A 141314-nucleotide genomic window follows, 5' to 3' on the forward strand; every position below is an offset into this window, starting at 1 on the left:
GCTGTCATGGCCACGCTTCCTTGCCTGTCTGTGCTGCCTGGCCTGGGGCCTCTCCACGGGAAAAGCCCCTTCCCGCAGCTCCAGCATTCAGAGCACTGGAGTGAGCAGCCCCCCCTTTCTGATCCCGTCAGGCACAGCAGAGCAAACCTGGGAGGCTTCCAGGAAATTTGAGTGTTCCTTCCATCTGATATGGGCCTTGTCCCCGTTCACCTTGGCTGGCCTTGCAGGGGAGCTGCTTGCCCCCTTCCTTTTCCTTCCAACAGGCGCTCTCCTTTGTGTTCCTTCCCAGGCGGTTCAGGAGATCATCAATGAAGCCCTGGAGAAGCTGGAAGAAATGCAGGTCCCAATGCCTGATTACGCCCTAAAATCAGCAGGTACCGTGACGCTGTACAAACAAACCAGTTCCAAAGCGCTTCCTGTCCAGATTGACAAAATGGGCATTGGAACGTGCCCAGGGGTAGGAGAGAAGGAGCGAGAAGTCAAGGGTCACCTTGTGCCCTACAAGTGCCCCCACTGACAGAGTCTGTAATGGGCCAGACCCCATGGGAAGCACAGAAAGCCTGGTTCACATTCTTGTCTTTTTGCACAGCCCCAGGACTCCCTGCTGTGTGTTCTAGAGGGGTCATTCCAGTAAGAAAGAGGGGAACCCACTGTAGGACATGGATGCCAACTGAGAAGCTTTTTCAAGTCAACAGTGCAATATTGCTCCCAACACTGCCTGATGATTCTGCTCATGTTTTAATTTCCAGGGGCTGCTGTCATTCATTCAAGGACTTCTCCATCCCTCCGGAATGACAAAGCCAAAGTCTTCCTGTACTCCATGCCGGTGATGGATTATATGAGGTCCCCTGAGCTTATTCTTGAGGTAGGAGCACCAAGAAGCAGTAAAACAGAGGTCAGGAGGATGAACCACACACGCTGCTCTAGAGTTGCCTTTCCCCCTGTCTTTGCTCCTCGAAGCTTCTTCTCCTGCCTCCTTCTCGCATGGACCTGCTCTCCTCCTGTGTCTCCCTGCTGAGCATTTCCTGTCCCAGAGAGCCCCAGGTTCTCGGTGGGAGCTTCTACCAGGCCAGGCTGCTCCTGCAGTCTGTGTCTGCCCAGTCGCTGTGCAAACTGTCAGCGCGGCACAGAAGAATGGCAGAGGTGCCTGCAGAGCTCTGGGAGAGGGCCAGGGCAACCTTCTCCATGTCAATGTAGTTTCTTCTTCTTTGTTCAGCCAGAAAATCATCCTGGAAGCTGCTGGCCCTTCCCAGGAAGTCAAGGACAGGTCTTCATCAAGCTGTCTGAGCCAGTGATTCCCAGAGCAGTCAGCATGGACCATGTCTCAGGGACAGCATTCCATGGAGAAAGTATCTCCGGAGCTCCAAAGGACTTTGCTGTCTACGTAAGTGATTTCTCTGGAGTGGGGGGCAGGGGCTTGCACAGCATTTCTACACAGGGGGTGAAGATGGGTCTAAGAGTGGAGTGGCCTGAAGGTTCCTCCTGGCTCTCAGAACAAACAGGCTCCTTGGTGTTGCTCCCTTCCCATTGTATTCCTTTTTTATTCAATGGACCACTCGAAAGGAAGCTTCTGGGGCAAGATGCTACTCCAGGAGCCACAGAGAAAAGGAGCTGGACAGTGCATGATACTAGACCTTCTTGGCTTCCAACCCCAGTGGCATTTGTGATCCTCGGGTTACCTCTCTCTCACTGGGAGCGTCTGCTCCTTTTCTGACCGGCAGCTTGGACTCGTTGAGTAGGCAAGTGTGGCGTGCTGCCCACCTGCAGCTTCTCGTCTTTTCCTTGTGCTCATGGTCCTTGGACTACGTAGCTGAAATAACCCCGAACTGAAGTTCAGTCTTGCCATGGTGCACCAGACGTTCTTGTTTTCTCCACCCCTGTCCTTCTGTAGGGCTTCAAGGAAGAACACGACGAGCAGGCAACATTCCTGGGACAGTTCACCTTCCTGGCGCCACTGAATCCCAGTCAGACCTTCCAGCTGAAGGTATGGGGACAAAGAGGGGGAGAACTGTAGGAGAGGAGGAGAAATGCGGCTGGATGGGGAGAGGCTTCCCTGCCAAAGGGCTACAGGCAGCCCTGTCCTTGAACGTGTGCCACGCTGGCCTTTCTTCTGATTTAACTTCCTGGTGGCGCATGGCTGGACTGCCGCTCTTCTTCTCTTTCATATTGGGTTTAAACTTCAGCACTTAGAAGCGCCACAGTTGAAACTAGAATCAGCTTGACTGTCTGGACCCCAAGTGCACACAAGAGGCCACATCCTGTAGGATGCATGACTGCTGGTCTGCCAGTTAAAGACCAGAAATACTGGGCTTCCTGAGGATTCTGTTGGTGCTGGCAGTGAGCAGTGACAGGGAGGCCATTCTGTTTCTGTGGCGTCCTAGAGAAGACAATGAGGCATTTTCCTGACACCACCACTGGGTCTTCTGACTGTGGAAGCCTGCGCCCCAAAGCAGGCGAGAACTTTCCAGCGTATTTGCTGAGGCATCTGGGTGCTGCTTCTTCCTTTACTAGTTCTCATGGCCCAATGAGGTAGAGCAGGACAAGGACATCTTGCCCACGAGATGTCCAAACCCCTTGCGGGGCAGCTGGAAGGAAGCTGTTGAACGAGGCCGTTGCTGCGGCACTTCTGTCAGTGGTCACGTACCAGAGAGGAAAAGGCGACTCCTTTCTTCTTGTCGTTTCAGAACGAGCTCCCTGGGGTCGTGAATTACATCCAGCTGCAAGTGCTGAGCAACTGGGGCCACCCGGACCACACCTGCCTGTATCGGTTCAGGGTTCACGGTGATCCGACCAAAGACAGGGGAGAGGTGCCAGTTTCATCTATCCATAAATTCCATTAATGTTCACCAAGTCGAGTTCCAGTCTGCTTTGCCTGTGATGCTGACTGGTCCTCCCTGAGCTAACTGCAGCTCCCCATCCTTCTCTGAACCCATCAGCTTATGGGAGACTTCAGGAGTCCACAGCAAGATTTTCCTTATTAGGGAAAACAGGAAAACTCAGTCACAAATCTGCAGAAAGCCTGACATCCACATGCTTGCTGCCTCCACAGGAACATCAGCAAGGCCCTGCCTGTACACCAAAGATTAAATTAATGGACAGTTTTCCTGTGCAGGAAGAAACTAAGTATCGCCTGAGTGGAACCATCCGTTGTTACCTGTTTTCACAAGAGGCAGATGCTGCTTCAGCGTCCATCTTTCAGTGTGTTGCCAATGTGAAAATGGAAGTGTGTTTTTTTCCACGAAGGACACCTTAACTGGAAAGTTGGTTCATGGCTCATTTGCCTCCCTGTGCCTATAATCGAATTAATAGCTCAGGAACCGTTACAGAGTGATTAGCAAAGCAATCTCAGGACACTTCAGAGATCCCATAACCACATGAGTCTGCCTTTCCTTTTGACCCCGAGTTCCCCAACCCCAAGGCAGGAGCAGGCAGGGCAGTCGTTTCCTCAAGTCACACCAGGGAGGAGAGAGCAGCAACAGCGCTTGGCACCCAGGGCTGGCAACAGCAATTTGTGCTCTGAGCTGGGGCTTAGTCCATGTGCAAGCCCAGCACGGATCCAGATACCAAACTGAGGGTGTCAGTTCATCCCCGCTGCCATACACACGCTGCACCTTCTTCCATCTTCTCCTCCCGATGAGCTGTTTTCCAGCCCCTTCCACCTCAGCCCAGCTCAGACACCTGCACTCTGGCCCAGGGCTGACTGGGGCTGGTGACCCTCGGGGCAGCAGCAGGAACCGCTCTGACCCTGGTTGTGGGGCTGTCCCTGGGCTGAGCCCTCGGGCCCAGGGCTGCTGAACTGGGCCATGGTGGGGCCCAGGGGTGCTGAGGTCGACACGTCCCCCCAGCCTGTCTGTGCTGGAGACACCTGCTCCTGCAGCAGCCCTGGTCCTGGACCTGAACCTGCTCCATCCTCATCCAGAAGCACACGTTTGTTTGGCATTTTCTTAAAACTGAAGATCATTCAGGTAGAGGGAGAGCCTGTTCAGCAGTTTCAGTAGTTTGGGGACAGAGGCCAGTTGGGGGCCAGGGCCCTCATGGGTGGGGGCTGTTTTTGCCCCGTGCCCTTGGCCTGGCGCTCACAGCTGGGAAGGGACTTTCCAAAATCCTGCTGGGAGGAGCCAGATGTGCCCACCCCTGGCACAGCCACAGGATCTGCTGCCAACCTGCCTTCAGATCATCTCTCCATAGAATCATAGGATCGCTTTGGTTGGAAGAGACCATCAGGTTCATGGAGTCCAAACATAACGCAACTCTAGCACTAACCCATGTCCCTAATGACCTCCAGTCTAAACCTCCCCTGGCACAACTTGAGGCCATTTCCTCTTGTCCTCTCACTTGCTCCTTGGGAGAAGAGACCAACACCCTCCATGCTCCAACCTCCTTTCAGGCAGTTGTGGACAGCGATCAGGTCTCCCCTCAGCCTCCTGTTCTCCAGGCTGAACCCACCACTTCCCTCAGCCGCTTCTCATCACACTTGTGCTCCGGCCCCTCAGCAGCTTTGTCGCCTCCTCTGCACTCTCTCTAGTGCCTCAATGTCCTTCTTCTGATGAGGGGCCGAAAACTGGACACAGGATTCAAGCTGCGGCCTCACCAGCGCCGAGCACAGTGGCAACAATAAAGTGTGGCTGATGTTCTCTCTTGACCACACTCCCTTCCCCACTAAGGAAAGGGAAAAGGAGGAAAAGGGAGAAAGACTTACAAGTTGGATAGATTTAAAAAGAAAACAAGACAAAAATTAAAACTTTCTTCATAATACTAATAATGAGATAATACTAATAATACATAATACTAATACTAATAAGGCACAATATACAAAACCAATATTGTATTTCCCAGAGTAGCCAAAATGCTGCCACAGGGGCTGGTGTCACAGCAGAGGCTGCAGGGAAGACATCAGGAAGTCCTGGACTGGACTCGGCAGTGCACAGGATCTGGATTCAAGGATGCAAGGACCGGAACCAGGATCAGGGTTGCAGGCAGGACGACAGGCAGGCTCCTCTTGAGATGCCAGCCATGGACCAAGAGCCTGAGACCCTTGTGATCTCCCAGCATTAAACTGTGCATGATGTGGATGGCATGGAACAACTCGGTTTTCAATTGGCGTCACTCGTTCTGTCCACCCCTCCCTGCAAGTACAACCCCCTCACTTATGGGACATAAGAAATTCACCAGTGATGTTGGCTGCTATAGCAATAAGATATAGTCCTAGGGCTTTTCTGCATACCAGCCCTACTGTTAGCTCAGTAAAACTGTCAATATTGGCCGTTGTCAGCTCTGGAGCAGACCGTGTTTGAAAAACATGCAGCCAACTGCAGAAATATGCAGTTACTTAGAAGAGCTTAAGCTGAAAGGAAAATTCACCAAAAGAGAATTAGTCTTGTTTTAACCAAAAGCAGGACAGCCCCCATCACAGTCTGCACCTTCCTCAGAGAGGCAGCAGAGGTGAGGGGCCAATGTCCTGTCTCGGGTGACCAGTGAGAACAGGACAGGTGGAAATGGAATGAGGCTGCATCAGGGGACGTTCAGACTGGACAATAGGAGAAAGTTCTTCACTGGAGGGTGGTCGGTCACTGGAACAGGCTCCCCAGGGAAGTGGTCACAGCTCCCAGCCTGTCAGAGGTCAAGGAGTGTCTGGACGATGCTCTTTGTCTTGTGGTTTAGTGTTATGTGGTTGTGCAAGCAGCGGGGAGCTGGACTCATTGATCCTTATGGGGATCTTCTAACTCGAGATATTCTATGATTCTGTGATGTTCAAGCTCAAGAACAGTCCATCCCAGACCCATTTGTGGGTGTGTGTTTGTCTCTTTCTGAGCTAACTGGGGAGATGAGGAGATGTCTGGGAGGGATCTAAACCTTATGTGTGTCATATGGATGAATATTTTCCACTAACACAGTCAAGCATAGAGAGAGACATGACGGGGTTGGGGAGGTGAGGAGCAGGTTCTCCATACAGTGATGGACCTCAGGCAGACTGCTGCTCCTTCCTGTCCACACCTCCTCAGGGGACACTCTGCATCAGTATCAATGGGAGAATTCTCCTATCACTTCTTCTAAGTGCTCTTTCTGTACATTCCGCCTTCACTACACCCTTGAAACTTATCTAATTAAGCATACAAGTGTTGAAGACCAGATGTACATGATGGAAGCGACAGGGCTCTATCAGTCTTGCGTGATAACTGCCAGTCCCAGGCAGATACCTCAGGTACACTGGGGGCTCTGGAGGTTTGCACTGGGGGCTTATGGTCAGACCATGGAGCTCTGCCTGAAAACATGAGAACTGCTCTCAGTTCTTCAAAAAACAAACAAACAAACAAACAATATAAACCCACAACTCACTCATCAGCTGAAATGATTCAATGTTTTAAATAAAATGTCCATGAATTTCTGTCCTGCCAAAATATGGATTTTTACAATATGTATGAATTGCAGGAGAAGAAATATTGTAGTTACCCTGTGCTTGTATTTCCAGAACTCTGCCTATGATACTGTGTATTTAATCCCCCTGAACATCCAGGTGTTTCTACCTGTCCTTATTCAACCCACCATGTCTGCAGTCGTCTCTTCAGAAGCCTATCTGGACATTTGCACTTTCCATTGCTCTCCAGAGGTTCTTCCTCCTCTCACTCTTTGCTCATTCAGAGCCTGTCACCTTTCTCTGCTTTGAGCTTCAGGCAGCTAAAGCTGAATTGTCTTTCAGCTGTCACTCTCATACTCCCTGTAGGCAACTCTTCAGTTGTGGTGATGGACCTCACTGGAAGTGGCTTAAACTAATGACAGAGTATATTTTATTCTTCATTAGGTTCTGTTGTGCTTTCTTTCTCATTATCTTATTTACTTTTGCCAATTAAAAAAGCCTCTTTGTGCTTATTTAAATCCAGATCTCTAAGGAAAGCATGAAGTAATTCATGGAGAGAAGCTGTAACAATCAGGTGCAAACTTGAGTGGAGAATCTGATGTAAAGAAAAGTGATGTAACTGCCAGGGGGCCAATGAGCAAAACAGGGAGGTTGGAGAGGTGAGAAGCAAGGGTGTCCATCCCGTGTCTGGCCTCAAGGGACTGCTTTTCCCACCTGTCCAACTTCCTCAGGAGACACTCTGCACCAGTATCCATGGGAGAATTCTTCTCTCACTTCTCCCTAGTGCTCATTCAAAATGTCCTCTTTACCCACCCCCCTGAAACCTCTCTAATGAGCTCTATAATTCTTCAATACTTGAAGAAAGTGATGGAAGAGACACGGCTTCTGAGGGCTTGGAGAATTTTAGTGAGCCCATGGAGTATATGAGGCTGTGTCCATAAACCTCAGGTACTGACGAGAGACTCAACAAAGCTCTCAAGGAGCCAAAATCAACAGCAAAACCTCAAAGTTCCTTGATGCATTAATGGGCCCCACTGAGGGCTGTTCCTGACAAAGCCTCCCCAGAGACTCGTTAGAGCAGATAATTGGAGGCTGTGATGGCAGGGAGACCAAGGCCCTGTGCAGGCGGCTCTGATGCTGAGAAACCCCTTGGTTTGCTTTCTGAAGCAGAAAGGAGAAGCCCTGACCTCCAGGCAATGGGAAGGGGGATCCTGTCCCTCACACACGGCTCAGGGCTCTTCCTGGGACCGTGGGATGTGGGTGTGCAAGGCTGAGGGAAGGACATGAGGTGACCTTGAGACATTGTCTCTCTCAGAGGCATTCATGGAACCCCAAAGAATAGCTGATGGCATTTCTGCTCATATACATGATGTGCATGCTGTCCTCTCCTCTGTACAACGCAAACATGGACTGCTGACCTGCTCATTCAGGAACAAATTCTCCAAGCTGATGTGACAGCCCAGGTCTGGCAATGGTGGCTGTGAGGGCCAGTCCATGACAATTGCCCTGGGGCATCTTCCATGGGGTGTCCAGTGCACACGGGCAGAGCCCAGACCCTGCTCTGCTGGTCCTGCAGGTCTCTGGCAGGAGGCCTGGCTGTGAGAGGACACTGCTGAATGCCCCAAACCTGCAGGCCTACAGTTTTTAGCTTTTTCAATCTGTCAGTCACTGTAATGGAAATGTCCTTGAGAGAAACTTTATAAGAAGACCTAAGCCTTCAGGCCCTGCCCTGAGAAGATCACCTTGCCATCTGGAAAGGCTGTTATGAGGCCAGCTCTGTCACACAAGTGCCCATTGCCTGTCCCTGCCTGCGCTCGCAGGACTCACACACAGCAGGACGGTGACCAGGCTGCCAGAGCACTCAGGCCTTGCACCAACACAAGGGATGAGAAGGAGAGTGTGGGAGTGCAACGAGAACAGCTCTGGAAGGCCAAGCGCTGGTGCTCCCTGGCAGGGCTGCCATGCTGGACTCATTCCCCTCCACCCATGCACAGGAACTGTCCCTGCAGCTCAAAATAGGCCTTGGAGAAAAAATTCACTGCAGAGCCCTTTATTTTCTTTAAATATTCAGAGAACATGGGCCCATATTTACACAGCCAGTGGTCTGAAAGGGAAAAGCAGAGAGTGAATTAGAAAGGGGATGACAAAAATATCATGACTGATTAAAAAATAAACACCACCAACACATACACACACACAAGACTGGGCCTGTAATGACTTACATTAAAACTGTTATGTGTTAAAGAGAAGATGACGGGTAGTTTATTCTTTTTGAAAAGCATCCCGCCATTAGTTTCCACAGAGCACCCTTGAGCTCCTGGTTCCTCATGCTGTAGATGAGGGGGTTCACTGCTGGAGGCACCAAAGAGTACAGAACAGACACCACCAGATCCAGGGATGGGGAAGAGATGGAGGGGGGCTTCAGGTGGGCAAATATGACAGTGCTGACAAGCAGAGAGACCACAGCCAGGTGAGGGAGGCACGTGGAAAAGGCTTTGTGCCGTCCCTGCTCAGAGGGGATCCTCAGCACAGCCCTGAAGATCTGCACATAGGACAGCACAATGAAAATGAAACACACAGAAATTAAACAGGCACTAAAGACAATAAGCCCAACTTCCCAGAGGCTGGAGTGAGAGCAGGAGAGCTTGAGGATCTGGGGGATTTCACAGAAGAACTGGTCCAGGGCATTGCCCTTGCAGAGGGGCAGTGAAAATGTACTGACCGTGTGCAGCAGAGCATTGAGAAACCCAGTGGCCCAGGCAGCTGCTGCCATGTGGACACAAGCTCTGCTGCCCAGGAGGGTCCCGTAGTGCAGGGGTTTGCAGATGGCAACGTAGCGGTCGTAGGACATGACTGTGAGAAGAGAATATTCTGCTGTAGCACAGAAAAGAAAAAAAAAGAGCTGGGCAGCACAACCTGTATATGAAATGGCCCTGGTGTCCCAGAGGGAATTGGCCATGGATTTGGGAACAGCGGTGGAGATGGAGCCCAGGTCGAGGAGGGAGAGGTTGAGCAGGAAGAAGTACATGGGGGTGTGGAGGTGCTGGTCACAGGCTATGGTGGTGATGATGAGGCCGTTGCCCAGGAGGGCAGCCAGGTAGATGCCCAGGAAGAGCCAGAAGTGCAAGAGCTGCAGCTCCCGTGTGTCTGAGAACACCAGGAGGAGGAACTGGGTGATGGAGCTGCTGTTGGACATTGGCTGGCTTTGGGCATGGACACTGTCAGAGGAGGGAATGACAGCAAAATGTTAGGGGAGACTTCTTTGAGCAAAATCAAAGCCATTTCTCACACACCCTCCCCTGCTCCACACCCCTTGTCCTTTTCCAGACCTTCCTTCAGCTCCGTGGCTGAGCCCTGGGTGGTGCTGGCTGGAGGTGCCGTGAGGAGCAGGGCCTGTGCCCGCTGGCTGCCCAGGAGTCAGCCCTGCTCTGCAGCGGGGGGTCATGGCAACGGGGGCAGGGGCCAGTCCTGGGGTTCAAAGTTGTCACCTGAAACTGCTGCTGGTGAAGAAGATCCTGTCAGCATCTGCACTATCACTGAGAATGGAACTGGACGATAAAATGAAATTTGAAATGTTTGTTTTTTTAAAGCTTCACAGAATCACAGAATGTTAGGGATTGGAAGGGACCTCGAAAGATCATCTAGTCCAATCCTGCAACTCCCCTGGAGAGTGTTCTTGGGTGTCAGAAACCTTCAGAATTTCTGCTGCACTCAGGGAGAACAGAGCGAGTCCTGCAATGCAAGAGAATACCTGTGGGTCAGTGCAGAGTGAGGGCAGCTGCTCTGTCCCTCTGTCTTGCTCCAGCTGCCCTGGGCTGGCACCTTTCTGAGATGGAGGCTGATCACACTGCCATGTTACCCTGAAAAGCCCCCAGGCACTGCTGAGAGCAGAGATTTGCAGGTTGGAAAAAAGGACAGGTCAGCCTAAGGCTGATGGGTTCAGCAGATGTGGTGCTGCTGCTGTCCATGGGCAGAGGAGTGGCTGAAGGGATGTTCTGAGGCTTCTGGCAGATGTGCTGATCACTCAGAGCTGCAGTTCAGGAGTCTCAGAGACTTGTTAAAACTTGAGAACTCCTTTTGCATTTATTCTTTTCTACACCCCTCTCCCTCTCCCCAGTCTTGGAATAGGAAACGCAAAGCACAGACTCAGGAAAGCTCCTTCTCTTTATAGTAATACCTGTATAGATCTTCTCCTTGAAATGTCCAATTGGAAGTAGTCTGAAGTGAGCTGGAACTGTGAGCAGCCCTTACCCATGGAGAACGCAGCAGCAGAAGGACCCTGCCCTGCCGGGGTTCGCTCCTTCCCCCCACAGCTTCTCCCCTCAGTGTTGTTGGGATCTCCCCGGGCAGGCTGAGCGCTGACCCTGGCAGGCGGCAGAGTCCCTGCCCCGGCACAGCCCTGAGGTGTAGGGACCCTGCTCTGCAGGACAGCCCTGGGCACCCCTGCCTGCACATTTGCATTTACATCCCACAGCCATCCTTGGGAGTACGCAGCATTCATGTCTTGTCACTCTGACAGTGCAGAAGGCAATCCCTGCTCTACAGCACATCCTTCTCCTCTGATCAGAGAATCTCTGAGAGTTGTACTTACATCTGTTGCAGGCTCTGCGATTGAGAGATTTCTGAGATCCTACCAAGATTTGCAGATGCAACGCCCTGCAGCCACAAGCTTAATGTCTGAGAAGATTTTTCTCCAAGTGAGCTCTCATCTGTCCTCCCACTCCAGACTGTGTTTCCCCTCTCTGTGCCTGGCTCCAGTCCCCTCGGTGCTGCAGGCAGAGCCCTCAGCCCTGCTGCGCTTTGCAGAGGAGCTGCTCCTGGGCAGAGCTGTCTCTCTGCAGCGCTGCCGCTTGCCATGAGCTCCCTCTGTCCCAGGAGCCCAGCCCAGCTCAGCAGCACAGGAGCAGCCATGATGTCCCTTTCTCTGGCCCCTCTGGGCTCCCTTGTGGTGTTCCTGGGGCTCTAGGGGCACATTCTTGGAAACGAAATGAAGTAATCAGTAATGTTGATTGTCTCTCTTCTGCAGAGACACCTCTTTCCAGCATTGTGTTCTTTGCATTAAAAAATAAACTGGTATGAGAATCATCTTTTCTTGTCCCGTCATTAGACAGGACACCAGGAATGTTACAGCAAAGGATCTAATTTCTCCAAGCTGGGCGAGGAATATCTTCAGTTGAAGGAATTTAGGCATTTTATTCTGGTTTTATACTCCTAGGTCTAGAGAGACATCTAGCAACCTTTGGCCATGTCATGTCTGTGCTCTGAAGCAAAGCCTTTGCACACATGGGCTCTTGGACACTTGGTACCAGGTTTCCTTGGGGCAGGTCAGAGCTGGGCTGGTGCCACAGCTGGCGTGGTTCAGCCCAGATGGGAGGCAATGTCCTCAGCCAGGGACCTGACTGGCTGAGCTGGAGCTGTCAGTGTTGCAGACAGAGCTGCAACACGGACTGAATAAACTGCCAAGGCAGGGTGGCAGAAGTTAGTTCATCTGGTCTTCAAGGACAGCAGCCTCCAAGCACAGCAACAGTTCAGATCAAAACTCGGTCTAGACCTGTAAGGCAATTCAAGGATCCCCTAATGAGCTGTTACTACTGCAGGAACAGGTAAAGGAGAAAAAAAGACACTGGGTGGCCACTGGTGACTTTAACCAAATAAGGCATGGAGCAAGGACATTGGATATTGTGGTTAGGTAGGACTAAGGACTAATGTAAAGAAAAGGATATTGCCGTTAGGTAGTGCTAACGACTTGCTTAAAGAAAACGCGCTTTACGCATGCACCGAATAAAGTGCAAAGAAAAGGACACTAAAGAAGAGGAGAAGCCTTCCTCCTGAGGACCACCAGGAGGGGAGAGGCGACCACCTAAACCTCTGAGACATGCGCAAAAACCCCAACGCCACGTTAATCTGGGGAACTGAAAGTAGGAGGATACTTCTTGGAAAAGGGAACTTAAGAAAGTATAAAAGACCAAGGGAAAAAATAAGCGGTGTGCGTGTGGGTGGAAGCGGTGACTCCCCGCGCACCCAGCGCTGTTTGCTTGCCTTTTATTACCTAGCCTTTTGCTTTGATATCTGTTAATAAAATGACTGATTCTGATTGAAACTCAACCAGCCTCAAGTCCTGTTTATCACAGAACTAAGGGCTGTGCCCCAGAACATGTCCACTGGGACCCCATTTCTGGGTGTCTGGAAGAGAAGGTGACGGGGTTTACCCAGGGCAGGTTGTGTCTGTCCATCCTCTTTGCTTTCTGTGAGGAAAGGACAGGGTTGCAGGACGCAGGGAGAGCAGTGGTGGTCTGTTACCTGGCAGTCAGCAAGGCATTCAGCATCATCCCCCACAATGTTCTCGTCTCCAAGGAAGGATATTATGGTCTGTGTCAGTGTGCAAGTAGATGGGTAAAAAACAATCTGGATGGTTGGGCTTGGAAAGGTTCTACAGAAAGAGAGAAACTTCCCAGTCATGAGGACAGTCAAGCACTGGAAGCTGTTTCCCAGGAGTGCACATTCACTCTACCCCAAAAATTGCCCAAGATGTGTTTGGATAAAGCCCTGAGGAATCTGCTCTGACCCTGCTTTTGAGTGCCCAGAGCCTCGTTCTTGGGGCTCAAATCCTCATGTTCGGGGTCCCAACGTGTCTTTTATCACCCACGGCCTCTGATCAGGGCCCACAGTTTCATGTTTGGGTGGAGCTCGTTGCCTGGCAACAGCCAACCGGAAGTGTCTGGGGAGTCAGGGGACCCAGGACAGCCAATGGCATTTGAGGAGGCGGGGCAAGTCATGTGATTGATAGGTAACCAGCCAATCCAGCTTTGAGGCCTGCAGGAAAGGTGGCGAGAGCTGACCGACTGGGCAGCATTCAGGGGCGGGCCGTGCTGGCTGCACCAATCACAGCTGGCGGGAGTGTAGCACCCTGATGATTGACAAGCAACCTGACCCATCACTTGATAGGAGGAGTCACGGACAAATCCCAACGAGCCAATCAGATCCAGGATCACCTCAGGGGAGGAGACTGACAGCCCTCCCGCCCAATGGCGGCGCAGCCCAGGCTGAGGAGGCGGCGGCTCTGCGGGCAGCCAGACTGAGCTTTGCCGTGGCGCCCGTGGAGCTGCCCCAAGGCTGAGCAGCCCCCGGCCCAGCCCTGGGGCCCTTTTTCCTGCAACTGGGGCCCTGGGGATGTTGTTGCTGCATCTGGCTCAGGTGTGCGTGGGCTGCTCTGGCCTTGTTCTCCTGGGCGGGGGGAAATGGTACCGAAAAGTCGGCAAAAAGGTTCTTTAACACGGTTTGGAAAGTGGTAAAAGCAGCACTTTTGTTACAGCGCCGGACACTCGGAAGATTGCTGCTCTGATCGAGCGTGTGTGTGATTCGCACTTCTTGGTATTTCTTACATACACCTATTGCATATTCATTTGTTTCTATGTCTCTGTGTCACTCGGTACCTGCAATGGGGCTCAGGTGAGGCTGAGCACGAGCCCCTGACCTTATCAACAGGTCGGAGAGGATGTTTTCTGTAACAGTTTTCTTGGAAACACAGGAAAATTTATCCCGATGACTTCAGTGGCAAGTGAAGAATTCAATGTCTTCGGTCTTTCCCTGACAATGGAACAGAAGTGGCAGGATGTATATTTCTCTGTGTGGGAAATACCAACAGATTGGTGTGGGAATAGAAAATATTTTCTCTTTGAGCGTTTTCCCGTCATATCTCTGTCCTCCTAGTGCCTCTTGTTTTTTCGTATTCTTATGTCCTGGCTGCAGTTGAATGCACTTCAGCCGAGTTTGTTAACTGGAGAGCTGGGGTCGTGGGCGAGCTCATACGGGACAGTAGCGTCAGGGAGGGAAACTACGAGTAGCGAGTGACAGAACCAGAGGAAACGGCCTCAAGTTGAGTCAGGAGAGGTTGAGGTTGGATCTGGGGAACAATTTCTTCCCCAAAGGGCTGTGGGGCATTGGAACAGGCTGCCCAGGGCAGTGCTGGAGTCACCATCCCTGGAGGGGTTGAACAGACAGAGAGATGAGGTTCTCAGGGACGTGGGTTGGTGCCAGGGTTTGCTTAACCGTTGGACTCGAAGATCTTGAGGGTCTCTTCCAGCTCAAATGATTCTTGTCAGTGTTGAAATCGTGCAGGCCATAAGTGTCCCTAACAAGTCTGTGCTCTGTCCAGAGCAGTCTGGACTTGCCAAACTCCAAGAACGTGTAACAGCTGGACAAGCATCTCATCCCACAGCTTGTCATGGGTGATCCTGGTGTCATCCCCTCCCCATCATGTCTATGAAGTTGCCAACTGCAATAGTCCTGTGGCCAGAAGTCAAAAGCCACGTCTCATATTCAGGGGTGAGCTGAAGTGAGGAGCAGCTCTGGACAGGCCTTGGGGTGGGAGGCCACACAGGCTTCCTCATGGTCCTGATGTCCCTGATGGAGCAGCATTAATTCTTCATTCTTTCCACTTCCTAGCTAGCAAGAGTAACCACAAGTGGTGGTTGTCTTCAGTTGATCCTTAATTTCTCCCTGTTTAGGAAAACGGTTCCTTAACTCAGTCTTTTGTGTATCTGCAGGGCCTTGAGACGGTTCGTGTGTGAGCAGCATGCGTGTGGATGTCAGGTTTTCTGCAGGCTTGTGACTGCTCTTTCCCCTCTGTTTGAAGGAGGAAAATCTTGGTGTGTCCTCCCCAGTAACTAAAGAAATGCAAAGAACTGATGGAGAAAGAGGTGTCGAATGAGGAGGGAACGTCGGTTAGTTCTGACTGTAAATTTTCTTGGCTGTTGTTGTAGCCAAAAGTCTTAAGAACGAATGCTGCAAAACTAGAGCTGATTTGCCAAGTTGGACTGTGCTCAGTGATGAGTGGTGTCATTGTTGGTGATTCGTGAGTCTGAAGGATTGAAGGGCATTAGAATAACCTGCAAAGCCTGATTTGGGGTGTTTCAGTTGCGCTGGAGCATGGCCTGGACGTGAACAACTGTTTCTTCTTCCAATTCTCTTCTTTGCCCTCTGGCCTCTCTCCCAGTCGGCACGAGATGGGTGCAAATGTTCTGTGAGAGCAGCTTGGGGCCTGAGACACCGCTGCTGGGGCAGTGATGCTGACGCTTGTGCTGGGGCAGTGATAGAGGCCCCGGTAATCCCAGCAGTGATGCCATCCCCCTCATTTCTCCCCAGGGCAACCATCCCCTGCAGCGATACCCTCTGTCCCCATCCTCTCTCTGTGTCGTTCCCAGCCCAGCTGAGCTGCCCTCGGGTTGGGCAGGGGCTGCGTTCATCCCCTCCCATCCCACAAATGACACAGGTAGAGGTGCTGCAAAACCAACACCCAACCGGTTTAATGAATGGAGCAAGAAAGCGGGATCTGCGAAGGCTGGGGCTGGAGAGGGTGGGTGGGTGCAGGTCTCAGCCTCCACATCTCCTCTGGCTGTGGGTGCCACGGGACGGTGCTGGAGCGGTGTGTTATGGGTGGCCGTCCTGGTGGCTCTTTCCATGTCCATTTGCCTCCGTACAAAAACCGGCAGCTGCCCAGTGGCATCGGCAGAGTGTCCCACTCCTCCTGGGCCGAGTTCTTCATGTGCCGCCGCTGTGGCCGCTGCTGGGGTGAGACGGGCACCGAGTTCTCCTGCTCCTCAGCGCGGTGGGTGCAGCCGTGAGGCCCCAGGGCCCGAGGGATGGCGGGGAGTCGGTGGGAGGCACGGCAGCCGCAGGGCCTGGGCAGCTGCTGCCACAGCCCCTGCGCTGGGATTGTCCCCGCGGGCACAGGCACAGCCAGCTCGGCTGCTGGGCTTTGGATCCCCCGGTGTTCAGTCCTGTGTCCCCCGGTGGCTGCGTCCTCAGCCTGGGTGGCGACGCTGCTCCTGGGGATGCGGGTCCCAGCGGGCGGTGGGGATGCCGGTGCTGTGGCTGTCAGCAGCAGGACGGGGTAGAGGTGGTGGTCCCAGGGCTGTTGGTACCAGGCCGGGAGGTGCTGGTTATGGAGTGGTGGTTCCCCTGGGTGACGGCGGGGTGCCGGGCAGGGCCGTGGCCTCTTCTCCAGGGTTGGGGCTGGCAGGGTCGCCAGGTGGAGGTGGCAAAGTGGCGCTTGGCAGGCCCGAGGCCAGCGCAGTCATGGTGGCAGAGTGGGCTCCCGGTCACCATCACCGTCTTATCCGCTTCCGCGGGATGGTGTGAAGCGGAGCGGTGTCATGGGCCTGGGGAGCTCTCGCTGGCACGGGGCGCTTGGTCTTAATGGTCCGCGCGGCTCCCGCTCCCGGCAGCCCCCAGCAGGTGACGGTGCCCGGTGGCAGGGGCAGGCGGGTGAGCAGCACCTGGAGCTGCCTGCCCTGCAGCTCCTCCATGAGTTGGGCCATGGAGGGCGGGTGAGGCTGGGGCGCAGGCGGGGGTCTGGCCAGGGGGCTGAGCAGGGGGACCTGCAGGGGGCTGAGCAGAGGCGACTCCAGAGAGTCCTGCAGAGGGTCCCTCCAGGGACTGCCCAGGGGACTGTCCTCTGAAGGTTCCCCAGAACTCTCTGGAGAGCTCTGCTCAGGGCTCTGCAGGGGACTCCTCTGCGGCCAGGGGGGCAGCTCTGTGGCCCCAGCGTCGTGTGTCCCCTGGGGAGCCGGCAATGGGGAGGCCATCACCCCCCAGAAGGGGTCAGTGTCCCCCATCATGGCTGTAGCCAGGCGCTCCTCCAAGCCGTCACCCTCTGCCCCGTACTCCCCGAAGCCTCCAGTGACAGGGGTGCTGCTGGCCAGGCTGTCGGGGCCATCGGGGAAGGTGGTGTCCCCGTACAGCAGCATCTCCGCTGTCACTGGCTCCTCCATGCAGCCGTCCTCTGCCCTGCGTTCCAAGAGGTGGGGGAGCTTGTTGAGGGTGGGGGTCAAGTGAGGGATGTCAGGGACATCAGGGATGGTGTCCCCACCACCCCTCAGTCCCCCAGCCACCACTAGCTCCTTGGGACAGCTGCCCTCTGCCACGTACTTGGGGAGATCGGGGAGCCCCTCGAGGACCTCAGTGGTCATGCGGGGGCCGTGGGTGGTAATGCCGGCGTCCCCGCTGTCCCTGAGCTGTGCCAGCCCCACTTGGTCCTGGGAGTAAATGGTCTCGTCCACGTGCTCCCAGAAACCATCGAGCTCCCTGAGGCTGTTGGGGAAACGAAGGACATCAGGGATGGTGTCCTTGCTGTCCCCCAGCCCCACGGCCACCACTCCGTCCTTGGAGCAGCCGCCATCCGCCACGTACTCGGAGAGGTCCGGCGGCTGGCTCAGGAAGGTGGGAGAGCTGGGGACACGGCTGGTGACCTCGCCGTCCGCCAGCGCCGCCGCCTCTTGCTCTCTGGGGCTGGTGTTCTCTGCCCTGTGCTCGGAAAGATCAGGGAGCTCGTTGAGGCAGGTGCTGCGTTTGGGGTATCAGGGACATGGGGGCTGGTGTCCTCCCTGTCCCCCAGCCCCAGTGCCACCGCTGGCTGCTTTGGGCAGCCGCCCTGGGCCACGTACTCAGAGAGGTCAGGGAGCTCACGGAGGAAGCTGGCCAGGTCGGGGCTGTCCGCGACATCGGGGACAGCGTCCCCGCCTATGGTGGCTTCGAGCCACGCGGACAAGCTCTCGGCCACGGTGTCCGGGTCCGGCTCAGCAGCAGCCCCGGTGCAGGCGGCTGGTCCCTGCTGGGGCAGATCCCCCAGGCTCCCCAGGGCTGCCTTGGTGGTCACAGCTGCTGACAAAGCAAACAAAGCCACCCAAGGCTGGCAATGCCAGCTGTCCTCAGCTTGGCCACCCGCCCGTGGGCTCTGCCAGCCCCAGCACTCACCTGTGGGCTCCCCAGCGGTTGTGTCCGCTGCTGCAGCCAGGACGGGCTGGTGGGGGCTGGCAGCGGGGACGCCGAGCTCCACGGCCACCCCGTCCCTGCCGGAGGCCTCCGCTGGCTCCTCGGTGGTGTCAGGCAGGGTGTGGGGCACAGGGCGGCTCCGCACCCACCGAGCCGCGGGGCCACAGGGTGTCGGGGGGCCGGGGCGGGCAGGGACGGGCAGCTGGTACGAGCCCGCGGGGTACAGGGGCTGCCCCTGGACCACAGCCCATGGCGCCAGCCCCACAGGGTGCTGTGGCACCGGTGCGGTCCCCGTCAGCAGCTGCTGTCCCCAGGGGTAGGATGGGGCAAATGCAGCAGGGCCAGGGGGCAGCTGGAGCCCTTGGGGTACCTGCACTGGCTGGACCCCTTGGGGCAGCTGGACCTGCTGCACCCCCTGGCAAAGCTGCACCCCTGGGGACAGCGGCACCACTTGGGGGACCTGTTGCAGCTGCATCCCCTGCCACAGCTGCGTCTCTTGCGGGAGCTGCACCAGCTGCCCCAGGGCCCCCGGCACCCTCTGCCAGATGCTGGCCTGTCCCAGGTGGTAGGTGACAGGCCAGCCCTGGGCAGGCTGGGGGGGCACCAGCAGCCCCTGGCCAGCGGGCAGCACATGGGCCGGCACAGGTGCTGCCATGGCCGGGATGGTGTAGAACGTGGCTGGTGCCCGTGACGCCATCAGCAGCTGGCAAGGGATCGTCTCTGTTGGGGGAAGCACAGAAGGGAGATGGGGTGAGATCCTGGGGGGCTGATGCGGTTCAGGTGACCCGCAGGGCAGGAGCAGCAGGAGGAACGGGAGCTGCTGCTGCCCCGGCCATGGCGGTTGGCCAGTGTGGGGTTGGTTGGGGACAAGCAGCCTCTGTCCCCATGGCCGTGATTCCATCAGCATCAGCCTCAGTGTTGTGAGGGGTTGAGATTTCACAGCACATCCTCCCATCTCAGTGATTTCCCTTTCCTGCTGGTGCTTGCCATACATGATGGTTTCCCAATAAGAATTTTTCAGCCCTGCAATGGTTTCCCATCCTGACAGTCTCCTGTCCCCATGATTTCCCATCCAAAGCGTCATTTTTCAGGGGAGGTGGATTTCCTCCCTCTAATTTGTTGGAGTGAAGAGGGCTGGGAAGGAAAGATGTTGCTTTTTCATCACCTAGAGTTTTCTATCCTGTTTTTCGCATCAGGAGTAGTCTCTAGGGGCTAATGGGCTCATGTTTGCCTCAGACCCACATGGTCATTTGCCCTGTGCAGCCCACGTGCTGCTTTCCCTGCCAGCAGGGCAGACAGGAGGAGGATTGCCAGCACAGAGGTTCTGGCTCCTCCTGAAGAGCAGCCTGACAGAATTTCTCCTGGTGTCCAAAGTGCTTTGAGCCTGGTGATGAGTCTCCCATCACACCCAGTGGAGCCCATCACTGGTGCTAAAGTGTGGCAGGGAAGCTCTGAAACCTCCCCCAGGACGAGTCCTGGTCCATCACCTGTCTCAGCTGCGGCGATCAAACGGGATGAGGACGAGCGTGGACGAGGAATGACGAGGAGGAGGGTGGTCGCGGACGAGGATGGGGACGGACGAGGAGGAGGACGGATGAGGATCAGGGTGGAGAAGGAGAAGGACGGACGAGGATGGGGACAGACGTGGATCAGGACGGACGAGAAGGAGGACGGACGAGGATCAGGACGGACGAGGATCAGGATGGACGAGGATCAGGGTGGATGAGGATTGGGATGAATCAGGGTGAGTTTGGGTTTGTGTGCTCTGCTCACAGTGAGAGTCGCTGGAGAGCGCAGGGAAATCTGACCAGACAGATGGGCTGTCAGTGGCCAGATGGCCTTGGGGACAGCGTGGGGTGGTCATGGCAACACGTGGTGACATCACAGAGGCCTTGGGAGCCAGAATTTTCCAGAAGGTTTTCCACAGCTGTGTAGATGTGACTTGAATGAGAGCCTTGCTTCCTCCTGTTCATCCACACCGGCATGAAGCAGATTCTTTGTTTTCTTGCTCCTTTCCATACAACTAATACACTTAAATCCTCCAGAATCTGGAAATTTGTGTCTTTGTTTCTAAGCTCGCGGTATGGGGCTGGACTAGATGAGCTTTGCAGGTCCCTTCCAACCCAAACCATTCTGAGATTCTGTGACAGAATAAAAATAGTAAAGATGAGCAGGTACTTGGGCAGCGCAGGGTGAGGATGAGCAGGAGGTGGGAGCAGCATTTGCTTGTTTGGGGCTGCAACTGATGCACCTGGAGGGAGCTGGTTTGGAGGATGGAGAAAGTTGGAATCATCAGGTGGCTTTGTCCTTACTACCATGGCTGCTTTTCCTTCTTTTTTTCTTTTTAATTATTTGTGACTCTAACACCAGAAGATATGAGGAGGAAAGTGAGTAACTGTGAAATAAAAAGAGAAAAAATCTGTAACGTTTATGAGCATCCTCTTCTAGTCCTTATTACACGTGTTACAGGCATGTTTGCTCCACTCACATCAAGGCACTTTCCTCTCTAATCCCCTGTTCTTCCTTTTAGCAGTAGCAGGATTCATGTCAACGTCTCCTTGGGGAATTTTCTAGTTTTGCTTTCTTTCCAGGCCTCTATCAATTCCTTTCCATGAGTGTATTTGCTGTAAAGACTTTTATTGGTTTTATTATTTTTTAGACCGTCTGCAAAATCCAGATCAATCTGTCGTACGCCAACCCTGTCACAGGTGTCACGATGTTAGTCTGGGGTTTATTTACATAGAGAAAATTATTTTACTGGGCTTTCCCATTCCAGTGATGTTCAAGTCTCAATAAATATTCCTGTATAGCCACTATTTCTATAGAATCAGATCTTTCCTTTTTCTAGGCCAGTTTACTGTGAGAAATGAATTAAGTAGAATAAGATAATAGATGTTAGAGGTACTTGCGATGGGAAGCTTTACCAGCCAAGCTGGTATTGGGGACTTCAACAGGGAATGGCTCCCTGTGTCACTCGGTACCTGCAATGGGGCTCAGGTGAGGCTGAGGACGAGCCCCTGACCTTATCAACAGGTCGGAGAGGATGTTTTCTGTAACAGTTTTCTTGGAAACACAGGAAAATTTATCCTGATGACTTCAGTGGCAAAGGAAAATTCAAAGTCTTCGGTCCTTCCCTGACAAGAGAACAGAAGTGGCAGGATGTATATTTCTCTGTGTGGGAAATACCAACAGATTGGTGTGGGAATATAAAATATTTTCTCTTTGAGCGTTTTCCCGTCATATCTCTGTCCTCCTAGTGCCTCTTGTTTTTTCTTATTCTTATGTCCTGGCTGCAGTTGAATGCACTTCAGCCGAGTTTGTTAACTGGAGAGCTGGGGTTGTGGGTGAGCTCATACGGGACAGCAGCGTCAGGGAGGGAAACTAGGGGTAGCGAGTGACAGAACCAGAGGAAACGGCCTCAGGTTGAGTCAGGGGAGGTTGAGGTTGGATCTGGGGAACAATTTCTTCCTAGAAAGGGCTGTCGGGCAGTGGTGGAGTCATAATCCCTGGAGGGGTTGAACAGACGCGGAGATGAGGTTCTCAGGGACGTGGGTTAGTGCCAGGGTTGGTTTAATGGTTGGACTCGAAGATCTTGAGGGTCTCTTCCAGCTCAAATGATTCTTGTCAGTGTTGAAATCATGCAGGCCATATGTGTCCCTAAGCAGAGCCGGTTCAGGTGACCCGGAGGGCAGGAGCAGCAGGAGGAACGGGAGCTGCTGCTGCCCCGGCCGTGGCGATTGGCCAGTGTGGGGTTGGTTGGGGACAAACAGCCTCCGTCCCCATGGCCGTGATTCCACCAGCATCGGCCTCAGTGTTGTGAGGGGTTGAGATTTCACAGCACATCCTCCCATCTCAGTGATTTCCCTTTCCTGCGGGTTTCATGTTTAGGTGGAGCTCGTTGCCTGGCAACAACCAACCGGAAGTCTATGGGGAGTCAGGGGACCCAGGACAGCCAATGGCATTTGAGGAGGCGGGGCAAGTCATGTGATTGATATGTAACCAGCCAATCCAGCTTTGAGGCCTGCAGGAAAGGTGGCGAGAGCTGACCGACTGGGCAGCGTTCAGGGGCGGGCCGTGCTGGCTGCACCAATCACAGCTGGCAGGAGTGCAGCACATGGGTGATTGACAAGCGGCCTGACCCATCACCTGATAGGAGGAGTCAGGGACAAATCCCAACGAGCCAATCAGAGGAAACATCACCTCAAGGGGGGAGACTGACAGCCCTCCCGCCCAATGGCGGCGCAGCCCAGGCTGAGGAGGTGGCGGCTCTGCGGGCGGCCAGGCTGAGCTTTGCCGTGGCGCCCGTGGAGCTGCCCCAAGGCTGAGCAGCCCCTGGCCCAGCCCTGGGGCCCTTTTTCCTGCAACTGGGGCCCTGGGGATGTTGTTGCTGCATCTGGCTCAGGTGTGCGTGGGCTGCTCTGGCCTTGTTCTCCTGGGCGGGGGGAAATGGTACCAAAAAGTCGGCAAAAAGGTTCTTTAACACGGTTTGGAAAGTGGTAAAAGCAGCACTTTTGTTACAGCGCCGGACACTCGCAAGATTGCTGCTCTGATCGAGCGTGTGTGTGATTCGCACTTCTTGGTATTTCTTACATACATCTATTGCATATTCATTTGTTTCTCCCTCTTAGTTAATGCATCAAACATAAATTATTTCCACGACCCCACCATAACTTTGCTGAAGTCCATCCTTGGTACTCGAGAGTCTTCATCAGGGTCTCTGGTGTCCCCGGTTTCTCCCCAGCTGCTGCCCCCCCGGTGTCGGCTTCTTGACCTGATTGCTTGATTGTGCATTTTCCCCTCTTGCTGTCTTTTTGTCCTTTTTTTTCTTTCCTTTCTGTTCTGTTCCCGGTCCCATCTTTTCTCACTGTATCCCCCTGTCCAGCTGCTGCCCCTTCTTTCCTCTCTCCCTTGCTCTGTTTTTCCTCTCTCCATCTCTCTGTCCCACTGCCCACCACAGTTGTTTATTCCTTCAGTGCTGTCCCGCCCCCTGTTCCTTTGCCCTTTCTCTGTCACTCCATCCCAGTCCCGGTGTATTTTTCATTTGTTTTTTCATCTCAGTCCTGAACCATTACTACTTTTTTTCTTCTTCCAGCCCTTTGTCCTGCTCCCTGCCCCTGCCTTTGTCTCTCCTTCCCTTTGTTCTGCTGCCCATCTCATTTTCCCTTCCTGCTCCAGCTCTCTGTCCTGCTCCCTGCCCCTCTCATTCCCTCTCTGTTTCTCTGCCCTTCTCCCTGTTTGTCCCCTGCTCTGTTTTGCTGTCCTGCTCCCTCTGCAGTTTTTCCACTCTCTCTGTCACTCTCTCCTGCTCCCTGTCACTTTCATTTCTCACTCCATCTCTGTCCTGCAGCCCAAAGCTGCTTTTTGGTCTCCATCTCTGCCCTGCTGCCCAGCCCAGGCCTTTTTACCTCTATCTGTGCCCTGCCGCCTGTCTCTTCTTTTTGTCTTTCCCTTCGTGCTGCCTCCCTGACCCTTTTTTCTCTGCGTTCCCCTGTCCTGCTCCCTGTCTTTGTGTTTCTCTGACAATCCATTTCCTGCTCCATTTCCTTCTCTGTTTGTCTCCCTGACCCATGTCCCTCTTCATCTCTTTTTTTCTCTTCTGTGTTTCTCTCTGTTACTGCTGATTGTTTCTCCATGTATATCCTGTTCCCTGCCCCTTTTATCCTCTCACTGTCCCTCTGTCCTGCTGCCTGTCCCCATCTTTTCTGTCTTTATTCTTGCCCCGCTGCCTGTCCCATTGCTTCTGGCAATCGACCCCTGTCCAGCTGGCTCTGCCTTTTATTTTTTGTCTCTTCCTCTTTGCTGCTTCTCAGCCCTCCTTTCCTCTTCCTCCAGCTCACTGTGGGTTTTCTCCCTTTGTCAGTCACTTCATCCCCATCTGACCTTTGCTTTCTTTCTCAGTCCCTTTGTTCTGCTCTCTCTCCTTCCTTTTCTCCAGCTGTACATCCCCCTCCCTGTCCCTGTCTTTCTCTACCCAACTTTCCTTCTTCTCCTTCCCATCCCCTTGTCCCTCTGTCCTGCTCCTCCACCCTCCTTTTCTTCCTCCCTCTCTTGTCACGGCTCCTCGTCCCTATTTGTCCTGATCTCTCCATGTCTCCAGCCTTTTCCCTGTGTGTTTCTTTCTCTCTGGGCTCCTCTATCTTCTCTCTTGTCTGATTTGTCTCTTTCTAGTCCTCTGTCCTTCTCCGCAGCAGCTCCAACTGAATGACCAGGTGTCGCTGTGCTCTGGTATTTGCTGAGCACTGCCCTGGGGAAGATCTGTGTCTGTAGGCCTGGGGATCATTTAGGAGCTGGTCTCCTCCTGCAGACGGCAGAGCCGGGTGGAGTTGTGGCAGAGGTTGTTCTCAGCTGCTGCTCTGTGCAGCTTGGGGAAAGAGCCGGCTGGGGACTTTCTTTTGAAGGAAGGTTTCTTGTTCTGCGCTCACTGCTCCTCGGGACCCTGCACAGGAGCCGTGTTGGGGTCTACAGGGACTGGTGGGACCTGCTGTGATTCCTTGTGAATGTGAACTGAACTTCTCCTGGTGTCCTCCAATGAAACCAGACTGACTGTGGATGTTTTTCTTACCAGCTCCAGTGTCAACCTACGTGCTCAACGCAAAAGAACAAGAGACCTTGTGCTGTTTTCCAGATGTCAGTGGCTGCAAATCAGCTGAGAACATCATTGCCTTAGGTAACGGGGCAGGTGGTCTGTGATCAGGGCTGTGGACTTGCATGGCGCTGCTTTCATGAATGTTTTCTGGTCTTGCCACTTCAAAGCCCTTCCATTTCCTGGAAATTTTAAGATGGCATTTCTTATTCTGAGGTTCAGACTGGAGTTGGACTTAATGTTGAGTGGCTGATATAATGGGCTCCATAAAATAAGAACAAGAATCTTGCTTTTTTGTGCTTTTTTGTTTTTTTTTTTTTCTCACACCATCTGAACTTCAGTAAGCAAGAGGAAGAGTGGTTGACAGAGTCTGTTTTCTGAGAGTAACATGTTCCTGTACCTTTCCAATCTTTCTATGGTGCAGGATTTCTGCCCTTGCAGAGAGGACTGCAAAACCCACTGCTGTCAGGTTGGACTTTGCCTCCCAACGTGGCGCAGCCTCTTCCATTGTGACATCACCCACTGCCGTTGATGTCAGAAAGCAGCATCAGTGCTGAGGTCGGCACAGCAGGGTATAAGAGCAGGGGTCTCCCTGCGCCTTTGTCACTCTCGATCTTGAAGGAACAGAGATCGCAGAGTTTTTGGCTCACTCGTGAGCGAGCAAGATGCTTGTTACCTGCACCTCAGCAGGTACCACAAGACAGACCGAAAAGGTTGAAGGTCTGAAAGGGTATGTTTGAAAAATCTTCCTCCCCTTTGCCCAGGTGTGTTTTCCACCTCATCAGCTGGTGTGGGTGGAGGGTGGACAGGAGAGGAACACGAGGGCAGCCTGAGAGCTCGCTCTGGAGCTGGTGGAAGGCAGCAGCCGCCTTTCAGCCTCTTCATGACCACAGGGGCAAGGACCAGAAAGCCTTTGATCTCTGCAGAATGAGGGACAGGTCTATTTTGGATTGCATGGAGGGAGTCCCAAGCAGTGGCCCCGATACAGCCTGCCATAGGGGCACAGGCTGAACCTTCTCTTGAGAGGGTGGAGAAGAGGATCAGCACAAGTGCCGATTGGATGGTGGGCAGCAGAAACAGCGTTCGTCATGTGCCTTCCATTTCCAAAGAATACCTGTCCACCCCACAGATGTGAACTGTGGCCACAGCTCTTGTTGCAACTCCTGCTCTTAGTCCAGAGTCAATCTTGAGCCCTTTGTCCTTAACGAAACAATCGCTGCCATGACAAATCCCTCACTGGTTCAGTTGGTGATAACCCCAGCAGTGACTCAAGCTGGTGCAGGACCAAGCCAACGCACACGCCAGGAACGCCAGGCTCAAGGGCTGCAGTCCCTGCTGCTGCTCTCCAGTCTGCTGCTGATCTGCACGGGAACCGCCAGCTTCACCAGCCTTTTCCTCCTTGTTGCTCTGCAGGAAGATGAAGGCACTGAAGGCAACAATCCTGGTGCTGCTTCTTGGCCTGTTCTCTCTCGGTGAGTCTCTGCAGAGCTCCAACCTGAGGACGGTGCTTTAGGATGAACTCAGGGCTCCATCCTGCCCTGGTCCGCTTCCCCCGCTGTGACCAGAGGAGCTCAGCTGAGAGCAGAAAGTCCCTGACAGAGCTGTGCCAGTCCCTGCTCCAGCGGGACGGGTGTGGGGGTGAGGAAGGGGTGACTTGCCATCCCCAGGAGGGCTAAGCCAGTTCTCTTCAGCCGAGGGAGAGGCCGTGGCTGAGCTCTCCTGCCCCAGGGGGATGAAAATCTTCTGCAGGACAAGGAGCATAGTCCAGGGCAGGGAACGTCCATCTCTTGCGGAGACCGTACGCCATGATGGCCACTGTCAAAGACAATAAGAGGAGAGACAACAATGGCACTTGGGAGAGACACAGAAAGGGGAGAGGGCAGCCCGAGGCACAACCCAGCCTTAGACCAAGTTCTAAGCTCTGGTGTGCGTCTGACAGGTGTTTTCCATGTGGGACGACTCGGCGCCATATCGCTCTGGAGCACTGCAGTGGAATTAGGAGACCTGATCGAAACCCAACCCCTGCCAGACCAGCTCCGTAAGCTCCAGGAACAGATTTATAATCTGCGCTGGAGCGCAACGGATGTGGCTGAGCGGGCTCTCCATGAAGGCGTGAAGCAGGGAAGGCTCCCAGGCTTTACCGGACGGGTAAGGGCACAAGGCAGAAGGATCTCCTCAGGGGTTTTATCCTCCCTCCGGCACGTATCCTACTCCATTCCCTGTCACAGCCAACAGGCTGGTGCTGCTGGAACAAGTGCTGTCATGGCCACGCTTCCTTGTCTGTCCGTGCTGCCTGGCCTGGGGCCTCTCCACGGGAAAAGCCTCTTTCCGCAGCTCCAGCATTCAGAGCACTGGAGTGAGCAGCCCCCCCTTTCTGATCCTATCGATCACAGCAGAGCAAACCTGGGAGGCTTCCAGGCAATTTGAGTGTTCCTTCCATCTGATATGGGCCTTGTCTCCATGCACCTTGGCTGGCCTTGCAGGGGAGCTGCTTGCCCCCTTCCTTTTCCTTCCAACAGGCGCTCTCCTTTGTGTTCCTTCCCAGGCGGTTCAGGAGATCATCAATGAAGCCCTGGAGAAGCTGGAGGAAATGCAGGTCCCAATGCCTGATTACGCCCTGAAATCAGCAGGTACCGTGACACTGTACAAACAAACCAGTTTCAAAGCGCTTCCTGTCCAGATTGACAAGATGGGCATTGGAACATGCCCAGGGGTAGGAGAGAAGGGGCGAGAAGTCAAGGGTCACCTTGTGCCCTAACAAGTGCCCCCACTGACAGAGCCTGTAATGGGCCAGACCCCATGGGAAGCACAGAAAGCCTGGTTCGCGTTCTTGTCTTTTTGCACAGCCCCAGGACTCCCTGCTGTGTGTTCTAGAGGGGTCATTCCAGTAAGAAAGAGGGGAACCCACTGTAGGACATGGATGACAACTGAGAAGCTTTTTCTTGTCAACAGTGCAATATTCCTCCCAACACTGCCTGATGATTCTGCTCATGTTTTAATTTCCAGGAGCCGCTGTCATTCATTCAAGGACTTCTCCATCCCTCCGGAATGACAAAGCCAAAGTCTTCCTGTACTCCATGCCGGTGATGGATTACATGAGGTCCCCTGAGCTTGTTCTTGAGGTAGGAGCACCAAGAAGCAGTAAAACAGAGGTCAGGAGGATGAACCACACACGCTGCTCTAGAGTTGCCTTTCCCGCCGTCTTTGCTCCTCGAAGCTTCTTCTCCTGCCTCTTTCTCGCATGGACCTGCTCTCCTCCTGTGTCTCCCTGCTGAGTATTTCCTGTCCCAGAGTGCCCCAGGTTCTCGGTGGGAGCTTCTACCAGGCCAGGCTGCTCCTGCAGTCTGTGTCTGCCCAGTCGCTGTGCAAACTGTCAGCACGGCACAGAAGGAGAAGGGCAGAGGTGCCTGCAGAGCTCTGGGAGAGGGCCAGGGCAACCTTCTCCATGTCAATGTAGTTTCTTCTTCTTTGTTCAGCCAGAAAATCATCCTGGAAACTGCTGGCCCTTCCCAGGAAGTCAAGGACAGGTCTTCATCAAGCTGTCTGTGCCAGTGATTCCCAGAGCAGTCAGCATGGACCATGTGTCGGGGACAGCGTTCCATGGAGAAAGTGTCTCCGGAGCTCCAAAGGACTTTGCTGTCTACGTAAGTGATTTCTCTGGAGTGGGGGGCAGGGGCTTGCACAGCATTTCTAAGCAGGGGGTGAAGATGGGTCTAAGAGCGGAGTGGCCTGAAGCTTCCTCCTGGCTCTCAGAACAAAGAGGCTCCTTGGAGTCGCTCCCTTCCCATTGTATTCCTCTTTTATTCAATGGACCACTCGAAAGGAAGCTTCTGGGGCAAGAGGCTACTCCAGGAGCCATAGGGAAAAGGAGCTGGACAGTGCATGGTCCTAGACCTTCTTGGCTTCCAATGCCAGTGGCATTTGTGATCCTCAGGTTACCTCCCTCTCACTGGGAGCGTCTGCTCCTTTTCTGACCGGCAGCTTGGACTCGTTGAGTAGGCAAGTGTGGCGTGTTGTCCACCTGCAGCTTCTCATCTTTTTCTTGTGCTCATGGTCCTTGGACTACGTAGCTGAAATAAACCCATACTTCACCGAGTGAAGTTCACTTTTGCCATGGTGCACCAGACGCTCTTGTTTTCTCCACCCCTGTCTTTCTGTAGGGCTTCAAGGACGAAAACGAGGAGCATGGAATGTTCCTGGGACAGTTCACCTTTCTGGCAGCGCTGAATCCCAGTCAGACCTTCCAGCTGAAGGTATGGGGACAAAGAGGGGGAAGAACTGTAGGAGAGGAGGCGAAATGCGGCTGGATGGAGAGAGGCTTCCCTGCCAAAGGGCTACAGGCAGCCCTGTCCTTGAACATGTGCCATGCTGGCCTTTCTTCTGATTTAACTTCCTGGTGGCACATGGCTGGACTGCTGCTCTTCTTCTCTTTCATTTTGGGTTTAAACTTCAGCACTTAGAAGCGCCACAGTTGAAACTACAATCAGCTTGACTGTCTGGACCCCAAGTGCACACAAGAGGCCACATCCCGTAGGATGCATGACTGCTGGCCTGCCAGTTAAAGACCAGAAATACTGGGCTTCCTGAGGATTCTGTTGGTGCTGGCAGTGAGCAGTGACAGGGAGGCCATTCTGTTTCCTTGGCTTCCTAGAGAAGACAATGAGGCATTTTCCTGACACCACCACTGGGTCTTCTGACTGTGGAAGCCTGTGCCCCAAAGCAGGCGAGAACTTTCCAGCATATTTGCTGAGGCATCTGGGTGCTGCTTCTTCCTTTGCTAGTTCTCATGGCCCAATGAGGTAGAGCAGGACAAGGACATCTTGCCCACGACAGGTCCAAAGCCGTCGCGGGGCAGCTGGAAGGAAGCTGTTGAACGAGGCCGTCGCTGCGGCACTTCTGTCAGTGGTCACGTACCAGAGAGGAAAAGGCGACTCATTTCTTCTTGTCGTTTCAGAACGAGCTCCCTGGGGTCGTGAATTACATCCAGCTGCAAGTGCTGAGCAACTGGGGCCACCCGGACCACACCTGCCTGTATCGGTTCAGGGTGCACGGTGATCTGCCCAAAGACGGGGGAGAGGGGCCAGTTTCATCTACCAATAAATTCCATTAATGTTCACCAAGTCGAGTTCCAGTCTGCTTTGCCTGTGATGCTGACTGGTCCTCCCTGAGCTAACTGCAGCTCCCTGTCCTTCTCTCAACCCATCAGCTTATGGGAGACTTCAGGAGTCCACAGCAAGATTTTCCTTATTAGGGAAAACAGGAAAACTCAGTCACAAATCTGCAGAATGCCTGACATCCACATGCTTGCTGCCTCCACAGGAACATCCGCAAGGCCCTGCCTGTACACCAAAGATTAAATTAATGGACAGTTTTCCTGTGCAGGAAGCAACTAAGGATCAATGGAACCATCCGTTGTTACCTGTTTTCACAAGAGGCAGATGCTGCTTTAGCGTCCATCTTTCAGTGTGTTGCCGATGAGAAAATGGAAGTGTGTTTTTTTCTAAGAAGGAAACCTTAACTGGAAAGTTGGTTCATGGCTCATTTGCCTCCCTGTGCCTATAATCGAATTAATAGCTCAGGAAACGTTACAGAGTGATTAGCAAAGCAATCTCAGGACACTTCAAAGATCCCATAACCACATGAGTCTGTCTTACCATTTGACCCCGAGTTCCCCAAGCCCCAAGGCAGGAGCAGGCAGGGCAGTTGTGCGCTTGGGTGGCACCAGGGAGGAGAGAGCAGGAACAGCGCTTGGCACCCAGGGCTGGCAACAGCAATTTGTGCTCTGAGCTGGGGCTTAGTCCATGTGCAAGCCCAGCACTGATCCGGATACCAAACTGAGGGTGTCAGTTCATCCCCGCTGCCACACACACGGCACCTTCTCCCATCGCCTCCTCCTGATGAGCTGTTTCCAGCCCCTTCCACCTCAGCCCAGCTCAGACACCTGCACTCTGGCCCAGGGCTGACTGGGGCTGGTGACCCTCGGGGCAGCAGCAGGAACCGCTCTGACCCTGGTTGTGGGGCTGTCCCTGGGCTGAGCCCTCGGGCCCAGGGCTGCTGAACTGGGCCATGGTGGGGCCCAGGGGTGCTGAGGTCGACAGGTCCCCCCAGCCTGTCTGTGCTGGAGACACCTGCTCCTGCAGCAGCCCTGGTCCTGGACCTGAACCTGCTCCATCCTCATCCAGAAGGACACGTTTGTTTGGCATTTTCTTAAAATTGAAGATCATTCAGGTAGAGGCAGAGCCTGTTCAGCAGTTTGAGTAGTTTGTGGACAGAGGCCAGTTGGGGGCCAGGGCTCTCAGGGGTGGGGGCTGTTTCTGCCCCGTGCCCTTGGCCTGGCGCTCACAGCTGGGAAGGGACTTTCCAAACTCCTGCTGGGAGGAGCCAGATGTGCCCACCCCCGGCACAGGCTCAGAGTCTGCTGCCAGCCTGCCTTCAGATCATCTCTCCATAGAATCATAGGATCGCTTTGGTTGGAAGAGACCATCAGGTTCATGGAGTCCAAACATAACCCAACTCTAGCACTAACCCATGTCCCTAATGACCTCCAGTCTAAACCTCCCTTGGCACAACTTGAGGCCATTTCCTCTTGTCCTCTCACTTGCTCCTTGGGAGAAGAGACCAACACCCTCCATGCTCCAACCTCCTTTCAGGCAGTTGTGGACAGCGATCAGGTCTCCCCTCAGCCTCCTGTTCTCCAGGCTGAACCCACCACTTCCCTCAGCCTCTCCTCATCACACTTGTGCTCCGGCCCCTCAGCAGCTTTGTCGCCTCCTCTGCACTCTCTCTAGCGCCTCAATGTCCTTCTTCTGATGAGGGGCCCAAAACCGAACACAGGATTCAAGCTGCGACCTCACCAGCACCGAGCACAGTGGCAACAATAAAGTGTGGCTGATGTTCTCTCTTGACCACACTCCCTTCTCCACTAAGGAAAGGGAAAAGGAGGAAAAGGGAGAGACAAGTTGGATAAACTCAAGGAGTGTCTGGACGATGCTCTTTGTCTTGTGGTTTAGTGTTATGTGGTTGTGCGAGCAGCGGGGAGCTGGACTCATTGATCCTTATGGGGATCTTCTAAGTCGAGATATTCTATGATTCTGTGGTCTTCAAGCTCAGGAATATTTCATCCCAGACCCGTTTGTGTGTGTGTTTGTCTCTTTCTGGGCTAACTGGGGAGATGAGGAGATGTCTGGGAGGGATCTAAACATTACATGTGTCATATGGATGAATATTTTCCACTAACACAGTCAAGTGTACAGAGAGACATGGCGGGGTTGGGGAGGTGAGGAGCAGGTTCTCCATACAGTGATGGACCTCAGGCAGACTGCTGCTCCTTCCTGACCACACCTCCTCAGGGGACACTCTGCATCAGTATCAATGGGAGAATTCTCCTGTCACTTCTTCTAAGTGCTCTTTCTGTACCTTCCTCCTTCACTACACCCTTGAAACTTATCTGATTAAGCATAAAAGTCTTGAAGACCATTTGTACATGATGGAAGCAACAGGACTCTATCAGTCCTGTCTGATAACTGCCAGTCCCAGGCAGATACCTCAGGTACACCGGGGCCTCTGGAGGTTTGCACTGAGGGCTGATGGTCAGACCACGGAGCTGTGCCTGAAAACATGACAACTGCTCTCAGTTCTTCAAAAAACAAACAAACAATACAAAACCACAACTCACTCATCAGCTGAAATGATTCAATGTTTTAAATAAATAAAATGTCCATGAATTTCTGTCCTGCCAAAATATGTTTTTTTACAATATGTATGAATTGCAGGAGAAGAAATATTGTAGTTACCCTGTGCTTGTATTTCCAGAACTCTGCCTATGATAACTGTGTATTTAATCCCCCTGAACATCCAGGTGTTTCTACCTGTCCTTATTCAACCCACCATGTCTGCAGTCATCTCTTCAGAAGCCTGTCTGGACATTTGCACTTTTCATTGCTCCCCAGAGGTTCTTCCTCCTCTCACTCTTTGCTCATTCAGAGCCTGTCACCTTTCTCTGCTTTGAGCTTCAGGCAGCTAAAGCTGAATTGTCTTTCAGCTGTCACTCTCATACTCCCTGTAGGCAACTGTTCAATTGTGGTGATGGACCTCACTGGAAGTGGCTGAAACTAACGACAGAGTATATTTTATTCCTCGTTATATTCTGTTGTGCTTTCTTTCTCATTATCTTTTTTGCTTTTGCCAATTAAAAAAGCCTCTTTGTGCCTATTTAAATCCAGATCTCTAAGGAAAGCATGAAGTAATTCATGCAGAGAAGCTGTAACAATCAGGTGCAAACTTGAGTGGAGAATCTGATGTAAAGAAAAGTGATGTAACTCCCAGGGGGCCAATGAGCAAAACAGGGAGGCTGGAGAGGTGAGGAGTAAGGATGTCCATCCCGTGTCTGGCCTCAAGGGACTGCTTTTCCCACCTGTCCAACTTCCTCAGGAGACACTCTGCACCAGTATCCATGGGAGAATTCTTCTCTCACTTCTCCCTAGTGCTCATTCAAAATGTCCTCTTTACCCACCCCCCTGAAACCTCTCTAATGAGCTGTATAATTCTTCAATACTTGAAGAAAATGATGGAAGAGACATGGCTTGTCAGAGCTTGAAACATTTTAATGAGCCCATGGAGTATATGAGGCTGAGTCCATGAACATCAGTTACTGAGAAGAGACTCAACAAAGCTCTCAAGGAGCCAAAGGCAAAAGCAAACCCCAAACTTCCTTGAAGCATTAATGGGCCCCACTGAGGCCTGTTCCTGACAAAGCCTCCCCAGAGACTCGTTAGAGGAGATAATTGGAGGCTGTGATGACAGGGAGGCCAAGGCCCTGTGCAGGTGGCTCTGATGCTCAGAAACCCCTTGGTTTGCTTTCTGAAGCAGAAAGGAGAAGCCCTGATCTCCAGGCAATGGGGAGGGCGATCCTGTCCCTCACACACGGCTCAGGGCTCTTGCTGGGACCGTGGGATGTGGGTGTGCAAGGCCGACGGAAGGACAACACTGGTACAACAACTTCCAGCTTCCCCATGGGGCTGCAAGGAGGCAACAAGGCCCCAGTGCCATGGGGATAACATGTCTTCTCCTAGGTGTCAGTGGCAGAGACAACTGCCATGGCCAAGGGGACAGAGACCTGAGTTGTGTTGGTGCCTTCCAGCCTTGCCAGCGCCCTTTGCCATCTCCACCGCAGGCTGTTCTACACAGTCCTACACCTGCTCCTCTTTCCTGCAGGCTGTAGACACCCATCTCCCTTCCCCACCTGCTCTCACCCCAGCATTTCTGTCCCTTCACTGATGTGTCTGCACCCTCACTGGCTGTTCTTTGGAACACAAACCATGGGCTGATCCAGCTCCCTCTGGGTGACCTCTTGCACCACGGCACTGCCCTTCCAGTGACATTTCTTCCTCCTGCTGTCCAGTCTCTACCTTCCAAGTTGCATTTTGTGACTTTTTTCTCTCTCCTGCTCTTTCCCATTACCAAGGAAAGCTCAATCATTCCAGAACTTACCCTTCAAGCAGGGAGTCCTGCCCGTTAGGCTTCTTGTGGTCTTTCAGCTGCCCAGAGAGAAGGAACCTCACCATGAGCTCCTAAATCCCAAGACTGATGCTGGCGTTTCAGCTTCTCTGATAGACACAACCATGTTCCTGCTGCTGTCCCATCACGTACTCAGGTGGGATGGACATGACAACCTTTCTCCAAGGCCTCTTCCTGGGTAGAGCCTGTGGGCACTTTGGAAGAGGTACCTTCCCAGGTGACACTAGTAACTGGCTGCACAGAGGACTTTGTACCACTGATGATATTTGGGCTTCATGGTTCAGCCAACTACCCACCCAGCATCCACTTCTTCAGCCCAGTCAGCACCACTCTGGCCAGAAGGAGACCATGTCTGACGTCTTGCAAACTCCCTGTACACAACATGTCTTTCTTGCCCTTGCACATTTTGGTTCAGCAATCCCTTCCTTGTCCTTCACATTCCTAGAAATGGCTGCAGGAGGACGTGTCCCATCCCCTTCCCAGGGATGGAGGTAGGCTGGCCAGCCTGTAATTCTCCCAGTTCTTGTTACTGCCCTTCACGAAGATAGGTTTGAGGTTTGCCTCTTCCAAGGATCCCAGAACTTCTGATTTTACTGTTCTCATGAGAGCACAATCCCGCATCACGGTCAAGGGTGATGTAGCACACAGCAGCACTTGCAATTTGCCTGTCCAAGGCAGCTGAGATGAGTTACACTGGGCCAGTGGGGTTTGTTCCTGGAGTCACACGCACAAATGTCAGGGTTCTGTCAGGTGTCCACATCTGAGCTGGCCTCATGGACTCCTTATGCACCCAGGGATGCTCACAGACAGAGTCTGTCCCTTTTACACACAGAGGCAGGAGTCACAGTGTCTCTCTGGCCTCCTGTTGCCACTCCCAAGGGACGGGAGACACCTCAGCCCTGTGGTGTGTCACCCTGCTCTGCACTCATCTGAGATGTCCCACACCATGAGGAATGGACATGGGGACCTCAGTTCAAGGAAGCACATCCCAGTGCTGCATTCAGGTGGTTTCCCATGGGCTGTTTTTCCCAACATGAGGTGACCTTGAGAGACTGTCTGTCTCAGAGGCCTTCAAGGCACCCCAAAGAATAGCTGATGGCATTTCTGCTCACGTACATGATGTGCATGCTCTCTTCTCCTCTGTACAATGCAAACATGGAATGCTGACCCGCTCATTCAGGAACAAATTCTCCAAGCTGGTGTGACAGCCCAGGGCTGGAAATGGTGGCTGTGAGGGCCAGTCCATGACAATTGCCCTGGGGCAGCTTCCACGGGGTGTCCAGTGCACACGGGCACAGCCCAGACCCTGCTCTGCTGGTCCTGCAGGTCTCTGGCAGGAGGCCTGGCTGTGAGAGGACACTGCTGTGTGCCCAGCCCTGCACACACACACTGTTCAGCTGTGCCCTGGTGTTTTGATCTTCAGGCCACTGTCTCAGAAGGTTTCTGAGAAAAAGTTTGAATGAACACTTAAGCCTTTCACCTTTTTTTCTGGAAAGACTGTTCTGAGGCCAGCTCTGTCACAGCAGTGCCCATTGCCTGTCCCTGCCTGCGCTCACAGGACTCACACACAGCAGGACAGTGACCAGGCTGCCAGAGCACTCAGGCCTTGCACCAACACAAGGGATGAGAAGGAGAGTGTGGGAGTGCAACGAGAACAGCTCTGGAAGGCCAAGCGCTGCTGCTCCCTGGCAGTGCTGCCAGGCTGGACTCTTTTCCCCTCCACCCATGCACAGGAACTGTCCCTGCAGCTCCAAAAGGCCTTGGAGGAAGAATCTCAGAGAAAAAATTCAATGCAGAGCCCTTTATTTTGTGTAAATATTCAGAGAACATGGGTCCATATTTATACAGCCAGGGGGTTGAAAAGGAAAAGCAGAGAATGAATTAGAAAGGAGATGACAAAAATATAATGACTGATTAAAAAATAAACATCACCACCACACCCGCACACAAAACTGGGCCTGTAATGAGTTACATTAGAACTGTTATCTGTTAAAGAGAAGATGATGGGTAGTTTATTCTTTTTGAAAAGCATCCCGCCATTAGTTTCCACAGGGAATCCTTGAGCTCCTGGTTCCTCATGCTGTAGATGAGGGGGTTCACTGCTGGAGGCACCAAAGAGTACAAAACAGACACCACCAGATCCAAGGATGGGGAGGAGATGGAGCGGGGCTTCAGGTAGGCAAATATGACAGTGCTGACAAACAGGAAGACCACAGCCAGGTGCGGGAGGCACGTGGAAAAGGCTTTGTGCCGTCCCTGCTCAGAGGGGATCCTCAGCACGGCCCTGAAGATTTGCACATAGGACAGCACAATGAAAATGAAACACACAGAAAGTAAACAGGCACTAAAGACAATAAGCCCAAGTTCCCTGAGATAGGACTGTGAACAGGAGAGCTTGAGGATCTGGGGGATTTCACAGAAGAACTGGTCCAGGGCATTGCCCTTGCAGAGCGGCAGTGAAAATGTATTGGCTGTGTGCACCAGAGAATCGAGAAACCCACTGGCCCAGGCAGCTGCTGCCATGTGGGCACAAGCTCTGCTGCCCAGGAGGGTCCCATAGTGCAGGGGTTTGCAGATGGCAATGTAGCGATCATAGGACATGATGGTGAGAAGAAAATACTCTGTTGAAATGGAAAAGACAAAGAAGAATAGCTATGCAACACATCCTGTGTAAGAGATGGCCCTGGTGTCCCACAGAGAGTTGGCCATGGACTTGGGGACAGTGGTGGAGATGGAGCCCAGGTCGAGGAGGGCGAGGTTGAGCAGGAAGAAGTACATGGGGGTGTGGAGTTGCTGGTCACAGGCTATGGTGGTGATGATGAGGCCGTTGCCCAGGAGGGCAGCCAGGTAGATGCCCAGGAAGAGCCAGAAGAGCAAGAGCTGCAGCTCCCGTGTGTCTGAGAATGCCAGGAGGAGGAACTGGGTGATGGAGCTGCTGTTGGACATTTGCTGGCTCTGGGCATGGACACTGTCAGAGGAGGGAATGAAAGTAACACGTTAGGGGAGACTTCTCTGAGCAAAATCAAAGCCATTTCTCACACACCCTCCCCTGCTCCACACCCCCTTGTCCTTTTCCAGACCTTCCTTCAGCTCCGTGGCTGAGCCCTGGGTGGTGCTGGCTGGAGGTGCCGTGAGGAGCAGGGCCTGTGCCCGCTGGCTGCCCAGGAGTCAGCCCTGCTCTGCAGCAGGGGGTCATGGAACGGGGGCAGGGGCAGTCCTGGGGTTCAGCTTTGTCAGATGGAACCACAAGATGTCTCACCCTTACCTAAGGTCTCAGCATCTCACGTTTAGCCCAAGACACACATGGCACATTGCACAAACCCGACAGCATTTTCTCTGCTGTAGCAACTCTGCGTTTCTCTGTGTGCCTTTCAGAAAACACAAAGATGCTGTAGGACAGGTTTGCATCCTGGAGCGAAGCTCCCAGCTTGGAAGGACACCTGAAGGATATGTCCAAGTGTTGTAATGACGGCATTTGATTCAGGGAGATTCAGCTCATTCCCCAGCCCCACAGACTGCATTGCCCACACCCCACAGGGCAGAGGAAAGCTGGGACAACTGTTCCCATGGACACACCTGCAGGAAAGGACCCACAAGATCAGGCTGTGACTGCAGCTGAAACTCCCATCCCCAGAGAGCCTGACAGCAAGAACCAGATCACAACAGCAGTGACCCAGAGCAGTGGAGCAAGAAGGAAAATGCGGTGAGGGTGGGTGTGAGAGAGGCCAGGGCAGAGGCAGCCGGGCACTCAGACAGCGTCACCCTTCCCCAGCTGTGCAGCCACCTCCCACACACCAGCATTGCCGGGCAGCTGCTCTCAGCCCCTGTGCTCTGCAGAGGGAACTGGAGCTCTGGCTGCACAGGAGCTGCTTCATGCCTTGGAGCCCCCGGCCCTTAGGGCAGAGGCTTTTCTGGGTGGGAGAGGAGGTGAGGGGGCTGCTCACAGGAGGGATCTGCACTGCGGGGGATCACAGGGAGTTTTCTGTGTTTTGCCTCCTATAACAATTCCGGGTTTAGTTTCCTCTAATTTCTGATCATTTCCCTGCTGCCTAGAGATTCTCTCCCTGGGAGGTCTTGCCATGTGTCATGTCTTTTCCCTGTCAGTGCTCACATACTCCATCCCACCCTCTGTGCCCTCACCCTGGCTCTACAGATCCCCTGCCTGTTGCAGGGCACTGCCTGGGGGCATCTTCCTGTTTGCAGCTTGGAAAACAAGACAAATCAGACTAAAGCTGAGGGGTCCAGCAAAGGTAATGCAGGTGCTGTCCACAGCCAGAGGAGTGGTGAAGGGATGTTGGGTGCCTTCTGGCAGATGTACTCATCGCTCAAAGTTGCAGTTCAGGAGTCTCATTGACTTCTTTAAGCATGAGGGCTCATTTTCTTTTTATCATTTTGTGCACCTCCCAACATTTGGGACAGGAAAATGAAAAGAAAGGCTCAGGAAAGCATCTTACCTGTCTGGTAATCCTTGCATTGATCTTCTTGAGGCATCTACTTGGAAAAAGCCCTGGGGGTGATCTGGAGCTGTGAGCAGCCCTGACCCACACAGCTCCCTCTCCACAGCACAAGCTCCCTTCCTGCCCTCATAGGGGTCACTCCTTCCTCCCACAGCTTGTCGCCTCAGTGCCATGGGGATCTCCCTGGGCAGGATGAGCACTGACCCTGGCAGGTGGCAGAATCCCTGCCCCGGCACAGCCCTGGGGTGAAGGGACCCTGATCTGCAGGACAGCCCTGGAAGCACCTGCATGCTCACCCGGCTTCACAGCTGTTCAATATTGCTTGAACAAGAGGCCCCTCCTTACAGATCCCACAAACTGTGCCTGTGCTAACTTTAGGAGATGCCTCCAGGACGTACAGCTGCATTGCCCTGCACCCAGAGACTTACCATGGCAAGGGCTGCAAAGATTTCTCCTCCAGTGAGCTCTCAGTCATCCTCCCAGTCCTGACCACATTTAATCTCTCTCTGCCTTGCCCGTCTCCCTGAGATCCCCAGGCAGAGCCCTCAGCCCTGCTGTGCTTTGCAGAGGAGCTGCTCCTGGGCAGAGCTGTCTCTCTGCAGCGCTGCCGCTTGCCATGAGCTCCCTCTGTCCCAGAAGCCCAGCCCAGCTCAGGAGCACAGGAACAGCCCAAGGTGCTTTAATGATCCCTCTGGTGGCTTTGGCGCTGAGTCCATGAACCTCAGACACAGAGAGGAAGTTGAAGAAACCTCTCAAGAAGTCAAAGGCTCGTTCAAACTCCAAAGTTTCTTATAATGTTAATGGGTCCCACTGAGGAACACTACTGAGGAACTGACCCCAGCGTCTGGTTAGAGAAGGAAAATGGAGGCGGAGATGACACATCAGGAAAAACAAGGTGAAGGTCTCTCTGATGATCAGGAAACCTGGATGTGTTTCATTAACCAAAGGGCCAAGCCCTGACCCCCAACCCTGGGAAGGCAGATCCTGTCCCTCCCACATTGCCCAGGGCTGTTCCTGGGACAGTGTGATGTGGGGCTGTGCAAGGCCAAGGGCAGGACTATGGTCCAACAGCTCCCAGGTTCCTGGCTGGGGACAAGGAGGCCATGAGGCCCCTGTGCTGTAAGGACAAGGTGTCTCCTCACAGGCATCAGAGGTGGAGACAACAGCCATAGCTAAGGGGAGAAGGAGCTCATGTCTGTTGGGGGCTTTCAGCCTCTTTATATCCGTGATCATCTCCACGACAGCCTGTGCTATGGTGTGGCACCACCTGCACCTCTTTCCCTGCAGGCTGGAGACATTCCCCCTGCTGCCCCACCTTGCTCTTGTATGAGCATTTTCCTTCCTTTGCTGGTATCTCTCCATCCTCTCCAGCTGTTCCTTGAAGCACAAAGCCTTGGGCTGATGCAGACTCCCTCTGGGTGACCTGCTCCACCACAGCACTGCCCTTCCAGTCATATTCCTTCCTGCTCATGTCTGGCCAGAACCTACCCAGTTGCACTTTGTGGCATTATTTCTTTCTCAAGCTCTTTCCCACTATGAAGAAAACCTCCACCATCTCTGAAACCACCCTTCAAGCACTCTCAGGCTCCTCCTACACTGCTGCAGCCTCCCCAGCGCTGCTGGACCAAAGCAGCCCAGGTCCCTCAGCATCCCACACCATGTGCACAAGGTCCTGAACCCTGCCTTGGCAGAGCCCTACACTCTCCAGTTCCTCCCTAGCTCTCCAAACTGGGAAGCCGCACACTGGCACACACCCGTGTGCGTGGGGTCACACCAGTGCTGAACCGAATGGGATGAGAACTCCAGGTGTCTGGGTCCCACGCTCCTCCATAGCAGCCCCGTGTGCAGCTGCCTTGTTCATGGTGAGCGTGCAGCACGGGCTTGTGTGGCGGCCCTTGTAGTGCCCAGGCCCTTCTCCTCAGGGTCCCTGCTCAGCGTGTCAGGTCCTGGTCTGTCCTGATGGATGGGGTTATTCTCCTGCCCCCATACAGCTCTTTCAGAGCTTTTGGATGGTGGAATCCCAAAGTTTCTCAAGGTCTGGACTCTCCCTGAACTGAAGATCCATTTGTGGTCAGCTCTTGATGTTTACCTGCAGATGGCTTATCCTGATGAGGGTGTCTCTCCAAAGATAACAGCATGAGGAGTTTCAGGGCACTACAAATAGCCCCTCCTGGAGAAACTGGGGGGTCTTGAGGGTCTGGTGCTCATCATGCCAGAGGTCTGGAGTCTGAGGGGAAGTTGCCCTTTATGTGAGGGAGCAGCAGGAATGTGTGGAGTTCTGCCTGGGGACAGAGAATATCAGCTGAACAGCTGAGGAGTCAGCATGAGAGGGCAGAGCAACATGGGCAATGTTGTGGTGGGTGGGCATCAGCAACAGACTCACTAATGAGGAAGAGGAGTTAGATGAGGCCTCCTTCAGACAGATGAAAGTAGCCTCATGTTTGCAGGGCTGTGTCCTCATGGCAAACCTAAGATATCCCAATATCTGCAAGGTACCAGCCATGCAGGAGGAGTTTGGAGCTCATTGACAACATCTTCGTGACACGGGTGACTGAAGAGTCAGTGAGGTGAGCTGTCCTGTGGGACTTCCCACCTACAAACCAGAAAGAGTTGGTCAGGGATGTAGCAGTCAGGGATGAGAAAGGAGAGTTGAGGCTCCTGGAAGATGATAACAAGGCAAAGAGCAGGATTTCAGGAGAGCAGGCTTTGGCCTGCTGAGTGACTTACTTCGGTCCTACGGGATATGACCTTGGTGTCTGCAGTGTTTTTTCTCTCATGTTTCCTCTCTCCTCTCTCCCACCTGCTGTTGTGCAGTGTTTTTTGCCCTTTCTCAAATACAATATCACAGAGGTGCTGTCAGCATCACTGAGTGGCTCAGATTTGGCAAGGAGTGGGTCCATCTTGGTGCCAGCTGAAATTGGCTCTGTCTGACGTTGGTCAAACCCCTGTTGTCTTCTCAGAGAGGTGACAACCGTAGCACAGCCACACTCAGCCCAGTTCCAAGACTTGGCCATGTAAACCCAATACAGGGTGACAACGTGTTGGATTTTACAAACTCCTTGACCATGAAGAAGAAATGGAAAAGATGTTCTATCAGCAACCGGAGGAAGTCTCCAGTCAATGAGCAGGTTCCTATGGGGAACTGTAATTGCCCTGGTATTCACTGGCCAGGCAAAGCGGCAGGTGCCAACAGTCCAGAGGATCTTGGGCCAAGTTCTTAACACGGCTGCCTGGTGGGTCAACAAGGGTGATGCTCACCTGGATCTGGAATTGGCAAACAAGGCAGAGCTGGTCGAGGATGTGAACATCAGTGTCCACCTTGGCTGGTGTGAGCAGGAAACAGTGGGGTCCCAGGCACCAGAGGGGAGGGAGGAAGGCCAGCAGCAGAGCACAGGCTGGTGGGCTCCAGAGGAGAAGACTTTGACATGACTGGGGGCGCTGATAGAGGTGGTGCCAGGGAAGCAGCTCTGAAGGCTGAAGGAGCTCAGGAAATCTGACAGGCCTTACAGGACAGCCTGCTCTAAGAACGCGAATGATCTCTCTGAGTACCCATGAGAAGTGGCATTCATCTTGTGAGGCTGCTCGTCTGAACTGACAGAGCTCCAGGGGAAAAAGGCAACACACAGAATGTGGGAGCGTGTCGAGCTGTAAAGGAGGAATTTAGAAACGTTTTCCATTGACGTGGTGATGATGCCACAGCTGCCCTGGACTTGAAACCTGCAGGGGAGGCTGAGGGCAGCCAGATGAGCTGACACTGCTTCCTTACGGTAAAATAATCAACCAGGGTAACATGGACCTGCTGCTGGACTTTGTAAGAGTAGAAGCAGACAGGACTGAGGTACTTCACAGCTTCTTTGCCTCCATCTTCACCAGCAAGGTCTGCTGGGGCTTTGTTCCTGAAGGCAGAAGTCTGGAGAACAGCCAGGAGTGGATGGGGCTCAAGTCAGGGGTTAATTGAGCAAACTCAGACACCATGACAGAAAAGGAAATGGGTCATTTCACCAGCTCCCTGAACACAAGTATCGCTGTGCTGTGGCACCTGACATTCCCAGGAACACCCACCTCTTGGTCCAGAGGAGTGTGACTCCTCTTGAGCTGTCCTGGCCTGTCTCCTCACTCATGCGGTGATTCAGGCACCCACTTTTCTGACATCTTCAGTCTTTATCAGGAGACGCTCCAGATCAATATGAACAGGAGACTGCTGAGACCACCTGTTCTGGAAAGGGAGGGAAGGACGAGCAGGGAAGGAAACAGAAGAAATACTGGTTTATGGCTATTTATTAAGGAAATGCTCTCTGTTTGGCTGTTCCTGAAATCTCTCTAATCACCCACACCAGACTTGAAGCCTTTTGGAAAATGATGCACAGAGGATTGCCATGAAAGGGCATTTTAGATATTAGTGAGTCCTCTGGTGCCGTGATCCTGAACTGCAGCTACTGAAAGAATGAACAAAGCTCTAATGAAGTGAAAGGCAGAAGCAAACCCCAAGGTTCTGAGGGTGTTTGGGACCCCACGAAGGGCCATCACTGACACAGCTGTGAAGGAAACAACCACTCGAGGTCCCTGTCCCTGGAGGCTGGTGAAGCAAAGACTTGGAGACACTGGTTACAGGTGGTGAGGGCAATGTGGAGGTGGCTCTGGTGCCATGTCAGCCCTTGATGCTTGTTTATACCCAGAATGGCTGAGCCCTGACCCCTGGGACCTTGCAAATTTTTCTCAAATGTTTTTCAAGGCTTTGCCTGTGGACAGTGTTTTGTGTTTTGGGGGTGGGTTTTATGTCAAGTGGTGTTTCTTTAACCGCAAGGCTCTGGTTTTCTGTGGAGTTGGAAATGCCTGTGAGTTCCTCACAACTCATCCAGCTTCTTTCATAGACCAGGCAATGGTCACCAGTCACCTCAATGTCCCAGTCCCAAACTTGCTTGAACCCTCTATTTGGATCTGTACCCCATCACTCCAGGATGTTCATGCATCCACCAGGTTCATGGATGGTTCCTGGTGACCATCCAAGTGTGGGCAGTGTAAGAGAGGAGCAGAGCAAGGTCAGCTCATGGGCCATGGCTGAGCACAGCCACCCCCAGCAGCAGCCATTCCCCATCTCCCAGGCACAGCCATGCCCACAAGATGGAAATGTCACTACCATACACGATTAGCCCAAGAGAGACCTTCCTTCCATTTTCCCAGGAAAATCTTCCTCCTGTTGCTCCTCCACCTGCAGACACCAACTATTTTACATTTCTGGGCTGAGACCTGGCTGTAAGGGTTCACTAAAGCCATCGGCCATCTCATTGTTTCTCCCTGACATGCTCTGACCCTCTCCCACACCTACACATGGCCAGTCACGGCTGCTCAGGGTCTCCTGCTCCTCAGAAGAGGCCTTGAGCTTCTTGGTTCTTCCTGGTGCTTCTTATAAACTTCCTCGCCCTCTCCAGAGCCCATGCTGAGCTTTCTTGTCCATAACAGCCCCTTTATGACCATGTGTTAGTAAGTGGTTGTCTTTTTATGATCATTTGTGCAGAAAGGGCAATCCCAGGAAATCACCAATTACATAAAAACGGATGCGGAGTGAAAGGCCGTGAAGACCTGATGAGTTACCCCTGTGTCTGTGTCTCTCCTGGAAGGAGTCTGTCCCAAGAAGGGGATCCAGCTTCTGCCAGTCTCTGGAGAGGCAAATGAGCAGTGTCCATGGCACCTGGGGAGGAACAGGGTGACTTTTGCCAGACCACCCGTCATCTGAACCACTTAGGGGCTACCACAGATGCAGAGTACTATTTTACAGATATGTAAATATAAGCATGTTAAACTTTTCTTTTTCTTTAAAAACTGGCATTCCTTGATAAATTACAAAAACATTTGAAGGACTTTTCATGCCTTTTAACATGATTATCCACAGAAGGCCCACCAGCATTGCGTCTCAGGAAACTGGATGCCAGAGTTCAAGGGAAGGATGGTTTGGGCTCTGTCCTGGGATCTGGGAAACTGGAACGTGCTCCCATCTCCCCAACACCCTGCCCTCCTCAGTGAGGGCTGTGAGACATCCTGCCAGTGGGGTCTGAACTCTCAGTCATGACAAGTATCTTATGTCTAACTGCAGCCAATGGTGTCCTGCCAGCTCAGGATTGGAGCTTCCATTCCTGGAGGTATTTAAAAGATGTGGAGATGTGGCGCTTAGGGATATGGTTCAGTGGTGGACTTGGCACTGTTTGATTTACGGTTGGACTCCATGTTCTTGAGGGTCTTTTCCAGCCTAAATTATTCTATGATGCCACGATTCTATGATTTGGGTTGAAACCATTTCAATTCCCATCACCTCCAGCTTCCCTCAGAGGCTGCTGTTGTGTGGCACAACTGTCCTGGCTCTCCAGGCAGGCTGGACACGGGTTTGGTGCCTGCATTGGAATTTTTCTTCTTCCTGGGGTAAAAGACTGTTGAGGAGAGATGGTTGTAGAGATTTGGGTCACAGAGGTTTGAAGCAATCCTTTCAAAATCTGAGCAGGCTGAGCTTTGGAGCCGAGGGACAACAGAGATCCTCTCAAGGATGTTTTAGAAGAGTGGTACTACCAACTAATAGCAGTAACAGGGAACTCCTTATTCTCACTAGTGATGATGGTGAACTAAAGATCTTTAATTTCATTCCTAGCAGTCATTCTTGCTTTTCAAAACAGCTACTACACCTTAGTAGTTGTGTCTTGAAAGAAGTTCTTAGAACAATGCTTTTTCTCTCACTTTTTTTTTTTTGTTTTTAATCATTTAATTGGACAGAATTACCCCAAAATCATCCTTCTTTCATAACTTTTCTCCCTTTTTTTTTTTTTTTTTTCCTGTCGTGAGGTGGAGGTGGCATAGGAGAATAGTTTCATTTTTAGCCAAAGAAGGCCAAGGAGCAGATGCCAACTCAGTGCAAAGGCACAAAGGAATCCAGAATCTTTATGTGGTGTCCACTGACACACACTTTCACCTGCATTTCCAGTCTCTGAAGTCCCAACTGTGCAGCGGAGACTGGAGTTCTGAGCTCCCTTCATCTGCCCTGCGTGACACATGTCAGATGAAACTACCCCAGTCAAATAGTTGGTTTTGATTCTCTTCACAGCCCGAAGCACCACATGGGTCAGGAGACAAGCCAGACAAGGAGCTGGTCAAGAGCCTCGTTTCCATTTCTGTAACGATGGCTTTGCTGCCTGGCTGATGTGCAGACTCTGTACACGGATGCTGACACCTGTTGAGCAACCTGCTCTGAAAGGATCAACAAGGTGGGCATGAGGACATAGCAAAAAAGAAGATGCTGGGTTGGGGCAAATGAAAAGGGATGCACAAGATGTGGTCAGGACTGTTTGAGGGCACTTGTAAAGCAGCCCTGGACCTCATGTGAATTACTTTTGTGGTCAGAGAGATCCTGAGAGCTCTCCCTAAATTGAAAACATGAAGGGGAAGGAAGGACAGCATTATTCAGGCTGTATGAGACCTCGGGAGGTGTCTTGACCAACCTCCTGCTCAAAGCAGGGTCAGACCAGATTACTCAGGGCTTTATCCAAACACATCTTAGACACTTTCTGGGGTAGAGTGGATGTGCACTCCTGGGAAACAGCTTCCAGTGCTTGACTGTCCTCAGGATTGGGAAGTTTCTCCCTTTCTATAGCACCTTTCCAAGCCCAACTATCTAGATTGTTTTTACCCATCTACTTACACACCAATGCAGATCCTATCATCCTTCCTTGGACACAAGAACATTTTGGGGCATGATACTGAATGCCTTGCTGACTTCCAGGTAACAGACCACCACTGCTCTCCCCACGTCCTGCAACCCTGTCCTTTCCTCACAGAAAGCAAAGAGGATGGACAGACACAACCTGCCCTGGGTAAACCCCGTCACCTTCTCTTCCAGACACCCAGAAATGGGGTCCTAGTGGACATGTTCTGGGGCACAGCCCTTAGTTCCCCTGCTCATCCGTTGGCCATTTTTGAAAGGTGCACACAATGTGTGAGAGCTGCCAGTGGTCAGGGAGTCCCCCCAGTCTCCATAAGCTTTCAAAGGTTCTGGAGAGTGGCCTCCCTGTGACATGGTCCTGCTGTCTCAGCTCCTGGGATGCTGCCCCTCCTGTCCTGTAGACTGGAAAGGATTGTGTTAGTTCCAGTGATCCCTGACTCGATCCCCATCCAGATCTCCTCCAGATTCCTGCCTTCAATCGCAGAGGCCTGGGAGAACTTGCTGAGGATGGAGGAAGAGACACAGAGAATATAAGTTCTTTCCCTTATTAATTTCATCAATGGCCACACTGTGTCTTTGTTTCTCCTTTAACTGTTCCTGAAGTAGTAACAGCTCATTATGGGGCCCTTGAATTGCCTTACAGAGCTAGACCGAGTTTTGATCTGGACTGTTGCTGTGCTTGGAGGCTGCTGTCCTTACCGACCAGATGAACTAACTTCTGCCACCCTGCCTTGGCAGTTTATTCCGTCTGTGTCACAGCTCTGTCTGCAACACTGACAGCTCCAGCTCAGCCAGTCAGGTCCCTGGCTGAGGACATTGCCTCCCATCTGGGCTGAACCACGCCAGCTGTGGCACCAGCCCAGCTCTGACCTGCCCCAAGGAAACCTGGTACCAAGTGTCCAAGAGCCCATGTGTGCAAAGGCTTTGCTTCAGAGCACAGACATGACATGGCCAAAGATTGCTGAATGTATTTCTAGCCCTAGGACGACAAACCCAGAAAAAAATACCTAAACTCATTCAACTGAGGATATTCCTCCACTCAGCTTGGAGAATTTAGATCCTTTGCTGCAACATTCCTGGTGTCCTGTCTAATGATGGGACAAGAAAAGATGATTCTCATACCGATTTATTTTCTAATTGAAAGAATGCAATGCTGGAAAGAAGTGTCTCTGCAGAAGAGCGAGAATCAGCATCACTGATTACTTGAGGTTGTTTTAAAGAATGTGCCCCTAGAGCCCCAGGAACACCACAAGGGAGCCAGGATGGACCAGAGAAAGGGACATCATGGCTGCTCCTGTGCTGCTGAGCTGGGCTGGGCTCCTGGGACAGAGGGAGCTCATGGCAAGCGGCAGCGCTGCAGAGAGACAGCTCTGCCCAGGAGCAGCTCCTCTGCAAAGCGCAGCAGGGCTGAGGGCTCTGCCTGCAGCACCAACAGGAGCCAGGCACAGAGAGGGAAACGCAGTCTGGGGTGGGAGGATGCTAAGAGATCACTGGGAGAAAAATCTTCACAGATATTAAGCCTGTGGCTGCAGCGCATTTCATCTGCAAAGCATGGTAGGATCTCAGAAAGCTGTCACATTGCAGAGCCTGCAAGACATGTAAGTACAGCTCTCAGAGATTCTCTGATCGGAGGAGGAGGATGTGCTGCAGAGCAGGGATTGCCTTCTGCACTGTCAGAATGACAAGACATGAATGTTGCATTCTCCCAAGGATGGCTGTGGGGTGAAAATATAAATGAGCACCCAGGGGTGGCCAGGGCTGTCCTGCAGAGCAGGGTCCCTGCACCCCAGGGCTGTGCCGGGGCAGGGACTCTGCCACCTGCCAGGGTCAGCGCTCAGCCTGCCCGGGGAGATCCCAGCAACACTGAGGGGAGAAGCTGTGGGGGGAAGGAGAGACCCCCTAGCAGGGGAGGGTCCTTCTGGTGCTTGGTTACAGATATTACTATAAAGATAAGAAGCTTTCCCATGTCTGTCCTTTCAGTTTCCTATTCCAAGGCTAGTGGAAATGCGAGTGTAGGAAAGGATAAATGCAAAAGGAGCTCTCAATTTTTAACAAGTCACTGAGACTCCTGAACTGCAACACTGAGTGATCAGTACATCTGCCAGAAGACTCGGAACATCCCTTCGGCCAATCCTCTGCCCATGGACAGCAGCAGCATCACATCTGCTGAACCCATCAGCTTTAGGCTGACCTGTCCTTTCTACCAACCTGCAAACCTCTGCTCTCAGCAGTGCCTGGGGGCTTTTCAGGGTAACACGGCAGTGTGATCAGCCTCCATCTCAGCAAGGTGCCAGCCCAGGGCAGCTGGGAGCAAGACAGACGGACAGATCAGCTGCCCTCACTCTGCACTGACCCACAGGCATTCTCCTGCCTTGCAGGACTCGCTCTGTTCTCCCTGAGTGCAGCAGAAATTTTGAAGGTTTCTGACACCCAAGAACACTCTCCAGGGGAGTTGCAGGATTGGACTAGATGATCTTTCGAGGTCCGTTCCAATGCCTAACATTCTGTGATTCTGTGAAGCTGTAAAAAAGCCAAACATTTCAAATTTAATTTTACCGTCCTGTTTCATTCTCAGTGATAGTGCAGATGCTGACAGGCCCTTCTTCACCAACAGCAGTTTCAGATGACAACTTTGAACCCCAGGACTGGCCCCTGCCCCCCGTTGCCATGACCCCTGCTGCAGAGCAGGGCTGACTCCTGGGCAGCCAGCGGGCACAGGCCCTGCTCCTCACGGCACCTCCAGCCAGCACCACCCAGGGCTCAGCCACGGAGCAGAAGGAAGGTCTGGAAAAGGACAAGGGGTGTGGAGCAGGGGAGGGTGTGTGAGAAATGGCTTTGATTTTGCTCAGAGAAGTCTCCCCTAACATGTCACTGTCATTCCCTCCCGTGACAGTGCCCCATGCCCAGAGGCAGCAAATGTCCAACAGCAGCTCCATCACCCAGTTCCTCCTCCTGGCATTCACAGACAGACGGGAGCTGCAGCTCTTGCACTTCTGGCTCTTCCTGGGCATCTCCCTGGCTGCCCTCCTGGGCAACGGCCTCATCATCACCACCATAGCCTGTGACCAGCACCTCCACACCCCCATGTACTTCTTCCTGCTCAACCTCTCCCTCCTCGACCTGGGTTCCATCTCCACCACTGTCCCCAAATCCATGGCCAATTCCCTCTGGGACACCAGGGCCATTTCATATACAGGTTGTGCTGCCCAGCTCTTTTTTTTTCTTTTCTGTGCTGCAGGAGAATATTTTATTCTCATGGTCATGTCCTATGACCGCTACGTTGCCATCTGCAAACCCCTGCACTACAGGACCCTCCTGGGCAGCAGAGCTTGTGTCCACATGGCAGCAGCTGCCTGGGCCACTGGGTTTCTCTATTCTGTGCTGCACACGGCCAATACATTTTCACTGCCGCTCTGCAAGGGCAATGCCCTGGACCAGTTCTTCTGCAAAATCCCCCAGATCCTCAAGCTTTCCTGCTCTCGCTCCAACCTCCGGGAACTTGGGCTTATTGTCTTTAGTGCCTGTTTAATTTCTATGTGTTTCATTTTCATTGTGCTGTCCTATGTGCAAATCTTCAGGGCTGTGCTGAGGATCCCCTCTGAGCAGGGACGGCACAAAGCCTTTTCCACGTGCCTCCCGCAGCTGGCTGTGGTCTCTCTGCTTGTCAGCACTGTCATATTTGCCCACCTGAAGCCCCCCTCCTTCTCTTCCCCATCCTTGGATCTGGTGGTGTCTGTTCTGTACTCTTTGGTGCCTCCAGCAGTGAACCCCCTCATCTACAGCATGAGGAACCAGGAGCTCAAGGGTGCTCTGTGGAAACTAATGGTGGGATGCTTTTCAAACTAATAAACTACCCGTCATCTTCTCTTCAACAGATAACAATTTTAATGTAACTTATTAGAGGCTCAGACTTGTGTGTATGTGTGTTGGTGGTGTTTATTTCTTAATCAGTCATGATATTTTTGTCGTCCCCTTTCTAATTCACTGTCTGCTTTTCCTTTTCAACCCACTGGCTGTGTAGATATGCAGCCATGCTCTCTGTGTATTTAAACGAAATAAAGGGCTGTGCATGTATTTATTTCAGTGAGATTCTTCCTCCAAGACCTTTTTTGAGCTGCAGGGACAGTTCCTGTGCATGGGTGGAGGGGAAAAGAGTCCAGCCTGGCAGCACTGCCAGGGAGCACCAGCGCTTGGCCTTCCAGAGCTGTTCTCAATCCACTCCCACGCTCTCCTTCTCATCCCTTGTGTTGGTGCAAGGCCTGAGTGCTCTGGCAGCCTGGTCACCGTCCTGCTGTGTGTGAGTCCTGTGAGCGCAGGCAGGGACAGGCAATGGGCACTTCTGTGACACAACTGGCTTCCGGAACAGTACTTCTATAAAGGCAAGTTTCTCTTAAGAACATGCACAAGAAAGCAGCCTGCAGGTTGAAACACCAGTGTACAGCTGAACAGTATGTGTGTGCAGGGCTGGGCACACAGCAGTGTCCTCTCACAGCCAGGCCTCCTGCCAGAGACCTGCAGGACCAGCAGAGCAGGGTCTGGGCTCTGTCCATGTGCACTGGACACCCTGAGGAAGGAGCCTCAGGTCAATCATCATGCACTGGCCCCTCACAACCACCATTTCCAGCACTGGCTTCTCAACCACAGAGGTTGTTCCTCCCTCCATGTATGGACACTGAATGAGCAGTTCAGCAGTCCGAGTTTGTATTGTACAGATGAGATGTGAGCATGCACATCATGTATGTGATGTGACATGAATGCGAGTGAGCACAAACACCATTAACTGTTCCTTGCGGTTCCATGAAGGCCTGTGGCACAAAGAAGGCCTTGAGGTCACTTCATATTGGGAGGAACACCCCATGGGAAATCACCCGAATGCAGCCCTGGGATGTGCTTCCTTTAACTGAGGTCCCCATGTCCATTCCTCATGACGTGGGACATCTCAGATGAGTGCAGAGCAGGGTGACACACCACAGGGCTGAGGTGTCTCCCGTCCCTTGGGAGTGGCAACAGGAGGCCAGAGAGACACTGTGACTCCTGCCTCTGTGTGTGAAAGGGACAGACTCTGTCTGTGAGCATCCCTGGGTGCATAAGGAGTCCATGAGGCCAGCTCAGATGTGGACACGTGACAGAACCCTGACATTTCTGTGTGTGACTCCAGGAACCAACAACACAGGCCCAGTGAGAATGATCCCAGCTGCCTTGGACAGGCTCACTGCAAGTGCTGCTGTCTGCTACATCACCCTTGCCCGTGATTCTGGATTGTGCTCTCATAAGAATCAGGGTAATTAGAAAGGTTCTGGGGTCTTTGGAAAAGGCAGACATCAAAGCCATGTTCAGGAAAGGCAAGAACAGGCATTGGGAGAATTGCAGGTTAGTCAGCCTGCCTCTGTCCCTGGGAAGGGGATTGGACACGTCCTCCTGTAGAATGCGATTTTAGCTCTTTTGAGGGTGATGCCAAGGTGGGTGGAGGCCTTGAACAACCTCCCCTGGTTCACCCGGCCTTGAGCAGGACAGTGAGACAAGATGAGTGAGACAAGGGCTCTCTTCAAGCAAGGCAAGGAAGCGAGATGGGTGTCTACAGCCCGCAGGGAAAGAGGGGCAGGTGCAGGACTGTGTAGAACACGCTTCAGTCTTGGTCAGGTCCTGGGGGCTAAGGAGGGGGATGGATGGGTGTGGTGTTTTGAAGGTCAGTTGGGTCTCAGACGCTCATAATCCAGTCAGAAGCACGTGGCTGTGAAGGGGACTGTGGGGTCATTTCTGTCTCTGGAGGTGACAGCCCAGCAGCAGGGACATGGCTGGGAAAGAACCTCGGCCTAAGTAGCCACAGGCCCTACCCAGGAAGAGGCCTTGGAGACGGGCTGTCATGTCCATCCCACCTGAGTTCATGAAGGGACAGCAGCAGGAACATGGTCGTGTCCATCAGAGAATCTGAAAGGCCAGCAGCAGTGCTGGGATTTAGAAGATCATGGTGAGGTGACTTCTCTCTGGTCAAGTGCAAGACCACAAGAAGACTAACAGGTTGGGTTCCCTGTTTGAATTGCAGTTTCTGAGGTGGTAAAGCTTTCTCAAGTAGTGGGAAAAAGCAGCAGAGAAAAAAAAAGCCACCAAGCACAGATTGGGAAGTGGAGACTGGTTATAAGGAGGAAGAAATGTCCCTGGAAGGGCAGTGCCGTGGTGCAAGAGGTCACCCAGAGGGAGCTGGATCAGCCCATGGCTTTGTGTTCCAAAGAACAGCCAGTGAGGGTGCAGACACATCAGGGAAGGAAGAGAAATGCTGGGGTGAGAGCAGGTGGGGAAGGGAGATGGGTGTCTACAGCCTGCAGGGAAAGAGGGGCAGGGGTAGGACTGTGCAGAACAGACTGTGGTGGAGATGGCAAAGGGCGCTGGCAAGGCTGGAAGGCACCAAGAGAACTCAGGTGTCTGTCCCCTTGGCCATGGCAGTTGTCTCTGCCGCTGAGGCCTAGGAGAAGACATGTTGTCCCAATGGTGCTGGGGCCTTGTTGCCTCCTTGCAGCCCCATGGGGAAGCTGGAAGTTGTTGTACTAGTGTTGTCCTTCCCTCGGCCTTGCACACCCACATCCCACGGTCCCAGGAAGAGCCCTGAGCCGTGTGTGAGGGACAGGATCCCCCTTCCCATTGCCTGGAGGTCATGGCTTCTCCTTTCTGCTTCAGAAAGCAAACCAAGGGGTTTCTCAGCATCAGAGCCACCTGAACAAGGCCTTGGCCTACCTGTCATCACAGCCTCCAATTATCTGCTCTAACGAGTCTCTGGGGAGTCTTTGTCAGGAACAGCCCTCAGTGGGGCCCATTAAAGCTTCAAGGAACTTTGGAGTTTGCTTTTGCCTTTGGCTCCTTGACAGCTTTGTTGAGTCTCTTCTTAGTAACTGAGCTTCATGGACACAGCCTCATATACTCCATGGGCTCACTAAAATTCTTCAAGCCCTCACAAGCTGTGTCTCTTCCATCATTTTCTTCAAGTATTGAAGAATTATAGAGCTCATTAGAGAGGTTTCAGGGGGGTAGGTAAAGAGGACATTTTGAATGAGCACTAGCGAGAAGTGAGAGAAGAATGGGATCCCATGGATACTGGTGCAGAGTGTCTCCTGAGGAAGTTGGACAGGTGGGAAAAGCAGACCCTTGAGGCCAGACACGGGATGGACACCCTTACTCCTCACCTCTCCAACCTCCCTGTTTTGCTCATTGGCCCCCTGGCAGTTACATCACTTTTCTTTACATCAGATTCTCCACTCAAGTTTGCACCTGATTGTTACAGCTTCTCTGCATGAATTACTTCATGCTTTCCTTAGAGATCTGGATTTAAATAGGCACAAAGAGGCTTTTTTAATTGGCAAAAGCAAAAAAGATAATGAGAAAGAAAACACAACACAACATAATGAACAATAAAATATACTCTGTCGTTAGTTTAAGCCACTTCCAGTGAGGTCCATCACCACAATTGAAGAGTTGCCTACAGGGAGTATGAGAGTGACAGCTGAAAGACAATTCAGCTTTACCTGCCTGAAGCTCAAAGCAGAGAAAGGTGACAGGCTCTGAATGAGCAAAGAGTGAGAGGAGCAAGAACCTCTGGGGAGCAATGGAAAGTGCAAATGTCCAGACTGGCTTCTGAAGAGATGACTGCAGACATGGTGGGTTGAATAAGGACAGGTAGAAACACCTGGATGTTCAGGGGGATTAAATACACAGTATCATAGGCAGAGTTCTGGAAATACAAGCACAGGGTAACTACAATGTTTCTTCTCCTGCAATTCATACATATTGTAAAAATCCATATTTTGGCAGGACAGAAATTCATGGACATTTTATATAAAACATTGAATCATTTCAGCTGATGAGTGAGTTGTGGGTTTGTATTGTTTGTTTGTTTTTTTAAAAGAACTGAGAGCAGTTCTCATGTTTTCAGGCAGAGCTCCATGGTCTGACCATAAGCCCCCAGTGCAAACCTCCAGAGGCCCCGGTGTACCTGAGGTATATGCCTGGGACTGGCAGTTATCAGACAGGACTGATAGAGCCCTGTTGCTTCCATCATGTACAAATTGTCTTCAAGACTTTTATGCTTAATCAGATAAGTTTCAAGGGTGTAGTGAAGGAGGAAGGTACAGAAAGAGCACTTAGAAGAAGTGACAGGAGAATTCTCCCATTGATACTGATGCAGTGTCCCCTGAGGAGGTGTGGACAGGAAGGAGCAGCAGTCTGTCTGAGGTCCATCACTGTATGGAGAACCTGCTCCTCACCTCCCCAACCCCGCTATGTCTCTCTGTACACTTGACTGTGTCAGTGGAAAATATTCATCCATATGACACATGTAAGGTTTAGATCCCTCCCAGACATCTCCTCATCTCCCCAGTTAGCCCAGAAGAGACAAACACACACATACACAAAGGGGTCTGGGATGGACTATTCTTGAGCTCGAACATCACAGAATCATAGAATATCTCGAGTTAGAAGATCCCCATAAGGATCAACGAGTCCAGCTCCCCGCTGCTCGCACAACCACATAACGCTAAACCACAAGACAAAGAGCATCGTCCAGACACTCCTTGACCTCTGACAGGCTGGGAGCCGTGACCACTTCCCTGGGGAGCCTGTTCCAGTGACCGACCACCCTCCAGTGAAGAGCTTTCTCCTATTGTCCAGTCTGAACGTCCCCTGACGCAGCCTCCTTCCATTTCCACCTGTCCTGTTCTCACTGGTCACCTGAGACAGGACATTGGCCCCTCACCTCTGCTGCCTCTCTGAGGAAGGTGCAGACTGTGATGAGGGCTGTCCTGCTTTTCATTAAAACAAGACTAATTCTCTTTTGGTGAATTTTCCTTTCAGCTTAAGCTCTTCTAAGTAACTGCATATTTCTGCAGTTGGATGCATGTTTTTCAAACACGGTCTGCTCCAGAGCCGACAACGGCCAATATTGACAGTTCTACTGAGCTAACAGTAGGGCTGGTATGCAGAAAAGGCCTAGGACTATATCTTATTGCTATAGCAGCCAACATCGCTGGTGAACCTCTTATGTCCCATAAGTGAGGGGGTTGTACTTGCAGGGAGGGGTGGACAGAACGAGTGACGCCAATTGAAAACCGAGTTGTTCCATGCCATCCACGTCATGCACAGTTTAATGCTGGGAGATCACAAGGGTCTCAGGCTCTTGGTCCATGGCCGGCATCTCAAGAGGAGCCTGCCTGTTGTTCTGCCTGCAACCCTGATCCTGGTTCCAGTCCTTGCATCCCTGAATCCAGTTCCTGTGCACTGCCGAGTCCAGTCCAGGACTTCCTGATGTCTTCGCTGCAGCCTCTGCTGTGACACCAGCCCCTGTGGCAGCATTTTGGCTACTCTGGGCAATACAATATTGGTTTTGTATATTTTGCCTTATTTGTCTCATTATTAGTATTACGAGGAAAGTTTTAATTTTTGTCTTGTTTTGTTTTATAAATCTATCCAAATTGTAAGTCTCTCTCCCTTTTCCTCCTTTTCCCTTTCCTTAGTGGGGAAGGGAGTGTGGTCAAGAGAGAACATCAGCCACACTTTATTGTTGCCACTGTGCTCAGCGCTGGTGAGGCCGCAGCTTGAATCCTGTGTTCAGTTTTGGGCCCCTCATCAGAAGAAGGACATTGAGGCACTAGAGAGAGTGCAGAGGAGGCGACAAAGCTGCTGAGGGGCCGGAGCACAAGTGTGATGAGGAGCGGCTGAGGGAAGTGGTGGGTTCAGCCTGGAGAACAGGAGGCTGAGGGGAGACCTGATCACTGTCTACAACTGCCTGAAAGGAGGTTGGAGCATGGAGGGTGTTGGTCTCTTCTCCCAAGGAGCAAATGAGAGGACAAGAGGAAATGGCCTTCAAGTTGTGCCAGGGGAGGTTTAGACTGGAGGTCATTAGGGACATGGGTTAGTGCTAGAGTTGGGTTATGTTTGGACTCCATGAACCTGATGGTCTCTTCCAACCAAAACGATCCTATGATTCTATGGAGAGATGATCTGAAGGCAGGCTAGCAGCCAACCCTGAGGCTGTGCCGGGGGTGGGCACATCTGCCTCCTTCCAGCAGGATTTTGGAAAGTCCCTTCCCAGCTGTGAGCGCCAGGCCAAGGGCACGGGGCAGAAACAGCCCCCACCCCTGAGGGCCCTGGCCCCCAACTGGCCTCTGTCCCCAAACTACTCAAACTGCTGAACAGGCTCTCCCTCTACCTGAATGATCTTCAGTTTTAAGAAAATGCCAAACAAACGTGTGCTTCTGGATGAGGATGGAGCAGGTTCAGGTCCAGGACCAGGGCTGCTGCAGGAGCAGGTGTCTCCAGCACAGACAGGCTGGGGGGACCTGTCGACCTCGGCACCCCTGGGCCCCACCATGGCCCAGTTCAGCAGCCCTGGGCCCGAGGGATCAGCCCAGGGACAGCCCCACAACCAGGGTCAGAGCGGTTCCTGCTGCTGCCCTGAGGGTCACCAGCCCCAGTCAGCCCTGGGCCAGAGTGCAGGTGTCTGAGCTGGGCTGAGGTGGAAGAGGCTGGAAAACAGCTCATCGGGAGGAGGCGATGGGAGAAGGTGCCGTGTGTGTGGCAGCGGGGATGAACTGACACCCTCAGTTTGGTATCTGGATCCGTGCTGGGCTTGCACATGGACTAAGGCCCAGCTCAGAGCACAAATTGCTGTTGCCAGCCCTGGTGCCAAGCGCTGTTGCTGCTCTCTCCTCCCTGGTGCCACCCAAGCGCACGACTGCCCTGCCTGCTCCTGCCTTGGGGTTGGGAAACTCGGGGTCAAAAGGAAAGACAGACTCTTGTGGTTATGTGATCTCTGAAGTGTCCTGAGTTTGCTTTGCTAATCACTCTGTAACGTTTCCTGAGCTATTAATTCGATTATAGGCACAGGGAGGCAAATGAGCCATGAACCAACTTTCCAGTTAAGGTTTCCTCCTTACAAAAAAACACACTTCCATTTTCTCATCGGCAACACACTGAAAAATGGACGCTGAAGCAGCATTGGCCTCTTGTGAAAACAGGTAACAACAGATGGTTCCATTGATCCTTAGTTGCTTCCTGCACAGGAAAACTGTCCATTAATTTAATCTTTGGTGTACAGGCAGGGCCTTGCTGATGTTCCTGTGGAGGCAGCAAGCATGTGGATGTCAGGCTTTCTGCAGATTTGTGACTGAGTTTTCCTGTTTTCCCTAATAAGGAAAATCTTGCTGTGGACTCCTGAAGTCTCCCATAAGCTGATGGTTTCAGAGAAGGATGGGGAGCTGCAGTTAGCTCAGGGAGGACCAGTCAGCATCACAGGCAAAGCAGACTGGTACTCGACTTGGTGAACATTAATGGAATTTATGGATAGATGAAACTGGCGCCTCGCCCCCGTCTTTGGGCGGATCACCGTGCACCCTGAACCGATACAGGCAGGTGTGGTCCGGGTGGCCCCAGTTGCTCAGCACTTGCAGCTGGATGTAATTCACGACCCCAGGGAGCTCGTTCTGAAATGACAAGAAGAAATGAGTCGCCTTTTCCTCTCTGGTACGTGACCACTGACAGAAGTGCCGCAGCGACGGCCTCGTTCAACAGCTTCCTTCCAGCTGCCCCGCGAGGGCTTTGGACCTGTCGTGGGCAAGATGTCCTTTTCTTGCTCTACCTCGTTGGGCCATGAGAACTAGCAACGGAAGAAGCAGCACCCAGATGCCTCAGCAAATACGCTGGAAAGTTCTCGCCTGCTTTGGGGCACAGGCTTCCACAGTCAGAAGACCCAGTGGTGGTGTCAGGAAAATGCCTCATTGTCTTCTCTAGGAAGCCACAGAAACAGAATGGCCTCCCTGTCACTGCTCACTGCCAGCACCAACAGAATCCTCAGGAAGCCCAGTATTTCTGGTCTTTAACTGGCAGACCAGCAGTCATGCATCCTACAGGATGTGGCCTCTTGTGTGCACTTGGGGTCCAGACAGTCAAGCTGATTGTAGTTTCAACTGTGGCACTTCTAAGTGCTGAAGTTTAAAGCCAAAATGAAAGAGAAGAAGAGCGGCAGTCCAGCCATGTGCCACCAGGAAGTTAAATCAGAAGAAAGGCCAGCGTGGCACACGTTCAAGGACAGGGCTGCCTGTAGCCCTTTGGCAGGGAAGCCTCTCCCCATTCAGCCGCATTTCTCCTCCTCTCCTACAGTTCTCCCCCCTCTTTGTCCCCATACCTTCAGCTGGAAGGTCTGACTGGGATTCAGTGGTGCCAGGAAGGTGAACTGTCCCAGGAATGTTGCCTGCTCATCGTGTTCTTCCTTGAAGCCCTACAGAAGGACAGGGGTGGAGAAAACAAGAACGTCTGGTGCACCATGGGAAGACTGAACTTCAGTCGATGAGGCACAGGCTTATTTCAGCTACGTAGTCCAAGGACCATGAGCACAAGGAAAAGATGAGAAGCTGCAGGTGGGCAGCACGGCACACTTGCCTACTCAACGAGTCCAAGCTGCCAGTCAGAAAAGGAGCAGACGCTCCCAGTGAGAGGGAGGTAACCTGAGGATCACAAATGCCACTGGCATTGGAAGCCAAGAAGGTCTAGGACCATGCACTGTCCAGCTCCTTTTCCCTATGGCTCCTGGAGTAGCATCTTGCCCCAGAAGCTTCCTTTCGAGTGGTCCATTGAATAAAAGAGGACAACGATGGGAAGGGAGCGACTCCAAGGAGCCTGTTTGTTCTGAGAGCCAGGAGGAAGCTTCAGGCCACTCCACTCTTAGACCCATCTTCACCCCCTGCTTAGAAATGCTGTGCAACCCCCTGCCTCCCACTCCAGAGAAATCACTTACGTAGACAGCAAAGTCCTTTGGAGCTCCGGAGACACTTTCTCCATGGAACGCTGTCCCCGACACATGGTCCATGCTGACTGCTCTGGGAATCACTGGCTCAGACAGCTTGATGAAGGCCTGTCCTTGACTTCCTGGGAAGGGCCAGCAGCTTCCAGGATGATTTTCTGGCTGAACAAAGAAGAAGAAACTACATTGACATGGAGAAAGTTGCCCTGGCCCTCTCCCAGAGCTCTGCAGGCACCTCTGCCCTTCTCCTTCTGTGCCGTGCTGACAGTTTGCACAGCGACTGGGCAGACACAGACTGCAGGAGCAGCCTGGCCTGGTAGAAGCTCCCACCGAGAACCTGGGGCACTCTGGGACAGGAAATACTCAGCAGGGAGACACAGGAGGAGAGCAGGTCCATGCAAGAAGGAGGCAGGAGAAGAAGCTTCGAGGTGCAAAGACAGGGGGAAAGGCAACTCTAGAGCAGCGTGTGTGGTTCATTCTCTGACCTCTGTTTTACTGCTTCTTGGTGCTCCTACCTCAAGAATAAGCTCAGGGGACCTCATATAATCCATCACTGGCATGGAGTACAGGAAGACTTTGGCTTTGTCATTCCGGAGGGATGGAGAAGTCCTCGAATGAATGACAGCAGCCCCTGGAAATTAAAACATGAGCAGAATCATCAGGCAGTGTTGGGAGCAATATTGTACTGTTGATTTGAAAAAGCTTCTCAGTTGTCATCCATGTCCTACAGTGGGTTCCTCTCTTTCTAACTGGAATGACCCCTCTAGAACACACAGCAGGGAGTCATGGGCCGTGGAAAAAGACAAGAACGTAAATCAGGCTTTCTGTGCTTCCCATGGAGTCTGGCCCATTACAGACTCTGTCAGTGGGGGCACTTGTAGGGCACAAGGTGACCCTTGACTTCTCGCCCCTTCTCTCCTACCCCTGGGCATGTTCCAATGGCCATCTTGTCAATCTGGACAGGAAGCGCTTTGGAACTGGTTTGTTTGTACAGTGTCATGGTACCTGCTGATTTTAGGGCATAATCAGGCATCGGGACCTGCATTTCTTCCAGCTTCTCCAGGGCTTCATTGATGATCTCCTGAATCGTCTGGGAAGGAACACAAAGGAGAGCGCCTGTTGGAAGGAAAAGGAAGGGGGCAAGCAGCTCCCCTGCAAGGCCAGCCAAGGTGCATGGGGACAAGGCCCATATGAGACGGAAGGAACACCCAAATTGCCTGGAAGCCTCCCAGGTTTGCTCTGCTGTGCTTGACGGGATCAGAAAGGGGGCGCTGCTCACTCCAGTGCTCTGAATGCTGGAGCTGCGGGAAGGGGCTTTTCCCGTGGAGAGGCCCCAGGCCAGGCAGCACAGACAGGCAAGGAAGCGTGGCCATGACAGCACTTGTTCCAGCAGCACCAGCCTGTTGGCTGTGACAGGGAATGGAGTAGGATACGTGCCGGAGGGAGGATAAAAACCCTGAGTAGATCCTTCTGCCTTGTGCCCTTACCCGTCCGGTAAAGCCTGGGAGCCTTCTCTGCTTCACGCCTTCATGGAGAGCCCGCTCAGCCACATCCTTTGCGCTCCAGCGCAGATTATAAAGCTGTTCCTGGACCTTACGGAGCTGGTCTGGCAGGGATTGGATTTCGCTCAGGTCTCCTAATTCCGCTGCAGTGCTCCAGAGTGTTAAGGCGCCAAGTCGTCCCACATGGAAAACACCTGTCAGACGCACACCAGAGCTTAGAACTTGGTCTAAGGCTGGGTTGTGCCTCGGGCTGCCCTCTCCCCTTTCTGTGTCTCTCCCCAGTGCCATTGTTGTCTCTCCTCTTATTGTCTTTGACAGTGGCCATCATGGCGTACGGGCTCCACAAGAGATGGACGTTCCCTGCCCTGGACTGTGCTCCTTGTCCTGCAAAAGATTTTCATCCCCCTGGGGCAGGAGAGCTCAGCCACGGCCTCTCCCTCGGCTGAAGAGAACTGGCTTAGCCCTCCTGGGGAAGGCAAGTCACCCCTTCCTCACCCCCACACCCATCCTGCTGGAGCAGGGACTGGCACAGCTCTGTTGGGGACTTTCTGCTCTCAGCTGAGCTCCTCTGGTCACAGCGGGGGAAGCGGACCAGGACAGGATGGAGCCCTGAGTTCATCCTAAAGCACCGTCCTCAGGTCGGAGCTCTGCAGAGACTCACCGAGAGAGAACAGGACGAGAAGCAGCACCAGGAGTGTTGCCTTCGCTGCCTTCATCTTCCTGCAGAGCAACAAGGAGGAAAAGGCTGGTGAAGCTGGCGGTTCCCGTGCAGATCAGCAGCAGACTGGAGAGCAGCAGCAGGGACTGCAGCCCTTGAGCCTGGCGTTCCTGGCGTGTGCATTGGCTTGGTCCTGCAGCAGCTCGAGTCACTGCTGGGGTTGTCACCAGCTGAACCAGTGAGGGATTTGTCATGGCAGCGATTGTTTCGTTAAGGACAAAGGGCTCAAGATTGACTCTGGACTAAGAGCAGGAGTTGCAACAAGAGCTGTGGCCACACTTCCCGTCTGTGGGGCTGGACAGGTATTCTTTGGAAGTGGAAGGCACATGATGAACGCTGTTTCTCCTGCCCGCCACCTGATGGGCACTTGTGCTGATCCTCTTCTCCACCCTCTCAAGAGAAGGTTCAGCCTGTGCCCCTACGGCAGGCTGTATCGGGGCCACTGCTTGGGACTCCCTCCATGTGATCCAAAATAGACCTGTCCCTCATTCTGCAGAGATCAAAGGCTTTCTGGGCCTTGCCCCTGTGGTCATGAAGAGGCTGAAAGGCGGCTGCTGCCTTCCACCAGCTCCAGAGCGAGCTCTCAGGCTGCCCTTGTGTTCCTCTCCTGTCCACCCTCCACCCACCCCAGCTGATGAGGTGGAAAACACACCTGGGCAAAGGGGAGGAGGATTTTTCAAACATACTTGTTCAGACCTTCAACCTTTTCCGTCTGCCTCTTGGTACCTGCTGAGGTGCAGGTAACAAGCATCTGACTTGCTCACGAGTGAACCAAAAGCTCTGCGATCTCTGTTCCCTCAAGATCGAGAGTGACAAAGGCGCAGGGAGACCCCTGCTTTTATACCCTGCTGTGCCGACCTCAGCGCTGATGCTGCTTTGTGACATCAGCGGCAGTGGGTGATGTCACAGTGGAAGAGGCTGCGCCACGTTGGGAGGCAAAGTCCAACCTGACAGCAGCGGGTTTTGCAGTCCTCTCTGCAAGGGCAGAAATCCTGCACCATAGAAAGATTGGAAAGGTACAGGAACATGTTACTCTCAGAAAACAGACTCTGTCAACCACTCTTCCTCTTGCTTACTGAAGTTCAGATGGTGTGAGAAAAAAAAAAAAAAAAACACCACAAAAAAGCAAGATTCTTGTTCTTATTTAATGGAGCCCATTATATCAGCCACTCAACATTAAGTCCAACTCCAGTCTGAAGCTCAGAATAAGAAATGCCATCTTAAAATTTCCAGGAAATGGAAGGGCTTTGAAGTGGCAAGACCAGAAAACATTCATGAAAGCAGCACCATGGAAGTCCACACCCCTGATCACAGACCACCTGCCCCGTTACCTAAGGCAATGATGTTCTCAGCTGATTTGCAGCCACTGACATCTGGAAAACAGCACAAGGTCTCTTGTTGTTTAGCGCCGAGCACACAGGTTGTCACTGGAGCTGGTAAGAAAAACATCCACAGTCAGTCTGGTTTCATTGGAGGACACCAGGACAAGTTCAGTTCACATTCACAAGGAATCACAGCAGGTCCCACCCGTCCCTGCAGACCCCGACACGGCTCCTGTGCAGGGTCCCGAGGAACAGTGAGCGCAGAACAAGAAACCTTCCTTCAAAAGAAGGTCCCCAGCCGGCTCTTTCCCCAGGCTGCACAGAGCAGCAGCTGAGAACAACCTCTGCCACAACTACACCCGGCTCTGCCGTCTGCAGGAGGAGACCAGCTCCTAAATGATCCCCAGGCCTACAGACACAGATCTTCCCCAGGGCAGTGCTCAGCAAATACCAGAGCACAGCGACACCTGGTCATTCAGTTGGAGCTGCTGCGGAGAAGGACAGAGGACTAGAAAGAGACAAATCAGACAAGAGAGAAGATAGAGGAGCCCAGAGAGAAAGAAACACACAGGGAAAAGGCTGGAGAGATGGAGAGATCAAGAGAAATAGGGACGAGGAGTCACAATGAGACAGGGAGGAAGAAAGAGGAGGGTGGAGGAGCAGGACAGAGGGACAAGGGGATGGGAAGGAGAAGAAGGAAAGTTGGGTAGAGAAAGACAGGGACAGGGAGGGGGATGTACAGATGGAGAAAAGGAAGGAGATAGAGCAGAAGAAAGGGACTGAGAAAGAAAGTGAAGGTCAGATGGGGATGAAGAGACTGACAAAGGGAGAAAACCCACAGTGAGCTGGAGGAAGAGGAAAGGAGGGCTGAGAAGCAGCAAAGAGGAAGAGACAAAAAATAAAAGGCAGAGCCAGCTGGACAGGGGTCGATTGCCAGAAGCAATGGGACAGGCAGCGGGGCAAGAATAAAGACAGAAAAGATGGGGACAGGCAGCAGGACAGAGGGACAGTGAGAGGATAAAAGGGCAGGGAACAGGATATACATGGAGAAACAATCAGCAGGAACAGGGAGAAAGACAGAAGAGAAAAAAAGAGATGAAGAGGGACATGGGACAGGGAGAGAAAGAAAGAAAGAAGGAAAGGGAGCAGGACAAGGATGGTCAGAGAAACACAAAGACAGGGAGCAGGACAGGGCAACACAGACAGAGAAAAAAGGGTCAGGGAGGCAGCACAAAGGGAAAGACAAAAAGAAGAGACAAGCAGCAGGGCACGGATAGACGTAAAAAGGCCTGGGCTGGGCAGCAGGGCAGAGATGGAGACCAAAAAGCAGCTTTGGGCTGCAGGACAGAGATGGAGTGAGAAATGAAAGTGACAGGGAGCAGGAGAGAGTGACAGAGAGAGTGGAAAAACTACATAGGGAGCAGGACAGCAAAACAGAGCAGGGGACAGACAGGGAGAAGGGCAGAGAAACAGAGAGGGAATGAGAGGGGCAGGGAGCAGGACAGAGAGCTGGAGCAGGAAGGGAAAATGAGATGGGCAGCAGAACAAAGGGAAGGAGAGATAAAGACAGGGGCAGGGAGCAGGACAAAGGGGTGGAAGAAGAAAAAAGTAGTAATGGTTCAGGACTGAGATGAAAAAACAAATTAAAAATACACCGGGACTGGGATGGAGTGACAGAGAAAGGGCAAAGGAACAGGGGGCGGGACAGCACTGAAGGAATAAACAACTGTGGTGGGCAGTGGGACAGAGAGATGGAGAGAGGAAAAACAGAGCAAGAGAGAGAGGAAAGAAGGGGCAGCAGCTGGACAGGGGGATACGGTGAGAAAAGATGGGACCAGGAACAGAACAGAAAGGAAAGAAAAAAAAGGACAAAAAGACAGCAAGAGGGGAAAATGCACAATCAAGCAATCAGGTCAAGAAGCCGACACCGGGGGGGCAGCAGCTGGGGAGAAACCGGGGACACCAGAGACCCTGATGAAGACTCTCGAGTACCAAGGATGGACTTCAGCAAAGTTATGGCGGGGTTATGGAAATAATTTATGTTTGATGCATTAACTAAGCAGGAGAAACACATGAATATGCAATAGGTGTATGTAAGAAACACCAAGAAGTGCGAATCACACACACGCTCGATCAGAGGAGCAATCTTCCGAGTGTCCGGCGCTGTAACAAAAGTGCTGCTTTTACCACTTTCCAAACCGTGTTAAAGAACCTTTTTGCCGACTTTTCGGTACCATTTCCCCCCGCCCAGGAGAACAAGGCCAGAGCAGCCCACGCACACCTGAGCCAGATGCAGCAACAACATCCCCAGGGCCCCAGTTGCAGGAAAAAGGGCCCCAGGGCTGGGCCGGGGGCTGCTCAGCCTTGGGGCAGCTCCACGGGCGCCACGGCAAAGCTCAGCCTGGCCGCCCGCAGAGCTGCCGCCTCCTCAGCCTGGGCTGCGCCGCCATTGGGCGGGAGGGCTGTCAGTCTCCTCCCCTGAGGTGATCCTGGATCTGATTGGCTGCCTTAGGGGTCACTCCCCCCACAGTGCCCACCCTGCCCTGAGGTAATGTTTCCTGTGATTGCCCGGCTGGGATTTCTCATTTCCCCCCCTACCAAGTGATGGGTCAGACCACTTGTCAATCATCCATGTGCTGCACTCCCGCCAGCTGTGATTGGTGCAGCCAGCACGGCCCGCCCCTGAACGCTGCCCAGCTCGGTCAGCTCTCGCCACCTTTCCTGCAGGCCTCAAAGCCTGATTGGCTGGTTACCTATCAATCACATGACTTGCCCCACCTCCTCAAATGCCATTGGCTGTCCTGGGTCCCCTGACTCCCCAGAGACTTCCGGTTGGTTGTTGCCAGGCAACGAGCTCCACCCAAACATGAAACTGTGGGCCCTGATCAGAGGCCGTGGGTGATAAAAGACACGTTGGGACCCCGAACATGAGGATTTGGGCCCCAAGAAGGAGGCTCTGGGCACTCAAAAGGACGGGCAGAGCAGATTCCTCAGGGCTTTATCCAAACACATCTTGGGCAATTTTGGGGGTAGAGTGGATGTGCACTCCTGGGAAACAGCTTCCAGTACTTGACTGTCCTCATGATTGGGAAGTTTCTCTCTTTCTGTAGAACCTTTCCAAGCGCAACCATCCAGATTGTTTTTACCCATCTACTTACACACTGACACAGACCATAATATCCTACCTTGGACACGAGACCATTGTGGGGGATGATGCTGAATGCCTTGCTGACTGCCAGCTAACAGACCACCACTGCTGTCCCCGCGTCCTGCAACCCTGTCCTTTCCTCACAGAAAGCAAAGAGGATGGACAGACACAACCTGCCCTGGGTAAACCCCGTCACCTTCTCTTCCAGACACCCAGAAATGGGGTCCCAGTGGCCATGTTCTGGGGTACAGCCCTTAGTTCTGTGATAAACAGGACTTGAGTCTGGTCGAGTTTCAGTCAGAATCAGTCATTTCATTAACAGATATCAAAGCAAAAGGCTAGGTAATAAAAGGCAAGCAAACAGCGCTGGGTGCGCGGGGAGCCACCGCCCCACCAACACGCACACCACTTACTTTATCCCTTGGTCTTTTATACTTTCTTAAGTTCCCTTTTCCAAGAAGTATCCTCCTAGTTTCAATTCCCCAGATTAACGTGGTGTTGGGGTTTTTGCGCATGTCTCAGAGGTTTAGGTGGTCATCTCTCCCCTCCTGGTGGTCGTCGGGAGGAAGGCTTCTCCTCTTCTTTAGTGTCCTTTTCTTTACCCTTTATTTGGTGCATGCGTAAAGCGGGTTTTCTTTAAGCAAGTCGTTAGCGCTACCTAACCGCAATATCCTTTTCTTTACATAAGTCCTTAGTGCTACCTAACCACAATATCCAGTGTCCTTGCTCCATGCCTTATTTGGTTATCTCAGTGCACTTATCTTAACTTCTTGTTGGCGCATTTTCGCAATGTTAGTACACTAATACTTATTTCTGTCCCCGATACACTCTCATAGTGACACGAATCACAATAGCACATTTCACAGGTCCCCTGCTCACCCACTGGCCATTTTTGAAAAGTGCACACAATGTGTGAGAGCTGCCAGTGGTCAGGGAGTCCCCCCAGTCTCCATGAGCTTTCCAAGATGGTGGAGAGTGGCCTCCCTGTGACATGGTCCTGCTGTCTCAGCTCCTGGGATGCTGCCCCTCCTGTCCCATAGACTGGAAAGGACTGTGTTAGTTCCAGTGACCCCTGACTTGATCCCCATCCACTGCTGGTTGTTTTCGTCCAGATTCCTGCCTCCGGTCACAGATGCCTGAGGGAACTTGCTGGTGAAGAGGCAGGAGAAGAGGACACAGGGATTCTCACCTCTTTCTCTTACGAAAGTCATCAGTGGCCACCCAGTGTCTTTGTTTCTCCTTTACCTGTTCCTGCAGTAGTAACAGCTCATTAGGGGACCCTTGAATTGCCTTACAGGTCTAGACCGAGTTTTGATCTGGACCGTTGCTGTGCTTGGAGGCTGCTGTCCTTGAAGACCAGATGAACTAACTTCTGCCACCCTGCCTTGGCAGTTTATTCCATCCGTGTCACAGCTCTGTCTGCAACACTGACAGCTCCAGCTCAGCCAGTCAGGTCCCTGGCTGAGGACATTGCCTCCCATCTGGGCTGAACCACCCCAGCTGTGGCACCAGCCCAGATCTGACCTGCCCCAAGGAAACCTGGTACCAAGTGTCCAGGAGCCCATGGGTGCAAAGGCTTTGCTTCAGAGCATAGACATGACATGGCCCAAGATTGCTGAATGTCTCTCTAGCCCTAGGAGTATAAAACCAGAATAAAATGGCTAAATTCCTTCAAATGAAGATGTTCCTCCCCTAGCTTGGAGAAGTTAGATCCTTTGCTTCTGATGTCCTGTCTAATGACGGGACAAGAAAAGATGATTCTCATACCAATTCATTTTTTAGCACAAAGAACACAATACTGGTAAGAAGTGTCTCTGCAGAGGAGAGAGAATCAACATCACTGATTACTGGAGGTTGTTTCAAAGGATGTGCCCCTGGAGCCCCAGGGACTACTGGAGGGAGCCCAGAGGGGCCAGAGAAAGGGACATCATGGGCTGCTCCTGTGCTGCTGAGCTGGGCTGGGCTCCTGGGACAGAGGGAGCTCATGGCAAGCAGCAGCGCTGCAGAGAGACAGCTCTGCCCAGGAGCAGCTCCTCTGCAAAGCGCAGCAGGGCTGAGGGCTCTGCCTGCAGCACCGAGGGGACAGGAGCCAGGCACAGAGAGGGAAACGCAGTCTGGGGTGGGAGGATGCTAAGAGATCACTGGGAGAAAAATCTTCACAGATATTAAGCCTGTGGCTGCAGCGCATTGCATCTGCAAATCTTGGTAGGATCTCAGAAAGCTGTCACATTGCAGAGCCTGCAAGAGATGTAAGTACAGCTCTCAGAGATTCTCTGGTGAAGAGGAGGAGGATGTGCTGCAGAGCAGGGATTGCCTTCTGCACTGTCAGAGTGACAAGACATGAATGTTGCATTCTCCCAAGGATGCCTGTGGGGTGAAAATATAAATGAGCACCCAGGGGTGGCCAGGGCTGTCCTGCAGAGCAGGGTCCCTGCACCCCAGGGCTGTGCCGGGGCAGGGACTCTGCCGCCTGCCAGGGTCAGCGCTCAGCCTGCCCGGGGAGATCCCAGCAACACTGAGGGGAGAAGCTGTGGGGGGAAGGAGAGACCCCTGGCAGGGGAGGGTCCTTCTGGTGCTTGGTTACAGATATTACTATAAAGATAAGAAGCTTTCCCATGTCTGTCCTTTCAGTTTCCTATTCCAAGGCTAGTGGAAAGGCGGGTGTAGGAAAGGATAAATGCAAAATGAGCTCTCAAGTTTTAACAAGTCACTGAGACTCCTGAACTGCAGCTCTGAGTGATCAGCACATCTGCCAGAAGACTCGGAACATCCCTTCAGCCACTCCTCTGCCCATGGACAGCAGCAGCATCACATCTGCTGAACCCATCAGCCTCAGTCTGACCTGTCCTTTTTTCCAACCTGCAAACCTCTGCTCTCAGCAGTACCCGGGGGCTTTTCATGGAAACACGGCAGTGTGATCAGCCTCCATCTCAGCAAGGTGCCAGCCCAGGGCAGCTGGAGCAAGACAGAGGGACAGATCAGCTGCCCTCACTCTGCACTGACCCACAGGCATTCTCCTGCCTTGCAGGACTCGCTCTGTTCTCCCTGAGTGCAGTAGAAATGCTGAGGGTTTCTGACACCCAAGAACACTCTCCAGGGGAATTGCAGGATTGGACTAGATGATCTTTCAAGGTCCGTTCCAATCCCTAACATTCTGTGATTCTGTGATGCTGTAAAAACCCCAAATATTTCAAATTTCATTTTACCGTCCTGTTTCATTCTCAGTGATAGTGCAGATGCTGACAGGCCCTTCTTCACCAGCAGCAGTTTCAGATGACAACTTTGAACCCCGGGACTGGCCCCTGTCCCCCGTTCCATGACCCCCTACTGCAGAGCAGGGCTGACTCCTGGGCAGCCAGCGGGCACAGGCCCTGCTCCTCACGGCACCTCCAGCCAGCACCACCCAGGGCTCAGCCACGGAGCTGAAGGAAGGTCTGGAAAAGGACAAGGGGGTGTGGAGCAGGGGAGGGTGTGTGAGAAATGGCTTTGATTTTGCTCAGAGAAGTCTCCCCTAACGTGTTGCTTTCATTCCCTCCTCTGACACTGTCCGTGCCCAGAGCCAGGAAATGTCCAACAGCAGCTCCATCACCCAGTTCCTCCTCCTGGCGTTCACAGACACACGGGAGCTGCAGCTCTTGCACTTCTGGCTCTTCCTGGGCATCTACCTGGCTGCCCTCCTGGGCAACGGCCTCATCATCACCACCATAGCCTGTGACCAGCACCTCCACACCCCCATGTACTTCTTCCTGCTCAACCTCTCCCTCCTCGACCTGGGTTCCATCTCCACCACTGTCCCCAAATCCATGGCCAATTCCCTCTGGGACACCAGGGCCATTTCATATACAGGTTGTGCTGCCCAGCTCTTTTTTTTTCTTTTCTGTGCTGCAGCAGAATATTTTATTCTCATGGTCATGTCCTATGACCGCTACGTTGCCATCTGCAAACCCCTGCACTACGGGACCCTCCTGGGCAGCAGAGCTTGTGGCCACATGGCAGCAGCTGCCTGGGCCACTGGGTTTCTCACTGCTCTGCTGCACACGGTCAGTACATTTTCACTGCCGCTCTGCAAGGGCAATGCCCTGGACCAGTTCTTCTGTGAAATCCCCCAGATCCTCAAGCTCTCCTGCTCTCGCTCCAACCTCCGGGAACTTGGGCTTATTGTCTTTAGTGCCTGTTTAATTTCTATGTATTTCATTTTCATTGTGCTGTCCTATGTGCAAATCTTCAGGGCCGTGCTGAGGATCCCCTCTGAGCAGGGACGGCACAAAGCCTTTTCCACGTGCCTCCCTCACCTGGCCGTGGTCTCCCTGTTTGTCAGCACTGCCATATTTGCCCACCTGAAGCCTCCCTCCATCTCTTCCCCATCCTTGGATCTGGTGGTGTCTGTTCTGTACTCTTTGGTGCCTCCAGCAGTGAACCCCCTCATCTACAGCATGAGGAACCAGGAGCTCAAGGATTCCCTGTGGAAACTAATGGTGGGATGCTTTTCAAAATAATAAACTACCGTCATCTTCTCTTCAACAGATAACAGTTTTAATATAACTCATTAGAGGCTCAGACTTGTGTGTATGTGTGTTGGTGGTGTTTATTTCTTAATCAGTCATGATATTTTTGTCATCCCCTTTTTAATTCACTGTCTGCCTTTCCTTTTCAACCCACTGGCTGTGTAGATATGCAGCCATGCTCTATGTGTATTTAAACGAAATAAAGGGCTGTGCATGTATTTATTTCAGTGAGATTCTTCCTCCGTAGACCTATTTTGAGCTGCAGTTCCTGTGCATGGGTGGAGGGGAAAAGAGTCCAGCCTGCCAGCACTGCCAGGGAGCACCAGCGCTTGGCCTTCCAGAGCTGTTCTCGTTCCACTCCCACACTCTCCTTCTCATCCCTCCTGCTGGTGCAAGGCCTGAGTGCTCTGGCAGCCTGGTCACCGTCCTGCTGTGTGTGAGTCCTGTGAGCGCAGGCAGGGACAGGCAATGGGCACTTCTGTGACACAACTGGCTTCCGGAACAGTACTTCTATAAAGGCAAGTTTCTCTTAAGAACATGCAAAAGAAAGCAGCCTGCAGGTTGAAACACCAGGGCACAGCTAAACAGTGTGTGTGTGCAGGGCTGGGCACACAGCAGTGTCCTCTCACAGCCAGGCCTCCTGCCAGAGACCTGCAGGACCAGCAGAGCAGGGTCTGGGCTGTGCCCCTGTGCACTGGACTCCCTGAGGAAGGAGCCTCAGGTCAGTCATCATGCACTGGCCCCTCACAACCACCATTTCCAGCACTGGCCTCTCACCCACAGAGGTTGTTTTTCCCTCCATGGAGGGACACTGAATGAATAGTTCAGCAGTCCGAGTTTGTATTGTACAGATGAGATGTGAGCATGCACATCATGTATGTGACGTGACATGAACACGAGTGAGCAGAAACACCATCAACTATTCCTTGCGGTTCCATGAAGGCCTGTGGCACAAAGAAGGTCTTGAGGTCACTTCATATTGGGAGGAACACCCCATGGGAAATCACCCGAATGCAGCCCTGGGATGTGCTTCCTTTAACTGAGGTCCCCGTGTCCATTCCTCATGATGTGGGACATCTCAGATGAGTGCAGAGCAGGGTGACACACCACAGGGCTGAGGTGTCTCCCGTCCCTTGGGAGTGGCAACAGGAGGCCAGAGAGACACTGTGACTCCTGCCTCTGTGTGTGAAAGGGACAGACTCTGTCTGTGAACATCCCTGGGTGCATAAGGAGTCCATGAGGCCAGCTCAGATGTGGACACGTGACAGAACCCTGACATTTCTGTGTGTGACTCCAGGAACCAACAACACAGGCCCAGTGAGAATGATCCCAGCTGCCTTGGACAGGCTCACTGCAAGTGCTGTTGTCTGCTACATCACCCTTGCCCGTGATTCTGGATTGTGCTCTCATAAGAATCAGGGTAATTAGAAAGGTTCTGGGGTCTTTGGAAAAGGCAGACATCAAAGCCATGTTCAAGAAAGGCAAGAAGAAGCATTGGGAGAATTGCAGGTTAGTCAGCCTGCCTCTGTCCCTGGGAAGGGGATTGGACACGTCCTCCTGTAGAATGTGATTTTAGCTCTTTTGAGGGTGATGCCAAGGTGGGTGGAGGCCTTGAACAACCTCCCCTGGTTCACCCGGCCTTGAGCAGGACAGTGAGACAAGATGAGTGAGACAAGGGCTCTCTTCAAGCAAGGCAAGGAAGCGAGATGGGTGTCTACAGCCTGCAGGGAAAGAGGGGCAGGTGCAGGACTGTGTAGAACACGCTTCAGTCTTGGTCAGGTCCTGGGGGCTAAGGAGGGGGATGGATGGGTGTGGTATTTTGAAGGTCAGTTGGGTCTCAGACACTCATAATCCAGTCAGAAGCGTGTGGCTGTGAAGGGCATTTCTGTCTCTGGAGGTGACAGCCCAGCAGCAGGGACATGGCTGGGAAAGAACCTCGGCCTAAGTAGCCACAGGCCCTACCCAGGAAGAGGCCTTGGAGACGGGCTGTCATGTCCATCCCACGTGAGTTCATGACGGGACAGCAGCAGGAATATGGTCGTGTCCGTCAGAGAAGCTGAAAGGCCAGCAGCAGTGCTGGGATTTAGAAGATCATGGTGAGGTGACTTCTCTCTGGTCAAGTGCAAGACCACAAGAAGACTAACAGGTTGGGTTCCCTGCTTGATGGGCAGTTTCTGAGGTGGTAAAGCTTTCTCAAGTAGTGGGAAAAAGCAGCAGAGAAAAAAAAAGCCACCAAGTACAGATAGGGAAATGGTGACTGGTTATCAGGAGGAGGAAATGTCCCTGGAAGGGCAGTGCCGTGGTGCAAGAGGTCACCCAGAGGGAGCTGGATCAGCCCATGGCTTTGTGTTCCAAAGAACAGCCAGTGAGGGTGCAGACACATCAGGGAAGGAACAGAAATGCTGGGGTGAGAGCAGGTGGGGAAGGGAGATGGGTGTCTGCACCCTGCGGGAAAAGAGGGGCAGGTGTAAAACCGTGTAGAACAGCCTGTGGTGGAGATGGCAAAGGGTGCTGGCAAGGCTGGAAGGCACCAAGAGAACTCAGGTGTCTGTCTCCTTGGCCATGGCAGTTGTCTCTGCCACTGAGGCCCAGGAGAAGACATGTTATCCCCATGGCACTGGGGCCTCGTTGCCTCCTTGCAGCCCCATGGGGAAGCTGGAGGTTGTTGTACTAGTGTTGTCCTTCCCTCGGCCTTGCACACCCACATCCCACGGTCCCAGCAAGAGCCCTGAGCCGTGTGTGAGGGGCAGGATCCCCCTTCCCATTGCCTGGAGGTCATGGCTTCTCCTTTCTGCTTCAAAAAGCAAACCAAGGGGTTTCTGAGCATCAGAGCCACCTGCACAGCCACCTGTCCTCACAGCCTCCAATTATCTGCTCTAACGAGTCCCTGGGGAGGCTTTGTCAGGAACAGCCCTCAGTGGGGCCCATTAATGCTTCAAGGAACTTGGGGGTTTGCTTTTGCCTTTGGCTTCTCGAGAGCTTTGTTGAGTCTCTCCTCAGTAACTGAGCTTCATGGACTCAGCCTCACATACTCCATGGGCTCACTAAAATTCTCCAAGCCCTCAGAAGCCATGTCTCTTCCATCACTTTCTTCAAGTATTGAAGTACTATAGAACTCATTAGAGAGGTTTCAGGGAGGTAGGTAAAGAGGACATTTTGAATGAGCACTAGGAAGAAGTGAGAGAAGAATTCTCCCATGGATACTGGTGCAGAGTGTCTCCTGAGGAAGTTGGACAGGTGGGAGAAGCAGTCCCTTGAGGCCAGACATGGGATGGACATCCCTGCTCCTCACCTCTCCAGCCTCCCTGTTTTGCTCATTGGCCCCCTGGCAGTTACATCACTTTTCTTTACATCAGATTCTCCACTCAAGTTTGCACCTGATTGTTACAGCTTCTCTGCACGAATTACTTCATGCTTTCCTTAGAGATCTGGATTTAAATAGGCACAAAGAGGCTTTTTTAATTGGCAAAAGCAAAAAAGATAATGAGAAAGAAAACACAACTGAACATAATGAAGAATAAACTCTACTCTATCATTAGTTTAAGCAACTTCCAGTGAGGTCCATCACCACAATTGAAGAGTTGCCTACAGGGAGTATGAGAGCAATGGCTGAAAGACAATTCAGCTTTACCTGCCTGAAGCTCAAAGCAGGGAGAGAGGTGAGAGGGATCTGAATGAGCAAAGAGTGAGAGGAGAAGAACCTCTGGAGAACAGTGGAAAGTGCAAATGTCCAGATAGGCTTCTGAAGACATGACTGCAGACATGGTGGGTTGAATAAGGACAGGTAGAAACACCTGGATGTTCAGGGGGATTAAATACACACTCTCATAGGCAGAGTTCTGGAAATACAAGCACAGGGTAACTACAATATTTCTTTTCCTTCAATTCATACATGTTATAAAAATCCATATTTTGGCAGGACAGAAATTCATGGACATTTTATTTAAAATATTGAATCGTTTCACCTGATGAGTAAGTTGTGGGTTTGTATTGTTTGTCTGTTTTTTAAAAAGAACTGAGAGCAGTTCTCATGTTTTCAGGCAGAGCTCCATGGTCTGACCATAAGCCCCCAGTGCAAACCTCCAGAGGCCCCAGGGTACCTGAGGTATCTGCCTGGGACTGGCAGTTATCACACAAGACTGATAGAGCCCTGTTGCTTCCATCATGTACATCTGGTCTTCAAGACTTGTACGCTTAATTAGATAAGTTTAAAGGGTGTAGTGAAGGAGGAAGGTACAGAAAGAGCACTTAGAAGAAGTGACAGGAGAATTCTCCCATTGATACTGCTGCAGAGTGTCCCCTGAGGAGGTGTGGACAGGAAGGAGCAGCAGTCTGCTTGAGGTCCATCACTGTATGGAGAACCTGCTCCTCACCTCCCCAACCCCGCCATGTCTCTCTGTACTCTTGACTGTGTTAGAGGAAAATATTCATCCATATGACACACATAAGGTTTAGATCCCTCCCAGACATCTCCTCATCTCCCCAGTTAGCCCAGAAAGAAACAAACACACACACAAACGGGTCTGGGATGAAATATTCCTGAGCTTGAAGACCACAGAATCATAGAATATCTCGAGTTAGAAGATCCCCATAAGGATCAATGAGTCCAGCTCCCTGCTGCTCGCACAACCATGTAACATTAAACCACAAGACAAAGAGCATCGTCCAGACACTCCTTGACCTCTGACAGGCTGGGAGCCGTGACCACTTCCCTGGGGAGCCTGTTCCAGTGACCGACCACCCTCCAGTGAAGAACTTTCTCCTAATGTCCAGTCTGAACGTCCCCTGACGCAGCCTCATTCCATTTCCACCTGTCCTGTTCTCACTGGTCACCCGAGACAGGACATTGGCCCCTCACCTCTGCTGCCTCTCTGAGGAAGGTGCAGACTGTGATGGGGGCTGTCCTGCTTTTGGTTAAAACAAGACTAATTCTCTTTTGGTGAATTTTCCTTTCAGCTTAAGCTCTTCTAAGTAACTGCATATTTCTGCAGTTGGATGCATGTTTTTCAAACACGGTCTGCTCCAGAGCTGACAACGGCCAATATTGACAGTTTTACTGAGCTAACAGTAGGGCTGGTATGCAGAAAAGGCCTAGGACTAGATCTTATTGCCATAGCAGCCAACATCACTGGTGAATCTCTTATGTCCCATAAGCGAGGGGGTTGTACTTGCAGGGAGGGGTGGACAGAACGAGTGACGCCAATTGAAAACTGAGTTGTTCCATGCCATCCACGTCATGCACAGTTTAATGCTGGGAGATCACAAGGGTCTCAGGCTCTTGGTCCATGGCCGGCATCTCAAGAGGAGCCTGCCTGTCATCCTGCCTGCAACCCTGATCCTGGTTCCAGTCCTTGCATCCCTGAATCCAGTTCCTGTGCACTGCCGAGTCCAGTCCAGGACTTCCTGATGTCTTCGCTGCAGCCTCTGCTGTGACACCAGCCCCTGTGGCAGCATTTTGGCTACTCTGGGCAATACAATATTGGTTTTGTATATTGTGCCTTATTTGTCTCATTATTAGTATTATGAGGAAAGTTTTAATTTTTGTCTCGTTTTGTTTTTTAAATCTATCCAACTTGTAAGTCTCTCTCCCTTTTCCTCCTTTTCCCTTTCCTTAGTGGGGAAGGGAGTGTGGTCAAGAGAGAACATCAGCCACACTCTATTGTTGCCACTGTGCTCGGCGCTGGTAAGGCCGCAGCTTGAATCCTGTGTTCAGTTTTGGGCCCCTCATCAGAAGAAGAACATTGAGGCACTAGAGAGAGTGCAGAGGAGGCGACAAAGTTGCTGAGGGGCCGGAGCACAAGTGTGATGAGGAGCGGCTGAGGGAAGTGGTGGGTTCAGCCTGGAGAACAGGAGGCTGAGGGGAGACCTGATCGCTGTCTACAACTGCCTGAAAGGAGGTTGGAGCATGGAGGGTGTTGGTCTCTTCTCCCAAGGAGCAAGTGAGAGGACAAGAGGAAAAGGCCTCCACTTGTGCCAGGGGAGGTTTAGACTGGAGGTCATTAGGGACATGGGTTAGTGCTAGAGTTGGGTTATGTTTGGACTCCATGAACCTGATGGTCTCTTCCAACCAAAGCGATCCTATGATTCTATGGAGAGATGATCTGAAGGCAGGTTGGCAGCAGACCCTGAGGCTGACCCGGGGGTGGGCACATCTGGCTCCTTCCAGCAGAACTTTGGAAAGTCCCTTCCCAGCTGTGAGCGCCAGGCCAAGGGCACGGGGCAGAAACAGCCCCCACCCCTGAGGGCCCTGGCCCCCAACTGGCCTCTGTCCCCAAACTACTCAAACTTCTGAACATGCTCTCCCTCTACCTGAATGATCTTCAGTTTTAAGAAAATGCCAAACAAACGTGTACTTCTGGATGAGGATGGAGCAGGTTCAGGTCCAGGACCAGGGCTGCTGCAGGAGCAGGTGTCTCCAGCACAGACAGGCTGGGGGGACCTGTCGACCTCGGCACCCCTGGGCCCCACCATGGCCCAGTTCAGCAGCCCTGGGCCCGAGGGCTCAGCCCAGGGACAGCCCCACAACCAGGGTCAGAGCGGTTCCTGCTGCTGCCCTGAGGGTCACCAGCCCCAGTCAGCCCTGGGGCAGAGTGCAGGTGTCTGAGCTGGGCTGAGGTGGAAGGGGCTGGAAAACAGCTCATCAGGAGGAGGCGATGGGAGAAGGTGCAGCGTGTGTGTGGCAGCGGGGATGAACTGACACCCTCAGTTTGGTATCTGGATCAGTGCTGGGCTTGCACATGGACTAAGCCCCAGCTCAGAGCACAAATTGCTGTTGCCAGCCCTGGGTGCCAAGCGCTGTTGCTCCTCTCTCCTCCCTGGTGCCACCCAAGCTCATGACTGCCCTGCCTGCTCCTGCCTTGGGGCTTGGGGAACTCGGGGTCAAAAGGAAAGGCAGACTCATGTGGTTATGGGATCTCTGAAGTGTCCTGGGATTGCTTTGCTAATCACTCTGTAACGGTTCCTGAGCTATTAATTCGATTATAGGCACAGGGAGGCAAATGAGCCATGAACCACCTTTCCAGTTAAGGTTTCCTCCTTACAAAAAAACACACTTCCATTTTTTCATTGGCAACACACTGAAAGATGGATGCTGAAGCAGCATCTGCCTCTTGTGAAAACAGGTAACAACGGATGGTTCCATTGATCCTTAGTTGCTTCCTGCACAGGAAAACTGTCCATTAATTTAATCTTTGGTGTACAGGCAGGGCCTTGCTGATGTTCCTGTGGAGGCAGCAAGCATGTGGATGTCAGGCATTCTGCAGATTTGTGACTGAGTTTTCCTGTTTTCCCTAATAAGGAAAATCTTGCTGTGGACTCCTGAAGTCTCCCATAAGCTGATGGGTTCAGAGAAGGATGGGGAGCTGCAGTTAGCTCAGGGAGGACCAGTCAGCGTCACAGGCAAAGCAGACTGGTACTCGACTTGGTGAACATTAATGGAATTTATGGATAGATGAAACTGGCCCCTCTCCCCCGTCTTTGGGCGGATCACCGTGCACCCTGAACCGATACAGGCAGGTGTGGTCCGGGTGGCCCCAGTTGCTCAGCACTTGCAGCTGGATGTAATTCACGACCCCAGGGAGCTCGTTCTGAAACGACAAGAAGAAATGAGTTGCCTTTTCCTCTCTGGTACGTGACCACTGACAGAAGTGCCGCAGCGACGGCCTCGTTCAACAGCTTCCTTCCAGCTGCCCCGCGAGGGCTTTGGACCTGTCGTGGGCAAGATGTTCTTGTCCTGCTCTAGCTCATTGGGCCACGAGAACTAGTAAAGGAAGAAGCAGCACCCAGATGCCTCAGCAAATATGCTGGAAAGTTCTCGCCTGCTTTGGGGCACAGGCTTCCACAGTCAGAAGACCCAGTGGTGGTGTCAGGAAAATGCCTCATTGTCTTCTCTAGAAAGCCAAGGAAACAGAATGGCCTCCCTGTCACTGCTCACTGCCGGCACCAACAGAATCCTCAGGAAGCCCAGTATTTCTGGTCTTTAACTGGCAGACCAGCAGTCGTGCATCCTACGGGATGTGGCCTCTTGTGTGTACTTGGGGTCCAGACAGTCAAGCTGATTCTAGTTTCAACTGTGGCACTTCTAAGTGCTGAAGTTTAAAGCCAAAATGAAAGAGAAGAAGAGCGGCAGTCCAGCCATGTGCCACCAGGAAGTTAAATCAGAAGAAAGGCCAGCGTGGCACACGTTCAAGGACAGGGCTGCCTGTAGCCCTTTGGCAGGGAAGCCTCTCCCCATCCAGCCGCATTTCTCCTCCTCTCCTACAGTTCTCCCCCCTCTTTGTCCCCATACCTTCAGCTGGAAGGTCTGACTGGGATTAAGTGGTGCCAGGAAGGTGAACTGTCCCAGGAATGTTCCCTGCTCCTCGTGTTCTTCCTTGAAGCCCTACAGAAGGACAGGGGTGGAGGAAACAAGAGCATCTGGTGAACCATGGCAAGACTGAACTTCAGTCGATGAAGCACAGGCTTATTTAAGCTACGTAGTCCAAGGACCATGAGCACAAGGAAAAGACGAGAAGCTGCAGGTGGGCAGCACGGCACACTTGCCTACTCAACGAGTCCAAGCTGCCAGTCAGAAAAGGAGCAGACACTCCCAGTGAGAGGGAGGTAACCTGAGGATCACAAATGCCACTGGCATTGGAAGCCAAGAAGGTCTAGGACCATGCACCGTCCAGCTCCTTTTCCCTATGTCTCCTGGAGTAGCATCTTGCCCCAGAAGCTTCCTTTCGAGTGGTCCATTGAATAAAAGAGGAATACAACAGGAAGGGAGCGACTCCAAGGAGCCTGTTTGTTCTGAGAGCCAGGAGGAACCTTCAGGCCACTCCACTCTTAGACCTATCTTCACCCCCTGCTTAGAAATGCTGTGCAAGCCCCTGCCCCCCACTCCAGAGAAATCACTTACGTAGACAGCAAAGTCCTTTGGAGCTCCGGAGATACTTTCTCCATGGAACGCTGTCCCTGAAACATGGTCCATGCTGACTGCTCTGGGAATCACTGGCTCAGACAGCTTGATGAAGACCTGTCCTTGACTTCCTGGGAAGGGCCAGCAGTTTCCAGGATGATTTTCCGGCTGAACGAAGAAGAAGAAACTACATTGACATGGAGAAGGTTGCCCTGGGTCTCTCCCAGAGCTCTGCAGGTACCTCTGCCATTCTCCTTCTGTGCCGTGCTGACAGTTTGCACAGCGACTGGGCAGACACAGACTGCAGGAGCAGCCTGGCCTGGTAGAAGCTCCCACCGAGAACCTGGGGCACTCTGGGACAGGAAATACTCAGCAGGGAGACACAGGAGGAGAGCAGGTCCATGCGAGATGGAGGCAGGAGAAGAAGCTTTGAGGAGCAAAGACAGGGGGAAGGCAACTCTAGAGCAGCGTGTGTGGTTCATCCTCCTGACCTCTGTTTTACTGCTTCTTGGTGCTCCTACCTCAAGAACAAGCTCAGGGGACCTCATGTAATCCATCACCGGCATGGAGTACAGGAAGACTTTGGCTTTGTCATTCCGGAGGGATGGAGAAGTCCTTGAATGAATGACAGCAGCCCCTGGAAATTCAAACATGAGCAGAATCATCAGGCAGTGTTGGGAGGAATATTGCACTGTTGACTTGAAAAAGCTTCTCAGTTGGCATCCATGTCCTACAGTGGGTTCCTCTCTTTCTTACTGGAATGACCCCTCGAGAACACACAGCAGGGAGTCCTGGGGCAGTGGAAAAAGACAAGAACGTGAATCAGGCTTTCTGTGCTTCCCATGGAGTCTGGCCCATTACAGACTCTGTCAGTGGGGGCACTTGTAGGGCACAAGCTGATGAGGTGGAAAACACACCTGGGCAAAGGGGAGGAGGATTTTTCAAACATACCTGTTCAGACCTTCAACCTTTTCCGTCTGCCTCTTGGTACCTGCTGAGGTGCAGGTAACAAGCATCTGACTTGCTCACGAGTGAACCAAAAGCTCTGCGATCTCAAGATCGAGAGTGACAAAGGCGCAGGGAGATCCCTGCTTTTATACCCTGCTGTGCCGACCTCAGCGCTGATGCTGCTTTGTGACATCAGCGGCAGTGGGTGGTGTCACAGTGGAAGAGGCTGCGCCACATTGGGAGGCAAAGTCCAACCTGACAGCAGCGGGTTTTGCAGTCCTCTCTGCAAGGGCAGAAATCCTGCACCATAGAAAGATTGGAAAGGTACAGGAACATGTTACTCTCAGAAAACAGACTCTGTCAACCACTCTTCCTCTTGCTTACTGAAGTTCAGATGGTGTGAGAAAAAAAAAAAAAACACAAAAAAGCAAGATTCTTGTTCTTATTTTATGGAGCCCATTATATCAGCCACTCAACATTAAGTCCAACTCCAGTCTGAACCTCAGAATAAGAAATGTCATCTTAAAATTTCCAGGAAATGGCAGGGCTTTGAAGTGGCAAGACCAGAAAACATTCAGGAAAGCAGCGCCATGCAAGTCCACAGCCCTGATCACAGACCACCTGCCCCGTTACCTAAGGCAATGATGTTCTCAGCTGATTTGCAGCCACTGACATCTGGAAAACAGCACAAGGTCTCTTGTTGTTTAGCGCTGAGCAAACAGGTTGACACTGGAGCTGGTAAGGAAAACATCCACAGTCAGTCTGGTTTCATTGGAGGACACCAGGACACGTTCAGTTCACATTCACAAGGAATCACAGCAGGTCCCACCAGTCCCTGCAGACCCCGACACGGCTCCTGTGCAGGGTCCCGAGGAGCAGTGAGTGCAGAACAAGAAACCTTCCTTCAAAAGAAGGACCCAGCCGGCTCTTTCCCCAAGCTGCACAGAGCAGCAGCTGAGAACAACCTCTGCCACAACTACACCCGGCTCTGCCGTCTGCAGGAGGAGACCAGCTCCTAAATGATCCCCAGCCCTACAGACACAGATCTTCCCCAGGGCAGTGCTCAGCAAATACCAGAGCACAGCGACACCTGGTCATTCAGTTGAAGCTGCTGGGGAGAAGGACAGAGGACTAGAAAGAGACAAATCAGACAAGAGAGAAGATAGAGGAGCCCAGAGAGAAAGAAACACACAGGGAAAAGGCTGGAGAGATGGAGAGATCAAGAGAAATAGGGACGAGGAGCCACAATGAGACAGGGAGGAAGAAAGAGGAGGGTGGAGGAGCAGGACAGAAGGACAAGGGGATGGGAAGGAGAAGAAGGAAAGTTGGGTAGAGAAAGACAGGGACAGGGAGGGGGATGTACAGATGGAGAAAAGGAGAGAGACCAGAACAAAGGGACTGAGAAATAAAGGGAAGGTCAGATGGGGATGAAGTGACTGACAAAGGGAGAAAACCCACAGTGAGCTGGAGGAAGAGGAAAGGAGGGCTGAGAAGCAGCAAAGAGGAAGAGACAAAAAATAAAAGGCAGAGCCAGCTGGACAGGGGTCGATTGCCAGAAGCAATGGGACAGGCAGCGGGGCAAGAATAAAGACAGAAAAGATGGGGACAGGCAGCAGGACAGAGGGACAGTGAGAGGATAAAAGGGGCAGGGAACAGGATATACATGGAGAAACAATCAGCAGGAACAGAGAGAAAGATAGAAGAGAGAAAAAGAGATGAAGAGGGACATGGGACAGGGAGACAAAGAGAGAAGGAACGGGAGGAGGAAATGGATTGTCAGAGAAACACAAAGACAGGGAGGAGGACAGGGCAACACAGACAGAGAAAAAAGGATCAGGGAGGCAGCACAAAGGGAAAGACAAAAAGAAGAGACAGGCAGCAGGGCACAGATAGAGGTAAAAAGGTCTGGGCTGGGCAGCAGGGCAGAGATGGAGACCAAAAAGCAGCTCTGGGCTGCAGGACAGAGATGGAGTGAGAAATGAAAGTGACAGGGAGCAGGAGAGAGTGACAGAGAGAGTGGAAAAACTACAGAGGGAGCAGGACAGCAAAACAGAGCAGGGGACAGACAGGGAGAAGGGCAGAGAAACAGAGAGGGAATGAGAGGGGCAGGGAGCAGGACAGAGAGCTGGAGCAGGAAGGGAAAATGAGATGGGCAGCAGAACAAAGGGAAGGAGAGACAAAGACAGGGGCAGGGAGCAGGACAAAGGGGTGGAAGAAGAAAAAAGTAGTAATGGTTCAGGACTGAGATGAAAAAACAAATGAAAAATACACCGGGACTGGGATGGAGTGACAGAGAAAGGGCAAAGGAACAGGGGGCGGGACAGCACTGAAGGAATAAACAACTGTGGTGGGCAGTGGGACAGAGAGATGGAGAGAGGAAAAACAGAGCAAGAGAGAGAGGAAAGAAGGGGCAGCAGCTGGACAGGGGGATACGGTGAGAAAAGATGGGACCAGGAACAGAACAGAAAGGAAAGAAAAAAAAGGACAAAAAGACAGCAAGAGGGGAAAATGCACAATCAAGCAATCAGGTCAAGAAGCCGACACCGGGGGGGCAGCAGCTGGGGAGAAACCGGGGACACCAGAGACCCTGATGAAGACTCTCGAGTACCAAGGATGGACTTCAGCAAAGTTATGGCGGGGTTATGGAAATAATTTATGTTTGATGCATTAACTAAGCTGGAGAAACAAATGAATATGCAAGAGGTGTATGTAAGAAATACCAAGAAGTGAGAATCACACACACGCTCGATCAGAGCAGCAATCTTGTGAGTGTCCGGCGCTGTAACAAAAGTGCTGCTTTTACCACTTTCCAAACCGTGTTAAAGAACCTTTTTGCCGACTTTTCGGTACCATTTCCCCCCGCCCAGGAGAACAAGGCCAGAGCAGCCCACGCACACCTGAGCCAGATGCAGCAACAACATCCCCAGGGCCCCAGTTGCAGGAAAAAGGGCCCCAGGGCTGGGCCAGGGGCTGCTCAGCCTTGGGGCAGCTCCACGGGCGCCACGGCAAAGCTCAGCCTGGCCGCCCGCAGAGCCGCCGCCTCCTCAGCCTGGGCTGCGCCGCCATTGGGCGGGAGGGCTGTCAGTCTCCTCCCCTGAGGTGATGTTTCCTGTGATTGGCTCGTTGGGATTTTTCCCGGACTCCTCCTATCAGGTGATGGGTCAGACCACTTGTCAATCATCAGGGTGCTGCACTCCCGCCAGCTGTGATTGGTGCAGCCAGCACGGCCCGCCCCTGAACGCTGCCCAGCTCGGTCAGCTCTCGCCACCTTTCCTGCAGGCCTCAAAGCTGGATTGGCTGGTTACCTATCAATCACATGACTTGCCCCGCCTCCTCAAATGCCATTGGCTGTCCTGGGTCCCCTGACTCCCCATAGACTTCCGGTTGGCTGTTGCCAGGCAACGAGCTCCACCCAAACATGAAACTGTGGGCCCTGATCAGAGGCCGTGGGTGATAAAAGACACGTTGGGACCCCGAACATGAGGATTTGGGCCCCAAGAAGGAGGCTCTGGGCACTCAAAAGGACGGGCAGATGCTGCAGGTGGCGCTTTGGGCCCTGAACACGAGGGGACCCTCTTGGTTCCCACCCGAGCTGGGTTTGGTGCCCGTGACCCCACGGAACAGACACCTGTGCTGTCCGGAGTGGCCGCGGAACAGACGGAGCCCAAAGCCACGGACTCCATGAGCTCAACGGGGAGTTGTGACATTTCATGGACGTTTCACAGGGCGGCCCGTGGGCTGAGGGCAACTGTGTGTGTGTGACATCAAAGGGTGGGCAGGGGAGCACTGGTTGGTGAGGACGTATTGGATCGTGTGGGACCTGAGCCTGACGCCCATGGGGTGGAACAAGGGCTGGAGAAAGGACCGTCGTGTTGAACCCCAGCCGGTAACTGAGCCCCACGCAGCCGCTCGCTCACTTCCTGCAGCGGGACAGGGGAGAGAACCGGAAGGGAAACAGTAGAGAACACTCGTGCGTTGAGTTAAAAACAGTTTAAAATTGGAATTAACAAAAAAATAGATGAAAAATTTAAAAATGAAATTAAAAAATTGAAATGAAAATATGTAGTAGTAAAAATTATACCTATGATAATTAAAAAGAAAATACCAAATAGAAAGCTAAAAAAGCCATAGAATCATTTCTTGAGGTGGAAGGACCCACAGGATCATCGGTTCCAACTCCTGTCCCTGCACAGGACAACCCCACAGTTCACACCGTGTGTCTGAGGACGTTGTCCAGTCTCTTCTTGAACACTGTCAGGTTGGGGCCGTGACACCTCCCTGGGGAGCCTGTTCCAGTGTCCAGCACCCTCTGGGTGAAGAACCTTTTCCTCATTTCCAACTGACCCTCCCCTGGCACATCGTCCTGCCATTCCCTCAGGTTCTGTCATTGGTCACTAAGGAGAAGAGTTCTGTTCCTGCCCCTCCAGCTCCTCTTGTGAGGAAGATGTAGACCGCCAAGAGATCTCAGTCTCCTCCAAGCTGAACAAACCCAGTGACTTCAGCTGCTCCTCATATGCCTCCCCCTCCAAACCCTTCCCTGAGTTCGTAGCCTCTTCTGGACACTCTCCAGTAGCTTTATCTCCTGTTTATCCTGTGTCCCCAGCCCTGCACACAGTGAATGCTCCAGGTGAGGCCGCCCCAGCGCAGAGCAGAGCGGGACAATCCCCTCCCTGCCCGGCTGGCCGTGCTGTGCTGGATGCACCAGGACACGGGTCCCTCTTGGCTCCAGGGACACTGGTGGCTCATGTTCGACTTGCTGTCGATCAGAACCCCCAGATCCCTCTCCGCAAAGTTGCTCTCCAGGATCTCATTCCCCAGTCTGTCTGTACAGCCAGGGTTGCCGTGTCCCAGGTGCAAAATGGTACCCCCAGAATATCTGACACCATTTGTGCTTACTTGGGTTCATCTCGCCTCATGTACATGACATTCATTCTCACATCTCATTTGTACAATGCAAAGATGGACTTCTGACCTACTCATTCAGTGTCTTTCCATGGAGGGAGAAAGAACCTCTCTGAGCTGGGGTGAGAGGCCAGTGCTGGAGATGGAGGTTGTGAGGGATTGGTCCATGATGATTGGGGCAGATTGCATTGGGGGTCCAGTGCACATGGCACAGCCCAGACCCTGCTCTGCTGGTCCTGCAGGTCTCTGGCAGGAGGCCTGGCTGTGAGAGGACACTGCTGTGTGCCCAGCCCTGCACACACACACTGTTCAGCTGTGCCCTGGTGTTTTGATCTTCAGGCCACTTTCTCAGAATTTCCTTGAGAAAAAGTTTGAATGCAGACCTAGGCCTTTCACCTTTCTCGTGGAAAGGCTGTTCTGAGGCCAGCTCTGTCACAGCAGTGCCCATTGCCTGTCCCTGCCTGCGCTCACAGGACTCACACACAGCAGGACGGTGACCAGGCTGCCAGAGCACTCAGGCCTTGCACCAACACAAGGGGTGAGAAGGAGAGTGTGGGAGTGGAACGAGAACAGCTCTGGAAGGCCAAGCGCTGGTGCTCCCTGGCAGGGCTGCCAGGCTGGACTCTTTTCCCCTCCACCCATGCACAGGAACTGTCCCTGCAGCTCCAAACACAACTTGGTGAAAGGATCTCAGTAAAAACTAGAGTCTGTGAGGCCTTTTAATTTGTTTAAACACAGATACAGCAAAGCTGCTCATTTACACAGCCCCTCAGTAAACAAAGAAGACAGTGAATTGGAAAGGGGATGACAATATTATCAAGTGAAAAACCACAAGCGGCAACATAAAATACAGAAAACGGGCTGGGCTTGCAACAATGTACACTGTAAATGTTATGCAGAAGATGATGGGCAGTTTACTGCTTCAGAAAATAATCCAGTCATCAGTTTCCTCAGGGCATCCTTGAGCTCCTGGTTCCTCATGCTGTAGATGAGGGGGTTCACTGCTGGAGGCACCAAAGAGTACAGAACAGACACCACCAGATCCAGGGATGGGGAGGAGATGGACGGGGGCTTCAGGTAGGCAAATATGGCAGTGCTGACAAACAGGGAGACCACGGCAAGGTGAGGGAGGCACGTGGAAAAGGCTTTGTGCCGTCCCTGCTCAGAGGGGATCCTCAGCACGGCCCTGAAGATCTGCACATAGGACAGCACAATGAAAATGAAACACACAGAAAGTAAACAGGCACTAAAGACAATAAGCCCAAATTCCCAGAGGTTGGAGCGAGAGCAGGAGAGCTTGAGGATCTGGGGGATTTCACAGAAGAACTGGTCCAGGGCATTGCCCTTGCACAGTGGCAGTGAAAATGTACTGACCGTGTGCAGCAAAGAATAGAGAAACCCAGTGGCCCAGGCAGCTGCTGCCATGTGGACACAAGCTCTGCTGCCCAGGAGGGTCCCGTAGTGCAGGGGTTTGCAGATGGCAACGTAGCGGTCATAGGCCATGACCGTGAGAAGAAAATATTCTGCTTTAGCACAGAAAAGAAAAAAAAAGAGCTGGGCAGCACATCCTGTATATGAAATGGCGCTGGTGTCCCAGAGGGAATTGGCCAAGAACTTGGGGACAGTGGTGGAGATGGAGCCCAGGTCAAGGAGGGAGAGGATGAAGAGGAAGAAGTACATGGGGGTGTGGAGGTGCTGGTCACAGGCTATGGTGGTGATGATGAGGCCGTTGCCCAGGAGGGCAGCCAGGTAGATGCCCAGGAAGAGCCAGAAGTGCAAGAGCTGCAGGTCCCGTGTGTCTGAGAACGCCAGGAGGAGGAACTGAGTGATGGAGCTCCCATTGGACATTTGCTTTCTCTTACATGGGGCTGTGTCACAGGAGGAAAAGTGTGGGTTAGCGAGAGCTGTTGCCTGGGCCTGAGGCCTGTATGCTAATCGAGTGTTGACATGGAACACAACATGCCCGGACAAGGCCCAGGAACAAAGAACTTGTGGTTATCAGCAAACGCCTATGCCCTAGGACAAAGAACAACACGTGACCACAGGTGGCGACTGATAGTCACGGGAACATCTCCTAATCAACAAACTTTGTTTAAGTAGTCTTGCTAGTCTTGCGCATGTGTTAGAGTGATTAGCCAATCACCTTAAGACACGCTTAACTTAGAACGTATAAATGTATGTGTGTTAGTTCAATAAATCGGACATCTTGCTTGCATCAAGCTGCGTCCCCGTCTCTCAATCGCGACAAATTGGTGACCCCGACGTGATCGCCTACGGTGAGACCGCCGAGGAATGAAGAACCGCCTATCTGGTGGCAGGTCGCGAGTCCCGCAGGACGTTGAATGAGCTGCTGAAAGGAAGCAGGATAAGCCGGCCGGCTACTTAATCCCTCCGTCTGGAACGAGAGGTGAGCTGTGGGAAACTAAAAAAATGGGGAATCAAGCGTCTTCCCCTGAGAGAGACGTTTATGAACTTATGAAAGCGTTGGAAACTAAAGAAATGGGGAATCAAGCGTCTTCCCCTGAGAGAGATGTTTATGAGCTAATGAAAGCGTTGCTTAAAAAGCATGGGAAGAAGACCCTCTCAGGGCAGGATCTTAAGTTAATGCTCAAGTGGGTGCAGGTGAAAATTCCCACAGTAACTGCCTCTTCGATTTTTACACGTGAGCTTTGGGACGATGTAGGGGTTAAGTTATGGGATGCGGCTACGGCGGGGGACGAAGAGTCGCAACGTATGCTCCCTAGATGGAGAACTCTTTTTGAGACTGTGAAAGCATAGGAGCAAATGCAACGGGGCTCCTGCGAGGAAGAATCAGCGCTTTCCCAGTTACTCTCTGCCTGTCCCGTAACCTATCCCTTTGATCTGGGGCCTATCGACCCCGAGAAGGAGACTGACTTATTTCCCCCTGACCCTCATGATGTTTGGGGAGAAATTAAGCGCCAGGCGTTGAAGGAAGGAGAGCTGGAAGTAGCGAGAACTATAGTCGCCCCTGTAATATATCGGGGCGGGGGGGGGGGGGGCCCAATGGGAAGCACTCTCTTTCTCGGTTATCAAAGAGTTACGCCGTACTGTTACCGAGCACGGGCTATCCTCTCCCTATTTTGCGAGTCTTTTGTCTTCGGTATTTGACACATATGTTATGACCCCACACGATCTGAAGTCTCTTGCGCGGTTGTTATTGACTCCGACTCAGTATACGATGTGGGAATCTCAATGGAGAACAGGATTGCAAACAATTTTGCTGGGGTATACGGGGCATGCTAATGCTGCTTTAGCTGCGTTGACCATAGAACATCTTACAGGGACGGGACGGTTTTCGGACCCTGTCGCTCAAGCTAGGGATATCCCTCGAGAAGCTTTAGAAGCACTCCGAGAGGAAGCGAAAAGGGCTCTGCTGAAAGTTCCTGATTCAGGCAGACCCCAGAAAGCATTTACTACTATAACCCAAGAACCTCGTGAACCGTATATGCAGTTTATAGATAGATTAAAACAAGCCCTAGAAAGACAGATTGATAATACGGAAGCCCGAGAAATTCTACTCCTTAAGTTAGCCGTAGAAAATGCTAACGCTGACTGCAAAAAACTCTTAAGGTCTCTCCCGAATCAGAATCCTACCCTAATCGAGATGGTGGAAGCCTGTAACAGGATCGGCACCATGGACCATAAATTTGAGGTTATGGCTGCTGCGTTCGCGGCCATGCGTGGGCCAGTTAACCCCACTCCACCGCCCCGAAACTGTTATGGCTGTGAGAAGCCGGGCCACCTTAAGAAAGATTGCCTTGCTACGAGTGCTTGGAGGCGTTCCCAAGTACCCGGGATCTGCCCTAAATGCCAGAAGGGACAGCATTATGCTAATCAATGCAGGTCCAAGTATGATTCTCAGGGACGTCCGATACAGGGAAACCGGTCGCAGAGCGCGGGACCGCAGCGCGTGCAGACACAAGTTCTGCAGATGGCCCCCCCGCGGGCGCAGTGGGGGGGGCAGTAGCGTTGCCGACCTCTGCCCAGCAACAGCAGGAAGTGCCGGCTTGGACCTGGCAACCTCCTATGCAGTAACGCTACTTGATTCCTCAGTCCATCTGTTGCCCACGGGTATTGTCGGCCCTTTACCACCCGCAACGCAGGCATTGTTGTTAGGAAGGTCGTCTACGACGCTATCAGGACTTTTTGTATTACCTGGGGTAATAGATGCTGACAGTTCTCAAGAGATTAAAATCATGGCTTGGACTCCGTTTCCTCCTTGTATTATACCAAAGGGAAGTCGGATTGCACAACTAGTTTTAATGCCCAAAGTTGATAATTCTCTGCCTAGTGACCAGTTAATGCCACAGAGGCAAGGAGCTTTTGGCTCCACAGGAGAACCGCAGATTTTATGGGTCCAATCTATCACGCAGAAACGCCCCACATGTCGATGTACTCTTATTCGTGGGAATCAACGGGTTGTACTGTGCGGAATTATTGACACGGGTGCGGATGTTACTGTCATTTCTCAAGCCAAATGGCCACCCCAATGGCCCCTAGCAGATGTTTCCCAAGCGTTAGCTGGGATAGGGGGATATGGAGCTAGTCGACAGAGCTTAGAACTAATTCAGATACAGGATGCAAGCGGCCAGACAGCATCTGTCAAACCGTTTGTTTTACCTGTCCCCATGGTTCTGTGGGGGCGTGACGTGTTATCCCAATGCGGTATGTCTCTTCAAACTACCCAGGCACATTTTTAGGTGGGGCCATTGAGGGGCGTGAGACCCTAAAATTAATCTGGAAAACTGAAACCCCTGTTTGGGTCGATCAATGGCCCATACCTATAGAAAAACTTCACGCCCTCCAAGAACTAGTTGCAGAACAACTATCGAAGGGACATATTGTGTCTTCTAACAGCCCCTGGAATTCGCCGGTTTTTGTTATCAAAAAACACACTGGCAAGTGGCGCCTGCTCCATGACCTCCGGAAAATTAATGATGCTATGGAAAGCATGGGAGCCCTACAACCAGGACTTCCATCACCTACTATGATTCCTCGTGATTGGCATTTAACGGTCATTGACCTTAGAGATTGCTTTTTTAATATTCCCTTGCATCCAGATGATGCCCCTAAATTTGCCTTTTCTGTACCAAGCGTCAACATGCAAGCCCCATTACAAAGGTACCACTGGGTTGTGCTGCCACAAGGAATGAAAAACAGTCCCACAATATGTCAGTGGTATGTAGCTAAGATACTTAGTCCAATTAGAACCATGATGCGCCATGTCTTACTGTATCATTATATGGACGACATTCTAGTGGCAGCAGAACACCATGAAGTCATGGAGGAAGCCGTAGCCCTTGTCATGGTTGCCATTAAATCGGCAAACCTTTGTATTGCCCCAGAAAAAGTACAACGGACGCCACCATGGAAGTACTTAGGGTGGCGCATACGAGCTCAAACTGTGGTTCCTCAGCCTTTACAAATAGCCACGGAGGTAAAAAACTTACATGATGTACAAAAACTGCTAGGAACAATCAATTGGGTTAGACCCTTGCTTGGCATTACTAATGCAGACCTAAGCCCATTATTTGAAATGCTCAAAGGAGGCTCAGATCTCTGTGCCCCACGGAACCTTAATCCTGAGGCTGTTAATGCCCTACAGAAAGTTGCCATAGCAATTACCAACAGACAAGCGCATCGATGGGCACCTGAGTTACCTTTTCAACTCATCATTTTGAATCCTTCACGGCAACCTCATGCACTGATCTTTCAGTGGGATAGCCAGAAACCGGACCCTTTGCTGATTATTGAATGGATTTTTTTACCCAACCAAGCCACAAAAACTATTTCGACACAGCATGAAATGTTTGCATCCCTTGTCGTCAAAGCTCGACAAAGACTGTTGACTTTAGCAGGAACAGACTTTACCCTTATCTGTCTACCAGTAACAGCTGTTTATTTGCAATGGCTATTACAACAATCGGACGCATTAGGGACAGCTCTAGTCAATTATACGGGCCAACTTACTTCGCATCCACCTTCTCATAAACTGTTACACGCTGATTTTCACCTTCTGCCGATGCCAAAAAGAAGCGATCAGCCTCTACAGGCCTTTACTGTTTTCACAGATGGATCGGGTAGAACCCACAAGTCCGTTATCCTTTGGTGGGACGATAAGTCTGGACATTGGGACTCTGATGTAGAAACTGTACAGGGCTCTCCTCAAATAGCAGAATTGTCAGCCGTGGTTCGCGCCTTCCGGAAATGGTCTATCCCTCTCAATGTAATTACTGATTCTGCTTATGTTGCAGGAATTGTTCAACGAGCAGAAGCCTCAGTGCTCCGTGATGTTTCTCATGCAGTCTTGTTTACCTTGCTACAGGAGCTTGTCTTTCTCTTAGATTCTCGCCATCATTCCTATTTTATTATGCATATTAGATCCCATACCTCTTTACCTGGGTTTATGGCCGAGGGAAACCGACAGGCTGATATGCTTACGCTACCCGTGCAGGTATTACCCGATCGTGTAGCACAAGCTCGACTTAGCCATTCCTTTTTTCATCAAAATGCTGGAGGTTTAAAACGACAATTTAACCTCACCACGCAGCAGGCAAAAAATATTGTTGCTGTGTGTCCTGATTGCCAAAGACATTCTTTTACATCCGTTGCCGGAGGAGTTAACCCAAGAGGGTTACAGAGTCTGCAGCTTTGGCAAACAGATGTTACGCATTTTCCTGAATTTGGTCGTTTGAAGTATATACATTCTTCTATCGACACCTTTTCGGGTGCATTGTTTGCCTCTTGTCATACAGGAGAAAGAGCGCGAGATGTTCAAAGGCACCTGACGCGAGCCTTTGCCACTTTAGGAATACCCTCACAGATTAAAACTGACAATGGCCCTGCCTATGTCTCTTCATCAATAAATTCCTTCTTAAATTCTTGGGGAATCTCACACACCACCGGCATTCCTCACTCCCCCACAGGCCAATCCCTAATAGAGCGCTCGCACCAATCCCTCAAGTGTTTGTTACAAAAACAAAAAGGGGGAGTAGTAGGGACTGCTACTCCAGAAGAGCGATTACAGAAAGCCCTATATGTCTTTAATTTTTTGAATTGTTCTCTGTTGGACAGTAATCCTCCCATAGTTCGACATTTTAGCACAAACACCCTCTTGGAACCCAGAATCAAGCCACCGGTACTAATTCGGGACCCTGAAACAGGTAAAGTAATGGGACCCTATCCCCTCGTTACATGGGGTAGAGGCTATGCTTGTGTCTCCACAGAAAGAGGCCCCCGTTGGATCCCAGCGAAAAATGTGAGGCCCTTTCGAGAGGCACTACAGCAGCAGCCCTCTGACGACATCTTGAATCCAGATTCTACGCCCGGTGAAGAGGACACCGCCCTCGAATGAACTCTGTTTTAGAAGCTACTAAATGGGAGCTTAAATGCCCCCAGTGTACAAATTGTTATCCATGAATCTGCAGGATTTGTGCTAACTGTGGTAAATCACAGTGGCTGAACCGCCACACGGTGGAACGTTGGTGTCACGGTTGTCTTGAAAAAGAGTGGCAAAAAGTAGATATATTATTAGATACATTATTGACAATAGAAAGGGAAACAGAATTTACTCTACCACAGACCCCTCCTGAGGGAGTACCGCGACCTGATTATCATACGGTAGACTGGGTGGGAATTGTAATCCAAAAATTAGGCAATATCCGATTTTCCAAAATAGAATGTGGTAAGGATATCAAGATACCTCAAATTTGGATAGTCGCCCCAGAAAAGTGGGAACAAACAAAGAAGGAGTGCGAGCGAAGAAGGAATAAGAAGCTACGGAGATGGGCAAGGGAATAGTTGTGGTTGCCCTATGGGTATTTACATATGTCAGCATGGGATTTGAATTGCACCAAGTTGACCCCCGTACTAATGTATGGCTTACATGGGCAAATCGCACTGGGGTTACGGACTTTTGTCTGTCCCTGGCGCAAGTTGGCGATTCGTTTATGGAAATGTTAGTTAGAGAAGATGTTCTTGAGTTAGTTGGTCATCGACCTTGGGATAGCCAAAATGTTCAATTAAAACAGAAAGGGGGAGATGTGGGTTAGCGAGAGCTGTTGCCTGGGCCTGAGGCCTGTATGCTAATCGAGTGTTGACATGGAACACAACATGCCCGGACAAGGCCCAGGAACAAAGAACTTGTGGTTATCAGCAAACGCCTATGCCCTAGGACAAAGAACAACACGTGACCACAGGTGGCGACTGATAGTCGCGGGAACATCTCCTAATCAACAAACTTTGTTTAAGTAGTCTTGCTAGTCTTGCGCATGTGTTAGAGTGATTAGCCAATCACCTTAAGACACGCTTAACTTAGAACGTATAAATGTATGTGTGTTAGTTCAATAAATCGGACATCTTGCTTGCATCAAGCTGCGTCCCCGTCTCTCAATCGCGACAGAAAAGACTGTGACAAGTTAGGTGAGACTTGTTCAAATACAGTGAAACGCTTTTTGCATAGAATCTCCACCTGTCACAGACACAGACCCTTTTCTTTTTCCAGGGCATATACCTTCAGCTCCATGGCCAGAGCCTTGTTCGATGCAATGAAGAGCAAGTCCTCTGCCCATGGGCTCTTGATAAATCAATCCAACCCTGGAGAACCGAGTAGGGGCAGGGATCGGTCCTGGCGTTCAGCTTTCTCAGATGAAACCACTGCCAATGCAGAATGGCCTGTCAGCATCTGCAGTGTCAGTGCTATGGAATGGGAGGTGGCAAGGCAGTTTAAGAGTTCTATGTTTTTTACATCTGCCCCCCAACTCCCCTGGGGAGTGTTCTTGGGTGACAGAAAACTTCAGCACTTCTGCTGCGAGACCTGCATGACCAGAGGGCACCTGAAGGTTTTGTACAGAGTGAGGGGAGCTGCTCTGTCCCTCTGTCACCTTTCTGAGATGGAGTCTGATCACACTCCCGTGGTACCCTGAAAATCCACCAGGCACTGCAGAGAGCAGAGGGATCCACCTCTGACCACAATGTCTCACCCTTTCCCAATGTGTCAGCACCCCACATTTAGCCTAGGACACACACGGCTCATTTCACAAACCCAACAGCATTTTCTCTGTCACAGCATGTCTGTGTTTCTTCATGGCACTTTCAGATAACACAAGGATGCTGTATGACAGATTTGCATCCTGGAGGGATGATCACAGCTTTGATTGAAAACCTCAAGGAGACAGTCAAGGGTCCTAATGATGGCATTTAATTGGGGGAGACTCAGCTCATTCCCCAGCCCCACAGACTGCATTGCCCACAGCCCCACAAGGCAGAGGAAAGCTGGGACACGTGTTCCCATGGACACACCTGCAGGAAAGGACCCACAAGATCAGGCTGTGACTGTGCAGCTGAAACTCCCATCCCCAGAGAGCCTGACAGCAAGAACAAGATCACAACAGCAGTGACCCAGAGCAGTGGAGCAAGAAGGAAAATGCGGTGAGGGTGGGTGTGAGAGAGGCCAGGGCAGAGGCAGCCGGGCACTCAGACAGCGTCACCCTTCCCCAGCTGTGCAGCCACCTCCCACACACCAGCATTGCCGGGCAGCTGCTCTCAGCCCCTGTGCTCTGCAGAGGGAACTGGAGCTCTGGCTGCACAGGAGCTGCTTCATGCCTTGGAGCCCCCGGCCCTGAGGGCAGAGGCTTTTCTGGGTGGGAGAGGAGGTGAGGGGGCTGCTCACAGGAGGGATCTGCATTGGAGGGCTTCGTACAGAGTTTCCCGCATTCTCCCTCCTACAACATTTCTGTTTTCATTTTCCTCTCCTTCCCAGATCATATCCTTGCTGCAGGGAGATTTTCCTCCTGGGAGGTGTTTCCCTGTCCATGTCTTTTCCGTGTCAGCACTCACAGACCATCCCTCCCTCTGTGCCCTCACCCTGGCCCTACAGATCCCCTGCCTGTTGCAGGGCACTGCCTGGGGGCATCTTCCTGTTTGCAGCTTGGAAAACAGGACAGGTCAGACTAAAGCTGAGGGGTCCAGCAAAGGTGATGCAGGTGCTGCCCACAGCCAGAGGAGTGGTGAAGGGATGTTGTGAGCCTCCTGGGAGATGAACTCATCACTCAGAGTTGCAGTTCAGGAGTCTCAGTGACTTCTTTAAGCATGAGGGTTCATTTTCATTTTATCCTTTTCTGCACCTCTGAACCCTTGGGATAGGAAACTGAAAAGAAAGGCTCAGGAAGGCTTCTTATCTGTCTGGTAATCATTGCATTGATCTTCTCCTTGAGGCATCTACTTGGAAAAAGTCCTGGGGGTGATCTGGAGCTGTGAGCAGCCCTGAATCACACAACTCCCTCTCCACAGCACAAGCTCCCTTCCTGCCCTCATAGGGGTCGCTCCTTCCTCCCACAGCTTCTCCCCACAGTGTCATGGGGATCTCCCCGGGCAGGCTGAGCGCTGACCCTGGCAGGCGGCAGAGTCCCTGCCCCGGCACAGCCCTGGGGTGCAGGGACCCTGCTCTGCAGGACAGCCCTGGGCAGCCCTGGGTGCTCACCCGGCTTCACAGCTGTTTGAAATTGCCTGACAAAATCCCCGTCCTTATAGATCCCACCAGCTGTGGCTGTGCCAGTTTTTGGAGTTGACTCCATGAGTTCCAGCTGCATTGCCCTGCACCCAGAGACTTACCATGGCAAGGGCTGCAAAGATTTCTTCTCCAGTGAGCTCTCAGTCATCCTCCCAGTCCTGACCACCTTCAAGGTCTCTCTGCCTTGCCCGTCTCCCTGAGATCCCCAGGCAGAGCCCTCAGCCCTGCTGCGCTTTGCAGAGGAGCTGCTCCTGGGCAGAGCTGTCTCTCTGCAGCGCTGCCGCTTGCCAAGAGCTCCCTCTGTCCCAGGAGCCCAGCCCAGCTCAGCAGCACAGGAGCAGCCCAAGGCGCTTTAATGACCCCTCTGGTGGCTTTGGTGCTGAGTCCATGAACCTCAGACCCTGGAGGAAGTTGAAGAAACCTCTCAAGAAGTCCAAGTCAGATTCAAACTCCAAAGTTTCTTATAATGTTAATGGGTCCCACTGAGGAACACTACTGAGGAACTGACCCCAGCGTCTGGTTAGAGAAGGAAAATGGAGGCGGAGATGACACATCAGGAAAAACAAGGTGAAGGTCTCTCTGATGATCAGGAAACCTGGATGTGTTTCATTAACCAAAGGGCCAAGCCCTGACCCCCAACCCTGGGAAGGCAGATCCTGTCCCTCCCACATTGCCCAGGGCTGTTCCTGGGACAGTGTGATGTGGGGCTGTGCAAGGCCAAGGGCAGGACTATGGTCCAACAGCTCCCAGGTTCCTGGCTGGGGACAAGGAGGCCATGAGGCCCCTGTGCTGTAAGGACAAGGTGTCTCCTCACAGGCATCAGAGGTGGAGACAACAGCCATAGCTAAGGGGAGAAGGAGCTCATGTCTGTTGGGGGCTTTCAGCCTCTTTATATCCGTGATCATCTCCACGACAGCCTGTGCTATGGTGTGGCACCACCTGCACCTCTTTCCCTGCAGGCTGGAGACATCCCCCCTGCTGCCCCACCTTGCTCTTGTCTGAGCATCTTCCTTCCTTTGCTGGTATCTCTCCATCCTCCCCAGCTGTTCCTTGAAGCACAAAGCCTTGGGCTGATGCAGACTCCCTCTGGGTGACCTGCTCCACCACAGCACTGCCCTTCCGCTCACATTCCTTTCTCTTCATGTCCAGCTGGAACCTACCCACCTGCACTTTGTGGCATTATTTTTTTCTCAAGCTCTTTCCCACTATGAAGAAAACCTCCACCATCTCTGAAACCACCCTTCAAGCACTCTCAGGCTCCTCCTACACTGCTGCAGCCTCCCCAGCGCTGCTGGACCAAAGCAGCCCAGGTCCCTCAGCATCCCACACCATGTGCACAAGGTCCTGAACCCTGCCTTGGCAGAGCCCTACACTCTCCAGTTCCTCCCTAGCTCTCCAAACTGGGAAGCCGCACACTGGCACACACCCGTGTGTGTGGGGTCACACCAGTGCTGAACCGAATGGGATGAGAACTCCAGGTGTCTGGGTCCCCACGCTCCTCCTCATGCAGCCCTGTGTGCAGCTGCCTTGTTCATGGTGAGCGTGCAGCACGGGCTTGTGTGGCGGCCCTTGTAGTGCCCAGGCCCTTCTCCTCAGGGTCACTGCTCAGCGTGTCAGGTCCTGCTCTGTCCTGATGGATGGGGTTATTCTCCTGCCCCCATAAGGCTCCTGCAGAGCTTTCAGATGGCGGAATCCCAAAGTTTCTCAAGGTCTGGACTCTCCCTGAACTGAAGATCCATTTGTGGTCAGCTCTTGATGTTTACCTGCAGATGGCTTGTCCTGATGAGGGTGTCTCTCCAAAGATAACAGCATGAGGAGTTTCAGGGCACTACAAATAGCCCCTCCTGGAGAAACTGGGGGGTCTTGGGGGTCTGGTGCTCATCATGCCAGAGGTCTGGACTCCAAGGGGAAGTTGCCCTTTATGTAAGGGAGCAGCAGGAATGTGTGGAGTTCTGCCTGGGGACAGAGAATATCAGCTGAACAGCTGAGGAGTCAGCATGAGAGGGCAGAACAACATGGGCAATGTTGTGGTGGGTGGACATCAGCTACAGACTCACTGATGAGGAAGAGGAATTAGATGTGGCCTCCTTCAGACAGATGAAAGAAGCCTCATGTTTGCAGGGCCATTTCTTCACAGCAGACCTAAGATATCTCAATATCTGCAAGGTACCAGCCATGCAGGAGGAGTTTGGAGCTCATTGACAACATCTTCCTGACACGGGTGACTGAGGAGTCAGTGAGGTGAGCTGCCCTGTGGGACTTCCCACCTACAAACCAGAAAGAGTTGGTCAGGGATGTAGCAGTCAGGGATGAGAAAGGAGAGTTGAGGCTCCTGGAAGATGATAACAAGGCAAAGAGCAGGATTTCAGGAGAGCAGGCTTTGGCCTGCTGAGGGTACTACTTGGGTCCCATGGAGTACGACCTTGGTGTCTGCAGTGTTTTTTCCCTCACATTCCCTGCCTCCTCTCTCCCACCTGCTGTTGTGCAGTGTTTTTTACCATTTCTCAAATACAATATCACAGAGGTGCTGTCAGCATCACTGAGTGTCTCAGATTTGTCAAGGAGTGGGTCCATCTTGGAGCCAGCTGAAATCGGCTCTGTCTGACGTCGGTCAAACTCCTGTTGTTTTCTCAGAGAGGTGACAACTCTAGCACAGCCACACTCAGCCCAGTTCCAAGACTTGGCCATGTAAACCCAATACAGGGTGACAACGTGTTGGATTTTACAAACTCCTTGACCATGAAGAAGAAATGGAAAAGATGTTCTATCAGCAACCAGAGGAAGTCTCCAGTCAATGAGCAGGTTCCTATGGGGAACTGTAATTGCCCTGGTATTCACTGGCCAGGCAAAGTGGCAGGTGCCAACAGTCCAGAGGATCTTGGGCCAAGTTCTTAACATGTCTGCCTGGTGCGTCAACAAGGGTGATGGTCACCTGGATCTGGAACTGGCAAACAAGGCAGAGCTGGTCGAGGATGTGAACATCAGTGTCCACCTTGGCTGGTGTGACCAGAAACAGTGGGGTCCCAGGCACCAGAGGGGAGGGAGGAAGGCCAGCAGCAGAGCACAGGCTGGTGGGCTCCAGAGGAGAAGACTTTGGCATGACTGGGGGCGCTGATAGAGGTGGTGCCAGGGAAGCAGCTCTGAAGGCTGAAGGAGCTCAGGAAGTCTGACAGGCCTTACAGGACAGCCTGCTCTAAGAACGCGAATGATCTCTCTGAGTACCTACAAGAAGTAGCATTTATCTTGTGAGGCTGCTCATCTGAACTGATGGAGCTCCAGGGCAGAAAGGCAACACAGAGGAGGTGGGAGCGTGTTGAGCTGCAAAGAAGGAATTTAGAAACGTTTTCCATTGATGTGGCGATGATGCCACAGCTGCCCTGGACTTGAAACCTGCAGGGGAGGCTGAGGGCAGCCAGATGAGCTGACACTGCTTCCTTACAGTAAAATAATCAACCAGGGTAACATGGACCTGCTGCTGGAATTTGTAAGAGTAGAAGCAGACAGGACTGAGGTACTTCATGGCTTCTTTGCCTCCATCTTCACCAGCAAGGTCTGCTGGGGCTTTGTTCCTGAAGTCAGGAGTCTGGAGAACACCCAGGAGTCGATGGGGCTCAAGTCAGGGGTTAATTGAGAAAACTCAGACACCATGACAGAAAAGGAAATGGGTCATTTCACCAGCTCCCAGAACACAAGTATCGCTGTGCTGTGGCACCTGAGATTCCCAAAAACACCCACCTCTTGGTCCAGAGGAGTGTGACTCCTCTTGAGCTGTCCTGGCCTGTCTCCTCACTCACGAGGTGATTTAAGCACCCACTTTTCTGACATCTTCAATCTTTATCAGGAGACGCTCCAGATCAATATGAACAGGAGACTGCTGAGACCACCTGTTCTGGAAAGGGAGGGAAGGGTGAGCAGGGAAGGAAACAGAAGAAATACTGGTTTATGGCTATTTATTATGGAAATGCTCTCTGTTTGGCTGTTCCTGAAATCTCTCTCATCACCCACACCAGACTTGAAGCCTTTTGGAAAATGATGCACAGAGGATTGCCATGAAAGGGCATTTTAAGATATTAGTGAGCCCTCTGGTGCTGTGATCCTGAACTGCAGCTGCTGAAAGAATGAACAAAGCTCTAAGGAAGTGAAAGGCAGAAGCAAACCCCAAGTTTCTGAGGGTGTTTGGGACCCCACGAAGGGCCATCACTGACACAGCTGTGAAGGAAACAACCAGTCGAGGTCCCTGTCCCTGGAGGCTGGTGAAGCAAAGACTTGGACAACAAGGTGGGCATGAGGACATAGCAAAAAAGAAGATGCTGGGTTGGGGCAAATGAAAAGGTATGCACAAGATGTGGTCAGGACTGTTTGGGGGCACTTGTAAAGCAGCCCTGGACCTCATGTGAATTATTCCTCTAGTTAGAGAGATCCTGAGAGCTCTCCCTGAATTGAACACTTGAAGGGGATGAAAGGACAGCATCATTCAGGCTGGATGAGACCTCCAGAGGTTTCTTGACCAACCTCCTGCTCAAAGCAGGGTCAGACCAGCGTACTCAGGGCTTTATCCAAACACATCTTGGACACTTTCTGGGGTAGAGTGGATGTGCACTCCTGGGAAACAGCTTCCAGTGCTTGACTGTCCTCAGGATTGGGAAGTTTCTCCCTTTCTATAGCACCTTTCCAAGCCCAACTATCCAGATTGTTTTTACGCATCTACTTACACACCAATGCAGATCCTATTATCCTTCCTTGGACACAAGAATATTGTGGGGGATGATGCTGAATGCCTTGCTGACTGCCAGGTAACAGACCACCACTGCTCTCCCCACGTCCTGCAACCCTGTCCTTTCCTCACAGGAAGCAAAGAGGATGGACAGACACAACCTGCCCTGGGTAAACCCTGTCACCTTCTCTTCCAGACACCCCGAAATGGGGTCCCAGTGGACATGTTCTGGGGCACAGCCCTTAGTTCTCCTTCTCACCCATTGGCCATTTTTGAGAAGTGCAGACAATATGTGAGAGCTGCCAGTGGTCAGGGAGTCCCCCCAGTCTCCATGAGGTTTCCAAGAAGGTGGAGAGTGGCCTCACTGTGACATGGTCCTGCTGTCTCAGCTCCTGGGATGCTGCCCCTCCTGTCCCACAGACTGGAAAGGATTAAGTTAGTGCCAGTGACCCCTGACTTGATCTCCATCCACTGCTGGTTGTTCTTCCTCCAGTCACAGAGTCCAGAGAGACCTTGCTGGTGAAGATGGAGGACAAGAGGACAAAGAAATTCTCAACTCTTTCCCTTATTAATTTCATCACTGGCCACCCCGTGTCTTTATTTTTTAGTTAACTGTTCCTTGTATTGCCTTACACGTCTAGACCGAGTTTTGATCTGGACTGTTGCTGTGCTTGGAGGCTGATGTCCTTGAAGACGAGACGAACTAATTTCTGCCACCCTGCCTTGGCAGTTTATTCCGTCTGTGTCACAGCTCTGTCTGCAACACTGACAGCTCCAGCTCCCCCAGTCAGGTCCCTGGCTGAGGACATTGCCTCACATCTGGGCTGAACCACCCCAGCTGTGGCACCAGCCCAGCTCTGACCTGCCCCAAGGAAACCTGGTACCAAGTGTCCAAGAGCCCATGTGTGCAAAGGCTTTGCTTCAAAGCACTGACATGACATGGCCAAAGATTGCTGAATGTCTCTCTACTCCTAGGAGTATAAAATCAGAATCAAATGGCTAAATTCCCTCAACTGAAGATATTCCTCCCCCAGCTTGGAGAAATTAGATCATTTCCTGTAACATTCCTTGTGTCCTGTCGAATGACGGGAGAAGAAAAGATGATTCTCATACCAATTTATTTTTAAATACAAAGAACACAATGCTGGAAGGAAGTCTCTGTGCAGAAGAGAGAAAATCTACATCACTGATTACCTGAGATTGTTTCAAAGGCTGTTCCCCTGGAGTCCCAGGGACTCCTGGAGGGAGCCTCGAGGGGCCAGAGAAAGGGACATCATGGGCTGCTCCTGTGCTGCTGAGCTGGGCTGGGCTCCTGGGACAGAGGGAGCTCATGGCAAGCGGCAGCGCTGCAGAGAGACAGCTCTGCCCAGGAGCAGCTCCTCTGCAAAGCGCAGCAGGGCTGAGGGCTCTGCCTGCAGCAGCGAGGGGAGAGGAGCCAGGCACAGAGAGGGGAAAGGCAATGTAGGTGGTACGTTGCTGAGGGCTCATTGAGAGACAAATCTTAACAGTCCTAACACGGTAAGTCTCTGCATGTAGGACAATGCAGCTGCATTTCCTGGAGGGATCTCCTAAAGCTGGCACATGACACAGTTTGCAGGATCTGTCAGGTCTCTCTCACACTATCTCTGTTGTAGAGCAGAACACACTCCAGAGCAGAGCTTCCCTGCTGCCCTGTCAGTGGGAAAGGGCATGATGGCACCTTCTGCTGAGGGTGACTGCAGGGGGAGCACCCAGGGCTGCCCAGGGCTGTCCTGCAGAGCAGGGTCCCTGCACCCCAGGGCTGTGCCGGGGCAGGGACTCTGCCGCCTGCCAGGGTCAGCGCTCAGCCTGCCCGGGGAGATCCCAACAGCACTGAGGGGAGAAGCTGTGGGGGGAAGGAGAGACCCCTGGCAGGGCAGGGTCCTTCTGCTGCTGGGTTCTCCGTGGGTCAGGGCTGCTCACAGCTCCAGCTCACTGCAGACTACTTCCAACTGGAGGTTTCAAGGAGAAGGTCTATGGAGTTATTACTGTAAAGATAATGAGCTTTCCTGAGTCTGTCCTTTCAGTTTCCTCTTCCAAGACTGGGGGGAGGGAGGTGTAGGAAAGGATAAATGCAGAAGGAGGTCTCAAGTTTTAACAAGTCACTGAGACTCCTGCACTGCAACTCTGAGTGATCAGCACATCTGCCAGAAGACTCGGAACATCCCTTCAGCCACTCCTCTGCCTATGGACAGCAGCAGCACCACCTCTGCTGAACCCACCAGCCTGAGGCTGACCTGTCCTGTTTTCCATGCAACAAACAGGAAGATGCCCCCAGGCAGTGCCCTGCAAACAGGCAGGATCTGTAGGGCCAGGGTGAGGGCACAGAGGGTGGGATGGTCTGTGAGTGCTGACAGGGAAAAGACATGGACAGGGAAACACCTCCCAGGAGGAAAATCTCCCTGCAGCAAGGATATGATCTGGGAAGGAGAGGAAAATGAAAACAGAAATGTTGTAGGAGGGAGAATGCGGGAAACTCTGTACGAAGCCCTCCAATGCAGATCCCTCCTGTAAGCAGCCCCCTCGCCTCCTCTCCCACCCAGAAAAGCCTCTGCCCTCAGGGCCGGGGGCTCCAAGGCATGAAGCAGCTCCTGTGCAGCCAGAGCTCCAGTTCCCTCTGCAGAGCACAGGGGCTGAGAGCAGCTGCCCGGCAATGTTGGTGTGTGGGAGGTGGCTGCACAGCTGGGGAAGGGTGACGCTGTCTGAGTGCCCGGCTGCCCCTGCCCTGGCCTCTCTCACACCCACCCTCACCGCATTTTCCTTCTTGCTCCACTGCTCTGGGTCGCTGCTGTTGTGATCTGGTTCTTGCTGTCAGGCTCTCTGGGGATGGGAGTTTCAGCTGCAGTCACAGCCTGATCTTGTGGGTCCTTTCCTGCAGCTGTGTCCATGGGAACACGTGTCCCAGCTTTCCTCTGCCCTGTGGGACAGTCTGTGGGGCTGGGGAATGAGCCATGTGTGTTCTGGAGTAAATGTGGGGTACTGAGACCTTGGGAAAGGTTTAGTCATGTTGTGGCCTGAGGTGCATCCTTCTGCTCTCAGCAGTGCCTGGTGGCTTTTCAGGGTAGCATGGCAGTGTGATCAGCCTCCATCTCAGAAAGCTGCCAGCCCAGGGCAGCTGGGAGCAAGACAGAGGGACAGAGCAGCTGCCCTCACTCTGCACTAAGCCACACACGTTCTCTTGCTTTGCAGGACTCGCTCTGTTCTCCCTGAGCACAGTAGAAATGCTGAGGGTTTATGACACCCAACAAAATCTGCAGTGACCATGGGGAGAGGTGTAAAAACCCTGGAACTCCTAAACTTCATTCACCATCTCTGTTACTTATCACTGGGAATGCAAGTGCTGACAGCCCTTCTATGTTAGCAGAACCAGGACAGTCCCCACCGTTCCCTGAATGCACTTCAGCAGGGCTGGGCTGACTTAGCGAGAGCCCGTGGGCAGAGGCCCTGCTTTTGGTTGCACATTTGGCCAGCACCAAGCAGGGCTACAGCCACAGTGCTGAAGAAAGTTCTCCTAGAAAAAGAAAAGGGTGTCTGTGTGTAACAGGGCAGGGTCTATGGGAGTTGGTTTGATTATTGTCAGAGGACTTTCCCCTGGCTTCTCACTGTCTTTTTTTTTTTCCTCATGACACTGCCCCATGCTCAGGAAAAGCAAATGTCCAATGGCAGCTCCATCACCCAGTTCCTCCTCCTGGCATTCTCAGACACACGGGAGCTGCAGCTCTTGCACTTCTGGCTCTTCCTGGGCATCTACCTGGCTGCCCTCCTGGGCAACGGCCTCATCATCACCACCATAGCCTGTGACCAGCACCTCCACACCCCCATGTACTTCTTCCTGCTCAACCTCGCCCTCCTCGACCTGGGCTCCATCTCCACCACTGTCCCCAAGTCCATGGCCAACTCTCTGTGGGACACCAGGGCCATCTCCTACACAGGATGTGCTGCACAGGTCTTTTTTTCCTTTTTCTGTGGTACAGCAGAATATTGTCTCCTCACAATCATGTCCTACGACCGCTACGTTGCCATCTGCAAACCCCTGCACTACGGGACCCTCCTGGGCAGCAGAGCTTGTGTCCACATGGCAGCAGCTGCCTGGGCCACTGGGTTTCTCTATTCTTTGCTGCACACAGTCAGTACATTTTCACTGCCACTCTGCAAGGGCAATGCCCTCGACCAGTTCTTCTGTGAAATCCCCAGGATCCTCAAGCTCTCCTGCTCAGACACCTACCTCAGGGAAGCTGGGCTTATTGTCTTTAGTGCCTGTTTAATTTCTGTGTGTTTCATTTTCATTGTGCTGTCCTATGTGCAGATCTTCAGGGCTGTGCTGAGGATCCCCTCTGAGCAGGGACGGCACAAAGCCTTTTCCACGTGCCTCCCTCACCTGGCCGTGGTCTCCCTGTTTGTCAGCACTGCCATATTTGCCCACCTGAAGCCCCCCTCCATCTCCTCCCCATCACTGGATCTGGTGGTGTCTGTTCTGTACTCTTTGGTGCCTCCAGCAGTGAACCCCCTCATCTACAGCATGAGGAACCAGGAGCTCAAGGGTGCTCTGTCGGAACTAATGGTGGGATGCTTTTCAAAAAGAATAAACTGCCCGTCATCTTCTCTTTAACAGATAACAGCTTTAATGTAACTCATTACAGGTCCAGACCTGTGTGTTTGTGTGTTGGTGGTGTTTATTTTTTAATCAGTCATGATATTTTTGTCATCCCCTTTCTAATTCACTCTCTGGTTTTCCTTTTCAAACCACTGGCTGCGTAGATATGCAGCCATGCTCTCTGTGGATTTAAACAAAATAAAGGGCTCTACAGTGATTTTTTCTCTGGGATTCTTCCTCCAAGGCCTATTTTCAGCTGCAGGGACAGTTCCTGTGCTTGGGTGGAGGGGAAAAGAGTCCAGCCTGGCAGCACTGCCAGGGAGCACCAGCGCTTGGCCTTCCAGAGCTGTTCTCGTTCCACTCCCACACGCTCCTTCTCATCCCTTGTGTTGGTGCAAGGCCTGAGTGCTCTGGCAGCCTGGTCACCGTCCTGCTGTGTGTGAGTCCTGTGAGCGCAGGCAGGGACAGGCAATGGGCACTGCTGTGACAGAGCTGGCCTCAGAACAGCCTTTCCACGAGAAAGGTGAAAGGCCTAGGTCTTCGTTCAAACATTTTCTCAAGAACTTTCTGAGAATGCGGCCTGAAGATCAAAACACCAGGGCACAGCTGAACAGTGTGTGTGTGCAGGGCTGGGCACACAGCAGTGTCCTCTCACAGCCAGGCCTCCTGCCAGAGACCTGCAGGACCAGCAGAGCAGGGTCTGGGCTGTGCCATGTGCACTGGACCCCCAATGCAATCTGCCCCAATCATCATGGACCAATCCCTCACAACCTCCATCTCCAGCACTGGCCTCTCACCCCAGCTCAGAGAGGTTCTTTCTCCCTCCATAGAAAGACACTGAATGAGTGGGTCAGAAGTCCATGTTTGCATTGTACAGATGAGATGTGAGTGTGAACACCATGTACATGAGGCGAGATGAACCCAAGTGAGCACAAATGGTGTCAGATATTCTGGGGGTACCATTTTGCACCTGGGACACGGCAACCCTGGCTGTACAGACAGACTAGAGGACGAGATGCTGGAGAGCAGCTCTGCGGAGAGGGATCTGGGGGTTCTGGTCAACGGCAAGTTGAACATGAGCCACCAGTGTCCCTGGAGCCAAGAGGGACCCGTGTCCTGGTGCATCCAGCACAGCACGGCCAGCCGGGCAGGGAGGGGATTGTCCTGCTCTGCTCTGCGCTGGGGCGGCCTCACCTGGAGCATTCACTGTGTGCAGGGCTGGGGACAGAGGATCAAAAGGAGATAAAGCTGCTGGAGAGTGTCCAGAAGAGGCTACGAAGTCCGGGAAGGGTTTGGAGGGGACGGCATATGAGGAGCAGCTGAAGTCACTGGGTTTGTTCAGCCTGGAGGAGACTGAGATCTCTTGGCGGTCTACATCTTCCTCACAAGAGGAGCTGGAGGGGCAGGAACAGAACTCTTCTCCTTAGTGACCAGTGACAGAACCCAGGGAATGTCAGGACGATGTGCCAGGGGAGGGTCAGTTGGACATGAGGAAAAGGTTCTTCACTCAGCGGGTGCTGGACACTGGAACAGGCTCCCCAGGGAGGTGTCACGGCCCCAACCTGACAGTGTTCAAGAAGAGACTGGACAACGTCCTCAGACACACGGTGTGAACTGTGGGGTGTCCTGGGCAGGGACAGGAGTTGGACCTGACGATCCTGTGGGTCCTTCCAGCTCAGGAAATTCTATGATTCTATGGCTTTTTTAGGTTTCTATTTGGTATTTTCTTTTTAATTATCATAGGTATAATTTTTAATATTGCATATTTTAATTTCAATTGCTTTAATTTCATTTTTAAATTTTTATTTTTATTTTTTTTATTCCAATTACTAAACTCTTTTTATCTCAACCCAGAAGTATTCTCTACTGTTACTCTTCCGGTTCTCTCCCCCGTCCCGCTGCGGGGAGGGAGCGAGCGGCTGCGTGGGGCTCAGTTACCGGCTGGGGTTCAACACGACGGTCCTTTCTCCAGCCCTTGTTCCACCCCATGGGCGTCAGGCTCAGGTCCCACACGATCCAATACGTCCTCACCAACCACCGCTCCCCTGCCCACCCTTTGATGTCACACACACACAGTTGCCCACAGCCCATGGGCCGCCCTGTGAAACGTCCATGAAATGTCACAACTCCCTGTTGAGCTCATGGAGTCCGTGGCTTTGGGCTCCGTCTGTTCCGTGGCCACTCCGGACAGCACAGGTGTCTGTTCCGTGGGGTCACGGGCACCAAACCCAGCTCGGGTGGGAACCAAGAGGGTCCCCTCGTGTTCAGGGCCCAAAGCGCCATCTGCAGCATCTGCCCGTCCTTTTGAGTGCCCAGAGCCTCCTTCTTGGGGCCCAAATGCTCATGTTCGGGATCCCAACGTGTCTTTTATCACCCACGGCCTCTGATCAGGGCCCACAGTTTCATGTTTGGGTGGAGCTCGTTGCCTGGCAACAACCAACTGGAAGTCTTTGGGGAGTCAGGGGACCCAGGACAGCCAATGGCATTTGAGGAGGCGGGGCAAGTCATGTGATTGATAGGTAACCAGCCAATCCAGCTTTGAGGCCTGCAGGAAAGGTGGCGAGAGCTGACCGAGCTGGGCAGCGTTCAGGGGCGGGCCGTGCTGGCTGCACCAATCACAGCTGGCGGGAGTGCAGCACCCTCATGATTGACAAGCGATCTGACCCATCACCTGATAGGAGGAGTCCGGGACAAATCCCAACGAGCCAATCAGAGGAAACATCACCTCAGGGGAGGAGACTGACAGCCCTCCCGCCCAATGGCGGCGCAGCCCAGGCTGAGGAGGCGGCGGCTCTGCGGGCGGCCAGGCTGAGCTTTGCCGTGGCGCCCGTGGAGCTGCCCCAAGGCTGAGCAGCCCCCGGCCCAGCCCTGGGGCCCTTTTTCCTGCAACTGGGGCCCTGGGGATGTTGTTGCTGCATCTGGCTCAGGTGTGCGTGGGCTGCTCTGGCCTTGTTCTCCTGGGCGGGGGGAAATGGTACCGAAAAGTCGGCAAAAAGGTTCTTTGACACGGTTTGGAAAGTGGTAAAAGCAGCACTTTTGTTACAGCGCCGGACACTCGGAAGATTGCTGCTCTGATCGAGCGTGTGTGATTCTCACTTCTTGGTATTTCTTACATACACCTCTTGCATATTCATTCGTTTCTCCTGCTTAGTTAATGCATCAAACATAAATTATTTCCATAACCCCGCCATAACTTTGCTGAAGTCCATCCTTGGTACTCGAGAGGCTTCATCAGGGTCTCTGGTGTCCCCGGTTTCTCCCCAGCTGCTGCACCCCCGGTGTCGGCTTCTTGACCTGATTGCTTGATTGTGCATTTTTTCCCTCTTGCTGTCTTTTTGTCCTTTTCTTTCTTTCCTTTCTGTTCTGTTCCCGGTCCCATCTTTTCTCACTGTATCCCCCTGTCCAGCTGCTGCCCCTTCTTTCCTCTCTCTCTTGCTCTGTTTTTCCTCTCTCCATCTCTCTGTCCCACTGCCCACCACAGTTGTTTATTCCTTCAGTGCTGTCCCGCCCCCTGTTCCTTTGCCCTTTCTCTGTCACTCCATCCCAGTCCCGGTGTATTTTTAATTTGTTTTTTCATCTCAGTCCTGAACCATTACTACATTTTTCTTCTTCCACCCCTTTGTCCTGCTCCCTGCCCCTGTCTTTGTCTCTCCTTCCCTTTGTTCTGCTGCCCATCTCATTTTCCCTTCCTGCTCCAGCTCTCTGTCCTGCTCCCTGCCCCTCTCATTCCCTCTCTGTTTCTCTGCCCTTCTCCCTGTCTGTCCCCTGCTCTGTTTTGCTGTCCTGCTCCCTATGTAGTTTTTCCACTCTCTCTGTCACTCTCTCCTGCTCCCTGTCACTTTCATTTCTCACTCCATCTCTGTCCTGCAGCCCAAAGCTGCTTTTTGGTCTCCATCTCTGCCCTGCTGCCCAGCCCAGGCCTTTTTACCTCTATCTGTGCCCTGCTGCCTGTCTCTGCTCTTTGTCTTTCCCTTTGTGCTGCGTCCCTGACCCTTTTTTCTCTGTCTGTGTTGCCCTGTCCTGCTCCCTGTCTTTGTGTTTCTCTGACCATCCTTGTCCTTCTCCCTTTCCTTCTTTCTTTCTCTCCCTGTCCCATGTCCCTCTTCATCTCTTTTTTTCTCTTCTGTCTTTCTCTCTGTTACTGCTAATTGTTTCTCCATGTATATCCTGTTCCCTGCCCCTTTTATCCTCTCACTGTCCCTCTGTCCTGCTGCCTGTCCCCATCTTTTCTGTCTTTATTCTTGCCCCGCTGCCTGTCCCATTGCTTCTGGCAATCGACCCCTGTCCAGCTGGCTCTGCCTTTTATTTTTTGTCTCTTCCTCTTTGCTGCTTCTCAGCCCTCCTTTCCTCTTCCTCCAGCTCACTGTGGGTTTTCTCCCTTTCTGAGACACTTCATCCCCATCTGACCTTCCCTTTCTTTCTCAGTCCCTTTGTTCTGCTCTCTCTCCTTCCTTTTCTCCAGCTGTACATCCCCCTCCCTGTCCCTGTCTTTCTCTACCCAACTTTCCTTCTTCTCCTTCCCATCCCCTTGTCCCTCTGTCCTGCTCCTCCACCCTCCTTTTCTTCCTCCCTCTCTTGTCACGACTCCTTGTCCCTATTTGTCCTGATCTCTCCATGTCTCCAGCCTTTTCCCTGTGTGTTTCTTTCTCTCTGGGCTCCTCTATCTTCTCTCTTGTCTGATTTGTCTCTTTCTAGTCCTCTGTCCTTCTCCCCGGCAGCTTCAACTGAATGACCAGGCGTCGCTGTGCTCTGGTATTTGCTGAGCACTGCCCTGGGGAAGATCTGTGTCTGTAGGGCTGGGGATCATTTAGGAGCTGGTCTCCTCCTGCAGACGGCAGAGCCGGGTGTAGTTGTGGCAGAGGTTGTTCTCAGCTGCTGCTCTGTGCAGCTTGGGGAAAGAGCCGGCTGGGGACCTTCTTTTGAAGGAAGGTTTCTTGTTCTGCGCTCACTGCGCCTCGGGACCCTGCACAGGAGCCGTGTCGGGGTCTGTAGGGACTGGTGGGACCTGCTGTGCTTCCTTGTGAATGTGAACTGAACTTGTCCTGATGTCCTCCAATGAAACCAGACTGACTGTGGATGTTTTTCTTACCAGATCCAGTGTCAACCTACGTGCTCGGCGCTAAACAACAAGAGACCCTTTGCTGTTTTCCAGATGTCAGTGGCTGCAAATCAGCTGAGAACATCATTGCCTTAGGTAACGGGGCAGGTGGTCTGTGATCAGGGCTGTGGACTTGCATGGCGCTGCTTTCGTGAATGTTTTCTGGTCTTGCCACTTCAAAGCCCTTCCATTTCCTGGAAATTTTAAGATGGCATTTCTTATTCTGAGGTTCAGACTGGAGTTGGACTTAATGTTGAGTGGCTGATATAATGGGCTCCATAAAATAAGAACAAGAATCTTGCTTTTTTGTGTTTTTTTTTTTTCTCACACCATCTGAACTTCAGTAAGCAAGAGGAAGAGTGGTTGACAGAGTCTGTTTTCTGAGAGTAACATGTTCCTGTACCTTTCCAGTCTTTCTATGGCGAAGGATTTCTGCCCTTGCAGAGAGGACTGCAAAACCCGCTGCTGTCAGGTTGGACTTTGTCTCCCAACGTGGTGCAGCCTCTTCCACTGTGACATCGCCCACTGCCGCTGATGTCACAAAGCAGCATCAGCGCTGAGGTCGGCACAGCAGGGTATAAAAGCAGGGGTCTCCCTGCGCCTTTGTCACTCTCGATCTTGAGGGAACTGAGATCGCAGAGCTTTTGGTTCACTCGTGAGCGAGTCAGATGCTTGTTGCCTGCACCTCAGCAGGTACCAAGAGACAGACGGAAAAGGCAGAAGATCTGAACGGGTATGTTAAAAAATCTTCCTCCCCTTTGCCCAGGTGTGTTTTCAACCTCATCAGCTGGGGTGGGTGGAGGGTGGACAGGAGAGGAACACGAGGGCAGCCTGAGAGCTCGCTCTGGAGCTGGTGGAAGGCAGCAGCCGCCTTTCAGTCTCTTCATGACCACAGGGGCAAGGCCCAGAAAGCCTTTGATCTCTGCAGAATGAGGGACAGGTCTATTTTGGATCGCATGGAGGGAGTCCCAAGCAGTGGCCCCGATACAGCCTGCCGTAGGGGTACAGGCTGAACCTTCTCTTGAGAGGGTGGAAAAGAGGATCAGCACAAGTGCCCATCGGGTGGTGGGCAGGAGAAACAGCGTTCGTCATGTGCCTTCCATTTCCAAAGAATACCTGTCCAGCCCCACAGACGGGAAGTGTGGCCACAGCTCTTGTTGCAACTCCTGCTCTTAGTCCAGAGTCAATCTTGAGCCCTTTGTCCCTAACAAAACAATTGCTGCCGTGACAAATCCCCCACTAGTGCAGCTGGTGACAACCCCAGCAGTGACTCGAGCTGGTGCAGGACCAAGCCAACGCACATGCCAGGAACGCCAGGCTCAAGGGCTGCAGTCCCTGCTGCTGCTCTCCAGTCTGCTGCTGATCTGCACGGGAACCGCCAGCTTCACCAGGCTTTTCCTCCTTATTGCTCTGCAGGAAGATGAAGGCAGTGAAGGCAACACTCCTGGTGCTGCTTCTCAGCCTGTTCTCTCTCGGTGAGTCTCTGCAGAGCTCTGACCTGAGGACGGTGCTTTAGGATGAACTCAGGGCTCCATCCTGCCCTGGTCCGCTTCCCCCGCTGTGACCAGAGGAGCTCAGCTGAGAGCAGAAAGTCCCCGACAGAGCTGTGCCAGTCCCTGCTCCAGCAGGACGGGTGTGGGGGTGAGGAAGGGGTGACTTGCCTTCCCCAGGGGGGCTAAGCCAGTTCTCTTCAGCCGAGGGAGAGGCCGTGGCTGAGCTCTCCTGCCCCAGGGGGATGAAAATCTTCTGCAGGACAAGGAGCACAGTCCAGGGCAGGGAACGTCCATCTCTTGTGGAGCCCGTACGCCATGATGGCCACTGTCAAAGACAATAAGAGGAGAGACAACAATGGCACTTGGGAGAGACACAGAAAGGGGAGAGGGCAGCCCAAGGCACAACCCAGCCTTAGACCAAGTTCTAAGCTCTGGTGTGTGTCTGACAGGTGTTTTCCATGTGGGACGACTTGGCGCCTTATCACTCTGGAGCACTGCAGCGGAATTAGGAGACCTGATCAAAACTCAACCCCTGCCAGACCAGCTCCGTAAGGTCCAGGAACAGCTTTACAATCTGCACTGGAGCGCAAAGGATGTGGCTGAGCAGGCTCTCCATGAAGGCGTGAAGCAGGGAAGGCTCCCAGGCTTTACTGGACAGGTAAAGCACAAGGCAGAAGGATCTCCTCAGGGGTTTTATCCTCCCTCCGGCACGTATCCTACTCCATTCCCTGTCACAGCCAACAGGCTGGTGCTGCTGGAACAAGTGCTGTCATGGCCACGCTTCCTTGTCTGTCTGTGCTGCCTGGCCTGGGGCCTCTCCACGGGAAAAGCCCCTTCCTGCAGCTCCAGCATTCAGAGCACTGGAGTGAGCAGCCCCCCCTTTCTGATCCTATCGATCACAGCAGAGCAAACCTGGGAGGCTTCCGGGCAATTTGAGTGTTCCTTCCATCTGATATGGGCCTTGTCCCCGTTCACCTTGGCTGGCCTTGCAGGGGAGCTGCTTGCCCCCTTCCTTTTCCTTCCAACAGGCGCTCTCCTTTGTGTTCCTTCCCAGGCGGTTCAGGAGATCATCAATGAAGCCCTGGAGAAGCTGGAAGAAATGCAGGTCCCAATGCCTGATTACGCCCTAAAATCAGCAGGTACCGTGACACTGTACAAACAAACCAGTTCCAAAGCGCTTCCTGTCCAGATTGACAAGATGGGCATTGGAACGTGCCCAGGGGTAGGAGAGAAGGGACGAGAAGTCAAGGGTCACCTTGTGCCCTACAAGTGCCCCCACTGACAGAGCCTGTAATGGGCCAGACTCCATGGGAAGCACAGAAAGCCTGGTTCGCATTCTTGTCTTTTTGCACAGCCCCATGACTCCCTGCTGTGTGTTCTAGAGGGGTCATTCCAGTAAGAAAGAGAGGAACCCACTGTAGGACATGGATGCCAACTGAGAAGCTTTTTCAAGTCAACAGTGCAATATTCCTCCCAACACTGCCTGATGATTCTGCTCATGTTTGAATTTCCAGGGGCTGCTGTCATTCATTCAAGGACTTCTCCATCCCTCCGGAATGACAAAGCCAAAGTCTTCCTGTACTCCATGCCGGTGATGGATTACATGAGGTCCCCTGAGCTTGTTCTTGAGGTAGGAGCACCAAGAAGCAGTAAAAGAGAGGTCAGGAGGATGAACCAGACACGCTGCTCTGGAGTTGCCTTTCCCCCCGTCTTTGCTCCTCGAAGCTTCTTCTCCTGCCTCCTTCTCGCATGGACCTGCTCTCCTCCTGTGTCTCCCTGCTGAGTATTTCCTGTCCCAGAGTGCCCCAGGTTCTCGGTGGGAGTTTCGACCAGGCCAGGCTGCTCCTGCAGTCTGTGTCTGCCCAGTCACTGTGCAAACTGTCTGCACGGCACAGAAGGAGAAGGGCAGAGGTGCCTGCAGAGCTCTGGGAGAGGGCCAGGGCAACCTTCTCCATGTCAATGTAGTTTCTTCTTCTTTGTTCAGCCAGAAAATCATCCTGGAAGCTGCTGGCCCTTCCCAGGAACTCAAGGACAGGTCTTCATCAAGCTGTCTGAGCCAGTGATTCCCAGAGCAGTCAGCATGGACCATGTGTCGGGGACAGCGTTCCATGGAGAAAGTATCTCCGGAGCTCCAAAGGACTTTGCTGTCTACGTAAGTGATTTCTCTGGAGTGGGGGGCAGGGGGTTGCACAGCATTTCTAAGCAGGGGCTGAAGGTGGTTCTGAGAGTGGAGTGGCCTGAAGGTTCCTCCTGGCTCTCAGAACAAACAGGCTCCTTGGAGTCGCTCCCTTCCCATTGTATTCCTCTTTTATTCAATGGACCACTTGAAAAAAAGCTTCTGGGGCAAGAGGCTACTCCAGGAGCCATAGGGAAAAGGAGCTGGACAGTGCATGGTGCTAGACCTTCTTGGCTTCCAATGCCAGTGGCATTTGTGATCCTCAGGTTACCTCCCTCTCACTGGGAGCGTCTGCTCCTTTTCTGACTGGCAGCTTGGACTCACTGAGTAGGCAAGTGTGGCGTGCTGCCCACCTGCAGCTTCTTGTCTTTTCCTTGTGCTCATGGTCCTTGGACTACGTAGCTGAAATAATCCCAAACTGAAGATCTGTCTTGCCATGGTGCACCAGACGCTCTTGTTTTCTCCACCCCTGTCCTTCTGTAGGGCTTCAAGGAAGAACACGACGAGCAGGGAACATTCCTGGGACAGTTCACCTTCCTGGCAGTGCTGAATCCCAGTCAGACCTTCCAGCTGAAGGTATGGGGACAAAGAGGGGGGAGAACTGTAGGAGAGGAGGAGAAATGCGGCTGGATGGGGAGAGGCTTCCCTGCCAAAGGGCTACAGGCAGCCCTGTCCTTGAACGTGTGCCACGCTGGCCTTTCTTCTGATTTAACTTTCTGGTGGCACATGGCTGGACTGCCGCTCTTCTTCTCTTTCATTTTGGGTTTAAACTTCAGCACTTAGAAGCGCCACAGTTGAAACTAGAATCAACTTGACTGTCTGGACCCCAAGTGCACACAAGAGGCCACATCCCGTAGGATGCACGACTGCTGCTCTGCCAGTTAAAGACCAGAAATACTGGGCTTCCTGAGGATTCTGTTGGTGCTGGCAGTGAGCAGTGACAGGGAGGCCATTCTGTTTCCTTGGCTTTCTAGAGAAGACAATGAGCTGTTTTCCTGATACCACCACTGGATCTTCTGACTGTGGAAGCCTGTGCCCCAAAGCAGGCGAGAACTTTCCAGCGTATTTGCTGAGGCATCTGGGTGCTGCTTCTTCCTTTACTAGTTCTCATGGCCCAACGAGGTAGAGCAGGACAAGGACATCTTGCCCACGACAGGTCCAAAGCCCTCGCGGGGCAGCTGGAAGGAAGCTGTTGAACGAGGCCGTCGCTGCGGCACTTCTGTCAGTGGTCACGTACCAGAGAGGAAAAGGCAACTCATTTCTTCTTGTCGTTTCAGAACGAGCTCCCTGGGGTCGTGAATTACATCCAGCTGCAAGTGCTGAGCAACTGGGGCCACCCGGACCACACCTGCCTGTATCGGTTCAGGGTGCACGGTGATCCGCCCAAAGACGGGGGAGAGGGGCCAGTTTCATCTATCAATAAATTCCATTAATGTTCACCAAGTCGAGTACCAGTCTGCTTTGCCTGTGATGCTGACTGGTCCTCCCTGAGCTAACTGCAGCTCCCCATCCTTCTCTGAACCCATTAGCTTATGGGAGACTTCAGGAGTCCACAGCAAGATTTTCCTTATTAGGGAAAACAGGAAAACTCAGTCACAAATCTGCAGAAAGCCTGACATCCACATGCTTGCTGCCTCCACAGGAACATCAGCAAGGCCCTGCCTGTACACCAAAGATTAAATTAATGGAGAGTTTTCCTGTGCAGGAAGCAACTAAGGATCAATGGAACCATCCGTTGTTACCTGTTTTCACAAGAGGCAGATGCTGCTTCAGTGTCCATCTTTCAGTGTGTTACCAATGTGAAAATGGAAGTGTGTTTTTTTCTAAGAAGGACACCTTAACTGGAAAGTTGGTTCATGCCTCATTTGCCTCTCTGTGCCTATAATCGAATTAATAGCTCAGGAACCGTTACAGAGTGATTAGCAAAGCAATCTCAGGACACTTCAGAGATCACATAAGCACATGAGTCTGTCTTTCCTTTTGACCCCGAGTTCCCCAACCCCAAGGCAGGAGCAGGCAGGGCAGTCATTTCCTCGAGTCACACCAGGGAGGAGAGAGCAGGAACAGCGCTTGGCACCCAGGGCCGGCAACAGCAATTTGTGCTCTGAGCTGGGGCTTAGTCCATGTGCAAGCCCAGCACTGATCCAGATACCAAACTGAGGGTGTCAGTTCATCCCCGCTGCCACACACACGCTGCACCTTCTCCCATCTTCTCCTCCCGATGAGCTGTTTTCCAGCCCCTTCCACCTCAGCCCAGCTCAGACACCTGCACTCTGGCCCAGGGCTGACTGGGGCTGGTGACCCTCAGGGCAGCAGCAGGAACCGCTCTGACCCTGGTTGTGGGGCTGTCCCTGGGCTGAGCCCTCGGGCCCAGGGCTGCTGAACTGGGCCATGGTGGGGCCCAGGGGTGCCGAGGTCGACAGGTCCCCCCAGCCTGTCTGTGCTGGAGACACCTGCTCCTGCAGCAGCCCTGGTCCTGGACCTGAACCTGCTCCATCCTCATCCAGAAGCACACGTTTGTTTGGCATTTTCTTAAAACTGAAGATCATTCAGGTAGAGGCAGAGCCTGTTTAGAAGTTTGAGTAGTTTGGGGACAGAGGCCAGTTGGGGGCCAGGGCCCTCAGGGGTGGGGGCTGTTTCTGCCCCTTGCCCTTCGCCTGGCGCTCACAGCTGGGAAGGGACTTTCCAAAATCCTGCTGTGAGGAGCCAGATGTGCCCACCCCCGGCATAGCCTCAGGATCTGCTCCCGACCTGCCTTCAGATCATCTCTCCATAGAATCATAGGATCGCTTTGGTTGGAAGAGACCATCAGGTTCATGGAGTCCAAACATAACCCAACTCTAGCACTAACCCATGTCCCTAATGACCTCCAGTCTAAACCTCCCCTGGCACAACTTGAGGCCATTTCCTCTTGTCCTCTCACTTGCTCCTTGGGAGAAGAGACCAACACCCTCCATGCTCCAACCTCCTTTCAGGCAGTTGTAGACAGCGATCAGGTCTCCCCTCAGCCTCCTGTTCTCCAGGCTGAACCCACCACTTCCCTCAGCCGCTCCTCATCACACTTGTGCTCTGGCCCCTCAGCAGCTTTGTCGCCTCCTCTGCACTCTCTCTAGTGCCTCAATGTCCTTCTTCTGATGAGGGGCCCAAAACCAAACACGGGATTCAAGCTGCGGCCTCACCAGCACCGAGCACAGTGGCAACAATAAAGTGTGGCTGATGTTCTCTCTTGACCACACTCCCTTCCCCACTAAGGAAAGGGAAAAGGAGGAAAAGGGAGAGAGACTTACAAGTTGGATAAACAAAAAAACCAAAACGAGACAAAAATTAAAACTTTCCTCATAATACTAATAATGAGATAATACTAATAATAGATAATACTAATACTAATAAGGCACAATATACAAAACCTGTATTGTATTGCCCATAGTAGCCAAAATGCTGCCACAGGGGCTGGTGTCACAGCAGAGGCTGCAGGGAAGACATCAGGAAGTCCTGGATTGGACTCCGCAGTGGACAGGAACTGGATTCAGGGATGCAAGGACTGGAACCAGGATCAGGGTTGCAGGCAGGACAACAGGCAGGCTCCTCTTGAGATGCCGGCCATGCACCAAGAGCCTGAGACCCTTGTGATCTCCCAGCATTAAACTGTGCATGACGTGGATGGCATGGAACAACTCGGTTTTCAATTGGCGTCACTCGTTCTGTCCACCCCTCCCTGCAAGTACAACCCTCTCACTTATGGGACATAAGAGATTCACCAGCGATGTTGGCTGCTATAGCAATAAGATCTAGTCCTAGGCCTTTTCTGCATACCAGCCCTACTGTTAGCTCAGTAAAACTGTCAATATTGGCCGTTGTCAGCACTGGAGCAGACGGTGTTTGAAAAACATGCAGCCAACTGCAGAAATATGCAGTTACTTAGAAGAGCTTAAGCTGAAAGGAAAATTCACTAAAATACAATTAGTCTTGTTTTAACGAAAAGCAGGACAGCCCTCATCACAGTCTGCACCTTCCTCAGAGAGGCAGCAGAGGTGAGGGGCCAATGTCCTGTCTCGGGTGACCAGTGAGAACAGGACAGGTGGAAATGGAATGAGGCTGCATCAGGGGAAGTTCAGACTGGACATGAGGAGAAAGCTCTTCACTGGAGGGTGGTCGGTCACTGGAACAGGCTCCCCAGGGAAGTGGTCACGGCTCCCAGCCTGTCAGAGGTCAAGGAGTGTCTGGACGATGCTCTTTGTCTTGTGGTTTAGTGTTATGTGGTTGTGCTAGCAGCCGGGAGCTGGACTCATTGATCCTTATGGGGATCTTCTAACTCGAGATATTCTATGATTCTGTGATGTTCGAGCTCAAGAATAGTCCATCCCAGACCCATTTGTGTGTGTGTGTGTGTCTCTTTCTGGGCTAACTGGGGAGATGAGGAGATCTCTGGGAGGGATCTAAACCTTACATGTGTCACATGGATGAATATTTTCCACTAACACAGTCAAGTGTACAGAGAGACATGGCGGGGTTGGGGAGGTGAGGAGCAGGTTCTCCATACAGTGATGGACCTCAGGCAGACTGCTGCTCCTTCCTGTCCACACCTCCTCAGGGGACACTCTGCAGCAGTATCAATGGGAGAATTCTCCTGTCACTTCTTCTAAGTGCTCTTTCTGTACCTTCCTCCTTCACTACACCCTTGAAACTTATCTAATTAAGCATAGAAGTCTTGAAGACCAGATGTACATGATGGAAGCGACAGGGCTCTATCAGTCCTGTCTGCTAACTGCCAGTCCCAGGAAGATACCTCAGGTATACTGGGGCCTCTGGAGGTTTGCACTGGGGGCTTATGGTCAGACCATGGAGCTGTGCCTGAAAACATGAGAACTGCTCTCAGTTCTTCAAAAAACAAACAAACAAACAATACAAAACCACAACTCACTCATCAGCTGAAATGATTCAATGTTTTAAATAAAATGTCCATGAATTTCTGTCCTGCCGAAATATGGATTTTTACAATATGTATGAATTGCAGGAGAAGACATATTGTAGTTACCCTGTGCTTGTATTTCCAGAACTCTGCCTATGATACTGTGTATTTAATCCCCCTGAACATCCAGGTGTTTCTACCTGTCCTTATTCAACCCACCATGTCTGCAGTCATCTCTTCAGAAGCCTGTCTGGACATTTGCACTTTCCACTGTTCTCCAGAGGTTCTTCTCCTCTCACTCTTTGCTCATTCAGAGCCTGTCACCTTTCTCTGCTTTGAGCTTCAGGCAGGTAAAGCTGAATTGTCTTTCAGCTGTCACTCTCATACTCCCTGTAGGCAACTCTTCAATTGTGGCGATGGACCTCACTGGAAGTGGCTTAAACTAACGATAGAGTATAGTTTATTGTTCATTATGTTCTGTTGTGTTTTCTTTCTCATTATCTTTTTCGCTTTCTGCCAATTAAAAAGCCTCTTTGTGCCTATTTACATCCAGATCTCTAAAGAAAGCATGAAGTAATTCGTGCAGAGAAGCTGTAACAATCAGGTGCAAACTTGAGTGGAGAATCTGAGGTAAAGAAAAGTGATGCAACTGCCAGGGGGCCAATGATCGAAACAGAAATTTGGAGAGGTGGGGAGCAACAGTCTCTGGCAGGAGGCCTGGCTGTGAGAGGACACTGCTGAATGCCCCAGCCCTGCAGGCCTACAGTTTTTAGCTTTTTCAATTTGTCAGCCACTGTAATGGAAACGTCCTTGAGAGAAACTTTATAAGAAGACCTAAACCTTCAGGCCCAGCCCTGAGGAGATCACCTTGCCATCTGGAAAGGCTGCTCTGAGGCCAGCTCTGTCCCACAGGTGCCCATTGCCTGTCCCTGCCTGCGCTCACAGGACTCACACACAGCAGGACGGTGACCAGGCTGCCAGAGCACTCAGGCCTTGCACCAATACAAGGGATGAGAAGGAGAGTGTGGGAGTGGAACGAGAACAGCTCTGGAAGGCCAAGCGCTGCTGCTCCCTGGCAGTGCTGCCAGGCTGGACTCTTTTCCCCTCCACCCATGCACACAGGAAGTATCCCCGTAGCTCCAAAAAGGCCTTGGAGTTAGGATGTCAGCAGAAAAGTATTTGCTGAAGGGCTCTTTATTTTGCTTATACACAGAGAGCACCATTCCGCATTGACACAGCCACTCAGTGAGAAAGGAAAAGCAGGCAGTGAATTGCAGAGGGAATTACAACATTATCACAATAAATACAACTAGAGAAAAAAAGTACTGCAGACAGGATGAACCTGCAATGAGTTAGACTATAACTCTTATGTAGAAGAAGACAGAGACACTTTACAGCTTCAGAAGAAATCCAGTCATCTGTTTCCTCAGGGCATCCTTGAGCTCCTGGTTCCTCATGCTGTAGATGAGGGGGTTCACTGCTGGAGGCACCAAAGAGTACAGTACAGACACCACCAGATCCAGTGAAGGGGAGGAGATGGAGGGGGGCTTCAGGTAGGCAAATGCACCAGTGCTGACAAACAGGGAGACCACGGCCAGGTGAGGAAGGCACGTGGAAAAGGCTTTGTGCCGTCCCTGCTCAGAGGGGATCCTCAGCACGGCCCTGAAGATCTGCACATAGGACAGCACGATGAAAACAAAACACACAAATACTACTAATATACCAAGTGCAAGAAGCCCAGCTTCCCTGAGGTAGGATTGTGAGCAGGAGAGCTTTAGGATCTGGGGGATTTCACAGAAGAACTGGTCTAGGGCATTGCCCTTGCACAGTGGCAGTGAAAATGTATTGGCCGTGTGCAGCAGAGAAATGAGAAACCCAGAGGCCCAGGCAGCTGCTGCCATGTGGACACAAGCTCTGCTGCCCAGGAGGGTCCCGTAGTGCAGGGGTTTGCAGATGGCAACGTAGCGGTCATAGGCCATGACCGTGAGAGGAAAATAGTCTGTTGAAATGGAAAAGACAAACAAGAATAGCTGTGCAACACATCCTGTGTAAGAGATGGCCCTGGTGTCCCACAGAGAGTTGGCCATGGACTTGGGGACAGTGATGGAGATGGAGCCCAGGTCGAGGAGGGCGAGGTTGAGCAGGAAGAAGTACATGGGGGTGTGGAGGTGCTGGTCACAGGCTATGGTGGTGATGATGAGGCCGTTGCCCAGGAGGGCAGCTAGGTAGATGCCCAGGAAGAGCCAGAAGTGCAAGAGCTGCAGCTCCCGTGTGTCTGTGAACGCCAGGAGGAGGAACTGGGTGATGGAGCTGCTGTTAGACGTTTCCTGGCTCTGGGCATGGACACTGTCAGAGGAGGGAATGAAAGCAACACGTTAGGGGAGACTTCTCTGAGCAAAATCAAAGCCATTTCTCACACACCCTCCCCTGCTCCACACCCCTTGTCCTTTTCCGGACCTTCCTTCAGCTCCGTGGCTGAGCCCTGGGTGGTGCTGGCTGGAGGTGCCGTGAGGAGCAGGGCCTGTGCCCGCTGGCTGCCCAGGAGTCAGCCCTGCTCTGCAGCAGGGGTCATGGGAACGGGGGGCAGGGGCAGTCCTGGGGTTCAAAGTTGTCATCTGAAACTGCTGCTGGTGAGAAGAGCCTGTCAGCATCTGCACTATCCCGAGAATGAAACAGGACAGTAAAATGAAATTTGAAATGTTTGAGTTTTTTACAGCTTCACAGAATCACAGAATGTTAGGGATTGGAAGAGACGTCGAAAGATCATCTAGTCCAATCCTGCAACTCCCCTGGAGAGTGTTCTTGGGTGTCATAAACCCTCAGCATTTCTACTGCACTCAGGGAGCACAGAGCGAGTCCTGCAAGGCAAGAGAATGCCTGTGGGTCAGTGCAGAGTGAGGGCAGCTGCTCTGTCCCTCTGTCTTGCTCCCAGCTGCCCTGGGCTGGCACCTTTCTGACATGGAGGCTGATCACACTGCCTTGTTACCCTGAAAAGCCACCAGGCACTGCTGAGAGCAGAGGTTTGCAGGTTGGAAAAAAGGACAGGTCAGCCTAAGGCTGATGGGTTCAGCAGATGTGATGCTGCTGCTGTCCATGGGCACAGGAGTGGCTGAAGGGATGTTCCGAGGCTTCTGGCAGATGTGCTGATCACTCAGAGTTGCAGTTCAGGAGTCCCAGTGACTTGTTAAAACTTGAGACCTCCTTCTGCATTTATCCTTTCCTACACCCCTCTCCCCCCACCCAGTCTTGGAATAGGAAATGGAAAGCACAGACTCAGGAAAGCTCCTTCTCTTTAGAGTAATATAGATCTTCTCCTTGAAACCTCCAATTGGAAGTAGTCTGCAGTGAGCTGGAGCTGTGAGCAGCCTTTACCCATGGAGAACACAGCAGCAGAAGGACCCTGCCCTGCCGGGGGTCGCTCCTTCCCCCCACAGCTTCTCTCCTCAGTGTTGTTGGGATCTCCCCGGGCAGGCTGAGCGCTGACCCTGGCACGTGGCAGAGACCCTGCCCCGGCACAGCCCTGGGGTGCAGGGACCCTGCTCTGCAGGACAGCCCTGGGCACCCCTGCCTGCAGATTTGCATTTACATCCCACAGCCATCCTTGGGAGAAAGCAGCATTCATGTCTTGTCACTCTGACAGTGCAGAAGGCAATCCCTGCTCTGCAGCACATCCTCCTACTCTGATCAGAGAATATCTGAGAGTTGTACTTACATCTCTTGCAGGCTCTGCAATGTGAGAGCTTTCTGAGATCCTACCAAGATTTGCAGATGCATGCCCTGCAGCCACAGGCTTAATATCTGTGAAGATTTTTCTCCAAGTGAGCTCTCATCTGTCCTCCCACTCCAGACTGTGTTTCCCCTCTCTGTGCCTGGCTCCTCTCCCCTCAGTGCTGCAGGCAGAGCCCTCAGCCCTGCTGCGCTTTGCAGAGGAGCTGCTCCTGGGCAGAGCTGTCTCTCTGCAGCGCTGCCACTTGCCATGAGCTCCCTCTGTCCCAGGAGCCCAGCCCAGCTCAGCAGCACAGGAGCAGCCCATGATGTCCCTTTCTCTGGCCCCTCTGGGCTCCCTCACAGTGTCCCTGAGGCTCCAGGGGCACGTTCTTGGAGACAATCCCAAGTAATCTGTGATCTTGATCCTCTCTTGTCTGCAGAGACACTTCTTTCCAGCATTGTGTTCTTTGTATTAAAAAATAAATTGGTATGAGAATCATGTTATCTTGTCCCAGGCAGAGCTGACGCAAGCGGGGACACAGGCCCGGTTAAGTTCAGCCCTGCTGGAAGATCACTGGGCCTGCTGAGCTTCCCTGTATTTCAAGGCTTCAGGCAGGTGCAGCCTCCTGCTCTTTCTCACAACAAAGCAGGAATCTCACACATAGTGATAAGGTGCCTAGAGTTTCTCACAGGGCTATGTTATCTAACACAGACATTCTACTCATCAAGCACACAAGGTCAGTAAACCAATTAGCGTGATGTATGTGCTTTTTCTACAGACAGGCGCAAGTCACTTGAGCGTATTTACATTTAACTAACCTCCTCGCCAAATCTTCCGCTACATTCCCATACACATGGGCTCTTGGACACTCGGTACCAGGTTTCCTTGGGGCAGGTCAGAGCTGGGCTGGTGCCACAGCTGGGGTGGTTCAGCCCAGATGGGAGGCAATGTCCTCAGCCAGGGACCTGACTGGCTGAGCTGGAGCTGTCAGTGTTGCAGACAGAGCTGTGACACGGATGGAATAAACTGCCAAGGCAGGGTGGCAGAAGTTAGTTCATCTGGTCTTGAAGGACAGCAGCCTCCAAGAACAGCCTGGAGGCCAGACCTGTAAGGCAATTCAAGGGCCTCATGATGAGCTCTTACTACTTCAGGAACAGTTAAAGGAGAAACAAAGATAATGTGTGGCCATTGATTAATTTAACCAGGGAAAGAATTGGCAGTCTCTGTGTCCCTTGTCCTCCGTCTTCACCAGCAAGGTCTCCCAGGGATCTGTGACTGGACGCAGAACAACCAGCAGTGGATGGGGATCAAGTCAGGGGTCACTGGAACTAACGCAATCCTTTCCAGTCTATGGGACAGGAGGGGCAGCATCCCAGGAGCTGAGACAGCAGGACCATGTCACAGTGAGGTCACTCTCCACCTTCTTGGAAAGCTCATGGAGACTGGGGGGACTCCCTGACCACAGGCAGCTCTCACACATTGTCTGCACTTCTCAAAAATGGCCAATGTGTGAGCAGGGGAACTAAGGGCTGTGCCCCAGAACATGTCCACTGGGACCCCATTTCTGGGTGTCTGGAAGAGAAGGTGACGGGGTTTACCCAGGGCGGGTTTTGTCTGTCCATCCTCTTTGCTTTCTGTGAGGAAAGGACAGGGTTGCAGGACGTGGGGAGAGCAGTGGTGGTCTGTTACCTGGCAGTCAGCAAGGCATTCAGCATCATCCCCCACAATATCCTTGTGTCCAAGGAAGGATATTATGGTCTGTGTCAGTGTGCAAGTAGATGGGTAAAAAACAATCTGGATGGTTGGGCTTGGAAAGGTGCTATAGAAAGGGAGAAACTTCCCAATCCTGAGGACAGTCAAGCACTGGAAGCTGTTTCCCAGGAGTGCACATCCACTTTACCCCAGAAAGTGTCCAAGATGTGTTTGGATAAAGCCCTGAGTAATCTGGTCTGACCCTGCTTTGAGCAGGAGGTTGGTCAAGAAACCTCTCGAGGTCTCATCCAGCCTGAATGAGGCTGTCCTTTCGTCCCCTTCATGTATTCAGTTGAGGTAGAGCTCTCAGGATCTCTCTGACTAGAGGAATAATTCACATGAGGTCCAGGGCTGCTTTACAAGTGCCCCCAAACAGTCCTGACCACATCTTGTGCATCCCTTTTCATTTGCCCCAACCCAGCATCTTCTTTTTTGCTATGTCCTCATGCTCACCTTGTTGATCCTTTCAGAGCAGGTTGCTCAACAGGTGTCATCATCCATGTACAGAGTCTGCACATCAACGAAGCAGCAAAGCCATCGTTACAGAAATGGAGACGAGGCTCTTGACCAGCTCCTTGCACCCAGGAATCGGCACCTCTTGTCTGCTGAGATTCCTGGGAACACCTGAACTTTAAGTGCAGAGCATGTGAGTCCTCATTGGGTATCCTGGCTTGTCTCCTGACCCCTGTGGTGCTTCGGGCTGTAAAGAGAATCAAAACCAGCCATTTGACTGGGGTAGTTTCATTTGACATGTGTCACGCAGGGAAGATAAAGGGAGCTCAGATCTCCAGTTTCTGTTGCACTTTTGGGACTTCAGAGACTGGAAATGCAGGTGATGGTGAGTGTCAGTGGACACCACATAAACATTCTGGCTTCTTTTGTGCCTTTGCACTGATCTGGGATCTGTTCTTTGGCTTTCTTTTCCAAAAAAAGAAACAACTCCCCTATGCCACCTCCACCTCACAACAGAAAAAAAGGAGAAGAATTAGGAAAGGCAGGAGTGAGAGAAAATTACTAAGAACTTCATGCAAAAGGTGAACTACTGAGGTGTACAAGCTGTTTTGAGAAGCAAGAATGGGAATGAAATTAAAGAGCTTCAGCTCATGAACATCACTGAGAATAAGGAGTTATCTGTGACTGCTATTAGTGATAGTGCCATTATTCAAAAATATCCTTGAGAGCTTCTCTGTTCTCTGTTGGCTCCAAAGCTCAGCCTGCTCAGATTTTGAAAGGACGACTTCAGACCTCTGCCACCCAAAGCTCTATGACCTTCTCTCATGGAAGCTCTTGTACTCCAGGAAGGGGAAACTCCCAATGCAGGCACCAAACCAGTGCCCAACCTGCCTGGAGAGCCAGGACAGTTGTGCCACACAACAGCTGCCCTCGAGGGAAGCTGGAGGTGATGGGAATTGAAGTGGTTTCAGCTGCAATCATAGAATCATAGAATTATAGAATCATAAAATCATTTAGTTTGGAAAAGACACATAAGATCATCGAGTCCAACTGCATCTTCTAACATTGCCAAGTCCAACACTAAACCATATCCCTTAGCACCACATCTATATGTCTTTGAAATTCCTCCAGGGATGCAAGCCCAACTGCTGAGCTGGCAGGACACCATTGGCTGCAGTTAGACATAAGATACTTGTCATAACTGTGAGTTCAGACCTCAGCAGAATTTCTCATACCCCTCATTGAGGAGGGCAGGGTGTTGGGGAGATGTGAGCACGTTCCAGTTTCCCACATCCCAGGACAGAGCCCAAACGATCCTTCCCTTGACCTCTGACATCCCATTTCTTGAGATGCAAAGCTGGTGGGCCTTCTGTGGATAATCATGTTAAAACGCATCAATAATCCTTCAAGTGATCATGTAATTTCTCTAAGAGTGTCAGTAACAAAAAAAAAAAAAAATGAAAAGGTTAACCTGCCCAAATATAAATATCTGCAACATTTCAGTCTGCATGTGTGGTAGCCCCACTGGCAGTGCCCATCAAATAGGTATTTACACTATAAGGCTTGATACCCCATCCACAAGTACGTATCTAGGTGGATCAGATGACGGGTGGTCTGGCAAAAGTCACCCTGTTCCTCCCCAGGTGCCATGGACACTGCTCATGTGCCTCTCCAGAGAGTGGCAGAAGCTGGATCCCCTTCTCAGGACAGACTCCTTCCAGGAGAGACACAGACACGGGGGTAACTCATCAGGTCTTCATGGCATTTCATTCAGCATCAATTTTTATGTAATTGGTGATTTCCTGGGATTACCCTTTCTGCACAAATGATCATAAAAAGACAACCACTTACTAACACATGGTCATAAAGGGGCTGTTATGGACAAGAAAGCTCAGCATGGGCTCTGGAGAGAGCGAGGAAGTTTATAATAAGCACCAGGAAGAACCAAGAAGCTCAAGGCCTCTTCTGAGGAGCAGGAGACCCTGAGCAGCCATGACTGGCCATGTGTAGGTGTGGGAGAGGGTCAGGGCATGTCAGGGAGAAACAATGAGATGGCTGATGGCTTTAGTGAACCCTTACAGCCATGTCTGAGCCCCAAAATGGAAAGCAGTTGACGTGTGGAGGTGGAGGAGGAATAGGAGGAAGATTTTCCTGGGAATATGGAAGGAAGAAAGGCCTCTCTTGGGCTAATCGTGTATGGTAGTGACATTTCCATCTTGTGGGCATGGCTGTGCCTGGGAGATGGGGAATGGCTGCTGCTGGGGGTGGCTGTGCTCAGCCATGGCCCATGAGCTGACCCTGCTCTGCTCCTCTCTTACACTGCCCACACTTGGATGGTCCTCAGGAACCATCCATGAACCTGGTGGATGCTTGAACATCCTGGAGTGATGGGGTACAGCTACAAATAGAGGGTTCAAGCAAGTTTGGGGCTGCGACATTGAGGTGACTGGTGACCATGGCCAGGTGTATGAAAGAAGCTGGATGAGTTGCAAGGAACTCACAGGCATTTCCAACTCCACAGAAAACCAGAGCCTTGCAGTTAAAGCAACAGCACCTGACATAAAACCCACCCCCAAAACACAAAACACTGTCCACAGGCAAAGCCGTGAGAAACATTTGAGAAAAATTTGCAAGGTCCCAGGGGTCAGGGCTCAGCCATTCTGGGTATAAACAAGCATCAAGGGCTGACATGGCACCAGAGCCACCTCCACATTGCCCTCACCACCTGTAACCAGTGTCTCCAAGTCTTTGCTTCACCAGCCTCCAGGGACAGGGACCTCGACTGGTTGTTTCCTTCACAGCTGTGTCAGTGATGGCCCTTCGTGGGGTCCCAAACACCCTCAGAAACTTGGGGTTTGCTTCTGCCTTTCACTTCATTAGAGCTTTGTTCATTCTTTCAGTAGCTGCAGTTCAGCATCATGGCACCAGAGGGCTCATAACATCTAAAATGCCCTTTCATAGCAAGCCTCTGGGCATCATTTTCCAAAAGGCTTCAAGTCTGGTGTGGGTGATTAGAGAGATTTCAGGAACAGCCAAACAGAGAACATTTCCATAATAAATAGCCATAAACCAGTATTTCTTCTGCTTCCTTCCCTACTCACCCTTCCGTCCCTTTCCAGAACAGGTGGTATCAGCAGTCTCCTGTTCATATTGATCTGGAGCGTCTCCTGATGAAGATTGAAGATGTCAGAAAAGTGGGTGCCTGAATCACCTCGTGAGTGAGGAGACACGCAAGGACAGCTCAAGAGGAGTCACACTCCTCTGGACCAAGAAGTGGGTGTTCCTGGGAATCTCAGGTGCCACAGCACAGCGATACTTGTGTTCAGGGAGCTGGTGAAATGACCCATTTCCTTTTCTGTCATGGTGTCTGAGTTTGCTCAGGTAACCCCTGACTTGAGCCCCATCCACTCCTGGGTGTTCTCCAGACTCCTGCCTTCAGGAACAAAGCCCCAGCAGACCTTGCTGGTGAAGATGGAGGCAAAGAAGCTGTGAAGTACCTCAGTCCTGTCTGCTTCTACTCTTATAAAGTTCTGCAGCAGGTCCATGTTACCCTGGTTGATTATTTTACTGTAAGGAAGCAATGTCAGCTCATCTGGCTGCCCTCATCCTCCCCTGCAGGTTTCAAGTCCAGGGCAGCTGTGGCATCATCGCCACATCAATGGAAAACGTTTCTAAATTCCTCCTTTACAGCTCGACACGCTCCCACATTCTGTGTGTTGCCTTTTTCCCCTGGAGCTCTGTCAGTTCAGACGAGCAGCCTCACAAGATAAATGCCACTTCTCATGGGTACTCAGAGAGATCATTCCCGTTCTTAGAGCAGGCTGTCCTGTAAGGCCTGTCAGATTTCCTGAGGTCCTTCAGCCTTCAGAGCTGCTTCCCTGGCACGACCTCTATCAGCCCCCCCAGTCATGTCAAAGTCTTCTCCTCTGGAGCCCACCAGCCTGTGCTCTGCTGCTGGCCTTCCTCCCTCCCCTCTGGTGCCTGGGACCCCACTGTTTCCTGCTCACACCAGCCAAGGTGGACACTGATGTTCACATCCTCGACCAGCTCTGCCTTGTTTGCCAATTCCAGATCCAGGTGAGCATCACCCTTGTTGGCCCACCAGGCAGACATGTTAGGAACTTGGCCCAAGATCCTCTGGACTGTTGGCACCTGCCACTTTGCCTGGCCAGTGAATACCAGGGCAATTACAGTTCCCCATAGGAACCTGCTCATTGACTGGAGACTTCCTCTGGTTGCTGATAGAACATCTTTCCCATTTCTTCTTCATGGTCAAGGAGTTTGTAAAATCCAACACGTTGTCACCCTGTATTGGATTTGCATGGCCAAGTCTTGCAACTGGGCTGAGTGTGGCTGTGCTAGAGTTGTCACCTCTCTGAGAAAACAACAGGAGTTTGACCGATGTCAGACAGAGCTGATTTCAGCTGGCACCAAGATGGAGCCACACTTGCCAAATCTGAGACACTCAGTGATGTTGGCAGCACCTCTGTGATATTGTATTTGAGAAACGGTATAAAACACTGCACAACAGCAGGTGGGAGAGAGGAGGCAGGAAATGTGAGGGAAAAAACACTGCAGACACCAAGGTCGTACTCCATGGGACCCAAGTAGTACCCTCAGCAGGCCAAAGCCTGCTCTCCTGAAATCCTGCTCTTTGCCTTGTTATCATCTTCCAGGAGCCTCAACTCTCCTTTCTCATCCCTGACTGCTACATCCCTGACCAACTCTTTCTGGTTTGTAGGTGGGAAGTCCCACAGGGCACCTCACCTCACTGACTCCTCTGTTGTCTATGAAATCCAAACCCATCCTGGATGGCTGGTACCTTGCAAATATTGGGATATCTCAGGTCTGCTGTGAGGAAACGGCCCTGCAAACATGAGGCTACTTTCATCTATCTGAAGGGGGCCTCATCTAATTCCTCTTCCTCATCAGTGAGTCTGTAGCTGATGTCCACCCACCACAACATTGCCCATGTTGCTCTGCCCTCTCATGCTGACTCCTCAGCTCTGAGCTGATATTCTCTGTCCCCAGGCAGAACTCCACACATTCCTGCTGCTCCCTCACATAAAGGGCAACTTCCCCTCGGACTCCAGACCTCTGGCATTATGAGCACCAGACCCCCAAGATCCCACAGTTTCTCCACGAGGGACTATTTGTGGTGCCCTGAAACTCCTCATGCTGTTACCTTTGGAGAGACACCCTCACCAGGATAAGCCATCTGCATGCAAACATCAAGAGCTAACCACAAATGGATCTTCAGTTCAGGGAGAGTCCAGACCTTGAGAAACTTTGGGATTCCACCATCAGAAAGCTCTGAAGGAGCTTTATGGGGGCAGGAGAATAACCCCATCCATCAGGACAGAGCAGGACCTGACACGCTGAGCAGTGACCCTGAGGAGAAGGGCCTGGGCACTACAAGGGCCGCCACACAAGCCCGTGCTGCACGCTCACCGTGAACAAGGCAGCTACACACGGGGCTGCATGAGGAGGAGCGTGGGGACCCAGACACCTGGAGTTCTCATCCCATTCGGTTCAGCACTGGTGTGACCCCACACACACGGGTGTGTGCCAGTGTGCGGCTTCCCAGTTTGGAGAGCTAGGGAGGAACTGGAGAGTGTAGGGCTCTGCCAAGGCAGGGTTCAGGACCTTGTGCACATGGTGTGGGATGCTGAGGGACCTGGGCTGCTTTGGCCCAGCAGCGCTGGGGAGGCTGCAGCAGTGTAGGAGGAGCCTGAGAGTGCTTGAAGGATGGTTTCAGAGATGGTGGAGATTTTCTTCATAGTGGGAAAGAGCATGAGAAAGAAATAATGCCACAAAGTGCAACTGGGTAGGTTCCAGCTGGACATGAAGAGAAAGGAATGTGACTGGAAGGGCAGTGCTGTGGTGGAGCGGGTCACCCAGAGGGAGTCTGCATCAGCCCAAGGCTTTGTGCTTCAAGGAACAGCTGGGGAGGATGGAGAGATATCAGCAAAGGAAGGAAGATGCTCAGACAAGAGCAAGGTGGGGCAGCAGGGGGGTGATGCAGGTGATGCCACACCATAATACAGGCTGTCGTGGAGATGATCAATGGATGTAAAGAGGCTGAAAGCCCCCAACAGACATGAGCTCCTTCTCCCCTTAGCTATGGCTGTTGTGTCCACCTCTGATGCCTGTGAGGAGACACCTTGTCCTTACAGCACAGGGGCCTCATGGCCTCCTTGTCCCCAGCCAGGAACCCGGGAGGTGTGGGACCATAGTCCTGCCCTTGGCCTTGCACAGCCCACATCACACTGTCCCAGGAACAGCCCTGGACAACGTGGGAGGAACAGGATCTGCCTTCCCAGGGCTGGGGATCAGGGCTTGGCCCTTTGATTAGTTAAAACACATCCAGGTTTCCTGATCATCAGAGAGACCTTCCCCATGCTTTTCCTGCCCTGTCATCTCTGCCTCCAGTTTCCTTCTCTAACCAGAACCTGGGGATGGTTCCTCAGTAGTGTTCCTCAGTGGGACTCGTTGACATTAGAGGAAACTTTGGAGTTTGAATCTGACTTGGACTTCTTGAGAGTTTTCTTAAATTTCCTCTCAGGTCTGAGGTTCATGGACTCAGCGCCACAGCCACCAGAGGGGTCACTAAAGCGCCTTGGGCTGCTCCTTTGCTGCTGAGCTGGGCTGGGCTCCTGGGACAGAGGGAGCTCATGGCAAGCGGCAGCGCTGCAGAGAGACAGCTCTGCCCAGGAGCAGCTCCTCTGCAAAGCGCAGCAGGGCTGAGGGCTCTGCCTGGGGATCTCAGGGAGACGGGCAAGGCAGAGAGAGATTAAAGGTGGTCAGGACTGGGAGGATGACTGAGAGCTCACTGGAGGAGAAATCTTTGCAGCCCTTGCCATGGTAAGTCTCTGGGTGCAGGGCAATGCAGCTGTAGCTCCTGGAGACGTCTCCTAAAGTTAGCACAGGCACAATTTGTGGGATCTGTAAGAAGGGGCCTCTTGTTCAAGCAATGTTGAACAGCTGTGAGAACTCAGGGGTGCCCAGGGCTGTCCTGCACAGCAGGGTCCCTTCACCCCAGGGCTGTGCCGGGGCAGGGGCTCTGCTGCCTGCCAGGGTCAGCACTCAGCCTGCCCAGGGAGATCCCCACGGTGCTGTGGGAGGAAGGAGTAACCCCTATGAGGGCAGGAAGGGAGCTTGTGCTGTGGAGAGGGAGCTGTGTGGGTCAGGGCTGCTCACAGCTCCAGATCACCCCCAGGACTTTTTCCAAGTAGATGCTTCAAGGAGAAGATCAATGCAAGGATTACCAGACAGGTAAGAATCCTTCCTGAGCCTTTCTTTTCAGTTTCCTATCCCAAGGTTTGAGAGGAGCAGAAAAGGATAAAATGAAAATGAGCCCTCATTCTCAAAGAAGTCAGTGAGAGTCCTGAATGGCAACTTTGAGCGATGAGTACATCTGCCAGAAGGCTCATAACATCCCTTCACCACTCCTCTGGCTGTGGGCAGCACCTGCATCACCTTTGCTGGACCCCTCAGCTTTAGTCTGATTTGTCTTGTTTTCCAAGCTGCAAACAGGAAGATGCCCCCAGGCAGTGCCCTGCAACAGGCAGGGGATCTGTAGAGCCAGGGTGAGGGCACAGAGGGTGGGATGGAGTATGTGAGCACTGACAGGGAAAAGACATGACACATGGCAAGACCTCCCAGGCGGAGAATCTCTAGGTAGCAGGGAAATGATCAGAAATGAGAGGAAACTAAACCCGGAATTGTTATAGGAGGCAAAACACAGAAAACTCCCTGTGATCCCCCACAGTGCAGATCCAAGCTGTGACCTTCCCTCTCGGATGCAAACCTGTCGTGCAGCTTCCTTGTGTTATCTGAAAGTACCATGGAGAAACACAGAGATGCTGTGACAGAGAAAATGCTGTTGGGTTTGTGAAATGAGCTGTGTGTGTCCTGGGCTAAATGTGGGGAGCTGAGACCTTAGGAAAGGGTGAGACATGTCATGGTCCGAGGTGGATCGCTCTGCTCACAGATCCTCAAAGCCTGGTGGCTTTTCAGGGTAACATGGCAGTGTGATCAGCCTCCATCTCAGAAAGGTGCCAGCCCAGGGCAGCTGGGAGCAAGACAGAGGGACAGACCAGCTCCCCTCACTCTGCACTAAGCCACAGGCCTCCTCTTGCCTCACAGGACTTCCTCTGCTCTCCCTGAGTGCAGCAGAAATGCTGAGGGTTTCGAACATCCAAGAACACTCTGCAGTGTGGGCGTAGGTGTAAAAAAACCTGGAACTCTTAAACTGCCTTTAGTATATCTGTTTCTTATCACTGGGAGTGCAGCTGCTGACAGGCCCTTCTGCATTAGCAGTGGTTTCATGTGACATAGTTGAAACTGGGACGGGTCCCCCTATTCCCATGAACCCACTTCTGCAGTGTTGGGTTGACCTATGAACACCTCTTGGGCAGAGGCCCTGCTCTTCATTGCATCAAATGGGGTTCATACCGCAAAGCTGAAGGAATACCTCCTGGTAAAAAGAATAATCTCTCTGTGTGTTACAAGAGGAGGGTCTCTGGGAAATGGCTTTCATTTTGCTCAGAGAAGCCTCCACTAACTTGTCACCTTCATTCCGTCTTGTGACAGTGCCTATGCCCAGAAGCAGCAAATGTCCAACAGCAGCTCCATCACCCAGTTCCTCCTCCTGGCGTTCACAGACACACGGGAGCTGCAGCTCTTGCACTTCTGGCTCTTCCTGGGCATCTACCTGGCTGCCCTCCTGGGCAACGGCCTCATCATCACCACCATAGCCTGTGACCAGCACCTCCACACCCCCATGTACTTCTTCCTGCTCAACCTCGCCCTCCTCGACCTGGGCTCCATCTCCACCACTGTCCCCAAATCCATGGCCAGTTCTCTGCAGGACAGCAGGGACATCTCCTATATGGGATGTGCTGCGCAGGTTTTTTTCTTTTCCTTCTTTATCACAGCGGAGTATTCCCTCCTCACCATCATGTCCTACGACCGCTACGTTGCCATCTGCAAACCCCTGCACTACGGGACCTTCCTGGGCAGCAGAGCTTGTGTCCACATGGCAGCAGCTGCCTGGGCCACTGGGTTTCTCACTTCTCTGATGCACACGGGCAATACATTTTCACTGCCACTGTGCAAGGGCAATGCCCTGGACCAGTTCTTCTGTGAAATCCCCCAGATCCTCAAGCTCTCCTGCTCACAATCCTACCTCAGGGAACTTGGGCTTCTTGCACTTAGAATATTAGTAGTATTTATGTGTTTTGTTTTCATCGTGCTGTCTTATGTGCAGATCTTCAGGGCCGTGCTGAGGATCCCCTCTGAGCAGGGACGGCACAAAGCCTTTTCCACGTGCCTTCCTCACCTGGCCGTGGTCTCCCTGTTTGTCAGCACTGGTGCATTTGCCTACCTGAAGCCCGCCTCCATCTCCTCCCCTTCACTGGATCTGGTGGTGTCTGTTCTGTACTCTTTGGTGCCTCCAGCAGTGAACCCCCTCATCTACAGCATGAGGAACCAGGAGCTCAAGGGTGCTGTGTGGAAACAGATGACTGGATTTCTTCTGAAGCTATAAAGTGTCTCTGTCTTCTTCTACATAAGAGTTATAGTCTAACTCATTGAAGGTTCATCCTGTCTGCAGTATTTTTTTTCTCTAGTTGTATTTATTGTGATAATGTTGTAATTCCCTTTGCAATTCACTGCCTGCTTTTCCTTTCTCACTGAGTGGCTGTGTCAATGCGGAATGGTGCTCTCTGTGTATAAGCAAAATAAAGAGCCCTTCAGCAAATACTTTTCTGCTGACATCCTAACTCCAAGACCTTTTTGGAGCTGCGGGGATAGTTCCTGTGTGCATGGGAGGAGGGGAAAAGAGTCCAGCCTGGCAGCACTGCCAGGGAGCAGCAGCGCTTGGCCTTCCAGAGCTGTTCTCGTTCCACTCCCACACTCTCCTTCTCATCCCTTGTGTTGGTGCAAGGCCTGAGTGCTCTGGCAGCCTGGTCACCGTCCTGCTGTGTGTGAGTCCTGTGAGCGCAGGCAGGGACAGGCAATGGGCACTTGTGGGACAGAGCTGGCCTCAGAGCAGCCTTTCCAGATGGTAAGGTGATCTCCTCAGGGCAGGGCCTGAAGGTTTATGTCTTCCTACAAAGTTTCTCTCAAGAACATTCCCATTACAGTGGCTGACAGATTGAAAAAGCTAAAAACTGTAGCCCTGCAGGGCTGGGCACACAGCAGTGTCCTCTCACAGCCAGGCCTCCTGCCAGAGACCTGCAGGACCAGCAGAGCAGGGTCTGGGCTGTGCCCCTGTGCACTGGACCCCCAATGCAATCTGCCCCAATCATCATGGACCAATCCCTCACAAAATCCATCTCCAGCACTGGCCTCTCACCTTAGCTCAGAGAGGTTCTTTCTCCCTCCATGGAAAGACACTGAATGAGTGGGTCAGAAGTCCATGTTTGCATTGTACAAATGAGATGTGAGAATGAATGTCATGTACATGAGGCGAGATGAACCCAAGTAAGCACAAATGCTGTCAGATATTCCGGGGGTACCATTTTGCACCTGGGACACGGCAACCCTGGCTGTACAGACAGACTAGAGGACGAGATGCTGGAGAGCAGCTCTGCGGTGAAGCATCTGGGGGTTCTGGTCAACGGCAAGTTGAACATGAGCCACCAGTGTCCCTGGAGCCAAGAGGGACCCGTGTCCTGGTGCATCCAGCACAGCACGGCCAGCCGGGCAGGGAGGGGATTGTCCCGCTCTGCTCTGCGCTGGGGCGGCCTCACCTGGAGCATTCACTGTGTGCAGGGCTGGGGACACAGGATCAAAAGGAGATAAAGCTACTGGAGAGTGTCCAGAAGAGGCTACGAAGTTGGGGAAGGGTTTGGAGGGGGCGGCATCTGAGGAGCAGCTGAAGTCACTGGGTTTGTTCAGCCTGGAGGAGACTGAGATCTCTTGGTGGTCTACATCTTCCTCACAAGAGGAGCTGGAGGGGCAGGAACAGAACTCTTCTCCTTAGTGACCAATGACAGAACCTGAGGGAATGTCAGGACGATGTGCCAGGGGAGGGTCAGTTGGACATGAGGAAAAGGTTCTTCACTCAGCGGGTGCTGGACACTGGAACAGGCTCCCCAGGGAGGTGTCACGGCCCCAACCTGACAGTGTTCAAGAAGAGACTGGACAAGGTCCTCAGACACACAGTGTGAACTGTGGGGTGTCCTGTGCAGGGACAGTAGTTGGACCTGATGATCCTGTGGGTACTTCCAGCTCAGGAAATTCTATGATTCTATGGCTTTTTTAGGTTTCTGTTTGGTATTTTCTTTTTCATTATCATAGGTATAATTTTTAATATTGCATATTTTAATTTCAATTGCTTTAATTTCATTTTTATTTATTTTTTTTTTTTTTTATTCCAATTACTAAACTCTTTTTATCTCAACCCACAAGTGTTCTTACTGTTACCTTTCCGTTTCTCTCCCCCGTCCCGCTGCGGGGAGGGAGCGAGCGGCTGCGTGGGGCTCAGTTACCGGCTGGGGTTCAACACGACGGTCCTTTCTCCAGCCCTTGTTCCACCCCATGGGCGTCAGGCTCAGGTCCCACACGATCCAACACGTCCTCACCAACCACCGCTCCCCTGCCCACCCTTTGCTGTCACACACACAGTTGCCCTCAGCCCATGGGCCGCCCTGTGAAACATCCATGAAATGTCACAACTCCCCGTTGAGCTCATGGAGTCCGTGGCTTTGGGCTCCGTCTGTTCCGTGGCCACTCCGGACAGCACAGGTGTCTGTTCCGTGGGGTCACGGGCACCGAACCCAGCTCGGGTGGGAACCAAGAGGGTCCCCTCGTGTTCAGGGCCCAAAGCGCCACCTGCAGCATCTGCCCATCCTTTTGAGTGCCCAGAGCCTCCTTCTTGGGGCCCAAATCCTCATGTTCGGGGTCCCAACGTGTCTTTTATCACCCACGGCCTCTGATCAGGGCCCACAGTTTCATGTTTGGGTGGAGCTCGTTGCCTGGCAACAACCAACCGGAAGTCTATGGGGAGTCAGGGGACCCAGGACAGCCAATGGCATTTGAGGAGGCGGGGCAAGTCATGTGATTGATAGGTAACCAGCCAATCCAGCTTTGAGGCCTGCAGGAAAGGTGGCGAGAGCTGACCGAGCTGGGCAGCGTTCAGGGGCGGGCCGTGCTGGCTGCACCAATCACAGCTGGCGGGAGTGCAGCACATGGGTGATTGACAAGCGACCTGACCCATCACCTGATAGGAGGAGTCATGGACAAATCCCAACGAGCCAATCAGATCCAGGATCACCTCAGGGGAGGAGACTGACAGCCCTCCCGCCCAATGGCGGCGCAGCCCAGGCTGAGGAGGCGGCGGCTCTGCGGGCGGCCAGGCTGAGCTTTGCCGTGGCGCCCGTGGAGCTGCCCCAAGGCTGAGCAGCCCCCGGCCCAGCCCTGGGGCCCTTTTTCCTGCAACTGGGGCCCTGGGGATGTTGTTGCTGCATCTGGCTCAGGTGTGCGTGGGCTGCTCTGGCCTTGTTCTCCTGGGCGGGGGGAAATGGTACCGAAAAGTCGGCAAAAAGGTTCTTTAACACGGTTTGGAAAGTGGTAAAAGCAGCACTTTTGTTACAGCGCCGGACACTCGCAAGATTGCTGCTCTGATCGAGCGTGTGTGTGATTCTCACTTCTTGGTATTTCTTACATACACGTCTTGCATATTCATTTGTTTCTCCTGCTTAGTTAATGCATCAAACATAAATTATTTCCATAACCCCGCCATAACTTTGCTGAAGTCCATCCTTGGTACTCGAGAGTCTTCATCAGGGTCTCTGGTGTCCCCGGTTTCTCCCCAGCTGCTGCCCCCCCAGGGTCAGCTTCTTGACCTGATTGCTTGATTGTGCATTTTCCCCTCTTGCTGTCTTTTTGTCCTTTTTTTTCTTTCCTTTCTGTTCTGTTCCCGGTCCCATCTTTTCTCACCGTATCCCCCTGTCCAGCTGCTGCCCCTTCTTTCCTCTCTCTCTTGCTCTGTTTTTCCTCTCTCCATCTCTCTGTCCCACTGCCCACCACAGTTGTTTATTCCTTCAGTGCTGTCCCGCCCCCTGTTCCTTTGCCCTTTCTCTGTCACTCCATCCCAGTCCCGGTGTATTTTTCATTTGTTTTTTCATCTCAGTCCTGAACCATTACTACATTTTTCTTCTTCCACCCCTTTGTCCTGGTCCCTGCCCCTGTCTTTGTCTCTCCTTCCCTTTGTTCTGCTGCCCATCTCATTTTCCCTTCCTGCTCCAGCTCTCTGTCCTGCTCCCTGCCCCTCTCATTCCCTCTCTGTTTCTCTGCCCTTCTCCCTGTCTGTCCCCCGCTCTGTTTTGCTGTCCTGCTCCCTCTGTAGTTTTTCCACTCTCTCTGTCACTCTCTCCTGCTCCCTGTCACTTTCATTTCTCACTCCATCTCTGTCCTGCAGCCCAAAGCTGCTTTTTGGTCTCCATCTCTGCCCTGCTGCCCAGCCCAGGCCTTTTTACCTCTATCTGTGCCCTGCTGCTTGTCTCTGCTCTTTGTCTTTCCCTTTGTGCTGCCTCCCTGACCCTTTTTCCTCTGTCTGTGTTGCCCTGTCCTGCTCCCTGTCTTTCTGGTTCTCTGACCATCCTTGTCCTGCTCCCTTTCCTTCTTACTTTCTCTTCCTCTCCCATGTCCCTCTTCATCTCTTTTTTTCTCTTCTGTCTTTCTCCCTGTTCCTGCTGATTGTTTCTCCATGTATATCCTGTTCCCTGCCCCTTTTATCCTCTCACTGTCCCTCTGTCCTGCTGCCTGTCCCCATCTTTTCTGTCTTTATTCTTGCCCCGCTGCCTGTCCCATTGCTTCTGGCAATCGACCCCTGTCCAGCTGGTTCTGCCTTTTACTTTTTGTCTCTTCCTCTTTGCTGCTTCTCAGCCCTCCTTTCCTCTTCCTCCAGCTCACTGTGGATTTTCTCCCTTTATCAGTCTCTTCATCCCCATCTGACCTTCGCTTTCTTTCTCAGTCCCTTTGTTCTGCTCTCTCTCCTTCCTTTTCTCCATCTGTACATCCCCCTCCCTGTCCCTGTCTTTCTCTACCCAACTTTCCTTCTTCTCCTTCCCATCCCCTTGTCCCTCTGTCCTGCTCCTCCACCCTCCTCTTTCTTCCTCCCTGTCTCATTGTGGCTCCTCGTCCCTATTTGTCTTGATCTCTCCATCTCTCCAGCCTTTTCCCTGTGTGTTTCTTTCTCTCTGGGCTCCTCTATCTTCTCTCCTGTCTGATTTGTCTCTTTCTAGTCCCCTGTCCTTCTCACCAGCAGCTTCAACTGAATGACCAGGTGTCGCTGTGCTCTGGTATTTGCTGAGCACTGCCCTGGGGAAGATCTGTGTCTGTAGGGCTGGGGATCATTTAGGAGCTGGTCTCCTCCTGCAGACGGCAGAGCCGGGTGTAGTTGTGGCAGAGGTTGTTCTCAGCTGCTGCTCTGTGCAGCTTGGGGAAAGAGCCGGCTGGGGACCTTCTTTTGAGGGAAGGTTTCTTGTTCTGCGCTCACTGCTCCTCGGGACCCTGCACAGGAGCCGTGTCGGGGTCTGCAGGGACGGGTGGGACCTGCTGTGATTCCTTGTGAATGTGAACTGAACTTGTCCTGATGTCCTCCAATGAAACCAGACTGACTGTGGATGTTTTTCTTACCAGATCCAGTGTCAACCTACGTGCTCGGTGCTAAACAACAAGAGACCCTTTGCTGTTTTCCAGATGTCAGTGGCTGCAAATCAGCTGAGAACATCATTGCCTTAGGTAACGGGGCAGGTGGTCTGTGATCAGGGCTGTGGACTTGCATGGCGCTGTTTTCATGAATGTTTTCTGGTCTTGCCACTTCAAAGCCCTGCCATTTCCTGGAAATTTTAAGATGACATTTCTTATTCTGAGGTTCAGACTGGAGTTGGACTTAATGTTGAGTGGCTGATATAATGGGCTCCATAAAATAAGAACAAGAATCTTGCTTTTTTGTGGTGGTTTTTTTTTTCTCACACCATCTGAACTTCAGTAAGCAAGAGGAAGAGTGGTTGACAGAGTCTGTTTTCTGAGAGTAACATGTTCCTGTACCTTTCCAGTCTTTCTATGGCGAAGGATTTCTGCCCTTGCAGAGAGGACTGCAAAACCCGCTCCTGTCAGGTTGGACTTTGCCTCCCAACGCGGCGCAGCCTCTTCCACTGTGACATCACCCACTGCCGCTGATGTCACAAAGCAGCATCAGCGCTGAGGTCGGCACAGCAGGGTATAAAAGCAGGGGTCTCCCTGAGCCTTTGTCACTCTCGATCTTGAGGGAACTGAGATCGCAGAGCTTTTGGTTCACTCGTGAGCGAGTCAGATGCTTGTTACCTGCACCTCAGCAGGTACCAAGAGGCAGACAGAAAAGGCAGAAGATCTGAACGGGTATGCTAAAAAATCCTCCTCCCCTTTGCCCAGGTGTGTTTTCCACCTCATCAGCTGGGGTGGGTGGAGGGTGGACAGGAGAGGAACACAAGGGCAGCCTGAGAGCTCGCTCTGGAGCTGGTGGAAGGCAGCAGCCGCCTTTCAGCCTCTTCATGACCACAGGGGCAAGGCCCAGAAAGCCTTTGATCTCTGCAGAATGAGGGACAGGTCTATTTTGGATCACATGGAGGGAGTCCCAAGCAGTGGCCCCGATACAGCCTGCCGTAGGGGCACAGGCTGAACCTTCTCTTGAGAGGGTGGAAAAGAGGATCAGCACAAGTGCCCATCGGGTGGTGGGCAGGAGAAACAGCGTTCGTCATGTGCCTTCCATTTCCAAAGAATACCTGTCCAGCCCAACAGACGGGAAGTGTGGCCACAGCTCTTGTTGCAACTCCTGCTCTTAGTCCAGAGTCAATCTTGAGCCCTTTGTCGCTAACGAAACTATCGCTGCCGTGACAAATCCCCCACTAGTGCAGCTGGTGACAACCCCAGCAGTGACTCGAGCTGCTGCAGGACCAAGCCAACGCACACGCCAGGAACGCCAGGCTCAAGGGCTGCAGTCCCTGCTGCTGCTCTCCAGTCTGCTGCTGATCTGCACGGGAACCGCCAGCTTCACCAGCCTTTTCCTCCTTGTTGCTCTGCAGGAAGATGAAGGCAGTAAAGGCAACAATCCTGGTGCTGCTTCTCGGCCTGTTCTCTCTCGGTGAGTCTCTGCAGAGCTCCGACCTGAGGACGGTGCTTTAGGATGTACTTGGGGCTCCATCCTGCCCTGGTCCGCTTCCCCCGCTGTGACCAGAGGAGCTCAGCTGAGAGCAGAAAGTCCCCGACGGAGCTGTGCCAGTCCCTGCTCCAGCAGGACGGGTGTGGGGGTGAGGAAGGGGTGACTTGCCTTCCCCAGGAGGGCTAAGCCAGTTCTCTTCAGCCGAGGGAGAGGCCGTGGCTGAGCTCTCCTGCCCCAGGGGGATGAAAATCTTCTGCAGGACAAGGAGCACAGTCCAGGGCAGGGAACGCCCATCTCTTGCGGAGCCCGTACGCCATGATGGCCACTGTCAAAGACAATAAGAGGAGAGACAACAATGGCGCTGGGGAGAGACACAGAAAGGGGAGAGGGCAGCCCGAGGCACAACCCAGCCTTAGACCAAGTTCTAAGCTCTGGTATGTGTCTGACAGGTGTTTTCCATGTGGGACGACTCGGCGCCTTATCGCTCTGGAGCACTGCAGCGGAATTAGGAGACCTGATCGAAACCCAATCCCTGCCAGACCAGCTCAGAAAGCTCCAGGAACAGCTTTATAGTCTGCACTGGAGCGCAAAGGATGTGGCTGAGCAG

General features: G+C 52.4%; 3 protein-coding genes across 3 annotated transcripts; 1 reads left to right on the top strand and 2 right to left on the bottom strand.

The window, feature by feature from the left end:
• Nucleotides 1-57749: 57749 nt before the first annotated feature.
• On the bottom strand, nucleotides 57750-86787 carry LOC135995534 (olfactory receptor 14J1-like; the record flags this gene model as incomplete). The annotated part of the gene is made up of 3 exons (XM_065646912.1): nucleotides 57750-57761; nucleotides 58552-58644; nucleotides 86026-86787. Coding segments are annotated over 3 exons (867 nt in total), but the record flags the coding sequence as incomplete, so codon positions are not given.
• Nucleotides 86788-97519: 10732 nt separating this feature from the next.
• On the bottom strand, nucleotides 97520-120619 carry LOC135995535 (olfactory receptor 14J1-like). The gene is made up of 2 exons (XM_065646913.1): nucleotides 120122-120619; nucleotides 97520-97594 (listed from the first exon to the last, which is right to left on the bottom strand). Exons 1-2 carry the CDS (start codon nucleotides 120617-120619, stop codon nucleotides 97520-97522), a joined length of 573 nt encoding a protein of 190 aa, XP_065502985.1.
• An 11893-nt stretch (nucleotides 120620-132512) lies between these two features.
• On the top strand, nucleotides 132513-134104 carry LOC135995537 (olfactory receptor 14A16-like). The gene is made up of 2 exons (XM_065646914.1): nucleotides 132513-132574; nucleotides 133150-134104. The coding sequence occupies exons 1-2, from the start codon at nucleotides 132513-132515 to the stop codon at nucleotides 134102-134104; spliced, it is 1017 nt and encodes a 338-aa protein (XP_065502986.1).
• The last annotated feature ends 7210 nt before the right edge of the window (nucleotides 134105-141314 follow it).

This window comes from Caloenas nicobarica, chromosome 17 (assembly GCF_036013445.1).
Source record: "Caloenas nicobarica isolate bCalNic1 chromosome 17, bCalNic1.hap1, whole genome shotgun sequence".
NCBI classification, from domain to species: Eukaryota; Metazoa; Chordata; class Aves; order Columbiformes; family Columbidae; genus Caloenas; species Caloenas nicobarica.

Bases quoted from the DNA above. Each gene is read 5' to 3' on its own strand.
- LOC135995535 (XM_065646913.1), bottom strand. From the start codon at position 120,619: ATGGCCTATGACCGCTACGTTGCCATCTGCAAACCCCTGCACTACGGG. The intron at 97,595-120,121 runs GCAGTGAACCCC...CTCTGTCCCCAG, and splicing joins TGTACTCTTTGGTGCCTCCA to GCAGAACTCCACACATTCCT.
- LOC135995537 (XM_065646914.1), top strand. From the start codon at position 132,513: ATGTCATGGTCCGAGGTGGATCGCTCTGCTCACAGATCCTCAAAGCCT. The intron at 132,575-133,149 runs GTAACATGGCAG...GTCTTGTGACAG, and splicing joins AAGCCTGGTGGCTTTTCAGG to TGCCTATGCCCAGAAGCAGC.